At 49.0% G+C, this 122156-nt stretch overlaps 1 protein-coding gene across 3 annotated transcripts; it reads right to left on the reverse strand.

The window, feature by feature from the left end:
* Positions 1–14043: 14043 nt before the first annotated feature.
* Positions 14044–121477, reverse strand: MAMLD1 (mastermind like domain containing 1). Of its 3 annotated transcripts, XM_059384557.1 has the most exons (6): positions 121211–121477; positions 65260–65418; positions 48337–50061; positions 22562–22805; positions 16612–16696; positions 15310–15398 (listed from the first exon to the last, which is right to left on the reverse strand). In XM_059384557.1, exons 2-5 carry the CDS (start codon positions 65353–65355, stop codon positions 16656–16658), a joined length of 2106 nt encoding a protein of 701 aa, XP_059240540.1. In that variant the 5' UTR covers positions 65356–65418; positions 121211–121477; the 3' UTR covers positions 15310–15398; positions 16612–16655. The 3 variants fall into 3 exon arrangements, with proteins under 3 accessions (XP_059240538.1, XP_059240539.1, XP_059240540.1); XM_059384555.1 differs by lacking the exon at positions 22562–22805 and having other exon boundaries at positions 14044–15398; XM_059384556.1 differs by lacking the exons at positions 22562–22805; positions 65260–65418 and having other exon boundaries at positions 14044–15398.
* Between the last annotated feature and the right edge of the window lie 679 nt (positions 121478–122156).

A 122156-nucleotide genomic window follows, 5' to 3' on the forward strand; every position in this document is an offset into this window, starting at 1 on the left:
TGCCTGGGGTTATGGAGGCTAATCTCCTGGACTTCAGGTTAACTGATTACAGGTATTAACTATAACAACAAACACCTTCTCAGAAATACCCAAATTTGCATTTGCATAAATACCTGCGGACTCAACTTAGCCAAGGTGACACAGGATATCGACCATCAGAGAAACTAAAGGAGTTGAGAAGAAACATCTTTTCTCTGTAGATAAAGCCTGGCTTTCAAGACGATTGTCTAGCCGTGGACACAAAAATCCTATTTTGGGTATCAAAAGCTGACTTTATCTTTCTTGTTATGTTCTTCCTGTGATCGGAATATTGTGGGTAGAATATCACCCACAGGAAATGTGAATGAGAAAAACATGCGAATAAATTTTTTGCACAACGTTTTGCCCAAGGAAGGACATTTTGTCTTTATAGCCACAAATCATCTCGTTGGAGAGGAAAAAGAAGCAACTGATGAAACCAGCAAGTTTCCATTTGAAAAGAGCGTGAACAGGGCGGGTGGTGGGGTTTGTCCCAGGTCATGGTGGGCACAGACTGTTGGAAAAGCACCGGGAAGGCTGAAGCTGAGAGACAGGAGGCAGGGGGTGTTTTCAGCAGAGCCTGGTACTTGGTGAACCCAGAGGGATGGGCCTATTGCCTTATGAGGCTGGGTTCATATTACCAGCTGCTAGAGTCTGTGAGCTCAATTCAGGTCCTAATTTACTTCTTATGCAAGACATGATCTCACACCATGAAGGGCCCAGCTGACACTACCTTCTCCTCTCTTGATCCTCGTAGCCCCCTCACAACCTGGGGGTGGGGGGCCAGGTGCATTCAAACCCCTGCTGAGAGGCAGTGAGGACCCTGGAGAGGTGGATGGCTGGGTTCCTGAGCCCCGTTCTCCGGGCCTCACAGGTACTGATGCTTCGTCTTTCAGTGTAATTCAGTGCAGAAGGACAGTTTATTTTATTTTGATGAATAGTTTCAGTAACATTTTTGGTTTATTAAAAAATGGTTTTGTTGAGGGGCGCCTGGCTCAGTCGGTGAAGCCTCTGCCTTCTGCTCAGGTCATGATCTCAGGGTCCCGGGATCGAGCCCCGTGTGGGGCTCCCTGCTCAGTGGGGAGTCTGCTTCTCCCTCTCCCTCTGCCCCTTCCCTGCTCGTACTTTCTCTCTCTCTCAACTAAATAAATAAAATCTTTTAAAAAAACAGTTTCGTTGAGATACAGTTCATATAATATACATTTTACTCAAAGTGTGCGATGGTTTAGTCTCGTCACAGATCTGCATACCATCTCCAGTCAGTTCCAGGGTATTCTTACCACCGCAGAGAGAGAACCCATACCTTTAGCTACCATCCCCCGTGCACACCAGCCCCCTGGCAAGCACACAGCTACTTTCTGTCTCAATGGATTTGCCTATTCTGAACTTTCAGATGAAGCCTTTAAAATATGACCTTTGATGCTTAGCTTCTCTCATGGGACAGTGTTTTCAAGGTCCATCCAAGCTGTGGCATTTAATACTTTTTAAAAATAATTTATTTATTTATTTGACAGAGAGAGAGAGATCACAAGTAGGCAGAGAGACAGGCAGAGAGAGGGGAGAAGCAGGCTCCCCACTGAGCAGAGAGCCTGATGTGGGACCAGGACTCTGAGCGGAAGGCAGAGACTTAACCCACTGAGCCACCCAGGCGCCCCTAATTCCTTTTTATGGCTGACTAATATTCCACTGTACAGAGAGACCATGTCTTGTTTATCCATTCATCTGTCAATGGACATCTGGGTTGTTTCTACTTTTTGACCGTTGCGAATAAAGCTGCTATGAACTTCTGTGTCCAAGTTTTTATGTGGACATTTGTTTTCATTTCTCTTGGCTATTGCCCAGGAGTGTCACATGGTAATGCTATGTTTAATCTTTGAGAGACATGTGGGTTCTTTTACTCTGCACAACAGCCCTATGCGGTGTAGGCACTATTATTATCTTCATGTGACAGATGGGGAAACCGAGGCACAGAGCGGCTAAGTGGTCTGCTGAACTGCCCAAGGCCCTACAACAAGCAAGGGGTAGAGCTGTGATTTGAGCCCAGGGGCTCTGGCACCAGAGTTCCAGTGCTGACGGCTGCCCTTTGCTGACCCTTGGCTCATAGACCATGTCCAAGTCCCATGAGGCTCTGGGGCAGCCTGGTCTTTGACCTTGGCCAGCATCCACTCTTGCCAAGTCCTCCCACTGCCGCTCGCCGGCCAGGGTGGTCAGTGTGCCAAACCCATTCCCTTTGTTCCCAGACGAGCTTTGCAGCCACGGCCACTCAGAAGGATGCTGGGTTCTGGGCAGGGCTGTGAAAGGCCCACACATATTTCCTCATTTTTGCTGACTGTGAGCCATGTTACTGAGTGCAAGGAGAGTGATTTATCAAAACCAAGGGCCAAATGGTCCAGAGAATGAGGTTGCTACATTTCCATGAAAGCTCTATGCCTCACACCTTGCATCTCTCACGACCAGAAGAATTTCGTTCTTGGACAATGGCAGCTGTTTCAGTGGTCACGATGAGGCTCCAGCTCCTTCCAAAGAAGAAGCCTCCACGTATGGCCACACCGGGGGATGAGGCTGGAAAGAGAAGGAAGAAAATCCAGTTTAGAAGAAAAGAAATGGAGCTGGCCTGTGCCTGTGGAGGCGGCCTGGGATCTGGAACCCAAGCGGGGCAGAGGCGCCAGAGGAAGAGTCTTCTGGAATCTGAGATTTGGAAAGACTTGTACCTGAATCACCAGCCTCAGTGCTGTCTCAGGCGACTCGGGGACAAATTCAGCCTGCTGGGGTAGAGCTCCCCCCATCAGAAATGACAGCAGCAGAAAGCAGGATTCCCCATTCTCCCTGCCCCGGGAGGACAAACTTTGGTGACATCTTTGGGTGCCTTCCTCTTGATGGGCAGACCAGGCTACTGCAGGTGGCAAGAACTCTCTAGAAAATATCACCGTGCATGTGGGTGTACACGTGTGCGAGCGTGTGCGTTCTCCTCACAGTCCTCCAGTTTCAAGCAGGGATCCTGGCCTGGCTTCTTCAGGCACCCCTGTGAAGGCCGCTTTCCTTCCTGTCATTTGAAAAGCAATGGGGGCCCTGGATGGCTCAGTCTGTGGAGCATGTGACTCTTGGTCTCAGGGTCAGAAGATTGAGCCCCATGTTGGGCATAGAGCTTGCTTAAAAAAGAGAAAAAAGAAAGAAAGAAAACTGAATTGAGGAGCCTGTGCAGGTGGGGGGTGGGCAGAGCAGGCAGAGGTGTCGGGGTAGAGATCTTTTACTGCTCTGAGTATTAGGCATGGGGGGGCGGGGGTCTGTGGCACACTTTTTAAAAGCAAAACTGAATTTTAATGTAGTTTCTTTTAAATGCATTTATTTGGCACTAGAGAGACAACCGGTGTGGAGCAGAAAAATACTTACCTTATTGCAATTGTGTTTTGCAGAAATAACACAAAGTAAAATCACCAGTGTCTACTTCCACATCTCTTTGCCACAACATTTTCCTTCATACGCTTAATACTGCATTGCATCTTGTCATCGACTTTAGAAGCGGAAGACACACAGGCACCTGAGATTTGCCAAAGGAATGTTGAATTATGCTAATGATCATGACTCTTTAGCATAATTCTGCATCTTGTTTCCCCTTGCTTTCAACTCTCAGAAATTTTTAGGGCCATGTGGACAGCTGTATTGGATCTCCATCCCACTTGCAAGATAAAACTTTACTTTTTTACTATTATTATTATTATTATTTAGAGAGATAGCAAGAAAAGAGCATGTGACTGGGGTGGGGAGGAACTGAAGGTGAGGGAGACAGAGAGACCTAAGCAGTGAGGCTCAATCTCATGACCCTGAGATCATGACCTGAAATCAAGAGTCGGACACTCAACCAACTAAGCCACCCAAGTGCCCCAAGAAAAGCCTTTAGATGTGAATAAACTTAACCAAAGTAGTAAAAGATCTGTACTCTGGAAGCTATAGAATACTCATCAAAGAAATTGAGGAAGACACAAGGAAATGGAAAAAAGCATCCCACGCTCATGGATTAGAAGAACAAATATTAAAATGTCTATGCTACTCAAAGCTATCTGCCCATTCAAAGCAACCCTTATCAAAATACCATCAGCATTTTTCACAGAGCTGGAACAAACAATCCCAAAATCTGTATGGAACCAGAGAAGACCCTGAGCAGCCAGAAGAATGTTGAAAAAGAAAAGCAAATCTGGAGGCATCACAATTCCAGACCTCAAGCTGTGTTGCAAAGCTGTCATCATCAAGACAGTATGGTATTGGCCCCAAAACAGACACATAGATCAATGGAATAGAATAGAGAGCCCAGATATGGACCCTCAACTCTATGGTCAACTAATTTTTGGCAAAGCAGGAAAGAAAACCCAATGAAAAAAAGACAGCCTCTTCAATAAACAGTGTTAGGAAAATCAGACAGCCACATGCAGAAGAATGAAACTGGACCACTTTCTTACAGCTTACTCAAAAACCCCTCAAAATGGATGAAAGATCCAAATGTGAGACAGGAATCCATCAAAATGCTAGAAGAGAACACAGGCAGCAACCTCTATAACCTTGGTCACAGCAATTTCTTGCTAGATTTGTCTCCAGAAGCAAGGGAGACAAAAGCAAAGATAAACTTCATCAGGATCAAAAGCTTTTACACAGCAAAGGGAACAGTCAACAAAACCAAAAGACAACTGACAGAATGGGAGAAGATATTCACAAATGACATATCAGATAAAGGGCTAATATCCAACATCTATAAAGAACTTATGAAATTTCCCCAAACCAAAAAATCCAGTCAAGAAATGGGCAGAAGACATGAACAGACATTTCTGGAAAGAAGACATCCAAATGGCCAACAGACACATGAAAAAGTGCTCAATATCACTCAGCATCAGGGAGATCCAAATAAAAACCACAGTGAGATACCACCTCATTCCAGTCAGAATGGCTAAAATTAACCAGTCAGGAAATGACAGATGTTGGCAAGGATGTGGAGAAAGGGGAACCCCCCTACATTGTTGGCGGGAATGCAAGCTGGTGCAGCCATTCTGGAGAACAGCATTGAGGTTCCTCAAAAAGTTAAAAATAGACCTACCCTACCACCCAGCAATTGCGCTAATAGGTTTTTACCCCAAAGATACAAATGTAGAGATTTGAAGAGGCATTCACATCCCAATGTCTATAGCAGCAGTGTCCACAATAGTCAAACTATGGAAAGAGCCCAGATGTCCATTGAATGGATAAAGACGTGGCATGTGTGTGTATACACACACACACACACACACACACACACACACACACACAATGGAATATTACTCAGCCATCCAACAGAATGAAGTCTTGCCTTTTGCAATGACATGGATGGAACTAGAGGGTATTATGCTAAATGAAATAAGCCAGAGAGAGACTAATACCATATGTTTTCCTTCGAATGTGGAATTTAAGAAAAAAAACCGATGAACATAGGAGAAAGGAAGGAAAAAGAAAATAAAATAAGATAAAAGCATAGAAGGAGGCAAACCATAAGAGACTCTCAACTCTAAGGAACAAACTGAGGGCTGCTGGAGGGGAGGGAGGGGGGGGTGGGGTCACGGGGGGATGGGCATTAAGGAGGGCCCTTGACGGAATAAGCACTGGGCGTTACATGCAATGAACGAATCACTAAATTCTACCCCTAAAACTAATATAACATATAATAATATACTATATGTTAACTAAATTTAATTTAAAGTAAAAATTTTAAAAAAGAAGAAAAATAAATGCGAAGCTCAGGTGCCTTGGAGTTTCTCTGTGATGGAGACACAGCAAGTTCCATTTCTGCTCTTTTTGGCAGGATCTTTTCTTCGCTGTCCCGCTGCAGGAACGAGTCTGCTGGTAGGTGGGAATAGGATGAGGGTCAAGTTACTGAGGCCCTTCCCTGGCATTCGTGAGGACAGGTAAGATGGTGCTTTCCTCACTGTAAGATCTGACGAATTAATTCATGAAATTCAAATTCAAATCTCAGTCAAATCTGGTAAGGGAAATGCTCAGCGAGAGCTCCCTACTTCATTAGTTTTTCAACATTCAAGGCAATCATGTCTGCTCTAATGGCCTCTTTTGTTGGGTCTCTTCTTTATTGTCCTGTGCTTAGGGCAGCAAGTCCAGGGGAGGGGCTGGGCTGGGTAGTTGGTACCAGAGCAGAGGGACAAGTTACTGGAGCCCTCTATCAGCATTTCTGAGAAGGAATGACGAGAAGCAGCCATATGTTCTCAAAAATCTCTTTTGAAGCCATCTGGGAAAACTCCAGATCCAAGATGGGGTTGAACTTCCATAGCAGCTCCACGGAGGTCTGCTCGCAGCAGGAACTCCTCTTGAGTGATGCTCAAGGCTCTTGAATGGGTATACGTGGGCCCAGAAAGGATTCCAGCCTAGTTTGGGCAGTGGAATCCAGATTTGCAAAAAATAGAGAGCCTGCGTGCTTTTTAACAGCGACATTGTTGAATGGCTTTAACCAGCCTCTATTTGGGACACTTGGGTCGTTTCTAATTTTGGGTAGGTCACACAATGCTGCAATCAGTGACTCTGCACACACATCTTTGAACGCTTGTGCGAGTTTTCTCTGTAACAGATTCCCATCATGTTGAAAGCCTAGCCAGTTATCCTCAGCCCAGGAGCTTTAAATACAGATCCCTGGGCTTTCGTCTAGCCCCTCAAAATGCTATTCTTTGAGCTCAGGTCCCACGCAGATGTATTTATTCCAAAGCCCCAGGTGGCTCTGACTTACAGCCCAAGTTGAAATTCTTCCGAATCGCCAGAATGCCCCGCCCAGCAGTTAGGTGCATCGCCGTCCAGCCTTTGAAGGAGAGAGAGGGCCTGTGAGGCCATGATCCATCTACACCCGCTGTGATCAGTCGTTACATCTGGGGCTGGTGCCCTCTCAGCTTTGATTGGCAATTTGGGGGTCCTTTGAGCATTTCCTCTTCATTGGGTACTTAATCATTTTCTTAATGTAATACCTAGAAAGTAATAAGTGTTTACCAAGGTAAATAATCGAGAAAGATGAAAGCGGAAAATTTTACAAAGAACGATTGCAGAAATGCTGAGAACACAGACAATCGAGGTGAGTAAAACAGGCGAACCATGGTTTGGGCGAGCGGTTTCTGCAACATGTTGTCGGGATAGGGTGAGAGAAGACCAATCTTCTAGTTGTTTCATGCAGCAGGTGGCTAGGAGCTCCCTGTGGTTTTGTATTAAGCTGTACCGACTTCCGGAAAACAGACTGTAGGAAAATCAGGCCCAATTCCCCTTCCACTCCCCAAGTATAAACTGGGTCTCCGTGGCCTTTTTCTTCTTCCTCAAATTGCTCTATTTATACTTAAAAAGCACCTCTGTACTTTAAAAAATTATTTTCCCTGATGTTTTATTATGGAAATTTTCAAGTAATCAGAAAAGTTTGAAGAGATGTACATTAAGTCTTCATAGACCGCCTCCTAGATTCTATAATTAACATGTTATTCTATTTGCTTTACCATATCTATCTCTCTGCCCATCTTCTCTAGCCATCCATCAATCATCTTTTTGTGTGTTTCCAAGTAAGTTTCAGACATGAGTACACTTCGCCCCTGAGTGCCCCAGCAGATCACAAATTAGAGTTCAGTACTTGTTTAAGGTTTTTCTATTTTAGGTAAAATTTAGTTACCATGACATGCTCAGATCTCAAATGGAACATTTTCTGAGTTTTGACAATGTGTACACCAATATAACCCACATCCCTAGCAAGACAGAATTTACCAGCGCGCCTGGGTGACTCAGTAGGTTAAGCATCTGACTCCTGATTTTGGCTCAGGTCATGATCTCTGGGTCCTGAGATTGAGCCCTGCATCTGCCTAGGCTTCAAGCTGAGTGTGGAGCCTGCCTAAGATTCTCTCTCTCCCTCTCTCTCCGCTCCTCCCCCCAGCTCCCCCTCTCTCTCTCAAAAGAAAAAAAAAAAGAATTTACCATCACCCCAGAAAGTTCTGTGTCTGGCTTCTTTCTCTCAGCATAACGCATTTGAAATTTATCCACTTTGTAGCTTGTTATCAGACATCATTCCTTTCCACTGCTGAGATTGTCACTCTGTGCAGATGAGTAGTTCTGCTTTGCAATAACACATCAGTTTGTCTATCCATTCTCCTACTGGTAGATGCCCAGGTTGTTGGTGAGTTTTGGTTATGTTGAAGAAAACCGCTATGAAATTCTGGTACTTTCCTTTTTGTAGACCATCTACTACCTTTATTTGTAAGTATTAGTTATATCAGCCTTTGTCTGTCATGTGTTTCAAATTAAAAAAAAAAAGTCATTTATCTTTTGACTTTCATGGTGTCTCTTCCTGTATACAAGTTTCTATATTTTATGTGGCTAATTTCATCAGTCTTTTCCTTTATGGATTCTGGGTTTCACATCATGACTGCAGAAGCCTGATCTACTCTATATTATAAAAAATACCCATCCTTGTTCTCTTATAGTTCTTTTATGGGTTATTTTTTCTGTGATAATCTTTGAATCATCTGAGTTTATCTTGATGTGTTGAGTCTCCCTCACTGATTTGAAATACCACCTTCTTCATTGTCTTAATTCCCATGTATGCTTCTATTTCCTTTCCGACGGTTCATCTGTCTTGTCCTGTGCCAAGGGCCACACTGAGAGAAAGAGGCAGAGACAGACAGAGAGAAATAGTTATATACAATTGACCCATGAACAACACAGGGGTTAGGGGTGACCAACCCCCTGTGTCATTGAATTCATGTGTTGCTTTTGACTCCTCCAGAACGTAAGTACTAGCAGCTGACTGTTAACTGGAGGCCTTACTGATAACGTCAAGTCTGTTAACACATATTTTCTACGTCATATGTATTGTATACTGTATTCTTACCATAAAGTAGGCTGGAGAAAAGAAAATGTCAAGAAAATCACAAGCAAGAGAAAATATATTTGCAGGACTGTACTGTATTCATTGGGAAAAAAAATGTACATATGAGAGGACCCACATAGGTCAAACCTATGTTGTTCAAGAGGCAAACGTGTAGAGAATGCTTAATTTTGTGTGTCACCTTGATGGGGCCATGGGTGCCCAGATTAAGCCTTGTTTCTGGGTGTGTCTGTGAGGGTGTTTCCGGATGAGATCCACATTTGAAATCAGTGGACTCAGCAAGCAGATGGCCCTCCCCAACGTGGGTGGGCATCTTCCAATCTGGTGAGGACCTGAATAGAACAAAAGACAGAGAAAGGTGGAATTAGCCCCTTTTTCCCTGCCCCACTCCTTGAGCTGGGCCCTGTCATCTTCTGACTTCAGACTGGGATTTACAAAAATGGCTCCCCTGTTCTTAGGCCTCCAGGCTCAGACTGAAGTATAGCACCAGCTGCCCTGGTCTCCTGCTTATAGAGGGCAGACTGTGGGGCTTCTCAGCCTCCAGAATCGTGTGACCTGATTCCCCGTAATAAATCTGTGTGCGCACGCGCGCGCGCGCGCGCGCGCGTGTGTGTGTGTGTATTCTGATCTATCTATATCTATCTATCTCTATATATAGATACAACTCCATCCCATTGGTTCTATTTCTTTGGAGAACCCTGACTAACACATAGCCCTGACTTTCTCTCTGTCTGTCTGTCTGTCTCTCTCTCTCTCTCACACACACACACACACATGCACACGCACGTACACACACACGTACAGCTCCCACCGGTTCTGTTCTCTGCTATACCCCTGATGCCTAGACCCTCGACACACCCCGTTGGCTCCATGAGGCTGGGACCGTGTCTGTGTCCCTGTCTGTGCCTGGCACAAGGCTGCTCATGGAATCACTGAACGACACACACTAGGGAAGCCAGGCACGTCTTTAGAACCCCATGTTCGCTGGCAGATCCCCCGGACTTCCTAGGCTGAATGGCAAGCGAGATATAGTACCTTATCTACAGACCTTGGCCCTGGGGGCTCCAGGGGCCTGAGCTTGCTCTAGTAAAGGAGGGAGGCCTTGGGGTCTCACAAAGGTCCCTGGGGCCTTCTAGCATTTTCATTGAGGTTGACCTCAGAGTTGGGAGGGGGTGTTGGGATAGGGCACGGAGCGAGTGATCCTGCTTCTTTCCCCGCAGCTGTGGGAAGGCCTTCGGGTTCTGGCCCGCAAGCTCCTGTAGGAAGGACTCGCACAGGCCAGGGGCCATGAGGGACTCTGCCCAAGGGTGCTGTGGTCCGAAGCATGGTGGGGAGAACTGTCTTCGTGGGAGGCATCTGGAGGACTCTAAGCTCTTTCATTCTTTTTTCAAGAGGCCTAGAGTATTTCAGCCCAGTCCCTTAGCATTCCTCTGGGGACTGAAATCTAGGGCCTAGCCCAGATGCACCACACTCTTCTTCACCGGGCCATCAAGATGCTGAGATGCCGGAATGCTGGAACACAGGCTCTAAACCCTTTTATGTGCCCAGGAGAAGGGCGGGGTAGGGGGAGGAAGTCCTATGTGAGTGAGAGGAAGCCCTGGGAGAGCAGTGTCTTCTCACAGCGACGACGCAGGGCAGAACAGATCGCAGAGCAGGAGAGGGCTAGGCTGCAGGCCAGAGGCTTCCAGGAGCTCAGGGCCAGTGCTTTTCTGGAAGGAGGTAGAGTCCAGTGCTGCTGAAGGGGCAAATCCACGGAGGACTGAGAAGCTTACATTGGACTTGGGCCAGGCGGAAGCTGTACGCTGAGCAGTGTGCTTAGGGGAAGGAGCGGGGACTGGAGCCGGGGCACTCTGGTTGAGGAGTGAGTGGGAGGGTGGTAGGGAGCTACAGCTGTGGCTGGGTGGGCTGTGATATTTAGGGCTTGTTGAACATGGCTGGGTTGGGAGCCCCTGGGTGGAATCCAGCAGAGGAGAGGCTGAAGGTACAAAAGAGAGGGGAGCTAAGTGGCAGCAGAACGGTGGGAGCTGTCGCTTGCAAAGAGAAACCTGGGACAACCATGCTGGGGGAGTAGGAAAGGGCCCGAGGTCAGAGGGAAAGGATGGCAGGGGTGGGGGAGGGCAGTGAGACCGGCAGAGGGGGGGTGGTGGCAGGGTGGGCGGGGCAGGGAGAGCGGCTTTTTTTTTTTTTTTTGGGGGGGGGGGGGGGAGTGAGGGGGGGGGCGGCGGGGGTGGGGGGGGGTGGGGGGGTGGCATGGTGGGCGGGGCAGTGAGGCCAGCGCGGGTCGGGTGGTGGGAATTGCTCAGGGAGCCGTCAACACTGCTGTCCACACTGGCTCAGCCTCAAGGCCATGGCTGGCTGGCACTGGTCCAGTGGGCTGAGCTCAGCTTTGCTTTGGGGGCTCGGACAGTCAGCAGAGTGGAGACAGCTATGGCTCCCAGAGCCCTCTGGAAGGCTGAGGAGGCCTGACTGGGAGGGCTGGGTTGGGGTGTCTACAGGGATTTGGCCCCTCACTGGCTGGCTGGGAGCAACAGTCACTGGGCAGGTGGGTCCTACACAGAATCAGGAAGGGCCCCTGGCCCCACCCCTGATGCCCCTGGGCCCGTCAGAGACAGGAGACAGGAGAGCTGGACCTGAGTGCCCTGGCATGACTCTGAGGTGAAGCTGGGGCTTGCCTGGAGCTGGGGCTGACCTGGAGCCTGGCACCCTGGGGAACTTGAGATAGCACTGGGAGCCCCAGCAAGGAAGGCTCCTGGGGAGGTGCTGCCTGTGGGCGCCTGGGGGAGTGGGTGCAAAGACTGTGACAGCGGGTGAGGCCCATAGCTCAGGAACACCTGTAGGACACATCGGTTATCCAGACCTGGGAAGAATGTTCTGCAAGCTGGAGGGGCCTGTATGGAGCAGGAGGCCAGGGGCGGGGCTTTTGGGGAACGCAGGTGTCCTCCACCCCGCTGGCCGGAAGGCTGTCCATCTTGCTCTTAGTCTCAGCCATTGAGAATGGTGGGTGAAGGCATCGTCCTGGAGCATTTTAGGCTCCATTGGACAGGACAGGATGCCTCCACGTCCATGCGTCCCTCAGCCCCCATAGTGTGCCATTGTGGTGGAACACTTTGTACATCCACGATGAGGGTATCAGTTCTCCCAGGCAGTTGGGGGATACATGTGATGTATTGGGTTTGCACTACAAACGATGCCAACCAGCAATCCGCTCTGCTCTTCCAGAACACGGCAGGGAGGGGCTTCCCAAGTAGCTTCCCTGCTGCCTTCGGGGGGGTGGGGGGACGTGCGCTTTCATGGGAGAGGCAGGGGTCTCTGCCATCCTATTAGGGTCCCCCTCTGAATGAGACCCTACCATAAGCGAAATCCGTATTAAGCTCTGTGGAAGCCACTTTGTCGCAGTGAGGGGGTGGCCCGAGTGTGGAGTCACGGAAGTCCCTGTGGATTTCGTGCAGTTTAAATCGGAAACAACCGACAGCCAGCCCGCCTGCTGCAAAGGTCTGCTGGGAGAAGAGCGGAGGGGACCGTAGGGGGCCGGGCGAGCGGGGGCAGCAGGTGGGGAGTGAAGGGGCGGTGCAGCGACTCCAGGGGGCGGGGTTTGGGAAGGGGCGGGGCGGGACGGGGGGCGGGACGGGGGGCGGGCGAAGTGCCGCGGTAACTCCCTTCCACTGCGGTCAGGGAACCTGAAGAGGAGCTCTGCGGCCCTGGAGCCCCCGCCCCCGGAGCTCCTCCGGCTCCGCACTCAGCGGGCACTGGATTGGGTTTAGCCCAGGCTTTGGGAGAGGAGGTGGAGGGGGCGCGGCAAGTCGCAGCCTCCCCGGCCTTGCGAAGAGGCATGACTTCCCTCTACTGCGCAGCGGACGTGCCTCCTGTCTCAGCGCGCCCCCCGCCCCGTGCCCTATTTGGGTGTCCCTTGCATGGGAAGAATACGGATCTTTAATTGGGTCTGTCACCCCCTCAGTGGAAAGAGGACGCGGGCTGGGGCAGAGAGTCTGGATTGGCGGTGCAAGTCACCCCCGCCCCCTGCCGCCGGCGCAGCTACTTCAGTGGCCTCTGTTTCCTTCCCTGTAAAATGAAGACCTTGGGGTAAAAAAACAAAGAAATAAACAAAAAGAAAAAACCCCAAAAAACAAAAAATGAGGGGCTTCACAAACTTCTTACCCATCAGCCCTCGCTGTGGCATCTTCCCGCTGCACAAGGCACCGAGTAGCCTCTCGAGAGGAAAGGACCAAAGACACCAGTAGGCTTAGCGGACACAGGGACGTCGGATGATCCCTTGAACAATGAAAACATAGAGGCACTTTTCTCCTGGCTGTTTATTACAGTACAAAGAAAAAACGCACTGGCTGGAAACAGATGCCAGATTTCAAATGTAGAGGCGAAAGAGGAGGTGGCAATTAAAACGTGATTACACAAGTCTGGGCACTGAGGAAAAGTTTACAGGACAGTGGGTGTGGGTTTTCTATAACAGACACTTAAATATACATGACGATAATTGCAGATAAAAACCATCAAAGACAAACCCCAAGTCAACTATTAATGTTTACAGACTCCCCCCCCCACCCCACCCCCAACCACAGACCTTACATGAAAACAAACACTGAAAGGCTTTAAACCAGGAACATCTCACCTCCGCCCTGCAAGGTGCCACTGGGGAAGTGGGAGCCTGGGGGTTTCTCTGAATGATAGAGGGAGGACACCCTGGATGCTCAGCATGGACCGCATGGCCTGTGTTCAGCTCACAGGCCCTCTCTACACCCCTCCCAAATCCGAAGAACTCCAAGCCTCCTGGAAAATTTCCCCTGCGGGCCACCTGTAATATGCGCTCCAGGCGGACACTAACAGGTTTGCAATAGATTTTAAGAATCACACAAGACGATAGCATTTTTACTGAAAATTGCAATAAATGGCCAAGGGGGTTCTATTCGGCCATAAATGGCCAGGGGGTTTCTATTCGGCCTTTGTCAGTTTGTACAATGCCTCTTGGTCACATCCACATATCTCATTGCATCAAAACCATAAGCGACTCAACCCCGTGGCTTCTAAGGGAAGCTTCACTGGGGCTTCACAAGGGAGCGCTGGAGCTCCGTACACAGCCTGCGTATTTGCAACAGTGTGTAATAAACACAAACAATGCATAATAAACACAACTCTACTGAAACAAAAGCCGTCGCTTTATTTACAAAGTCACAAAATGAAGTATAAATACTTCTGTCATTAACGTTTAGGAAAACCATTTACAAAATTTTCAAATATGTACAGGTAGCTTGAAAAATCACCAGCTTTCCGCTTTGTCACAGGTAGAGAGAGGGATGAGCAGAGGCGGGTGCCACTCACATCGTAGGGAGGAAGCAACTGCGTGGCTGGGGGGCAGGTGGTGAATTTGCTATGGCATTGCATGTCATTGCCTAAAGAGGTGTGGGTGTGGGTGTTTCTATGAGCACTTAAAGCCCCCCTGCGCTCTGGGGGACAGCAGCAGTGGCGGCAGCGGCAGTGGCAGCGGCAGCGCGCTCTTCCAAAACGTCATCGATGAGCCTCAGGTTGCACACCCAGCCCTCCTCCGGGCTCCCTCTGGGGCCTTTCAGGAGAGCGTCAACGAAATCCACCTCACTGCAGTCAGGGGCTGAGAGCACACCGTTGAGCTGGGGCTGGGGCGGGGGCAGAAAGTCGTAAGGTGGCAGCTCAGGGGGGAAGCCCATTCTGCTGAATGGACCCAGGGACTGGCTGGTGGCGATGGCAGCAGCCACATAGCTTGGCGGCTCGATGCCCTCTATGGGACTCACCGGACCAAAGCCAGCCATGCCCTGCTGGAGGGACTTGGTGGCACTGGACACTAGCACGGGACCCTGCACTGGGCTCTGCCTGAGACTCTGGTTGCCCAGAAGGCCGAAGCTCACCTTCTGGCCAGGCCTGCCTCCTGGGGCCACTTGACTGGGTGGCACAACTGCTTGCTGTGATGGAAATGTCGGGGATCCCACCGGAGCTCTGGTGGGCGCCCTGGTGAAGATCGAGTTGCTCTCCAAGTGCGGCCGGATGCTAAGGTCTGTGTGGCTAAGGGGGGGCTCCCTGGAGACCGCTGTGGTCCCAGCTGCTGCCACTGCCACCCACGTGGCTTCTTTCAACACTGTAGGATTTCTTGGCACACAGGGTTGTCTGAGCTGGTGGGGACTTGGAAGCTGGCTGCCCAGGGATCTGGGACAGAATATAGGCAGGGGCGCTTCTGAGGGGAAGGCCTTGGCAATCTGCAGACGGGCACTGCCTGGGGGGTTCTGGCCCAAGTGTGAGGGTATGGGAAATGGAGGGTTAGGGTTGAAAATTCCTTGTTGATTGCCCGGAGTCGGAGTCGGCAAAGCCATGTCCATGCCCTTGCGGCTCTGGTGCCTGGTGGGTGGGATCATTGCTGGATTCGGATTGTTCTGAAGGAGCCCCGCTCTGGGTGGCATCACGGACTGACTAGATGGGGATCTTGCCTTGGTCTGGCTACACTTGGAGGTGACTTGTTCTTGGACGGCTACCGAAAGAGAGAAGTGGGGGTCAGTGCCATAGTCATCCACGACCTGGGCTACACCTTCCACCCTTGGCTCCCCAACTCCTCTCAACTCCCCTTTTTCCTCTACCCTCAGCCGAATGCGGTTCTTCTGTGAAGCCCTCCCCGAATCCCCGGTCTGCGCTCCCAGCTACCCCGAATACATGCACCAAGGGATGATCACATCGTATGAAAATGCCAGCTTATAGGGTCTACTTTTTCAGGTAGATTATAAGCTTCACAAGGCCAGGGTCTGGGTTTGCGTATATGTTCAGCACTCTGTACATAGGTGTGGCACCAGGCACGCCTTGACAGATATCCACCCCTTGTCACTGGCCTTCCTGGAACTTGTCTGTCTTGTGACTGCTGCTGAAGCATGCCTGACATGTCGCTCCAGCCTGGGCAGCTGGGACATTCAGCTGGCATCAGGCCCCAAGGAATAGGGCTTCTTGCAGGAGAACGCAGGTGGCACTGGGCTAAAATGAAAATGTCCACCACCTGCCAGAGGGCAAGCAGTCATCCTTCGCCCCAGGTTAGAGTCCTCTTGTCCTGGACCAAGGTCACTCCACTGGCTCATAGGGATTGTTTAACACACATGTCCCCAGCTAGTCTGGAAGTTCCACGAAGTGGGGACCACGCCCGACATCTTTTGTTAATCTCTGTATCCCCGGCCCATAAATGTGGATCACATTTGTAGTGGCCATGGTAGAGGGTGGGGACCCCTGCTATCCGTGAAGGCTCTGGCAGACCCTGCCACAGGCACTTTGAGGAAGAGCATCCCCAGCCCCGGCTCCGCTTCCCACACCTCAGAGATGGCTCAGGAATATTTAGAATGGGAGGTCACTCCAGCAGCGGCTGTTGGTGTGGGGGGACAGGATCAGAAAGCTGAAGGTGTGCCTTTCTCCTTTTGAGAATAACTGCTTTAAAGGGCCTGATTCAGTCTAATTAATCTCTTGAACTAAGCACTGATATTAGAGTCATTAAAACCTGGCTTTCAGTTGAGATCCTCCTGAAGCTTTCAATGTGGGATTGAACCCGTCCTGTGTTGAACTAAGCTGCAGACCTCCCTTCTCTCCCTCAGAACTTTCAGAAACACTGACAGTGACTGCTTATACTGGAGTGAATTCTCACCACCCCGTACCCCCTCCACACACACTCCCAGGCCTGCCCTTTGGGAACAATGACCTTAACTGCTTACCTTGAAATTGACTCATTTGTTGGGCAATATATGCACTCCGCTGTTCAGGGGTCATTGCCGTAAGACCTGATCTCTGCTTCTCTTGCTAAACAGAAGATGAGAAAGACGTGTTAGATAGTGTCTACCAAGAAAATTGGCCTTGGGATTGCTGTGTGGGGGCCCAGGACTTGGCTTTGGTGTAGCAGAAAGCATGAGTGAACACATCAACACACACTTGCATGCATGCCCCGCCCTCCCGAGCAAAATTCCACAGGTATAAACAAAAGTAGGATTCTGCACCTGGGTTAAGAAATCAACTGCGACAGCATAGGATGGGGCAGGAAACACAGAGCTTAACAGCAAGAGCACACAGAGAAAAGGTTCAGGCATTTTGGATGTCCTTCTGCTCAGGATGGGTCAGCAGTGAGATGTGGTCACCAAAAGAGCAAATGTAACATTAGGCTGCATTAATAGAAGCAGAGTATGTAGAAGGAGGGAGGTGACAGTCCTGCACTCCTCTGCCTTGGCCAGACCATGTCTACAGTGCGGACAAGAGTCTGGGTATGCCAGTCTCAGGGAGACCCAGATGGACCGGCTGTACTGCGAGGACACTAGTGATGGGGTAGGGCTCGGGCCCGGAACTGTGAGGACCATGAATGGCAGAGCAAACCAGGGATGCTGTGGATGGGGCAGAGCTGACGCTGGGCTATGGCTATGTGGGTACCCAGCCTCTGCCAGGCTGTCACGGGGACAGGGCCCAGGCTCGTTCTGGGCGGTGCTGGCATGAACGGCAGGATGATCACATGGTCAGATAAATGCATTGTCTGCCACCCAGCGTCGCCACTCACTGCCAGCTTCCCTTCATTCTCCTGCCTGGCTGGAGCATGCGCAACGGGGACAAGCTTCCTGTCTCCATCGCAGGGGCAGCTGGTGGGCCGGGGAAGGAGCCAAGCTTCAGGGCTGCAGCCCCAGCACTGGGTCTGGGAGTGGCTCAAGGATGTAGCCAGCGGAGAAACAGACAAGGGCCCCCGCAGAGCGGCTTGTCCTGAGACCCTCAGCCCTTCGGTGTCAGGTTGCGAATGGGACCCAGGTCTGACTCCCAGTGCAGTGCTCACTCACTGCCATCTCTCTCCCCTTCTCAGGAAGCCTGCTTGATAGGGTGCTGACAACCAAGGCAGCTGGGTCAGGAAGGAGCCTCTCCCACCTTAGTCCACTTGTGGAGCTGCACCCCACCCCTACCCCCAGATGCCAGAGGACTTGACCTAGAACACAGGCTGCCTGGCAGGCCCTGCTTTTCTGCCCTCACTGGACAGGCAGACAACAACAGAAGCCATCTCACTGTCCCTTCCTTAGCCTGCTTCCTGTCTGGGCCCTTGCTCCCCTCCACTGGGGCCACGCCTCGGGCGGCCCCTGGAACTGCGCTCTTCCTGCTGGAGCCCGGATGGGGGGGAGCCCGGGGCCAGCCCACACGTGCTCACTGTGCTGAGCCGCCTGCACTCGTTCTTTCACGTCCTCCTTGAGGTCGGCCCTGCTATGTCACTCTGGGTAGGGACCTGGCCACCGAGGAGCGCGGGCATCACATGACGGCCCAAGGCAGGAAGTGGGGCATGGAAGCTCGGCTCTGCCTGCCCCTCTGGGGGCGGCCCTTGCCCTTCCGCTTCTCCCCTGGGCCCTATGCCAGCCTTCAGAGATCTGGGCAGAAGATCCACAGCCCCAGCTTACTGATGAGACATGTGAGGCCCTGAGAATTTAAATGACAGCCCAAAGTGACACATCTAGGAAGGGCAATGCCTCCTATATGAAGACCCAGCGCTCCGGCCTCTCTGGCCTCTTCAGCCCACTGCTTGTGGGGACCAGCTGCTTCTGGAGACCTGCTCCTGTGGCTGGCTGCGTCAACATCAACCCTAAATCCGTCTGCACCGCCTGCCCCATCAGTTTCCTCAAACAACGCAGTTGTATAAGAGTGGGGGTCGGGGGAGGAGGGGGGACAGGTAGAGGCTACCGAGCACAGCCAAGGAAAAAGCAGAGGAAAGACACTCCAAGGGCACAGGAAATAAAAGAGAAGGCTGGGCTGGGGCAGGGGTCAAGGGTGGAGGGACTGGGTGGTGTTGGCTAGATGAAAGTCCAGTGTTCATCCAGGGAAGCACGGGATCCGGACGTTCCCGAGTTTAAGGGGGGCTCTGGTCAGCGGGATGGCTACGAAAACTCCCAGGTTTAAACAGCACGTTGACACCTGGCCTACGGGGCGGGGCCTCCGGCATCCCGGGACGCTGGGACGCCACCATCAAGCAGGAGTCTCTTCGCTAGGCTGGGCGTCCGGAGGCCCCGCAGCCCCGCCGCTCTGGGCCTGGTCCTGTTGGCCCTGGCAGAGGAGGCCTCCCCAGGAGGCTGCTTCCTTTGTTTGGCAGACGGAGGCCCCCATCCTTTGTTCTGAATCAATGTGCTCCAAAGATAAGCCCCGAGAAAACAGTTGTTGCCTTTTGACACTGACAATTAGAATCGCTGGGAAATGGAGAAAACAGGAAATGACAAATGTTTTCAGTGACCGGGAGGAAGTGATGGCTGAAAGTTGCTGCTTAGTGACCAACGCTTGGGAAGGATGGCTCAGGCAACCTGTGCTTTTCCTAAGCCTGGTGATGGAGCAGATCATCAAAAGACTCCTTCTTCTAGGGCGACAGTTGTCACAGCGCTCGGTGCTGTTGTGCCGGGTGACACCAATGAGCAGGGTCCGGTGAGTGCTGTGTGAGCCTGGGGGCGCTGGCCTGGGGCCGTCCGGAAGTCTCCCAGAGAACTAGGGCCCCAGTTTTCTTCTGTCACCCGTCCTCCCAGTCCTACTTGGCTGAGGTGCCACGTTCACAGAGAGGTCTCAGGCAGGACGGCCACCCTGGAAGATCTGTGGCCGCCTTTCTAGAAGCTTCATGCTGATGCCCAGGAAGCTGCAGAGCCCTCACCCAACTCTGGGGGCTCACGGAAAGGCAAGTGCCTCATCTGTGCGTGCTAGGCCGGAGAGAGAGAGAGGCAGAAGGCTGACCTGAACCCCTCAACTGCCCGACTCAGCTGAGCCTCACACAGCGGCCCCCACGAGCAGGTCCGGCCGGAAGCGGCCGCAGGTGAATGTCTCCTGTAAGCCCAGCACCTAATCAGGCGGAGGAGGTGGGGGAGAGGCAGAAGGACAGACGGCCAGCAGCACTCACTCACAGGAGCCTGCGAGGGGTTCCTGGATGTGGACCAGATTCAGACGGAAGTTTTACCCCCGACCTCCAGGAGAGCATTCTGACTCAGAAGGGGATTCCCGAGGAGTAGCTCCCGGGGGCTGACAGGGGATGTACAGCACCTTGAGGAAGGAGAGTGGAAGGGAGGGGAGGAGGAGGGGGGATCTTTTTCTACCTTTAGGTAACTGGGCCTCCTTTCCGAGCACACCTGGCCCCTGAGAGCCCCCACAGGAGCCAGCCTGCCACACAGCAGAAGGCACTCAGCTACCTTCAAGTTCAAAGGTTCAAAGGTTCAAAGTTCAAGTTCAAAGCTCTCCTCTGTGTGTTGATTCATGGATTACTCCACTAGGAAAAGCACCTTCTTTTGTAGTTTCTGGAAGCCTGGTTTGGAGACAAATCACCCACCTTTCTGACTTATCCTTTGAAATGGTAGGGAAGACAGCATTCTCCTTGGAGAGCATGAAGTCAGTATCGGAATTCTTGGGGCTCTCACACCCAGAAGGATGGGGACACCTGAGACCCATGGGCCCTGGCTCCCCGGCAGCCCGTGGGTGCAGGGAATGCAGACACTTCCATTGGGAGCCCCGTGTCCTCCGCCAAGTGTCCTTGGGAAGCCATAGGGGTTTCCTACAGTGAATGACTGCTCAGGTTCCTTGTTTCCGGGGCCCTCCTAACTCTCAATGCCCATGACTTTCTCCAGAATGATGGGACTGAAGAGTGTGCCATCAAGCCACTTCTTTCTGTTGACAGCTGAGGCCAAGATCTGGCCCTCTTGCTTTGCCTCTGCTCACTGTCCTTCTGGGCTCAGATTGCCCCCAGCGAGATGCAGGCCTCAGTGGCTCTGGAGGTGGTCCCACAGCAGATGGGAAGATGGGGTTTACTTAGTGGCCAGAAGTCCCTCTGTCAATCAGTGGACACACATCTCTTGTGGGATAGCGCTGGGCTTCTCATTCTTCTGGAGCTTTTAATGGAGGGGGAAGCTGATAAGATACAAGTAACTTAATCGAAGAAGATCCCTGCAGATGGTGACACATTTTCTAAAGAAACCAATGATAGAGTGAAGGGATCGGTAGCGCATGGGCATGGCCGAAACCCTGAGTGTGTTCTGCAGGGGTCCCTCTGGGCCCCTCCAGGATCCTGGCATAGGGGCCCTGGAGCCTCCCCCATGCAGAGGCCGCTGCCCTTGGGTCTGGACCAGTGTGAGGCTGTCTCTAGGGGCTTCACAAAGTCAATGCCATCAGCAGCAAAGAGCAGAGAGCTGTAGGTCAGCTGTTTTACTCTCCAGTTTCTTTCTGCTTGATTTCCAACTGCGTGACCTCTATTCTGATTCCTTCCCTGTCTCGGGCGGATTGGGGCTGCCTGGTCCCGGAAGGGCTTGGTCTAAATGCTGGGAATGATCCCAGGGCAGAGGAAACAAATGTCTTTGCCGCTTGCCTTTCTTCTTCCCCTGTGGGGCCTGTGTCCTCCGTCTCACACTGAGCCTGGCCTTCCTGAGTCCCGGGCTGAGCTGGCAAAGACACCCCATCCCTTGAAGCCCCCGAGGAGCACCCAGCTTCCAAAGCTTCTGAGGAAAACCTGGCTGGCCAAGCATCTGCCTGGCCCTCCTCCGGTGCTGGGCCGAAGGCGGAGCCTTGGCAAGAGACACAATAAGGCAGGGGAATGACTAGGAATTTGAGGCAAGCTAGCTGGGATCCCCATCCATGATGGTGCATGACGCTGGACTCGTGAGGAGAGGGAAAGGCAGGGAAAAGCAGGTTTGCTGATTCTGATTCCTGGGCAGTTTGGGGCTGGACTTTGAGCCGTGATTTCCCCGGGTCCAACCGGACCTCGAACAGCTGAGGTGCTCTGTGACTTATAAGGGCCCAAGGAGAACAAGGCCATACGTACCCGAGCAGGATTGCCATTAAAGGCCAGAAGCCTGGAGGCCGTTTCAGCCTGATGAGCATCTTCTGATCACTGTCACTTAGCAAATGCTCATGCCTCCAGCTTTTTTCTGCAGACACGGCAGGCGGCCTGGGCACACTGATATTTTACGCCATAGTTCACGGGATACTCTCTGCCAAGGCCCACTCTGGCTGGCGTCCCCCATCTCGCCCCCGTGACCACTAATGTGACTCTTCAAGGCAAGTCAAGCCGTTCCTTCTAGACTCCAGGGGCTGATCCAAATTCACAGCCTTCGTGGACAGGCTCGGCCTGGCTTCCTGCTGCCTGCTCTCCTCCAGCTGCCAGTCCTCTAGTAGGGTGGTCCGGCTTCCCACTTCTAGGGCACACGAGTCTTGGGTGGGGTCAGGGAACACCTTGGGGGTGCAGAGTCCACAGTGGAGCTGGCGGGAGAGACAGGCCCCGAACACCCACTGGGCACAGAGCAGGCAGGCACCGGGTGGGTGGGGGACCTCCAGGAGCCCAGCCCCTGTCCCCCTTCGGGCTCACAGTCTGGCCGCAGGGACAGACAGGCAGGGAACGAGCCAGGGTGCTGGAAGGCTTACTGCAGGGAGGGGCAATTGCACCCGGGGCGACCCCCACTCATTTCCCTGCAGCTGAGGCTCAGGGGCCTGGAGACCACTTGGGTGGTCTCTTTGCCAAAGACTGGCTGGGGCACAGTAGAGAAAGCACTACAGATCCCTCCTAGGGGTATAGAGCTTTACGGGCTGTCACCTCCTCTGTTCCCCCAACAACACTGTGAGGCAGGCGGCAGGCTGAGCAGGGGACGGCGCCCCGGTTGACAGATGAGAAAGCGAGGCTCAGGGGAAGTGACTTACCTACAGCGTCGCAGCTAGGCAGTAGTGGAGCAGGCACCTGCCTCCAGGCCTTCGGATCCCAGCCGCCCCAGGGCGCTGCCTCTGAGGTGCTGTACGAGGAGGTGACTCGGGCCAGCTCATGAGCAAAGGAGCTGCTGGGCAGGAAGGACTCACTCCCCAGGGCCTGGCAGGATGGGGGCTGTCGCCCGAGGCTGACCTGGGGGTGCCTGGCTTCCCCAAGCTTGCAGGCTTTGTCTACATGAGTCTACAACAACCGATTGAACAGTCCATCAGCTGCTTGGCCACAAAATGCTTCTGACTGCCTGCCTAGCCGGGGCGTTTCTGGGGGGCTGTGCTTACACACACCCACTGGTCTGCGGCAACAAAACCAAACAGCTTTGCGGTCTTAATTGCCTTGGGTCACAAACTCCTTTGAGAATCCCTTAAAGGCTACGGTCTCTCTCCACAGAAAAAGCACTCCCAGTGGTGTTTCCCCACTCCCGGCCCACAGACATTTTACGGATAATTTCAGGGGTTTTCTGGACACTTCCTGCCCATCCATGGATCTCAGTTAGGGATCCTTTGCCTTGATCAGTCATTGTTTTGTTGGAAAGATAGCTGGTTCATCGGCAATGACCTCAACCAACCCCGGTCCCTCCCCCCCCCCTACCCGCCCCCCCCCCCCCCCAGAGCACACAGTTCTAAGCCGGTTTGCAGGTTTGTGTGTGTAGAAATGCTGGGGAATCTGCAAAACCAAATGGTGAGTGCAAAACCAAACAGTCAAGTGTGAATCCCACCACAGCCGAGTCCTGAACTTGTAGCCCTCCCTGCACTTCAACTTACCAGGGCCCCAAGGCTTTGGGATTGGGTGTGTGGGGGACCTTTCCTTGCCATCGTGTTCTAGATGACAGAGATTTTGCCAGAATGGAACCCATGACCCAATTCTTTCAGCCAAAGGCAATTTAAAAACCTTGCACTTGATAACTGTGTCAGAGAAAATTTCAAGGACCAGAGGGAGGCCTGACTCCATGGGCTCTCCCTTCTACAAGATACTGCCTCCTTCCTCTCATGCTGGACCACCGGGGCTGCAAGCATCACAGGAGAAAGGGAAATCTTTATCCCCCAAACCAAGTTAAACGGTTGGAAGCAATTCAATTCATTGTAATAAACACTTACTAAGCACTTCCTGCGCACAAGTCCTTGCAATGGATGAACACATCAATGGATGAACATCCTTGCAATGGATGTCCCATTCAAAGTAACAATAAAAAACCACTGCCACTGAATTTATCGAGCACTTGCTCGGCACCAGGCACTGACCCAAGTGCTTTCGACATTTGGTCTCACTCAGTCCTTTAAGCATCTATGAGGCAGGACCTGTTATTGTCTGTATTTTATAGATGAAGACACTGAGGCCCAGAGAGGTTAACTAAGTTGCCCAAGGTCACACAGCTCGTTGGTAGCAGAGCAGGATGCAAATTCAGGTTTGCCTGGTTCCCAACCCCACAGGTAGTTAGCTACCGTGTGTGTGTGTGTGTGTGTGTGTGTGTGTGTGCGCGCGCGCGCGTGTGCACGTGTGCGATATCAGTCTTTAGCTTACCACGTTACAAAATGAGTTTTGAAATGTAGAAACTATCAAAACACACCATTTAGAAAAGTTCAGGCAAAGTGTGGTGAGGGGGTTCCAAATTCTTAAGAACAAATTATAAATACTTAAAGAGGGGATTGGGAAGACAATCTGACCACTGGAGAGTTTCGGAGAGTCCCCCAGACAGATACGAAACCAAAAAACAACACAAAATGTTCTTCGCAAGTCAACTCAGCGCACTTGGGAAAGAAAACTTCCTCACCATTCTCGCAGTATACGGACTGTGTGTATGGACTGTGCAGAGCCATCCAGGACTTTCCACAATTGACCATTCTTTTTGCCTGCATACCTAACTCCTTGATCATTTTATTGTCTTAAAGATTTTATTTATTTATTTATTTGAGAAAGAGACAGAATGAGAGAGAGAGGATGAGAGGGAGAGGTCAGAGGGAGATGCAAACTCCCTGCTGAGCAGGGAGCCCGATGTGGGACCTAATCCCAGGACCGCAGGATCACGACCTGAGCCAATGTTCGTTGCTTAACCAACTGAGCCACCCAGACCGCCCCTCCTTGATCATTTTAAACACAATTTTATAGCCACATCAGAGTTTTTACAATCTCCAAATGCAAATATTACTAGAGTTCTGGTTGCCCGCCCACTCTGGTGCCACAGCTTCAAAGCGTTGAATAGGGCTTATTTGGCAGGAACTGAAGTACCTTAAGCTTTTGCTCCGGAATCCCTGGTAGCTTCACGTGGCTTGGAGGGTATGAGTGATGGGTCAAGAACCAGGACCCCCCATCAGCGTTAACATACGCTTGTAGGGCCTCAGTAGCTCAGCACTCAGAACAACCTCCGGACAGCACTTGGACGCTATCAGCGGCGGAATACACCCCAGCTCTGTGGGCGATACTGTCTGGGCAGCGACTAGGGGTGGGCCTGGACCCACTCTTTTATGGGAGCAGAATGGGAGCAGCACTTGGTGGACCAATGCAATCCCCAGTTGAAAAGCAAAATAAATAAAATAGATGAGATTCAATCTTGACTCTAATTTAGACTAGGCGCTTTAAAACTGATGCTCATGTATCTTCTCTGTTTTATTTAACTTGGGGGGAAAAAGCCCTGCTTACCACACACCCTATAAATGTGAAGCTCAACTTTCAAAAACAAAGGCTGCTAGGGACATTTCAACTCCTTGAGGTTTCCAAACGTAAGGTAAATCCATCTCTTTGGAACCACTGAAAATCTCAGAAAATCAAGTCAATTAATAATTATTGTTGGGCATGATCTAGCTCTTAGACTGGCTGGTTCTCCATGAGTCTAAATTTCGCATTAGTAGACCATGGGATGGACAGTGTGTGATACTCGTAGCACCTAATTTCAAAGAACTCACACCCACTCAGTTCCCTGGATCGTGGGCTTTCCATGATTGCCAGAGAGCTTGTTGGACTGAGGTTGGGTCCCTTCCCCCTGAAAAATCCTCCAGTGGCTTGCAGCTGTCTAGGGACAGAAGCACATCCTGCTAAATTCTGCTCTTTGGGCTGTCCATAAGCTTGGCCTCCCGTCCTCTCAGCAGCCCTAAGAGCAGAATTTCATGTTCCATACTGTCATTACTCTGCCCTCCAGTCATGCCTATATCAGCCCATCAAAGGCTGCCATGTGTGTTCAGCCCTCTGAGCTGGTGCCCCTTGATTTGCCCAGTCTGGAACGCCCTTTCTCCCCACTTTCACTCTGGAACTCCTGCATGTCCTTTGAGATCCAGCCCCTCTCCCCTGGGAATTCTGCCTCTCCTTTGGTCTAGCTCCCATGGCTGAACACCTGGGGCCAACGGAACATCCGTGCTGGGCCGGGTATTCATCATCTCTCAATCCCTCTGGCGCCCAGACAGTGCCTGGCACAGGCAAGGGACTCAGCAGATACTCAGAAAATTCAACTGACCTCACTCTTCTAGGAGCTTGGCGTGATGCGCTGGGCACTTGAGAGATGGTATCTAGTGAAGACCATGCTGGCCTCTCTCCCAGCTGAACGTTAATGATAAATGGAGCCTCACCCCTGATTTAAGCACATCTACTCATCCCTTTCAACACTGTTGCATTAATAAAACCCATCGGTAGAACAGAGTGGGATCATATCCACACTGTACAAATAACATCAACTAACAAAGAAGCAGAGGTAGGAGGTGGGGTACAGACCTGGATCTGATTTACAGAGTGGCTAAGACCCAAGCAACTCCTGGGTTTGGAAGCCCAGAGGCTCCTTCTCTGCACCAGAAGAGGAGCAGTCCAAGGTGTCCTCCTTCCTCTACACTGGGGCATGAAGCAAAGGTCATGACATCCAGCTGCTTGGCAAGGAGTAGATGGCTGTCTAACTCTATAAATTATTGACTAGATCAGATATCAGTCCAGTCTTCTCCACCATGGAGACTTGGAAGCAGGTAAATGTGTATTCACAAGGTTAGGGGTGTTTACTATAATTCCACCGGCTTCTGGGAGTTTGCAGATTTCTAGGCTGAATCATCCAGGAGTTCAGGCAAGGAATCTTGAGCTCTTTCCTTTCTTCTCTCTGGCCTTTATTAACCGTGTAACAGAGGTGAGCAGAGAAAGTCCAAGAGAAGGAACTGGGGAGGGGAAATATGCCAGAGACTCAGAGCCCACAGTCCTTCAGGGACTCTGCCGACTTCAGAAGTCAGCTCCGGTCCTTCAAGTCACAGGCGAGATGAAGGTACACGGGTACTAAATATTATACAGAGAGCCCAAAGAGGTCAAGGCAGAGCTGTAGAAGAAGCTGGCTCTTTGGGAAAATTGGTGAATGTCCCTACATATCAAACAGAAATGACAGGAGACCATTTGGTAAATTTGAAGTAATGCATTGGGAAAACGGGAAAAATGTCATGTGAGTTAGACTTTTTGGCTTTTTGCTTGGCATTTCCCTACTGGGCCAAGTGCAAAAGGGATTTCAATATATCACAACCATGTGTCTATTAATAATAATACAAGAAAGCCATACAGCTCAAGTCTCAGATTTTCTAAGGAGTAAAATCCCGGAAGCTCTATAAGTAGCATCGTCTACCGGAATGTTCTGAGATGATGTTGAATCATCCTCCCTCTCTATACCTGGGCGGTCCAGCATCATAGCCATTGGCCACATGTGGCAACTGAGAACTTGAATTCTTAATTTTATTTACTTTTAATTGATTTAAATAACCACATGGGGTTTCTGGCTAAGTACTGGAGAACACAGCTCTTTGGCATAGGGGCTTTGGAGAAAGAAGGTCTGGGCTGGAATCACGGACTTGCCACTTCTTAGCTATTTCACTGTGAGGAAGTTACTGACTCCTCTGTGCCTCAACTTCCTCATCTATAAAAGAGAGGTTATAGTTGTACATTATGCAACTATGAAGATTACTTGAGTGAACACAAATTCACAAGCGCCTGTTACATGCACTCTCTGAAGATGAGCTACTGGTAGTCTTCATTACCAATAATGCCTCTGCCTTATATTGAGCAACTGCCCAAGGTCATTCATTAGTAAATGCCAGAGTCTGGACTGGAACCCAGATATTATCTGACTTCAAAGCCCATGCCCTGAGTTTTGCATGATCAAATTTCCCAACTGAAGCCATTGCCATTATGATAAGCAGACCTGCAGGGAGAAGATTCTGGAAGGCTGCTAGGGTTCTACAGCTGTGGAATGGCTGCTGGGTTGTCTACGGTGTGACCTACGTGTCCTTCTTGCAACAGCTGTATCCTAAAATTAGGAGAACTCGAAGTTGGGGTATTTCTGTTAAGACCACGAGGTGCAGGGGCTGAGAGGGAACTAAGGCTCACTGAAGAGATTCTGCCAAGAACTCTAAGGTAGCACCAATCCCACCCGCTGGGTGGAGCTTTCCCTTAAATTTGCATTTTGTTCAAGTGTCCTTGAAGCAGAGTATTCCCTATGCAAGAGCTGGAAGAGTTTGAGCTTTTTTGGATTTTTTTCCCTTTATAAATGTATAGAATTTAACTTGAATTTTTCAAAGTTTAAATATCCGGGGCTGACTAATATTGATGGGTTAAACCCATTAATTCACTTGGTCAAATCAAGATCTCAGACTTGGAATTTAATCACAGGATTAAGTTCAACTGGTAAACTGCTACTTTGCTGAGAGAGCACAAAAAGGCAAATCAATAATGTATACATCAGTTAAGGAATGAAGGAAAAAATTGTATGCAGCATGAATCCCAATGAGGAGGCAGGTGGCCTGCGAACCACACAAGCTAGAGACTGGTGTGCTCCTCGGGGTCTCCCATAGAGCCAGGAGCAGGGCACGTCTGCAGTCCACTGCTGATATTTTGGCTGGCCATTTTATCTGGGGCCCTTTTGTAGTGTGGCCAGAGCTGCTGGGTAATTAGCTAGGAAAACTGGGGTTGGTCAGGGCAGGTGGGCCCTGGAAAACATCCCAGGAGCATGGTGAGGTCACAAGCATTGCTGTGGAGAACTTCAAGGGCTGGGTAAAGGGGTAGGGCATCAAGGCTTTCTGGAATCCAGAGCTTCAGCAGCCAGGAGAGGCCTGTGGCTCAAGTTGCTCTGACAGATTCTGGAAGGTTTCTAGGGTCTCAGGATGATGACAGTGATGTTAACACTTACCGTGTGCTGACCATGTACAATGTGCCAGGCACTGAATTAAATGTAATCCCCTTGAATTCCCAAGACAATCCTGAAAGATGGGTACCATTACTATTCCTTATTTTATAGGGAGGAAAATAAGGTTCACAGAAATGAAGTAACTTGCTCCAAGTCCACAGTTAAGTAAGGGGCAGAGCTGGAAGCCAAACCTGGGTCTGACCTACTCCCAAATCCGGGCTTTTAATTACAAACACTAACCATGCAATGTCCAAAGCCTAACCCTCATGCTTATGAGTCCTCACATTCTTTCCCCTCCAGGGTCTCCCTGCTGGGTCCAGTGAGCACTGCTGATAGGCCCCAGGGTGCCAAAGGAGCCATCCAACTAACCATCACATTTGGGCAACCGAGGAAGGGAGCGGCAGGATTTCCTTTGGAGACTTCCGGATTTAGACAACCAATTTAATGCAAGCATCCAACTTCACTCCCTCCCAGAGCCCCACTAAAAATGTGGTAAGGGTTTTGTTTTGTTTTTAAAGACACAATCTCACAAGGAGAAGGAGAACAGGAGAGAAGACAACCGCACCACAGTTTCCCAAGTTAAAGAATAGCTAGAAACAAGGTTAACTGACTATGCAGCCCCAGGAAACTGAATCACAAGACATCAGAGGGGAAGGTGGAAAAACAGCTTGGTGGGGATGGCCAAATCTCCACTGGGTTCAGCCCCAGGTTGTCTCTGGAAGGGAAACCAAGTGGTTGGAGGGGCCAAAGCAAAGGGAAAGAGCCTGGATCCCCGCCCCCCTCCTCGTCCGGGAGTCGCTGCTGAATTCCTGCTCTGCTTTCTAGATCCTGCTCCCTGGATCAGCTGAGGACACCCACTTCGCCCCAAAAAGGTGTCCTGTGTTGACCTATGCCTGGAGGCTGGAGGACTTGGAGGCAGGCTGTGGCAAGCTTGAAATCTATATCTCTTCCGGGTGTCTAGTACCATGCCCATGACTCTGCCAGGCATCCCGATGGTGGTGGGCTCTATACATGCCCCGGTCCATTGTGCCTTGGGCCACCGACTTCCCTAAAAGGGGAGCTGGGGGCGGACAGTGACCAAGACTACTCAGCTTCCCTTCTGGAAGCCTTCAGCACAAGCTTAATGCATAAGCAACAAAGAGCCTGAGTACCACTATTAGCTTGTGCTCACTGCTCAGTTCTTCAACATGAAATGACTGCTTGTTTAAGATTTCATTCATAAGTGATGAAACTATCTAGAAATGCAAGAGAATGATGACGTCGGAATCAAGAGAGTGGTTGCCTCTACAGAGTGGAGAGGCTGGGATCACAAGAGGCACAAGGGGATCAACTTGGGGAGGGTTAGGGTTAGGTTAGGGCAACATTCTACTTCTCAACCTAATTGTGTTGACACAGGGTTTCACTTTATACTTCTTTAAACTGGACGTAGAGACCTTGTGCACTTTTCTGTGTCTACGCTATCTTTCACAATAAAAGATAAAGCTATATACAAAGCTGGTGAAATAATGTGAAAGACATAGCTCTGCATAGAAAACATAACAAGGGGCACCTGGAGACCTTAGTCAGTTAAGCATCTGATTCTTGATTTTGGCTCAGGTCATGATCTCATGGTTCTGAGATCACTTGGGGCTCTGTGCTGGTTGTGAAGCCTGCTTGAGATTCTCCCTCCCCCTCTCCCTCTCCTTCAGCCCGCCCCTTGCTCATGTGCTCAGTCATTCAAATAAAGAAATACATCTTTTTAAAAAAGAAAAAGTAATGAAATGCTATATCACAACATATTAACAGTGTTTATTCCTGGCTTATTTATATATCATATATTTATATATTTTAGTACCTCATGGAGTTTGTGTTTTCTCTATACTTGCCTGTACTTTCTAAGTTTACTCCAAAGATTACTCTTGTAATCAAGAGACTGGAAAATGAAAAGGTCCCCACCGAAAATTGAAATTAATGAAGATCAATGCAAAACAGATGGGAGGAGCCCTCTGTGGAAATCTATGCAGACAATAACTACCTAAAGAGATTGGTGACTGCCTGATCTACCTAAGAAGAGCTGGAAGCTCACCAAGAGGCCTAGGATGCCTTCCTCGAGTTGGCTCTTGAAGTCAGGAGAGTCGTTATCTCTGGGGAGTGGGATGGATACACAGATGGCTACTAAGATATTTTCAATGTTCCATTTCTTAACCTGGTTGGTGGGTACATGGCTATTGGTCTTACTATCATATGCCTTATATGCTCTTCTGTACATAACATACAGATTCAAGAAAATCAGGATTAGAAAAAAAAAAAACAGGAACCATGTAAATAGAAAACACAGTGCTATGTCAAAGGAACAACTCAAATTCATAAAAAATCATCAGTTTACAGGTTAGGAGAAAGTCGCTTTGGAATTTCAACCCTATTTTCTTTTTCAAGGCCAACCCCAGCTCTCTGGAGATGCCCCAGTCCGACAAGTTTAGGGTGGGGTCAAGGTTGGGAGGACCTAGCACCGCACACTCTTCATGAGATTGATGGTTGGTCTGGTGTCGGTTCTCTGACCCCTGGTGAGGATGCCAGTACTTCCGGAGCTCAGGATTCCCCAGATTTTGTCCACATGGATGTGCAAATATGTATTCTAACTACAAATGGGCCCATGCTCTCTGACTCTGCCTCTTTCTCATAACTGACTGGCCGGTCTCCTTCCTTTCCAACCTTTATGGCTGTGGGACATCGTTCTTTACTTTCTTTTTACTGGAACCCTCATCTTCTGTCTCCTTCTGACCCATTCTGTCTCCCTGGGGCTGCCTCCTCGCTCTCTCACCCTAGAACTTTTGTAACTTGAAGGGAAATGAGAGGTCAACCAATGCGAGGCACCATTTTCTGTAGACGGAGAGGTCCATGGTTTGCTCAAGACTGACAAGCAATGGATAAAACTGGTTCTGGACAAACCACCTTGGTGATCATGGTATCCCTCCTGCCAGGTAGATATAGTGGTTGCCAAGGGCTGCAGGCAGTGTGTCACAGACAGTTATTGTTTAATGGGGACAGCATTTCAGTCTTGCAAAATAAAAAGAGTTCTGGATGTGGATCGTGGAGATGGTTGCACAACAAAGGGAAGGTACTTAATATCACTGAGCTGTACACTAAAAGATTACCATTTTTATGTCATGTGTATTTGAGCACAATTAAAAAAAAATCAGAGGAAAGAAGGTGGTCAAGCAAGCTAAAGATGGAGAGTCGGAGAGTCTGAGAGACACAGAGAGCACCTAGTTCCGCTGATTTGCAGGGACTCGGTCTTTGGGAGTGGCATCCGGCAATGCCACCTTCTGAGAAATACTGGTTGCTACCAATTCCCTACTTGGTAGGTAGAAACTCTGGGGCTCATGGTAGTGAAGAACGTGGCCCCAAGTCAGAGAAGACTAGAACTCGGCACAACTGATTCCCAGTCCAGGGTGCCTCCTTGCAAGCCTGCTATCCAAAGGAAGCCACTGTCCCTGGTCTAAGTGCTAGGACAGGAGGAAAGAAGAGTGGCGGGTAGCATGTGCAGTGTTGGTGTGTGGCCGGGTGGAAACATATCTATATGCAAGGCAGATGGCATGAGGAAGAGAAAAGAGTAGACCATACAAAGTTAGCTGCTTTCAACCTCTCTGTGATTCTCAGAGAGAGCCAGGAGAAAGGGCAGCCCATGTTTCTGAGTTAAACAGGCAGAGTGGTTCTGTGAAAGTCTGGGAATGGCCTGAAGCCTCAGGGCCTGGATTCGGGTGAGGGGTGGTGTGGGGCACTCTCCAAATGTGTTTTTGAAGAGAAGAAGCTTCTGGAGGCCATGGTGAACACCTCCAGAGGAAGCCTGGACAACTGGGCCTTCAGTATAGCTTCCTCTGAGATGTTCAGATGTGAGGCCCAAAAGAAGATACCTCATGGCATACTGGCCCTGCTGTGTCTCACTCCCTGACTCTCTGAAATGTCTGTCTTCTTCTCGTCCCACCGGCAAGAGCCAGAACTCAGTAGCAAGAGATCTCACTGAGCTAGGCCCTGCCAAAAGCCAGGCCAGCCTGGCCCTTAGCTTTTCCAGGAACAAAGGAACAGCCTCGTTCCTCTCTTTTCCCCCACTGGCCCACACATCCCAGCCTTCTGGCCTCTGGCTTCCCCTATGCTTCTTTACAGATCTCTAGTCCTTGCACATATGTTCTAGCCAATAGCATATAGAAATGGCCACTTAGCCCAGATTCTACCATGTTAAGTTAACAGCCTGGGCTCTGAGAGTTGTCACACACTGGCACAGGGGAGGGGCTCTTCCCCCAGAGAATTTGGAGGACACGCCCACCTGCTCTCAGCAAAAAGCCCATCTACTCGGCTTGGCGGTACATGATCTGAGAACTAATGGAACCCGGTTAAGCCAGTGGCACCAATCAACGAAGGAAGTGGTGAAGGGCAAGGAAAGAGCCAGCGGGGGAGTCAGGAGACCTGGGGTCTCGGCTTAGTTCCTCCTTATGCTTGGCATCCAGGTAGACTCAGGTAAGTCCCATTGTCTCTCTAAGGCTACTTTTTCATGCAGAAAGTAAGGGCAACGACAGCGCCCACTGTCAGGGGCTGCTGTGAGAATGGGCTGGAAGGACAAGGGGAAATTCCTCCATATGGGCTCCGGGCAGTACCTGCACAGGGAAGGGCTAGTTCCACCTTCCGTCCCCACTCCCCCTTCTGGCTTGGAAGCTGGGCCACCGGAGTGTAGCCCGGGCTTTGCTATTAACATTCTGAGCTTGAGAAAGTCCCTTTCCTTTTGTGTCTATTGAGATGGTGGGTTTTTTGTTGTTGTTGTTGTTGTTTTGTTCTGTTAATATGGTTCATTACATTGAATGATTTTCATAGGTTGAACCAGCCTTGCTTTCCTGGGATAAAGCCCACTTGGTCACAGTGTATAATTCTTTTATATGTTACTGGACTGACTTGCTAGGTTTGTTTTTGTTTTTGTTTTTGTTTTGAGTTTTTGCATCTTTGTTCCTAAAGGGTATTGGTCTACTTTTCCCTATTAGGTCCTCCCTGTGTCCTCTTCTGTAAAAGGATGTCATTGACCTAGACAACCTCCAAGGTTTCTTTCAATATTCATGTTCTCTGATGTTGTGATACAAAGGCGACTAAGACAGAGATTCTTCGGCCCTAGACAAGCTTGGACTCTTCCTTGTGTAGTCAAGAGGCTGAAGATTCATTTTGCTGATTTCTCAAATGACTTTAGTCTCTTCAGTTGACCTCACATGCAAGGCCCAAGCATCTTTAGATGCTTAGGATGGAAACTAAAGCCAGCCAGCCAATTCATTTTAAACGTCTTCCAAATGCATATGGTTGTATTTTCCTAGACCTGGGGTCAAAGAGTGAATTAAACAAACAAGGAGAAAGGGGGAAGGGAACCAAGAATCCAAACACTGAACGGAGAGGCAGGGAAGAAGCACAGTCCACCTACAAACCAATCAAACTAGCCTTGGCCTCATTCTCCAAAGTAGCCAATTTGGCGCTACCCTTGCACTGGTTCCTGTCACTATCTGTCCACCCCAAACTCAAGGAAGGGCCTGTCCTGTCATAGCTACTGCAGGAAGGATACGGTGATGTGGAGATCTGCTCAGATCTCCTGCCATGGGGGGCACCATTGGCTGATAGCCTTCAGGAGCCATCCCTTTGGCTTTGTCACCATATGTGGCCCTGACCCCACTCCCAACCATTGTAGGAACATGGCAGGTACACTAATGTAAGCCCACTCCTGTGAGGTATGGGACTTTTCCAGCGGCAACTCTGGCTCAAGGACTCTCCATTGGCCTTGCTGAAACTTTCCTGGAGCTGCACTGCAGTTCAAGGTTGTTCTTACCCAGTCCTTCTCTGGTACCCAGTCGTCACGGACCACCTGCACTGTGGGCAGAGGCTTCTCTCACCCCAATGCACGTCTTAGGCTTCTAACCCCATACTGAAGACAGACACAAAGGAGCACGTGGCTACTCAGTTCTTCTTCCTGCCCCCAATACAAAGAAAACCCTTCCTCCCAACCACTCCTTACACTGCCCGGGAGGTGCCACAGGGAGCAGTGAGCAACGCAAGTAGTGCTCCCCTGTCTCTTCCCTTACACACTTGGCTCACAGCTCAGAGACTTAATTTCTGTCTGAGTTTTATTGGAGTTTCCAGAATTTCCTGGGCCAGATATCTCTTTCTGTTATTTTCCTTCCTCAACCCAGTTATAAGCTGGGCTACACAAGTCATGGGGAAACGCTGGACATGTCCAGCAGCCCTCAGTAAATACAGTACACTGCCCCGAAGAGAAAGTTCTGGTAGCTACCGTACTGCTCTCTCTCCCTCATTGAAGCTTTGCAACCCAGTAAATGGGTGGATTACGGGGCTGTTCTGAAGAAATGAGGTCTAGCTCTGGGAACCAGAAAGGCAAACATATGCATGACCTATCACTAATGCTGGATGAACAGACGTCCTTTTTGATGTGTGGACATCCAATGAAAAAGGGTCCATCAGTTACACTAAACTTAGATAGTGTCTTCAAAGTCAGTATGTGCAGGATATACTGCTAGCTAGTTTGTGGACTTTAGTAAATAATTGGCCTTCTCTGAATAAATTCATTTAAGGGTTTAGTTTATTGTAAAATTATATTTAATAGCAGAGTTTTACAGCAGTGGTGATAAACTGTCAAGAGCACATGAAGTTCATATCCCGTCCCCAGATTTGAAGCCGTGTGCCTGCTTCAAGAGCAGAATTTATGAGCTCAGGACCTGTGCTGGGAATCAGGGGACGCCAGGAGTTACTCAGAGCCAATCACTTCATGACCTTGTGGGACTGTGGGACTCCCATACCTCAGTAGAAAAGTGAGGGGTTTACCCAGATCAGCTTTCTGGACCTGGCTGCCTGGAGCCTATTGTGAACTGAAGGGCGTCTCTCGCTTTCCCCCAACTTCCCATCTACAAACCAGATGCGCGTGGGACAGGAGGGAGATGGGTACTCAAGGGGCTGCTGTGTAGGGCCAGGAGGCCCAGGGGTCTGGTAGGTAGGGAGGTCCCCTAGGCCCCTGATGTACCAGACTGCCAGAGAGGAGGGAGACAGAGGCTCCTAAACTGTCCGTGCCATTGCCAAGGACACTAGGGTTCTCCGTGGTGTGTGTGTGTGTGTGTGTGTGTCTGTCTGTCTGTCTGTTTGCTTCCTCTGGAACACCTGTCATCCTGTCTTGTAAAACGTATAGTGTAGTCATCTAGTACTGTAGCTGCAGCCTGCTCAGTCAACCTTTTATATATTTGTGTGACACGTATTTACTGAAACACCGAAACGAAGATTCCTGGTATAGCTTGATAAGTGCAGAGTGTTTGAGAACACACAGGAGAACCCAACCTAGTCTGGGTGGTGGTTTCATGGCAAAACCGAGCTTTCAGCTGTGACCCGAAGGATGACGAGACGTTGCCCAGGTGAGGGACTCCGGGAAACTGGCAAAGTTCTCAAATCAACTTGATCTATGTCATAGCCATACCCAGGGCCACTCCTCTCTGAAGACCCAACTAACACCCAGGTCGTGGATATTTGGGGGAATGCTTGCAACATGAGGCTTAAGGCTATGGGTTAAGACGGGGCTGTTTTCAGGAGCCCCATGGTCTTCCCAAGGAGCACGGTGCTCTATGGGCAGTGAAGAGGATGGATTGACGATCTTCACAATTCAGTTCCTAACTATTAAATTCTAGAAGCTTGTTAACCTTCCAAAAGCCCTAAGGTGTCCTGGGACATGAGGACGGTGCATCACCTGCTGTTTCCTAGATTGGAGCTGAATCCCTTTGGGGAGGGAGTAAACAGGCTTCCTATAGCAGTTTGGGAGGCCTGTGCTTGGGAAGGAGGGGGCAGATGGATGTGGATGGCGGAGGAGGTCAGTTATGACAGCTCAGTCGGCCTTGCTCGCCCCTATAAGCTTTGGGGGAACCTGGTGTCGCCCAGGGCTCTAGAAGTGGGGCGCTCAGCTCCACTCCCACGAAGTGGCGTAGTAGACATGCAATCAGGGTGTTCTGGGAAAGAAGCCTCCTTGTTTTTCCGACAGAGCTTCTAGAAGTGACTCTCTCTCCAGCTCGGCTGGATGAGGGAAGAGGAAGCCTGGAGCCCCTGGAGCTGCTGGCAGCTGTGTGTGCCCACAAGGGGGAGCCAGCTTGAGGATGAAGGACCAGGACCAGAGCGCAGGAAAGAAACAGCTTCCTCTGTAACTGTTGAGCTACCGATTCAAATCACCCCTGAAGTGGACCCAACCTCTGGACTTGCACTTATAGGACTCAGTCAGCTCCTTTCACTGGCCAAGACAGTATGAGCTGGTTTTCCTGTCATTTGTGACCCAGACCTCTGAGTTCATGAGGTCCGGGTTATACTTCCAGCCTCCCGTTGGAGAGCATCCCATTCCCAGTGATGAAGCCCAGGGCTTGTTGGACACTGGTCAGCCTCAAGCCATGCTCCTTTGTGCCCGGACCAGTTTACAAAGAAATCTACCACACATGAACCGCGCGTGCGACCTGCTCCGGCAAAGGCGGCTGGTGCGGGTCAATGGCGACAGGCTTGGGGTCTTCACTCAGATCTCAAGCGGGCTGCTCAAGCTCTTAACTGCTCTGTTTTGCATGAGTTGAGTGCGATACACATTTTAGAAGCCGAACTACATTAAGGATTCCTAGTTCATATCCGATTCCAAGTAACTCGAATATGTACTTTGTGGGTTTCTGTGAGGAAAATAATTGATGGTCCAAACTGGAAGTCATCTATAGAAAATAGGCAGGGCTAGCTCCTAAAAGCAATTATTGGCATTGAGCTCCTGAATTTTTAAATCCCTTGAAAAGTCTGACAACATACCAGAAAGTAGAGATTTCAGAGATAATAACTGTAAACAAAATATTAAAAGCCCATAAGCGGTGTTGCCAAGTAGGATGCTGATGGCTCTAGAGACAATCATGAGGGCTCATTCCAGTTTCTCATCCCTAGTCCAATATTCTGTCACAGACTTTATTTACCCCGAGAGTGGGAAATAGACACAAGTCAAGTGCAAGTTTACAGAGAAACACTCGGCTTTCGGGTACCTCTTCTGGGAGTGGGGAGGTATATAGGTTGGAGTTTGCCTGGAAAAGGAGCTCAGGCAGGGCCAAGAGGAGATGCTGCTGGCACCACGGCAAATGAGATTTTGGGAGGCAGGAACAAAGCGTGACCTTCCCGTTCCCTTCTGAATGGGACTGATAGGGCAGGAGCATTTCGCTCAGTTGAGTAAAGCCTCACCCACCCCGAGGGTCTCACTCCAGTGCCTTACGCTCAGGTCAGAGGCAAGCCTCCAGGACAGGGGTGAAGAACTGGGGAGAGAAGACTCGGGGGGTAATGTCACGCTTGTCTTCAAATCTCTCAAGGACCCTGAGGTCAGAAGACCTTTCTAGCGGGTAGCGGGAAGGAATCTCCTTGTAATGTAATTAGTCTGCCAAGGAAGACACTTCCAAATGAAAAACTAATGAAGCAAATAAAAGACACAAACAATACAGCTGTCAAAATGACAAACAAAACAAAACCCTCAAACTGTCATTTCCACAAAGAATGTAAAAATCCACACTCGTGAGCTAGTGAAGAAAACCTCTTAATGCTTTTGTTTTAACTTTTTTGAAATTTTTAAACCAAGGGTGAGAGCTTATTCAAAGACAACTGGAACTTAGAAGAACTTCTAAGTTACAACTGAAGCCTGAAGAGAGAAGAACATAGGCTGAACGGCCTTCAAAATGGGCTCGTTTGACACTGCGCTCGCCAGAGGGAAACAGCAGACTTAGAAATAGGCTGTGGGTCAGGAAAGGCACTCGCTTTGCTCTCAGGACTGGCTGAAACACACTGGTTTCTGTGGGGAATACTTGTGCCAGCTCCGAGTGGCACGAAAGGATCTCACATGTGGTGGTGGGGGGGGGGGGGACAGTGGTAAGAGTGGCCTGCATCGGGGCGCCTGGGTGGCTCAGTGGGTTAAAGCCTCTGCCTTCGGCTTAGGTCATGATCCCAGGGTCCTGGGATGGAGCCCCGCATCTCTGCTCTGCTCTCTGCTCTGCAGGGAGCCTGCTTCCTCCTCCTCTCTCTCTCTGCCTGCCTCTCTGCCTACTTGTGATTTCTGTCTCTCAAATAAATAAATAAAATCTTAAAAAAAAAAAAGTGGCCTGCATTTCCAAGCCAACTTTTTTGGGGGAGGGAGGGGCGGTTCTTATGTGCTGCTGTCACTGTGCTATGCGAAATGGCTGCCAGAGGTCCTGTTCTGTCTTTCCACGATGCATCAAACGATGACCACCAGCACCGCAGAACAGCCAGTGCAAACCACTCCTGGGGGTGAGCAACTGTGGGTGCGTTAGGGGTTGGAGGAACCCTGTGTTCTCAGATCTCACTCTTGGGGAATGCCAGGCACAGCTGGACCAGAAAAATGCAGCATGGTCGGAGCTGGGGGGTGGGGGGCGGCCCCATGTGAGAGACTGAGTTCCTCAGCCTTGAAGTCTGCGAGTTTCTACCCCTAATTACTCGGAAACACTCAAAAATAGTCCCAAGAGCCTAATTCAGCAACACCAGCAGATGTAATTCATCTGTCTCATCCCCCCTTCCTGCCAGCTTCCATTCATTCCTCCAAAGGGTCGCTCAGCTCACTTTGACAGAGCCGGAGAAGCCTTCTTCCTTGTTGATATCAAGTGGTGCTGCAGACAAGACCCAAATAACTGATTACAACGTGAACCTCACCAAGCCCTGAAATGTGGAAACCAAATGTCTTGGGAGCTGGGCACGTGAGTTGGGACACAAGAAGCAGGTGTGTCGACTTTTTCAAAAGTCATCTGGGCCTTGGTCAGAGGCCCTCACTTCCTACTTTGTGTGCCAGAGTCAAGGCCTTAGGAGCTGGCTCACATTGTGGTTGAGAACCTTAACTTCTTCCAGAGCTCTACTCCAGGGCCCGGCACTTGCTCCAGAGCGAGAGTTTGCACAGAAAGCTAGTCACACATGGCGAGTCCCCAGCATCATCCTGTTGGCTCTTGCATTAATCAGCAAGCTGTGAATCATCGTAGTATGTCTAGACTTGTAGACGCACCGGAGGACCAAGGAAGCAAGTGGGGTTTCTTAAACCCAGTCAGAAGCAGAGATAATGTCTCTTCCTGTCTATGGTCGCTTCTCCGTTCCCTGACCCATGTGTTGTCATGTCTCCAAAATACCCAGAAAGGACAGAAATTGCCTTCAACTGACCAAGAAAGTGATTTCTAAGTGCTGGCTACGCACCTCACTAGACATCCAGAAACCCCAGCTGGCTCACGAAGATGATAGGCACCCACGTAGTCACTACAGCGCCTGTCTTGGACAGAAAACATGTAGCTCGGCCCAAGGCCATCTTTGCCTTGCACACTCATATTATTCGAAAACAAAATATTCTTTCTGATGAGGACAGGATTGACAAGTGCTTCAAAACTCAAGTCTTTCTTTTTTTGTGGTAAAAGTTGCCATTTGAACCATTTTAAGTGCAACCATCCTCACCATCCATCTCCAGAACGTGTTCTTCAACCCAGACTGAAACTCTAGACCCCCGTTAAGCAGCAACTTCCCCTTTTCTCTCCCCCAACCCCAGGCATCTACCGCACAGCTTTCTGTCTCTATAAATTCGCCTACTCTAAGTACCTACGGGAGTGGACTCGTACAGCATTTGTCCTTTTGTGTCTGGCTTCTTCCACTGAGTATAATGTCTTTAAAACTCATTCACATAGTAGCAGGTGTCAGAATTCCCTTCCTCTTTAAGACTACATAATAGTCTGTAATACGGACAGATAAACTGTGCTTACCCATTCACTGGTTACGGGCATTTGGGTTCTTCTCACCTTTGGGCTGCTATGGAAAGAGCTGCTGTAAACACTGGTGAACAGATTTCGGTTCAAGGACCTGTTTTCAGTTCTTTGGGATCTATGCCAATGAGTGAAATTGTTGGGTCATATAGTAATTCTATGTTTGCATTTTGAGAAACTGCCATACTATTTCCCACACTGGCCACGCCAGTCTCTATTCCTACCCATGGTGCCCACGATTTCCAATTTCTCCACATTCTCACCAGTGCTTGTGATTTTCTGTTTTGGTTTTTGTTTTGTTTTGTTTTAAATAATAGCCACCCTAATGGGGGTCAACATTTTCTCTGTTTTCATTTTCCAGAGCTTGTTTTTGAAAGTGTGGCCTGATAGAGTGAAAGGGTCATGGAATCATTCCCACTGACTCCCACTCAGAGGAGGCTGGGGGCCTCCCACACCTTTCAAAACTCGGTCACCTGGAAATATACGATCATCACTCAAAACTGTAAACGAGGAGTCCACCTTCATCTATTGGCCTAGAGAGTTAGCTGGCTTTGGCAAATTCTCTTCATGTACCACCCAGCCATGGACCCATGGAAAAAGTCTAGCTCCCCACAACTGTGCTCCCCTCTTCTGCTCAGGGGGGATAACCAGCTAGAACTTGCGCCTTTGGATTCAAATCCAAAGCCCCCCAGAGCAAAGCAAAATTTGGAATACTTTCTGACGAAATAGGCTATGCACCTTTTAAGCCTTCAAGGGCCATGTTGAGGCCAAAGCTGTGTGATAATTTCTTGAAGTGCCTGCTTCCCTTTTGCCTGGGTACCTAAGCTTCAACAGCCAAATCGAGCTGTGTGGGCTCGGTGCGATTCCCAGCTGCACATGTCCTAATCCAACAGGAAACTTTATTCACATGGGAGAAGGACCAAAGTATGGAAGAAAGAGAGAAACGCTGCCTCTTCACTGACTCCATTCTGTCTCAGAAGCCTGGTGGTCTGCTGGGAGGCAGGCGCACGGGAAGGCTGTGCTGGGGGCACCTGTGCCTCTGCAGTGGAAATGAGATCTCTCTGGACCTGTGCATGCATTTTGACTTTCAACAGCTCCTTTGACTTTCAACTCCTTTTGATGGGAGGGACTCAAATGAGTCAACTCATGACAACAAAACACACACACACACACACACACACACACAAACAGACAAAGCATTATCTGTCACCGTGGGCAACAACTAACGAGATCCAACAGAAATCCAAAGTTTTTCGACTCCTTAGAAAAAAACAGAAAGTTCTTTGGTGGTGAGGGGTTTGCTTTACCCATAAATAGCGTTCCATCCTCTGCCCACCCTCAAGTTCACGAGCAGCCAGCCAGGGCACACACACGGCCACGTTTAGCAGCAGGCCCAGATCTTGGGATTTGTCAACCCCCAAGGGAAAGAAGAGGCTAAAAGTACAAATGGACTCAGAAGAGGTTTCCTAAATCTGTGCTATGCGGCCATTCACGGGTTTGACAGGGAGTGGCTGCGGGGGATGCGGCGGGGAAGGGGGCAGGCAGCGGAGTCCCATTAGTGCACATGCGCGGATCGCCGTCCGGCCCTGCGTGTGGGGTGTTAGGGCCACAGCTGAAGCGCGCAGGCCCCCTGTGATTTTCCACTCACTCTAGACACTTTTACGTTTTGCTAACTTTTCACTTGGGATCACAACAGCAGCTCAGAGCACTTCTGTCCTCTTCTACTCTCTGAAAACCTTCCCTGGTTTTACAGCAAGAAATAAGCAGGTCGTCTCGGTAAATGCCGCAAAAGAAAACAATTTATACGCTTTGTTTCTAAACATCTCATTCTGAGCACCTCAGCTTCAGTGAAGTTCATGGTTTCTTTTCAAGTGTTTTAAGGAGAAATGAACAAACAAAAAACCCACAAAAACTTGATAGGAGGTTTCTCAAAATGGTTGTGTTTGAGCCTTCATAATGCAATCACTAAGCAATTATAAAATGCGCTCTGTTGATCTCTATGATCGAGGCCTCTGACTGGGGGTTTTTTGCACCCCTATCAGCTTCGGCGTGGACCTCACTGCAGAGACAAAAAGTACCACCGATGTTTAAAGGGTTAGTACTTGACAAGCAGTGCATTTAAAAAAAAAAAATTCTGCTTTTTGAAAAAGGGACATAGCTTTGAGGTGGAGGATCCTTAATGATTCTCAGAAACCAGAAGAGAAACAGAAAGAAAAACCAGATTCTGGGTAATATTAGTACCAAGTTCTGAGTCTGCATTTCCCAAATTCAGCGCCCAGTGGAGTTTCGTTTCATGGCCATTCAGAGTGGTTGAAACGAAACTTGGTCAACACGGAGAAACCGGTCCCTGAATTTTCAAAAATGTATGTTACACTGTGTCTAATTATATTTCCTCCCAAAGCAGCTAAAAAAAGGCTTCCCCAAACGAAATAGCGTTTTGCAGCCCAATTTAGAAAGAAAGGAAAAAGTAAGCTTGTGTGTACAGTTGTGCTCACAGACAAAATGAAGATGCTTATTCAGGAAAAGGCTGCCCCATCTGGCAGAGAAGATGCGTGTAGAGCCAGCCCAGCCGTGACCCGGGGAACCTGACTCACCGCCCCCATCCTCCCGCGCCTGGTGACAGCTTGCCCAGAGGCCTCGGCTCTTGCATTGCAGTGGGACTCACTTCCGGACTGAAATCCGTGATGCTTTGTGCCAGAATTAGTAAAAGACAAATGCAAGGAAATTTTTCTCCTAATAGGGGAGCCCTATTAGGGAGGGTTCTCTCCCAGCCCTTACCCTCAAAACAAGAGAAGAACTAAAGGAAACCAGTGAAAGGACCAGCAAATCCAAGGTCACAGGTCCTCCCTGACAATATGTGGTACATCTGATTCCCGGGAGTGGGGGCGGGGGGGTCCAGTACGTTAGCAAGAGAACTGTCACCTGCTTTCCAATGCTTATGAACAATTTGAGACTGGAAGGAGGCTCCCCAGGAGCACCATCACTCTCAACTCTCCTTCTCTTTTTCTTAAATTTGAATTTAAAAAAAAATTAAAGTTTTTTTATACAAGTATAATTAACGCACTGTGTCATATTAGTCTCAAAAGTCACATAATGTGATGAGCACCGAGTTAGCGTGTAGAATTGTTGAATCGTTACACGGTGCCTCTCCTGAATCTTTCTCGGGTGGAAAGTGGAGCCGATGTCACTTTGACAAGAAGAGACAGTTGTCTTGGTCTAGCCTGGTTTTATCATTTCTGTTTTCCATGAGGGGTCATGGTGCAAATGTAGAGATTTTAATTTGCAGTGCTAACGGAGACTGCAGTAATTAAAGGTTCTGCTCTATTGAGCAGGTGAGCACAGCCTTGGAAATTCAAACCAAGAGGAATCTTGAGTTTTGGCAAAGGTTCTTGTGGGAGGCTTCGGGAGTGGGTGTGAATGGTGGAGGGGAGGGAAGAGGAGGGGGGAGGCAGCCCTGCAGTTTCAGCAGGGGTGCTCCGAGTGCTGGCATCCATCTGGGGCCCTAAGCAAGGCTCTAAGAACACAGCGACAACAGGGGACACCCATTCCCCCAATGCCAGTGGCAAGGCAGAAGCAGCGTTTCTGCTGGCACTGGTGCTGGGTGACCAGCAAGGCTAGCCCGTGCTCGCCCTGCCATTGGCTCTCTGGGCCTATCAGCGGTCATCCTGGGAGGGAGGGGGCAGCCGACGTTCTCCCCTTGTCTCCTGCGGGGGGTGCTCAGAAAGCTATGGCCGGGCTCAGTGGCTCGGCTCTTTCCTGGGGTCACCGACTCGTGTCCTCTACTTGACTTCTCTTCCGCCACCTGGCAAATGTCCTCCGTGACCCACCGCCCCTGCTCTGCCAACAGCTAGAGAGGAACCTGGACACTGAGGCAGTCTAACCCACTCCACTGGGTTACTGGTGTTGTAAGTTTCAGGGACTTTCTAGAAAAAGCAGTAGCTAACATCCGTGGAGCATTTTTGTGCACCAGACCGTACGCCCAGCGTTTGTACCTCACCTCTTTTAATCCTTCCAGCGGCGCCATTAGACAGGGATAGGAGTATCTCCAGCTTACAGATGGGGAGAGTACGACCCAGAGAGGGAAAAGAGCTTGCCAAAATCAAAAGTAACAGAGCTGGGACCGGGACAATAGGGCTCCAAATCCTGTGTCCCTTTGAACCTGGCCTCAAGCCCAGTGCAGGGGCCTGCCGCCTGCCAAGCACACCCGTCCCCCACGGCCATGTCCCCTGCCCAGTGTCATCGCCCTCAGGCCCTGGGCCCTGGAGGTGCTACCACCCCCACCCCCACCGGTGCGCCGACCCCCCCCCCCCCCCCCCCCCCCCCCCGCAGCGGAGCGTAGCAAGAGGGCTCCCTTGAGGCGCCACCTCAGACCAAGCTGCCCAGACCCCCGCGGCCGGCTCAGCCCGTCAGGGAGGCAAGATGGCGAGTTCTCTCGTTTCACCCACTGTCTCCGTGATTCCTGGTGTTACCGCTGCCGCGGCTAACGGGATGGGAGGCTCATGGGTAAAGGTAGAAATCGTAGCAAACCCCAGAGGCGCCTCATCCCGCCTTCCTCAAGGCAGGCTTGGTTCCCCTCCTGCCCTTCTCAGAATCTGTCTAAACAATGCCCTGGGCCTCTTTGGTCCATTTCTCCACAGCTGCCCCCTTCCCCTGTGCCTCGGCCTGCCTCAAGGATCAGATTTCGAGCCTTTTTGTTCTTATTCCAACTGGCCACCATCCACATCCCTCCTCCCCAGGACACTGCACTCCCAGCTCTGCAAACCATGTGCACTGGGGGCCCTCAAGCTGCTTCCTCAGTGGCCCTGTTCGCATCTCTGAGCAAATGTAAGCTCCACTCACAGCGTTCGGACTGATTTTTGCGAGGAGCTCCTTCAAGGAGAAGGAGCCCTAAGTTTTGGAAACAAGATTCAGCTTAAGAGCAGAGAGATGTCAGAAGCCTGGGTGACAGAGGGAGGCTCTGACAACCCCACACGCCAGGGCCACTTGTCCCGACTCCAAGGGGAGCCTTCATAATCCCAGGTCCGCTTTCCTTATCTGTGATTTCAAACCCCAAAAGCTCGAAAAGCCCATTTGTTTTGGTAAGTTTGGCATTGGAATTTATTTGGGGACAAAAATGGGTCGTGGACTTCGGGAACTATTCATAGTTTTCCATAAGAATAAGGAAATGCTGCCCTAGGCTGCCAGAGGCTCACGCGATACTTGGCAAAAGCACCATATTAGCTTTCTAAAGTCCCAAATGTTCTGAATTTGGAAACGCATCCGACCCCCGAGGCAGTCGATTCCAGCCCGGGGCCCGCACCAGCCCCGACTGACCACGAAGCCTGTGCCGGGCTCTGGGCTATTTCAGCTCAGAGGGGCTGAGTGACGTTGTTCCTGGCACAGAGCCGGTCAGTGGCGGCGCCTGGACTTGAACCCCCACGCCCTCGCTTCAGCCGCCACACTGAACTGCCAGGTGGCATATGCCTTTTCCCTTCAGTGCAAACAAACGGTCCACCGAAATCGCCGGAGCTGAGAAATACGGGAGCTGGGCAAGGGGCACCAAGCGAGAGACCCCTGCCTGCGGGGTGAAGATGGCCAGTTCCCTTTTCCAGCGGGCCCGGAATTGCCTCAGTGGGGCTGAGCCCGGAACAGGGAGAACCACGTGGTCAGCAGGTGCCACAACCGCTGCGCACCTGCAGGGAGCACCGCTCGTATTCCGTCCCCACACAGCATCGGTTTCGAGGGCCACATTTCAGGCCCCAGAAACGGGATCTGGAGACTCAGGGCCAAGAGTTAGTCTTAGTGATAGCAAACCGTCACTGGCAAGTATCTCGTGACGCGAGACCCCGTTCAAAAATCTTTAGATGTATTACTGCGTTTAATGTTCAACCAGCCTGTCAGAACACTTCACCGAGGACTGGTTCCCAGGCGCGGAGCTCTCATGAGGCACGGAGGAAAAAGACACGGGTCCTATCCTCCAGGGGCTGCCCTGGTCACACTCATCCGGGGCCCTCAGAAGAGAGGTCAGCCCTGACAGCTACTTCCCACAGGCCAGGTCCTCCTTGGCTTCTCTGCAGAAAAGGGAGCCCACATGGGAGATGGAAGTACCCGGGGCTGTCTGGAGAAGCTTCCTGGAGCGGAGGGCACCTTAGGAGCTGTAGGAGTGGGTTAGGAGTGGGACAGGAGCCAGAAGGTGGGAACGGACAGCCAGGCACAGGGAATGGCAGGAATGAGGCTGCGAATGCACAGTGGGCCAGAAACTATGAGCACTCCGGGTGATAGAAGTCAAATGCCAAGTGGGCCTGAAGAGCACCGAGTCTAAGAAGGCACATGGAGCCTCTGGAAACTTCTGAGCAAATGTGAAACACGGTCAGTTCTCTGTTATATGTGGTCGCTTGAAGGTAGTGTTTGCAGTGATGGCTGCTTTATTGGGGGAAACCACTTTAAGAGTCAACTCTGAGTTCAGACAAAGAGCCAAGAGGACCTGAACTCAGAGAGGGCTAAGGTCCCTCCCCAAAGGAGGGACAAGGATGAACAGCACCCTGGGTAGGCAGGTATCTGACATGGTCCCCAGTGACCCCTGCCTCCTGGTAGTCACACCTTATGTTTGTGTCTAAAGAACAGAATAGAGCAGAAGAGATGGGACATCATTTTCGAGACGAGGTTCTAAAGACCATGACCTCTGACTTGCTGGCACTCCCTTTCCTCTCTTGCTGGCATATTCTGTTTTGCTTACTCAGATGAAACCGGCTGCCATGTTGTGAGGTGCTCTATGAGGAGGCCCACATGGCAAGCAACCAAGGGAGGCCGCTAGCCAACAGCTCATGAGGAACCGAGGCCTCAGTCCAACCACCTGCAAGGAACTGCTTCCTGCCAACAACCTTGGCAGTGAACTTGGAAGCAGAACCTTCCTGGTTGAGCTGGAGATGACCACAAACTTACGAGCGACTCACGGTCAAAAGACCCAGCCAGGTGATGCCAGGACTCCTGGCCCACGGAAACTGCGAGGTGATACATGTGTGTTGTTGTAAGCAGATGTTTTGGAGTAATTTGTTACTCGGCAAGAGATAACCAACACAGGCAGCGAGTGGAGCACTGACGAGGGCCACCTGCGGTCCACACCACTCAGGAAGGACCAGCTGAGTCTAGCGGTCAGATTGTAGGAGATGAGGGAGAGGGAGAAATCACAGTGATTTGGGGAAGAGCACAGGCTCTGAACTAAGACTTCCTGGTTTCCGGTTCCTGCTCTGCCCCTGGCTGTATGACGCTGGGCAAGTCATTTCAACTCTCTGAGCCTCAGTTTTTTTGTAGAATGGAGACGCTAAGAGTAACTACTTTCTACGTATCTGTCCTTTTCATTTGGAACCTGCTCAGCAGAAGTTTGCTGGGCCATTTCTAGAAGGCTCCGTGTGCAAGCCTTATGCCAGCAGGGACAAGATTTAAATTCTTCGGTGCAATTTCCTTGCATCCTGCAAAGTGTCTGCTAGCCCTGGGTGAGGGAACATGCCACGTGGCCCAGGGCAGAGCCTTGCCTTCCCCTGGTCCCCTTCCCCTGGCAGCACCTTCTGGGTACACGTTTCCTCCCAGAGGAGTTAAGTGGCCCACACAGGAACTGAAACCATAACGCTGGCCTCATCAATACTGCAGTTGGACCACACGGAATTTGGCTGAAATAGACTTTTCCCAAGTCAAGTCTGGGCTCAGAGAGGACTAAAGCCACGTTTGCTTCCAGAGCCAGGTCGCCAATAGCATAAGACACGGTTCTTAGTTTCAGAACCAAGGACCGCCACCGGACACGAGATCGTCTTACCTGTCTGGGCAGAGAAGGCATGGAGTCCCGCGCCCCCAGCCGCTGAAAGCGCTGGGGCTGCCGCATCATCTGGTGCAGAAGGAATGACGAGTGGTCAGGCTGCGGTGGCGGCGGCGGCTGCAAGGTGGCAGTGGCGGTGGACAAGGCGGTGGCGGAAGAGGCCGGCGGTGCCTGCTGCAGGTAGTGGAGCAGGGACGTCTGCCTAGAGGTGGCGGGCACGGAGGGCACCTTTTGGGGACCTGGCTCAGAAACGAAGTGCGACAGGGGCTTCGTGTTGCCGAAGGTAAAGGGCTCCGGGATTCCAGGGCCGGGGCTGGGCAGCCCCTGCTGCATGATCACGCTCAGGGTTTTGGATGAGTCGGTGGTCAAGGGCTTGAAGATGGTGCTCGTTGACTGCCGGGGCGGCGGCGGCGGCGGCGGCGGCGGCGGCGGCGGCGGCTGCGTTAGCGGGTGGCCAGAGGGTGTGAGGCTCCGGATGAGGGAGCACTGCGGAGTGAAGGACTGCTGCGGCAGGCCCGGGCTGGAGAGCTTCTCCGGCCGGTAGGGCGGGGAGGGCCCCGCGTTGCTGGCAGGCAGGGCGGACAGCAGGTGCCCCCGGGGTCCATAGACCCCGGGGGACACCAGGTTGGCCAGGATGGAGCTCTGGGGGCTGAACTGCGGCTGTTGACTGAGCACAGGGCTGGGGAGCTTCTCAGGAGTGTAGAGCATGGCGGGCCCCATGGCCGTGGTGCCACCGGACGCCAGGCTGGCGAGTAAGGCATTGGGGGAGGCTTGGAAGGCGCTCCCTGGCAGGTTGCTGGATGCCATGCACGACACCATGAGGCTCTGAGGGCTGAACTGCGGTGGCGGTTGCGGAGATGGTACCGGGCGGTAAGACGGGGACATGCCCGGAGGCGGCAGGCCCGACCAGCTGGGGCTGGGCGCCTGCGGCCTACTAGCGGACCCCTGCTTGTTAGCCGCCAGCACCTTCAGCTGGTGGGCGTGATGCCACTGCGGCACCGGGACTGGGGGCAAAGCGGCCTGGGGCACCCCCGGGGCCTGGCTCTTGGCGTGCGCCACTGAAGAGCTGGGTGAGGCCCCCCGCTTACTTGGGGGTGGGATCCCATAGCTGATCCCGGCCGGGGAGTGCGGGACTTGAAGCGACGGCCCCGCCCCCGTGAGCTGGCTGCAACTCGAAGCAAACTCCTTGCTGGCACCAAAGCTCTCCAAGTGGGGCATCTGCACCGGAGGCTTGGGAGTGGTACCCAGGGTTGCCTGCGGGTGTTCTAAGACCAGTGGTTCTTCCGGCTTGCTGCCCAGGATCTTCTCAAGATCGAGGTCATTCGGAGAAGGTTCTTGAATTTTTGTTAGTTCCTCCAGGAGATCTTGAAGTTCCTGGTCCACAGGCGGCACGCTGTTGGCTTTGTCGTAGTAGGGCCCAGGGGGTCCTTTCAGTCCCACTTCTGCAGCCGGAGGCACCACGAATGGCGAGCCCATGACACTGCCGTTCACGGGATTCGTCTCGAGGGGTAACGAATGGCCCGCTCCTCCCATGGCCGTGGCACCGGGGTTCATCGTTAGCGGAGGAACCTGCAGCTCCACACGGGCCGTGCTGGGGTGGGCACTCGGGCCCATAGAAAGGGTAACGTCTTCCAGACAAGGCCTCTTGATTTTATTAGGGTAACCCCCATCAGCCATGCCTGGAAACTGGAAATGATCTCCTTCCTGTCTCCTTTTAACGGGTCCCTGTGGCAGAGCAGGAGAAAGAGAGAGGGAGAGAGAAATTTTTATAAAGCCTTGGCACATGAAAGCTAATGAACAGGAAACTTGCAAGATAAAACACCTCTCCATTTTGGGACTTATAGTTGTCAAAACTATATAATACAGCCTATTTTGGGAACCATAATGCTGCTTCTTTGTTGCTGTGTTTCATGTAAACTGTCTTGTTACACTTCGAATTAGGCATTATGCTGTCTGTGTACCGAACACCACAGGAAGTCCCACAAAGGATCTTCTCTGCCCGCATAAGGGGGAGCTCAGTTCAGCTGTGTGGAAGCCATGGAAAGAACTGTGTCCTAGATGGGCGTTTGAAGGCACACTGCAAGGACCTGTCTATAGAGACCCCTGTTACTAAGAAGGAAAAGCCTAATGTAGACATTGAACTTTTAGGGTGCCTCCCTGTCTTGGTAAAATACATCAGACTGAGGTCCGCAATGGGACCACAATAGAGCCTCTGAAGGAAAGCAGATCTGGCTGTGGGCTTTGGGACAGCTGGCTGAGCTATCCTGTTTAGGGGAAACACAAGTTGCAGACCGATCATAGGGGCATGGGCACCTCTATTTCTACACACACACACACACACACACACACACACACACACACACACTGCTAGGTACATGCAAAAATTGCTTGGAAGAACATCTATGTGACCATTTGGAGCAGCCATCTCTTGGGGGTGACTGGCGAGGCCCTTTCTATTCTCTATGGTTTGGTATTGCTTGTTTGTTTTTATTGAGAATGACTTATGACCACCACCCCCCCAAAGTATAAAGTTATCTAAATAAGAAATTCCTCTCTGCAGGTGCATCCTTAGGTTGGGGAGATATGGAACAACAGGAAAAGGACCCAATCTGCGATCTGCACCTTGGGGGAGCTGCTCTCCATTTATAAAAGCATAGCCTTTGGGAACAAAGCAGTTAGCGATGCAGTATTTCCTACTCGTTCAAGGCTCCATACAATCATCTGTGGCTGTCATGTTAATGAGTGTGACTGCAAGTGGAGGGAAAAGCGAGTGGGGTGGTGAGGAGGAATGTGCGGGAAGAGAAGGGCTTGCCTACAGGGGAGGAGGGAAACGGAGGACCCTCGAAAATGGCCCTGCTGTAAGAAATCCTACTGTAACTTTTGACTCCCCTGAAACTCAACTACTAACAGCCTACTGTGGACTGGGGACCTTACGGTAACCTTGGGTAGGTTAACATGGATTTGGGATGTTCTACGTACTGTTATTAGAGCCTTACAACAAAGGGAGCTAGAGAAAAGAAAATGTTACTAAGAACATCATAAGGAAGAGAAGACGCATTCACAGTTCCTTCCTGTATTTCTCCTGAAGAAAACTGCCTGGAAGTGGACTCGTGTTGTCCACACCTGTGCTGTTTAAGGGGCAACCGCATTTCTCCTGAAGCAAATTTTTGTGTAAGAATCCCCCTGTTTAGCTATAGAAGTCTCACTGGGACAATTGTTGTTGGTCCTTTGATGTCTCCTCATGCTTGTCTCACTGGTGAGGGACGTGGGGTCAACGTGTGTGGGTGGCCCCCGGCTAGCGCCACACGGGCCATGACAGTCGCGACAGAGTGAACATCCAAAGAGATTCCCCCAGGGCTGCGCATCTCGGGCTCTGGTGCTCATCAGACTCCCCAAGACATATCCAGATTCCCAGCCCCCCACCCCAAATGAACTGTTTCACTCTCGTGCAGAGCCGGGTGGGCGGGGGGGGGGGGGCGGTGGTGGTGGTGGTGCAGGGATCTGAGTCTTTTTGAAGCTCCCGGGCTGATTCTAATGCTCAATGCCTCATCTCACTGATGCTGCTCTGAGATCCTGCGGCACCTAGTAAATCCTCCCTAACTCGTGGCTGCCATTACCATTGGGAGTGCAGCCCCATCCTGTGAGAGACAGGGGCTCTGACACCCAGGGAAGGGAAAGGTCTTGCCCAGAGCTGCTTGGCTGGAGGGCGGCAGGGCCCAGAGAGATGCAGGCCCCCTCCCAGACCCCACAGCTGCCTCTCAAGCCTGGGCCTTGACCCGCCCCGAAGGCAGGACACTGTCTCATTGCCACAGAAAGGGCTCCGCCCACTGGAAGGAGGGAACTTGCCTCCTTCTTCGCCTTTTCTCTGCAACATGGACAAGAGCTCTTTGAGGGGCAGCTCTGCCATCAAATCCACCTGGGGCTGAGGTTCTGGGGTCGGCAAGAACGGGCTGGGCCGGGGGTGGGGGCACAAGAAGTGGCCTCTCCATTCACCTGTGCCCACTCCTCCATCCGGGAGCAGTGGACTCTGTCTCGGCCCACACCAGGTGTTTAGTAAATAGCAGCTGAATGAATCAATGGACAAATGAACCAAATGGCCTGGCGTGCAGGGGGCTCTGCTACATGTTCTCCTGGTCATTCATTCAGTCGGTCATGGGCCAGCCCACAAACAAGTCACTGAGTCCCAAACTGATTCTGTTTCATCGGCATTCTCCCAAGCAGTTCAGAGAATTCCAATATATTGAAAGTAGAAATGGATGAAATGGATCAATAAGGGATGAGTGGGGGCGGGTTCTAGCCCGGATCCCCTTCAGGGAACTCAAGCTGGCCATGGCCGGGCCCAGGGTGGCCATGGCCGGGCCCAGGGTGCTGCTGGCGAAACCGACTGGTTTCTCATGCTGCATGAGAAACCCGACTGGGAAGCAGGTGCCACGATGCTTAAGTGCACGTAGTCGAGGCGGGGGGATGGGGTGGGAGGAACGGGAAGGAAGAGTACAGAGAGTACATCTCAACCTTCTCTTTTTACAGAAAACAGAATGGGATGTGATTTGCTTGTGGTCACACAGCTAGTTAGTGGACAAGGACAACAGGACAAGGAAACAGGTCCACCTGTTTTAGACCCCAGGTGTCCCGACTCCCAGCCTGAGCCCTCACAGGTCAACCTTTGGTGGGGGTGGGGGGACAGAGTGCGGAGGGGAAGTGGGGGAGTTCGCCGGCATCTTTCAAAAAGGAACGGCCATCTCTAACCCCGTTTCACAAGCAAGCTGAGCCACGGATGTGATCCCCACAACCTTATGAACATTCTCTGAAATGCATTTGAAAGCATGTGATAGCTTCTGCACCCCTTAAATAATGAGAAAAGTAAGGCAGCCCTTTTGATGGGGGCCAAGTTCAGCTCTGTAGTCAGTATTATTTCTGGTTCCGTCTGAACAATGACATGGTGATTCTTTCCTTTCTCCATTTTTAGTCCAGAAGGACAAAAAGGGCAAAAATTTCTTGGAAAAGGTCTAGATTATGAGAGTACAGTCTAGGTTTATAAAATGGGCACAAGAAGTAAAAGGAATATGATATATGTATGTGTATTTGTGTGTGTGTATGAGTGGGTGTGCGTGTAAAATACATAAATATGTCACTCTTCCCCAAGAAATCTAGCAGGCTGTTATGAACCCTTCATTTTGAAACTCTGACCAGTGGCTTAACATGGACACCAACATGTGCACAGTTCTTGCTGGGTAAGAACAGAGGAGGCTAAAGGTGACCAGGAGGCATCGGTTCAGGGAACCTCATTTTCCCTGCAGAGGTCGCCGGGCACACAAGGCCATGACAAAATGGTCAAAAAGGTGGAAATGACCATCGGCTTATTAGCTTCTGCCTCCCCCCACCCCGCCAGCTGGCGGCTCCCACAGGGCAGCTTGGGCCAGTCTGCTGCTACTTCTCTCAGTCTCTCTCAAGCACGTCTGTACTCCATCAAAGCTTTCTTCCGCACAGTTCTCCATTTCCGGAGTTTCCAAGCGTCGGCCAGCTACATTGGCTCTCAAGCCCCTGGAGCCGAGGACGGTCCCTAGCAGACCTGCTCAGAAGGAAGGAGTAAAGACATTCTGGGGCCTGATGGAGGTAGCCCCGTGGACACGACAACGTTGCAGCAGAACTGAGAGAGGATGGAAGGAAGGGAGAGGGGGAAGAATATGTCCCGATCCCCACGGCGGGGAAGGTTAGCATCGGCGTGTATAGTGTATGTTTCACTTTCCTGTTTGTTATGCGAAAAGTTCGCCTCACAAATTGAAACTGACCTTTTTGTAGCTCAAACGGGATTTTCAGCATTTCCAGAATTGCAAGACATGAGGCTTTGGACAATCCCATGGAGGCTGGGAGTGCCAGGGAACCCTGACTGCTGACTGGCTCCAAGAGGAGTCAGTTTGTCTCAAGCACAAATCTCTGCTAATAGGTGGTTTGAAGCAAGAATCTCAACCTCCAAATGGGGAATCTGTTGGTGTCCTTGCCTTGCTCTGAGCCGGCAGATACTGTAGCCTTGGCCCCTGACGTAGGCAGTGGCAGGCAGGGGGGCAGGATAGAGCCCTGGAAGAGGCACAGAAGACCTGCATTTAAGTCATAGCTGTTCTGTTTGCTGTGTGACTGTGGGGTGAGTCACTCCCCCTCTCTGAGCCTCGGTATCTTTTTCTGTGAAATGGGTCCTGGGCCTGCCCTGTGTGCCTCACAGCGTCAGTGAAGCAGGTGCATCACGAGCTGTAATTGCCACTGATCTCATTCTCCAGGCCCTAGGTCCCCATGCTGCCCTATGGCCCTCCAGCGTAGTCCTCAGTTTGCCCTCTGACAAATAAGGACATGCCCACAGGGAGTGGAGGGAGGTCAGGGAGGCGGGCAGCCTAGTCCCTATGGCCCCGCAGCGCTGCCTCCTTCTTTGGGCCCTGTCATGCTGCTGCAGCACTCTGGTGCCCCGTCCTGAGGACCTGGGCTTCAGCGAGCGTCAACCAGAGCCATCTAGGCAGCAGCCCCAGCAAATGCACTTTCTAGAACTGTGTTCTTCCTTTCTTTAGTGGACACACACCAGCTGGAAGTGTGGGCGACTCCTAAGGATGCCCCCAAGCCTGGAGGCTCATGTAGCTTTAAGGAGCTCATAACTCATATTGCCCCCACCCCGGGGCTGCCTGGGGCTGGAATGGAAGCTGAGGGTCGAAGGCAACCCTGTGTGCAGGACCCAGGTTAACAAGCTTCATCGGTGTCCCGCTGGAGTGCGGCTGACAAGCCTAGAACCATGCAGAGAAGTGGAACAGTGGAGGCAGAGCTGAGGCTCCAGGCCACACACCGATGGCAGAGGCCACCAGGGCCACTGGGCAGACCCTCCTCACTTCCCTCTGGGCTGGGCTTCCAAGGACCCACTGATATGACCTCTCCTAGGTCCCTAACCCACTCTGGGCCTCAGTTTCCCCAACTGTAAAGGTCTCTTCTCCCCTCCCCCAGGAGGGTCTCTCTCCCTGGGATGACAGTAGGCCAGGGGCAGCCCAATGGCTCATAAGCGCCCTGGCCACGAGCAGGATGTGCACGCTGTTGGCAGCTGCAGACTCTTACGGAAAGCACACCCTCCCCCAGTCCAGTGGGGGTCAGAGGATGGTCCTTCCCAAATATCTCTAGGACGTTTTATTAAGGAATTACTTGAATGCATGTGTACCTCTGTGTGTATGTGCGTGCGTGTGTACGTCTGTGGACTAGCAGCATTAGTCCTGAGCATAGCAGCTGTGCACAAGCTGAATCAGGAAAGGTGGCCGACAGTTTGGGTCAAGTGAGCCGTGCTCACTTGCATCTCGTTTAGGGTCCTACCAAATTACCAGGAAGCCTGCCATCTCCCCAGCTAACTCAAGGGGCCTATGACAGTCGGTAGTGATGTTTTAAAGGCCGTTCCTGAAGATCTATCCCGAATGAGAACTCGGCAGTGGGCTCAGTCAGTCGTCTGGGCCTCTGGTCCCCACCTGCCCTCCCTTAACCGCTCCACCAAGCCCTGTCGCAACTTTGCATCTCCCCAGCGGAATCCGGCATGTAGGGAATGCCCGAAATTGAAGGGAGGGGGACTGAGTTCACAGAGAACACCGTGCCAAAGGCGGAATGCAGCCATACTGGTACTCTGAACCCGTATGGGAGGCTCTGGGTCCATACCACAAAGGCCCCAGGGAGGCCCCCCAGTTTGGCTGCTGACCACACATGCGATGGGAGGCTCTTACCCCTGGTCCCCGGCTCCCCAGGCCTTCCTTTCACAAGTGCCCCCATGTTGGCAGGGACTCTGGAAGCGGGCCCCATCGCGTAGTGGTTGGCTCCTTGCCGATGTTCATGGGATTGGGAGTGTGGTCAGTGGGGAAGCCCCTGGTCTGGGCCCTGATGGGTTGAGTGAGTTTTTAGAGGGGCTGTTGGCATATTTCAGGGATAGGACTTCTGGTGAAGCTGAGCTGGGAAGCAAGTAGCCATTGATAATCCAAGAGCTGGAAACAAGTCCTGGGTCATTTTGAGCCGGGGCAGTTTGAGCTGTGTGGAAATCATGCCCCACGTGGGGTAGTCATAGCGCTCCATCTGGATAAGGCTAGAGGCTTCTGCCTCTGCATAGGTGAGCGCAGGAGCGATTCTCTGTCCTCACAGCAGGGCCCCACTGGATTGCAGATGGCAGACTCAAGGCTGGGACACCAACTTGAGTAGTTTAAATGGGGCAAAGAGAAAAATGGTTGCTTATGGCTCATAAGCTTATAAACCTTCCCCTCTGCTCCCAGGTATGCATCTCTACTTTGTGGGGACTGAAGCTTACACAGTTTGGGGGCCCCTCTTTATGAAAGAGAATACAACGTTAAAAGAACAAAATTAGGGGTGCCCGGCTGGCCCAGTCAGTGGAGTGTCAGACTCTTGATCTCAGGGTTGCAAGTTCGAGGCCTACGTTAGATCTAGAGATGACTTTAAAAAAAAAAAAAAAAAGAACAAAATGAGGTACCAGGCCTTGGAAGCTTTGAAGGTTGAGTCGTGAAGCTTAGGTGCATGGAGACATCACTTTTCTGCCTGTGCCCCAACAATGAGCTAAGTAAAATGTCAACAGGCTTTTGAACAAGGCAGGAATTTCCTTGCATGAGAAACCCGACAGCTGTGTAGGTGGGGAGAAGAATCCAGAGCCACCTGGTTAGTCTCGTGCATTTAGAAGGTCACGTGCTTGTGAATAAGCACATTTTAGCAGCTGAGTGCCAACTTGCGACTCTAAGATCTACTAACTGTCTGCAGATGTACCAACCGCAGTTAGTAGAACTTAGAACCAGGCAGAGATGCAGAGGCTGGGGGGGCTGCGAGGTTACGGAGCCCGGGACATGACTGACAAGTAAAAACTATACACGTTTAAGTGATGCAATGAGATTTTTCAAATGTATCATGTGAGGATTTCATATACGTATATTCTGGGAAATAATTTAGGTATTTTTTTGTTTGTTTGTTTACCTAAGATTAAATGCACAGAGCGTTTAATGAACCTTTTTTAAGCATATGATTCAGTGGCGTTTCACTCGCTCACCACGCTGAACAACCGAACTGGGGCTAGTAGGGCCAAGTAAATATTCTCTCTCTTTCCACTCTTGAAAATGCAAACACATTCTTGGTGGTCCTAAAATAGCCTTGAACATGGTTTACTCAGCAGCATTTGTCATTCGAGGGAGAGCTGCCTTTACTCATTGGCTGTACTTCTGAGCAGCTGTAGGCAAGGCTAACTTCTGCAGACCAAGTCATCATAAACTGCAACAAGAATTGGCCATTGGCAGAAAAATCCTTCTAAAAAGCAAGAGATCTCTCATCCAAACTGAGGTGTTTTTTAAGGTGTGCGCTTGGGGACAAGAGGCTTCTTCTGGGGGGGAAGGAATCCTAATTTCATTTTGCCCACAAAAACATGCTTGATGTTCTGGGTTCCCCAAAGCACTCAGCAACAGGCATGGGTTTCATAGAGAAAATAATGACAATGGAAAATATTCCTTTCTTTCACTATATATAGAAAGCGTCTGTGATCACATCATGGAATGTGTCATATAACCCAAAGCATTTCCTCTGCCTCAGTGTGTGCGTGTGTACACGTGTGTGTGTGTGAGTGTGTGTGCATGCATGTACGCCTGGAAAGATGGGGGTGCTCTTGCGGGTATAGACGACCGTCACGATAATGGTGGTATTTGGTGGAGATGGTGTTGCTGTCGGGGGGGTTGTCCTCAAGGATGGCTCCTCCGTGTTCGGCCTCTCTGTGAGAAACTCCAGCGGCTGGGCCCCGGGGAAGAAGGCTCACCCTGAACTAGCCCAGACTGGCCGCTGTCTCCTTGCCCTCATGATGATCTCGGTTCACCCAGAAACCTGAAGCTGAGCCGCTGGTGGAAGCATGGCAGATTGCTGTTTGTTAAAATGCTGCCAATAAAGTAATTTCATGTCAGATTTAACTACAGGAAAGGGCAAGGCATTTCTCAGTTCCTTAGCTGTCATGCGGCTAAAATAAATAGAACGGACAGCAGTTAGCCACAGTGCGCTTAGCTCTTTGAAGCCCTATATTCAGAAAGCAGATGTTGGGTGTTGGTGTTTGGGGGCTGGCTTCCTGGAGATATTTTATATTGGCCAAGTTAATTGTTCTAAACCCCAAAGGCTGGACTTAAAGGGCAAAAAGAGGCAAGAAAATGTTCAACTTTCCTGACAGTGTCCCACGGGCAGTCCCAGCACCAGATAACTTGAGCACCAAGAGCTCGCTCTAGAAGAGGCAGCTAGAGAGAGTGGCCCCTGGCTCCTGTCCACTAACTGTGCAAAGCAAGGCTGTCTCGGGGGCCCCAAACAGAAAACCTTTAGAAGAAGCGGACCCCAGGGAGAGAAGCGGAGCCACAGGCTGAGAGGGAGCCGGCATTCTCGCAGGAGAGAGAGCAAGCGTGCGAGGGTGGAGCGCGAGTGGCCTTCTGCAGAGCGCTGAAGAGAGAGGGACAGGACAAGGCGGGCCTCCACGCGGGAGGACGGAAGCAGCCAGACGGCCCTGGGGGAGGGCAGTGCTCCTGGTGCACCATGAGCCCGGAGGTGGCCTTGAGCTCATTGTGGGGCCCCACGGCAGGTGGGGGAGGGCCGTGGACGAGAACTTGTCTGTGGTGGGAACCACCTGCTCAACCTGTCTGTGAAAGGCCTCTCTGGATGCCGACAGGTCAGGCAAGAACAGAAGTTGCGGGAAGAACCAGGACAAGTCATGGAGGCCCGGACTGCGGGGGAGGGCCAGGGGGACTGAGCCAGCTGCAGCCTCGGAGAGGGAGCAGAACCCTGGGGCCGGGGCGGGGGCGGGGGGTGCGTGAGGATCGGATGTTCCCTGTACCTGCTTATAAGGAGAAACCGTGGCTTCAGAGAGAATGAACCGAAGCCCAGTGACCTGGGTCAGGATGGCAAGCTTCTTCCGCAAAGGCCTGAACGGTAGCGTTCTCAGGCCTGGCAGGCCACGTGGCCCCTGTTGCAGTTCCGCAGTAGACAATATGTTCCTGGCCGGACGTGCCATGTACTAATAAAACTTTACAAAAACAGGCTGCTGACCCTTGACCTAGCGCCGCAGCTGAGCGCCTGCCCCCGGGGAAATCTGTTATCGCCAAATTGCCCTCCGTACCCTGCTGGGGGCCACGGAGCTCGACTGTTGCCAAGAACGGCAGGTGACATTTTCAGAGCTGAAATCTTCCATATTTCTGCCGTTGCCCAAGTTAGGTGACCATTTCTGAACCGGGCCTGAACTGGGCAGTGTATGCAGCAGCCTCAAATGCCATGTTTCGCCTTTGCTGAGGACCGCGAAAGGAGAGGCGCCCACCTCCTCCAGGGAGAGCAGCCTCTGTACACCTCCACACAGTTCGCGTCTCGTCTACCAGATTCAGGCACACCCGCTTCCCTCAGGCCTCCGGGGGTCTCTTTCACTGCCGGCCCCGCGCTCTGGCCAGCCTCAAGGTCGCCATGTGAGGCCTGCCGCTCTCTGAAAGCAAGGAGCGTTTCCTCCCCATCTCTGGACCCCCAGAGCACCCAGCCTTGTGACAGGACGGGTCCGAATTAACCGTTGGAGCCAAAGGTTTCCTGCAAATTACCCTGTTCTTTCTGTTTCTGACAAGGCCAAGCGACAGCCGCTTTTCAGAAAATGTGATTAAACTCAATAACTGGCCCAATGGCCTTGGACATGCTCCTTCTCCTTTGTGTGTCCTTGGCCTCTTATATATGGCACAGGGGCTAGCCTGAATGGTTTCTAAGGGAACTTCTGGCCAAGGGGGGACAGCAGCTGCTGCTCATGGATCATTTACTGGGTGTCCAGGCCTGAGCCTTGGATGGAATGGGAGACCTCAGGGTCCCAGGAGGGTGGGAGGCGGTGGCAGGGGCAGCCACACTTGAGCCCTCAGCGGTCAAGTCCAGTAGCCTATGGCTCGTGGCTGCTTTTCTAACTTTGGTATTTGGGGGGATGGGGATCTGGTGAGAAGGAAGGGGAGATGAGGAGGAGAAAGAAAAGGCAGGAAGCAAGAGGAGGAGAAGGAAAGGTGAGGGGGAGAAGGAAGGGTGCTAATAAATTATTCTATGTCGACTGCAGAAATCAGAATCTGTAGCCCAAGCCTAGAAGCACCTGCTTCCCCCGTTCCCTCATGAAGTCTGGAACTCGGCACCCCAGGGGCAGCACCTGACCCAAATATCTGTCTGAAAGCCCAGTTCTATTGAGTTCTCCAGCTGGAGATTTCCAGCAAAAGCAAGAAGCCTCAGTCAACACAGGCCGGCTCCGACTGTGGGGATCCCCAGGCCCTCATCTTCAGGGCTTATCCCCAGTTGGCACATACCATAGATGGGGGATATGCCTCGGGCTGCAGCTCAGCTGGGCTTTTCCACTGCCCTGGCCTGGGTTCCGACAGAGTCTACTCTCCTCCCCAGGAAGCTCAGCCTCCAGACACCTGTCACCTTGGGCCTAAAGTCAAGGAAGCCAGGGGCCAGGGGCCAGGCAGAAAGCCAGGCAGGGCAGCACTGAGCCCCCAGATACCAGCAGAAGCCGGCTGCCAAACAAAACCCCCTCCCGGCACCCTCCCTTGCAAACAGACTGCGGTTTTCAGGTCACTGGTTTGCTTAACTGGGCTACCCAGGCAGGACCCAGATGTGGTGCCCAGCGGTATCCGGCCAACTGAGCAGTGCTTGGCCCCGGCAGGAGGGATTGGTCTTCAGGCCAGGCCTCTGCCTAGTGGCCGCCCTGGCTGAATGTCTGAAGCAGGAAAGGGCCCTTCCTGCAGGAGGAGGGGGGGGGGGGGGGGAAAGGGAGCGAGCAGCTGCGTGCTCCATGGGGAGGATCCCCAAAATAGAAAGGCACATACGCACTGCAGGCCTTGACCCAGAATGCTCAGAGCCACAGCGCAGAGACCGAGGTGTCCTCAGGGGTCCTGTGTGTTTCTACCTGAGCTCCAAGGACACGCTTCCCACTGCCTTCTGAGCCAATGCCATTCTCTGATCATTTAAAAAAAAAAAAAGTGCAAATGGCAGTAATGCCTTGTGGGTTTTAGACAGCGTTCATATCCACGTCTTGGTCATCGACATCCCAGAAAACCTGATGCAGGCAGAGATCGGCTTAGTGACCCTATTTTACTGGGGCGGACCTAAGCCCAGACACTCCTGCAAGATTCTCGGTCAGTGTTAGGGACAGCTGCCGACCTGAGGAGTTGGTCTTCCGGACCCCCTGTGTTCTGGAAGAGGGGCCGGACACATCCCTCCTCTCGCCAGGGGCCAGACCTGCTCCTGCCCACAGCCTGCACGAAGTGGGGCACACTGGCCCAGGTTCTGGCTGGCTGTCCCTACCTCCCTGTAAGGTTTTTAATCAGCCAGCTCATTGCACACAGGCTGGTCTGTAGGGCCGGTCAGAAGTTTCCAGGGAGTCACCAGGATGGTATAAAAGATGCATCCATTCTACAGCTGTTTACAGGCTGTCTCTGCCACTGGATGAAATCTGCAGGCCACCTGGGACTCTGGTCCGCAGCTCAAGCCTGAGCCCCCCAAAAGTCATGCCCAGCCCACAGAAGGTCCTAACACTCTGGGTTCCTAATCTGAGAATGGGAAGCAGCAAAGGAAGATGACCTTCCAAGTCACGGCGCCTGGAGCTGAGATCTGAATTTCCAACCTACTGACTGTAACGCTGGGAGACTCCCCGTAGCCTCCCCGTCTTCTGCCAGCCTCAGTCTCTGCGTTGGTGAAGTGGAAATATAAATCCTCATCCCCACCCTGCGGGGGGGCGGGGGGCAGAGGAGCTAATGCATAACGAAGTAGCTTGTGTGAAAGAGCCACTCAATTCTCTCCTCCCAGGTTCAGGGTAGGATAAGTAGAACTGCAGAGTAGGACCCATCTGTTCCTGGGGGAGGAAGCCCAGGAACAGTCCCCGCCTCGACTGGGAACTGCCAGAGCCCAGGGTCTGGCATGGGGCTGGGCACACAGAACAGACCCTGGAAATGGTGGGAAATGGTGGGGAGAGGCTAGAGACAGACTCTCTGACGTCAAGAGGAAATGGACATGCTCAAGGTCTCACGAAACGCTAGTCTCAGGTCTCCTTACTGAGTTCAGAACTCTTTCGCAAGGAAAGGGAGGTGCCTCCAAGGACGATGGATAAAATTTCTGAACCCTGCTCACGCGGTACAGCAGGAGGTGAATGTCCTCCTCTTACTGGATATTTCTAAGGTCACTAGTCTAAAGAAGAGGGACAGATAGGATGGAGCCAGTATTTTTGTAGCCGTCCCAATCTGTATCTTCTCCTGTTTCACACAGGGCTCCTCTCTCCCCCTTGCTCAGCCCCACTTGCATTTAGAGGCGAGGAGGAGGAGGAGGAGGAGGAGGAGGAGGAGGAGGAGGAGGAGGAGAAGCAGCAGCAGCAGCAGCAGTAGTAGTAATAGTGAGCAGTTGGTTTTGATCTCGGGATCATCCTACGGATTACAGGAGATACTGCTCTGCAAATGCTTGGCACAAAGTCTTATTTCTGGTTCATTTGACTTTTGTCCTTGGGGAGGGAAAAGGATGGACAAAGTCCCAGAGCTATTTAGTAGCAGAAGCGAGACTAGAATCCCCATGTCTTGAGCCCTTAGGATGGTCTTAGGATGTATATTTCCTGTAAGGGGGCTCTCAACTGTTCACAAGAAATAGTTCAGGGCTATTTAAAAGACTTCTTCTTTGAGACTGATAGGATTTTATGAACAGGCCTTACTTAAAACATGTTGTTGTTAGTCTGTGTTTTGGGAAAGGACGAGAGAAGCCCCTCGTGAGCGTCTCAATCAGATCTCCACGTGACAGAGGCAAGACGCTCCCATTCTTGCGATCACTTGTCTGTGGAGCAGGTTTCCTGGAGACCGGCCGGCCCTTCTGCATCTGATCTGTTCATCTCTGTCCCTCAGACCACAAACACCCAGGCTGCTGAGGCCCTTGGCGGGGTGCAGCCAAGCTCCGGGTATTTTCCTGAGGCTGCAGAGGTTTAATGACCATGAACATCTAGCTGTGCTCAAACCAAGATGTGCCCTCAATGCTGGCTGATGGTGGCAGCAGCGCCCGCCTTGGCCAGCCTCTATGCAAGCCCTGCAGGCCCGCCCGGAGAAGCGGGCTCCTTCCGTATCATCCCCTTCAGAGACTACAAGCATCTTCCAAGAAGACACATGTGCTTTTTACTGCAAAGGGGACTCATCTGGGAAAGTTGCTTTTGGAGACTGAGGCCCATTTTTTTTTTGGATCCCCTCAACTGGCACAAATCCTTGGTCTTCTAGGACAACTTAGAATTTTGGAATCAGGTCACTCGGAGCCAAGGGCAGAGAACAAAGTGTGGCACGGAGGAAGAAGGACTGATTTTGATCAAGTCCAAGGTGTGACTCTCAAGCAATGAATGTGAATTTTTGGCATGGCCTACAAAGGGCTCTCTAAGGCCATCTGCGAAGAGATGCCAAGCCTAGAAATGGTGCAAGCAATGGCAACTTCTCCCAAGTGAGGGTACGAATGGCCACTCCAAGGGCCTAGTCTAAGAAAACCCTTCCAGCATTGAGGTCTACACGGATCAAAACCAAAGCAGTTACTTGCCAATCACACTCTTTTAAAGGGTGTTGGTGGGGCTCAGGAGGGGAAGGGGAAGAGGACCCTTAGACTATAGCCCACTCATTCCTCCTAGGAGCCAAACCCAGTGTGAAACAGAGGAGAAATTGGAAGTCAAGCCCAAATGCATCTGGACTCTAGATGCATCACTGAGAGGTTTTCCTTCACTGACTCAGTTGTCAACCATAAAAGAGAAGCAAGAAATCTAAAGGGTAATTCTGCTGGAGGTTAGACACTGCCTTCTAAGAGAGGCTGCCTGAAGGGCTGGCAATGTGGAGGATGAGGGGCTGGCCAAGGAACGGCCCCATGTCTGCTATCCCATCTGACCGCCACCTCCGTGAGCGGGGCCCGGCCGTCCAAGTCTGTAAATGTTTACGTATACTGAGGCTGTGGTATCCAGTTGAGCACGTAGACATTGAGGAGAAACAGAGAAGTGGGATTTCAACAATCTCCCCCCACACCTGTGCACTTACGTTCGTGGATTGTCCTTGGGATGGTAGAGGCCAGGCCCTCTAGTTATGTGAAATGGCATTACCTCAGAGCCCCGAGCTCCCAGTTCTCTGAACAGGAAGGAAGCAGACCCACAGCTCTATAAGAGCCATTTCCTCTCTGCTGTATTAATTTCACAGATTAGGTAAGCCTCTCCTCTGTGGACCCAATACACTGAGATAACAGCCATTGTGTTTGCTGCGACTCCTACTAATGGAGCTAATCTTGGTAGACTGGTGATGTTGCAGGCTTTTAACGTCAAATTCAACTAACCAGCAGCTCTCGTGGTCCCTTCTTTAGTCCTGGCTCCTAGAACTACTGCTGGAAGCCCTAGCCCTTAGTTTCAGACACATAGATGAGGTCTGGGCTCCAAGGAAGGAAAAGTAGGCTTTTAAAAGGACACCAGAGCCAGAGAGTTTGAATGGGAATCTCTTTCTGTGCCCTATTCACTGGCTTCCTGTTCTCAGTGGTACTAGGAAGTGAACGCAGTATTATCTAGTGTCTGTCAGTTCCACATTCCTTGTTTCTGTTTAGAGAAAAAGAAGGCTTTACTTCCCTCACACTCTTCCTTTCTTTCTAGTTGAAGGGGTGCAGTGCAGAGCTCACTAGACTGGGAGTTGAGAGGGATCCTTGGACCGTATTTCCTGCTCTTCCAGAAATTCGTAAGGGGCAAGGTCAGCTCATCTCCTATATCTTTTCTAGGTCAGATTCTAGTTCCTTGTATTTTGGGTTGGTTCCCTGCCAACAAGTTTGCACAGAGAATTTCAATAACACATCATCTCATGTTCAAGTTTAAGATAAGAAGCATTCAACACCCCCCTCCCCCCCAATAGCCCATTGTCTGACCGATTCCTGGAGCTTTCTGGGCTCCTGACGATTTCCCACCGTGCCGAAATGGGGAACCATGCTCTTGATTACAAGCCGACTTTTCCATTCATCCATTGTTTGACCTGCAATTTTATTCTTGACTCTCCAAGGCGCTTCCCAAACGACCTAGACACAGGGCTTAGGGAGACAAAAAGTACACTGTCTTTCAGATACGAAGATGAGACCATCGACCGCGAGATTCACAGACTTTCCCTCTGAGGACAGGTTTGGGTGGAGTCAGCCACATTCCCTTTCATGTCTCTCTCCCCACCCCACCCCCCTCATTGAGCCCCTTCCCACCCCCAGGGATGGAGGCACTTCTGTGAAGCAGTTGGCTGGGATGAGATGGCAGTCCCTGGCTATGAGGCAGAGCGGAATTCACTGGAGAGTGGAAGGATGGGTGGAGAAGCAGCCTGAAGTAACTAAAATAACACTAGGTTTAAAGGCAGGGAATGAGGATCTTAGGTCTGCTTTTTTGTGCATGCAGTATGCAGTGAGATCTGGGGAAAGACTCTTCTGTTCTCTGTCACAATTTTCTTATGTGAAAACCATGGTGGTTGGATCAGGTGATGGCTTAAGGCCCCTTCCACTCTCCTAGAGTAAGACTTATGGTGCACTGAAGGAGCAGCTCCCAACTCTGGCCCCATTAGCACCCAGCCAAGTTAGCTAACAGTTTAGAACCTGACAGTCAATGGAAGGAAGCAATGGGTGTTAGAAGGGGCTCATGAAACTCTGGTGTACTGGTTTACACAAAACTAACCAAGCAGATGGTGACATGTCTACTCCAGTGCACACCTGCCATGACAGATAAGCAGACCTGTGATAAACCAAGTAAAGCTTTTTTTTTTTTTTCATTTTATTTTGTTTCATTTATTTTTGTCTTTCATGACAGAGACATGAAATAAGAGTTCTGTTAAGGCATTCATATATGAGGGAAGATCTCCTTCTTGGAAATCCTCTTGGCAGTATAGAATCGGGCACAAAATTGTCCACATCCAGACCTCTGCCTTTGGGAAAATGGAAATGTCCTCTTCCCATTTTCCCACTGAGTACAACTAAAACCTCTGGACATTATACATAAAACCAACATAAGAAGACCTGGAAAGTGGAGAGACGAAGGGACCTTGGGACCTGAGGAACAATGTGGTGGTGAGTTCTCTGGGTTTTTGCCTCATAGATCTCAGACACGAACCTGAAGAAGCTGGCAACCCCAAAATGACAATAGACACTGACGAAAATTCCCCAACAAAAGCTTACTCTCTCTAGCTAAAGGACCAAAAAAGGGACAGCCCACAGAGGCAGAACATGTTTATACAAGAACTGCTCTAATTCAGCTAAACACCACAGGAAAAAGGGTGGTCCCATCAAGTCCCAACATCAGAGGCCAAGTGAGGGACTAGACTCTACCCCAGCCCAGCAGTTATGATTTATTTCTCCCTGTCCCCAAAAAGGTAGTATAGGAGGAGGCCTAATAGTCAGGACCTTTGCACCTGCACAGTGGTAATGAGTCCACATCCCATCATTGTCAATGTCAGTGGAGGTCACATGGGGAACAGTGATGAGGCACTACTATCGATCCCAGCCAGGATGGGATCAGTAAAGGCCTAGGAGGGAGCTAGAATTCTCACTAATACCCAGCAGTAATGAGGCACCCCAACCTCCTTGGTGTTAATGAAGGCTAAGTGGGGAACCTGGTAGAAATGAGATGGTGACCCTGTTCCCTGCCAAAGCATTGTCAGAGGAAGTCCACTAAAACAGAAGATCTAAATAAGTGCTGAAATAAGAGAGTTCTCTTATTTTATCTCAACCCAGAATCTTATACCTAGAGAAAATATGCTTCAGGAATGGAAGGGAAATCAAGATATTTTGAGATAAAGAAAAACTCAAAGGATTTATTGGTAACAGACCACTCCTAAGAGGATGGATAAGGGACGTTCTCTAACCAGAAAGGAAGTGATCAAAGAGGGAATTTTGGACACCACCAAAGAAGAATGAAAAATGGAAAGAAAAAAATAAGGGTAAATATAATAGACTTTCTTTCTTTCAAGTTTTCTAAATTATATCTGATAGCTGAAGCACCAATTATAACATTGCATGTTGTGGTTCTAAATGTTATGTGGAAGAAATATTTAACATAATTACATTATAAACGGGAGGGTAAAGAGCAGAAGGAAAGCGAAGTAAGGTTTCCATACTTCACTCACACTGGTAAAATAATGACATCAGTAGACTATTACAGGCTATGTATATATCACATAATACCTAGAGTAACCACTAAAAATGGCATACAAAAAGATGCATGCAAAAATGCTATACATGAATCAGCAAATAGAATTTCAAAAACTGTTCAAGTAACCTATAGGAAGTCTGGACAAAGAAAATAAAGAAACAAAAAACAAAACAAACAAGATAAAAATAAATTGATAGACTTAAGCATTAACTACCAGTAAGTTCATTAAAACGCAAATGATCCAGGGACTCTGGGTGGCTCAGTTGGTTAAGCATCTGACTTCGGCTCAGGTCATGATCTCAGGGTCCTGGGAACAAGCCCTGCATTGGGATCCCTGCTCAGCAGGGAGTCTGCTTGTCCCTCTCCCTCTGTCCCTGCCCCTACTTGTGCTCACTCTCTCTCTCTCTCTCACTCTCTCTCAAATAAATAAAATGTTTTTAAAAATGAAAATGATTTAAATCTACCAATTAAAAGACAAACATTGGCAGAGTGAAAAAACAACATGATCCAATTATATGCTGTCTGTGAGATGCTCATCTCAAATATAATGATATGAACAGGTTGAAAGTAAAAGGTGAAAAAGATATATCATGTAAATGGTAATAAAAAAAAAAAGTTATGGGGTAGCCCTGGTATTTGCAGATAAAGTAAACTTCAGAACAAAGAAAATTACCAGAGACAGAAAGGGGCATTACATAATGATAAAAGAGTCAATCCACCAAGAAGACATAGTTATTCTAACTGTGCACACACCAAACAACACAACTGCATGACATATGAACCAAAAATCAAAAGAACTGAAAGGAGAAATAGAAAAATTCGCATTTATAGTGGAGACTTCAACTTCCTCTCTCAACAACTCATGGAACTAGATAGAGAATCAACACAAAGAAATCAACAACATCATCATCTAACAGGATCTAACTGACATTTAGAGAACACTCCATCAAAAAAAAAAAAAGAAAACAGTAAAATTTGCATTCTTTTCAAGCACTCAAGGAATATATATCAAGATAAACTTATTCTGGACAATACAACAATCCATAAACATTTAAAGAATTGAGAGTTCTCTGACTATAATGGGATCAAATTAGGAAACAACAATAGAAAAACAATAGGAAAATCTCTAAACACTTGGAAACTAAGCAACGCATTAAAAAAAAATTATACATCAAAGAGAAGGTCTCAAGACAAATTTTAAAAATACTAGGGATGCCTGGGTGGCTCAGTTGATTAATCATCTGATTCTCAATCTCAGCTCAGGTCTTGATCTCAGGGTCATTTGTTCAAGCTCCATGTTGGGCAGGGAGCCTACTTAAAAACAATTGAACTTAATGAAAACAAAAATACAATATATCAAAATTTGTAGGACACAGGTAAAGCTAGAGGGAAATTTACCGTACTAAATGCTTACAATAGAAATTCAGGAGAATTCTAAAAACAATGAATTACCAACTAAGGAACCAAGAAAAAGAAGAACAAAATAAACCTAAAACAAACAAGAAGAAGGGAATATCAAGAATAGATGCTGCTATTGAAATGATATTGAAGGGGGCGCCTGGGTGGCTCAGTGGGTTAATGCCTCTGCCTTCAGCTTAGGTCATGGTCTCAGGGTCCTGGGATCGAGCCCCGCATCGGGCTCTCTGCTCAGCAGGGAGCCTGCTTCCTCCTCTCTCTCTCTCTGCCTGCTTCTCTGCCTACTTGTGATCTCTCTCTGTCAAATAAATAAATAAAATCTTAAAAAAAATTATGTTGAAAACAGAAAATAAATGAAGCCCAGTGGGGCAAAGGTAGTTTTTAGGAAAAAAAATATATATATAATCGACAAGCATCTAGAAAGACTAACAAAGGGAAAAGAGAGAAGAGACAAATGACCAGTATTGAAATGAAAAAGGGAATATTACTACTGATTCTGTAGACATGTAAAGAGTAATAAGAAAATACTATAAGCATCTCTACCCATGCAAATTTGTAAATTAGATGAAATGAGCCAATTATTCTAAAAGCAAAAACTACCAAAATTAGCCCAATATAATTATTAAAGGAATTAAATTCATAATTAAAAAAATACCTCCAGAAATTGAAAACTCCAGGCTCAGACAGTTTCACTAGAATTATACCAATAGTTTAAAGAAGAGTTAGCACCAATTCTACATAATCTCTTCAGAAAACAGAAGAAAAGGGGACACTTCCCAAATCATTGTGTTATCCTGACAGTAAAGATGAAGAATGTGCAAAGAAGTCTACAGACTAATATTTCTCAGGCACATAAACACAAAAATCCATAACAAAGTTTTAGCAGTTTATGAGAATTACACATTCTGATCAAGTCAGGTTTATTCTAGGGATGCAGGGATGGTTTGATATTCAAAGGTGAACATGCATTATCCACCATATTAATAAGGAAAATAATAAAAATCATGTGATCACCTCAAAAATATTAAAAAAGAACAAAGTTGGAGGAGTCACACTTTGCAGTTTTAAAACGTACTACAAAATGGCAATAATCAAAACGGTGCACTACTGGCATAAAGAAAAACATATATGCCAATGGAATACACTTGAGAATCCAGAAATAAAGCCATAGATCTATGGCCAATTGATTTTCAAAAAGGGTGTCAAGACTATTCGGTAGAAGAAACACTAGTATCTCTCTTTTTTTAAAAAAATATTTTATTTATTTATTTGACAGAGAGAGAGATCACAAGTAGGCAGAGAGGCAGGCAGAGAGAGAGGAGGAAGCAGGCTCTCCACTGAGCAGAGAGCCCGACGTGGGGCTCGATCCCAGGACCCTGAGATCATGACCTGAGCTGAAGGCAGAGGCTTAACCCACTGAGCCACCCAGGTGCCCCGAAACACTAGTCTCTTAACAAATGGATAGTCACATGCAAAAAAATGAAGTTGGACCCCCTACATCACACCGTATTTAAAAATCAATTCAAAATGGACCAACCTAAACACAGTAGCTAAAACTATAAAATATGTGGAAGAAAACATAAGGGAAAATCTTTATAACATTGAATTTGGCAATGGATTCTTAGATATGACACCAAAAGCATGAGCAACAACAACAAAATAGATAAACTAGACTTCATCAAAATTAAGAGTGTCAAAAGGACATTATCAAGAAAGTAAGAAGACAGCCCACAAAGTAAGAGAAAACTATTGCAAACCATATATTTGATAAAGATCCAGCATGACTTAGAATATATAAAGAACTCTTACAACTCAACCATGAAAAGACAAGCAATACAATCTAAAAAATGGACTAAAGACTTGAATAGACCTTTCTCCAAAGAAGATACACTTTTGGCCAACAAGCCTATGTAAAGATGCTTAATAGTAGTAGGCCTTAAGGAAATACAAATCAAAACTTGATATACCACTTCCCACCCATTAGGATAGCATAATTAAAGAAAGGAAAATAATGAGTGTTGAATGTGGAGAAATCGGAACCTGTGTACATTCCTGATGGGAATTTAAATGTTACAGGTGCTGTAGAAAACAGTTTGGCAATTGTTCAAAAAGTAAAATGTACAATTACCATCTGACCCTGCAATTCTACTCCTAGGTATATATATCCAAAAGAACCAAAAATAGACACTCATACACTTTCACGCAATCCTCTTAAGTTCATCATCCATGATAACCAAAAGGTGGAAATAACCCAAATGTCCATCAGTGTGTGAATGGATAAACAAATTTGTACAACCATACCATGGACTGTTACCGACAAAGGCCAGGACATGGATGAAACTTGACAACACGCTACTAAATGAAAAGAAGCCTGCTGTGAAAAGTCCCATATTGTATGAAGTTATGTGAAATGTCCAGAATAGGTAAATCCATAGAGACAAAAATCAGATTGGTGTTTGATAGGGGCTGGGGGAAGGGAAGAATGAAGAATGACTGCTTAATGAGTAGAGGGTTTTATTTCAGGGTGATGTAAATGTTTAGGGACTAGATAGAGGTAATGTTTTAGTACATTGTGAATGCATTAAATGACACTAAATTGTTAATGAGACTTTCATCTTTAAGAAAATAGTGACCACACTAAATATTGACCATGATGGGAGAAACTGGATCACTCATACTTTGCTGGTAGGAATGAAAAAGTCACTCGGCAAAAACAGGCTCTGCAAAACTCTTTGGCAGTTTCTTTAAAAACTAAACACACGACCATTGGATGACCCAGCAACTGAACTCCTGGATAGTTATCCCAGAGGAATGAAGACTTGCGTTCATACAAAATTTTGCAAATGAATGTTTAGAATAGCTTTATTCGTAATAGCCAAACAAGGGAAGCAACCCAGAAGTCCTTCGATGGGTGTATGGTTAAACCAGCAATATAAAGACATGACTGCTGATCTAGACAGTGACCTGGATCAATATGCAGAGAATTACACTGTGTGAAAAAAGCCAAGCCCCCAAATTTACATATTGCATAATTTCCTTTATATAACAATCTTAAAATGACAAAACCGTAGAAGTGGACTGATTAGTGGTTGCCAACGGTTAAGGAAGGAGTGAGTGTGGGAGGGAAGTGGATGTATCCACAAACGGGCAACATGAGGGATTCATGTGGTGATGGGAATGTTCTGTACCTTGGCTGTACCAATGTCAGCATCCTGCTTATGATATCGTATCATAGTTTTGCAAGATGTTATCATTAGGGGAAGTTGGCTGAAGGATACATGGGACCTATTTGGATTCTTTCTTACAACTGAATGCTCATTTATAATGATCTTGAAGCAAAAAACTTCTGTTAAAATATGATCATATCATTTGATGCATGAAAAGCACTTCACAGAAATCAACATTCATTCGTGATAAAAACTTTCAGAAAACCAGGAGTAGAGGGGAACTTCCTCAACTCAATAAAGGACATCTGTAATAAACCTATAGCTAACAACACACTTAATGATTAAAGAATAAATGCCTTCCCTATAAGACTGTTAACAAGGCAAGAATTTCTGCTCTCATCACTGCTTTTATCAAATCAATATGCTGGACCCCTTAAACTTACACAATGTTGTATGTCAAATGTATCTCAATTTAAAAAACCCAAAACAAAAACATAGTACTGGGAAGTTCTAGCTGGTCCATTAAGCTAAGAAAATGAAATGAAAGACATACGTGTTAGAAAAGGAGAAGTAAAACTATTTCTATTTGCAGTTGGCACAATTGTCTATGTGAAAAACCTTAAGAAATTTACAAAGAAACTCACAGAACCAAGAAGAGAGTTGAGGAAGGTCTTGGGATACAAGATCAATGAATAAAAGGATTGTGTGGTATTGGCAGAGGGACAGACACACAGATAAATTAAATAGAACAGAGAACCAAAAAAAGACCCACACAAATACACCTGATTTTTGGCAAAAGTGCAAAAGCAATCTGGTGCGCCCAATAGCATTTTTAACACAGGGTTCTGGAGGAAGTGAACATCTATAGACAAAAAAATGAACATCAATCTCAATCTTATCCCTTACACAAAAATTAACTCAAAATGGACCATGGAGTTAAATGTAACAGTCAAACTATATGTGTTTCAGGGAAAAAGTAGGAAAAAATCTGTAGGAGGTAAAGCTAAGCAAAACGTTCTTTCTCAGATTTGATACCAAAAGCATGACCCATGAAAAGAAAGATAGACAAATCAGACCTTATTGAAAATACAATCTTTTGCTCTATGAAAAGACTCTGAATAGGATGAAAAAAACAAGTTACAGACTGGGAGTAAGTATGTGTTACCTCATATCTGATAAAGGACTAGTATCTAGAATATATAAAGAATCTCCACACTCAATGGTAGGAAGACAAACTACTACTATCCAAATAGAAAACGGGCAAAAGATGTGAAAAGACATTATACTGTCAAGTTCGTACAGGTGGCAAATAAGCACATACAAAGATGTTCAATATCAATAACCATTAGAGAATAGCAAATTAAAATCTCAATGCAATTCTCCTACATACCTATCAGAATAGCTAAAATAAAAAATGGCCACAATGACAAAAACAGGTGATGATGTCGAGAAGCTGCTGGTGGGAATGCAAAATGGTACAGACACTCTGTAAGATTGTTCAGTAGTTTCTTCTAAGAGTAAGCATACAAGTATCAGAGGACAGAGCAATTGAATTCCAGGGTCATTTATCCCGAAAAAAATGAAAATGTATGTCCACACTAAAGACCCATAATGAGACTCATTAGGAAAAAACCCATGGCAATATTGATTTACTGGTTTTGATATTATAAAACTGGGATATAAGGTGTAACCACAGGAGACCTCTGTACCATGTTTGCAATTTCCCCTGAATCTGTCATTACTTCAAAATAAGCCACGAACTGCTATTCAAAACAGATGTCAAAGTCCACATCCAGGGGGACACCAATTCTTCTTCTGGCTTCTGGGCCATGTCCTAAGGAATGTTCGTTTTTAAAGCAACATACAGACGTTTGTACAGACCTTTTTATTCTTCAAAAAACAATTACCACCCAAATCTTTCTTGAGTGTTTTAGGGATTGAGCCCAAGGCCTTGGCTGTGACCTCACTCAAATACTAAGGTCTGGGGACAAAATGGCATAAAACGTACAATGCACCCAAAGAAAACTGGAAAAAAGAGACCCCATTTTCCACAGAGGCCATCACTAACTCCCTGGCCCGGCATCTGGAGCCCGTGTGGGGGACGGAGGCCGGGATCTTATTTCAGGGCTGGCAACACAAAACCTATCCACATCAAACAAGCTACCCATTCAGCTCTAAAGAAAAAAGGCAAAAAAAAAAAAAAAAAATGCCGCTATTGCTTTTAAAGACTCCACTCCACTGATTTCTTGTCCTGCCCCTTTGTGGCTCCCAGCAGCCAACGTAAAGGGGACAAGTAGGGGTAATGGCCAGAGCTTCCAGAACAAAGACTTGATTCTCTGTCTTCAGTAGCAGCCTACTGGCCCAGCACCACATCAGAGCCCTTGGGTACTGGCTGGACCAGGGCTGGAGAGCACAGCCAATCCGCGGAGTGGGGGAGATGCTGTTAGGAGGTCCCCGCCTGGAAATGGCCTTTGTTTGGTCCAAGTCAGAAGGGGTGTCCCACCCCCAGCATATCAGCCTTGGGCCTTGGTCTCGGTTCTTCTTTCCCTCTAGATGAACCCGGGCCTGAGAAACAGCGCTTGGGCAGACCTTTCTGTCCACAGCAGGGGCTCTGCCACCTTTCCACCCATGAGGCCCACCTGGGCTCCTAGTCCCCTGGCAATTCCCATGAGCACCTATTAGGGAAGCCTATGCCCCTTGCATAAAAGGCAACCAACTCCCAGCATTTGTTCTTACCCAAGCATGGTCCAGGGCTATAGATGTACCCTGGAGCCATCTGCCACACACACTTTGGATTTCATTCCCACAAATCCACACATATTCAACGTTCCACTTCATACATATCTATGTTTGGCTTCCATACAGAAAGAAAACGTGCCCCATCCTCACCCCTATCCCCATGAGCACAGGCTACAAAGTCAGAAAGCACATGTTTTGTGACTTTGTAGCCTGTGCCCATGGGGATCGTGGTGAGGCAAGGGGTTATTGTCTTCCACCTCAACTTCAGAACAGAAGCCTGTGGCTCTTGCTCTAAGCACATACCTGGAAGCCCCTGGCCACCCACCCCAGTGCTCCAAAGGCACACTAGTACCTCTGCGGTTTTCGCTGGCTCCCCCCTCCCCGTGTTAGCCATGCCTCTAGTGCCTGACTTCTTGCTTCCCGGGTCTGTGGAGTCTGCCAGATCCCTTATGTCCACCTCCAAGTGCCAGCTGGGGCCAGTTTTACCTTGCTGCCACCTGGCTGCAGGCAATGCCTGAGGAAGGAAACAAGGAGCCAAGTTATAGGCACTTGGCAAGGAAGGAAGAGGAGCACGAGGATATTGCTGGAGCATCCCTGAAGGCCTGAAATCTTCTTTAAAAGCACAAAGGAGGGGCATTGGGTGGCTCAGTTGGTGAAGCATCTGCCTGCAGCTCAGGTCATGGTCCCAGGATCCTGAGATCAGGTCCCAAGTTGGACTCCCTGCCCATCAGAGAGCCTTCTTCTTCTTCCCCAACTCCTTGTACTCTCTCTCTCTCTTTCTCTCAAATAAATAAATACAATCTTAAAAAAAAAAAGCACAAGGAGTTTTGCCCCCAGCCCCTAGCAGCTCAGTCAGGAAGAGCCTTGGGCTTCAGACTGGAAGGTCCAAACAGCATGCTGCACTGCAAAGGCAAGTTGAGTGTCTACTTCTCGGGTGCACTGACAGAGCTGAGTGTGTCCATCAACCTGACTGCTTCTTCCCCTGTATCCCCTGGATGGGGCGAGGATGAGGAGATAGACTCAGCCACTCCCAGGAGACCCCTGAGGTCAGTGTCCTATCATGAGGCTCCAGGTTGTTGGGCAGATTTTTGGTTGGGATAGAGGACGTTCAGGAGGAGGAGGTCTTCTTTCTCTGGGGAGGGTCTTCATTTTTTCAAGGGTGAAATTTAGCCCCCAAAGCAAAGAAAAACCCAAAAGACTTCCAGGTTTCAAATGGGTTTGTGGATGAACACATCTGAAATGCTGATGGATAAATAATTCAAATCTGTTTCCAAACACACACACGGTGCTATAGGTTGAATTGTGTCTCCTTCCCATATTTCACAATGTGGCTTTATTTGCAAATAGGGTCATTGCAGGTGTCAGGAGTTAAGACGAGATCACCCTGGAGCAGGATGGGCCCCTAATTCGCTAGGACTGATGTCCTTATTGAAAGGGGGCATTTGGACCCAGAGGCATGGGCAAAGGGAAAATGTCATGTGCAGATGGCAGTGATGCTGCCACAAGCCAAGGGACCACCACGCTCTAGAAGAGAGAGCAGGAATAGGCCCTTCCGTGGCCCCTTCTGAGGGAGTGCAGCCCTCCTGACACTTTGATCTCAGACTTCTACTTCCTAGAGCTGTGAGATAACAGATGTATGTGTTTTAAGGCACCCTGTCTATGGAATTTTTGTTATGGCATCCCCAACAAACTCACACACTGGGGACAAAAATGTAGGGGAAGGCACAAGTGCCGGCAAGGACTGGCCTGTGTCCACAGCACAGCATACTCCCTGGTACTCTGAGCTCCTGGGCTGGCTTACTGTTCTGAGATGAAAGATTATCTTTCATTAGGATGACTAAGAGCTGGAGTGTTCACAGTCCAGGGCAGTTTTTGGCTCTAGGCACTTAAAGAACACCCAGATCTGAACTCTTATTTCTCTGCCCACCCCACTAACCTGAAGCCAGGGGTCATCCTACTTCTTCCAGGTGGCTCTGAACCAAACCACCGGACACAACGCTTTGCTCATGGGAAACAGTTTATAAAATTTTGTAGACAAAACTGGGGGCTGGGGGCAGGGGCATGTGGGACTGGAAAAGAAGCAAGGGCATGAAGGGAAGGAGGATTCCCTTGGCTTGATGTTTGGCTGCGCACAGACCCAGAAGCTAAGGCCATGCCTATCTTCCAGATTTCTAGGCCAGATGGTGGGAAGTGTGGGGCTGCTGATAGGCAGAGATAGCACATGATGAACAGACCCCGAAGCTCACTGCCATCCACCATGGCCACTGTGGCTGCTGATCATAGCAGGTCACCCTGCTCTAAAAGGTACTGGCTAACTGTTCATAATTACTATCTGCTACTCACAATCTTGGTGTTAAGCTGGGCGTGAGTCAAGTAGGATGCCCTGGTTCCAATAGGATTCAGGTTCCAGTAGGTTTCAGTAGGATTTAGACCCAGGCTGGAGACAGGCAGGTCAAGGGTTAAAGAGGTCAGTCTTCTAGCTAATAGTACAGGCAGGACTTTGGAGCCCAATGACAGGCCCTGAAGTTGGAAGGCCGGCTTCTCAGTCATGAGTTATGGGGCTCTGGAGAGGCACCCACCATGAGCCAGGCATCTGGCTTGGCAATTTACACAGCATTTCTATTGGCTCTCCCCAACCTTCCTACACAGTACACATGAAGAGCTCCCTTTGTGTCCCCATCACGCATGGCGGAAAGTACTTTTCTAACATTTGGCTCCCCTGTGGTCTGTAAGCCCTCCGAGGGAAGGAAATATGGCTTACATGTGCTTCTCTATAGAATTAAGAGCACAGTAGGAGGTCAGGAACTATCTTCTGGATGCATCCACAAAGTGGATTCGAGCTTGGGTGGAAGGTTTGACTAGAAACCCCTAAAGCAGTCCTTCAGCCTAGAGCCTTCATGATGTGGTATGTTGGAGCCCATGTGTCCTTAGGAACTCATAACACATCCTTCATTCTGTCCATTTAAAAGGACTGCTTTGACAGTGAGAAGAGCTGCAAGGCATGTAATTATCACCTCGTGCTAATAAGTATATCAGTATTCTAAAACACTGTTTTTACTTTTTAAAAGTTGACTTTGAAAAAGCCCAAAGTGATTCGGAAAAATTGGAATCCTCAAATATTGCTGGTGGGAATGTGAAATGGTGCAGCCACTCCGGAAAACAGTTTGGCAGCTGCTGAACAAGTTAAACATAGAGTAGCAACATGATTCGGCAATTCCGCTCCCGGGTGTACATCCAACAGAACTGAAAACACATCTACACAAAAACTTGCACGTGGATCTTCCTAGTAGCACTAGTCACGAGGTTTAAACAACCCAGATGCCCATCAACTGGTGAATGGGGAAGCCAAATGTGGTCTTTCCATAAGACCGAATGTTATTCAACCATGAAAAGGGATGAAATGTGACACACACTACCGCATGGAGGAACTTTGGAATCATGTTATTAAGTGAAAGATGCTAGGCACAAGAGACCCTCACATATTAAATGATTCCGTTTTTGTGAAATGTCCAGAACAGACGAGTCTGTAGAGATAAAAGGAGATTTGTGGTTGCCTAGGGCTGTGGGGAGAGAGGAGAATGTGGAGGAATGGACATGGGTTTCTATTGAGGGGGACAAAAATGTTCTAGAATTAATTGTGAGAATGGTTACACGTGCCTGTGAATACACTGAAACTCATTCACTTGTACACATTCAGAATGAACTGTAGAGTATGTGAATGATATACTAATTGAGCTTTTTTATAAAGCCCAAATTGTTATCATTCCCTCATCTAACTCAGGGTTTTAGAAAGATGTTCCTTTTAGAGAAAGTATGAGTCATCTTGTATTTGGAAGAAAGAAAATTTATATCCTCTTCTCTTTCTTTAAGGTTTTTATTTTAATTCCAGTTAGTTACCAGAGTGTAATATTAGTTTCAGGTGTATGATATAGTGAGTCAACACTTTCATACGTCACTCTGTGCTCATCACAACACGTGGGTTCCTTCGTCCCCATCCCCTGTTTCCCCCACCACCCCCATCTCCATTCTGGTAACCATCAGTGTGCTCTCTAGAGTTAAGAATCTGTTTCTTCCTTTGTGTCTCTCTCTGTTTTCCCTTTGCTCCTTTTTTTTGCTTCTTAAATTCTGCATATGAGTGAAATCATACAGTACTTGTCTTTCTCTGACTGACTTATTTCACTTTACATAATACGCTCTAGCTCCATCTACATCTTCACAAATGACAAAATTTTGTCCTTTTTTCATGGCTGAGTAGTAGTCCATCATGGATATATACCACCTCTTCTTTGTCCATTCATCTCTCCTCTACTCTTAGTACGACTAACTCCTTGTGAAATGCGATGTCAAAGGGCCTTTTCTCCTGTTGCTGGCGACCTTTCTCCAGTGATCTAGATCATTACTAAAAAGCTTAACCAGGTTGATGTGGACATGATATCTCAGGCTCCGGTTGATTTTAATTTTTTAAAAGATTTTATTCATTTATTTGAGAGAGAGAGAGTACAAGCAGCAGGATAGGCCAGTGGAGGGGGAGGGAAAAGCAGACTCTCTGCCCAGCAGATGGCCCAAATGTAGGGCTTGTTCCCAGTACCCTAGGACCATAACCTGAACCAAAGGTAGATGCCCAACCTACTGAGCCACCCAGGTGCTCCAATTATACTTCTGACACAGCCGCTGCTGCTACCCAGGAACTCCCCACTTAGCCTCTTTTGGGCTTTGGGATATCATGCCGCTAATGTTAAAAATGCCCCTCCCCATCTAGGTGCCGTGTACCAAAACTGCTTGGGGCCAGGTCTTCCACAGAGTAGGCCTGGATGGCAAAGTCCTGCTTCAAGGACCCAAGAGTTGTAGAGAGACCGAAAAGTCAGCTGAGAGCACTGTTTCTCCAGTTGGCCCTGCTCTGATGTGGATTTGACTCTGAGACTGAGCAGTGCATGATGGTCACCCATTACGGCAAGCAGAGAACAGAGGCTTCTGGAACATGCGGACACCAACAAATTAGGGCAGACCAAGACAGTCTTATAGCAGAGGTGACAACGCTGATCTTGTCACATGATTGACTGCAGCGGGACTAGCCTGTAGGTGATCTGAGGCCAAGTTTTGTCAAGAGCTCATTTCTGTACTGGACTTGTTCAGCATTATCTTTTCCTGTCACAGCCATCACACACTTTGAGAAGTGAAAGAACCCCGGGATTTCGCACGGCTGCGCAAACGAAGGCTGGGCCCACGACGTGCTGCCCCTTCCATGGACTGGATGCCTAGAAGCCCAGTTTCTCTGGGCTTCTCCACAGCAGACTACACAATTTGGGGTTGTGTTGGAGGGTGTTGGGAAACTGCTCTGGTGTCCTCTGCAGGGCCAGACATGAACATACACACAACAGACACGGGTGTGCACAGTTGTACATGCGCATGGAAACACATACACAATCACAAGTATGTAGTCACCTATGTACGTGTGTGCGCGCACACACACACACACACACACACAGATGCTGTTGCATTTGCATCCCGAAACACACAGAGACACAGATGCACACAGTCCCACGTGCATACAGAAACAGAGGTACGCAGACACACACAGACACAGACACATACAGACTGTCTCACAGACACACACATGTCCCCCCGTCTCTGCCCCTGGCAAACACCATGGCGCCAGGGGCCCTGGAGAAAGTGCTCCGTCTCTAAGCTGGTTGCAGCAGTGGCCGGCAGAGGGAAGAGAGCTGGAGCCGCGCTCCTCCTTGGCAGCCCTGCCTACCGCTTGCCTTAAGGCACACACTCCAGCAAGGTTCATTTCCTCTCGAAATTACTGCCCAAACAGTGTTGTCCGGGAACTTAACATACAAGAGTCACCGACGATGCTGGGCTAGGGAGGAGGTTTGCTTTTGTAGCAACTTCAGAAGGCAATAGCTTCAGGTGCAGAAAGAGCTTGTAAACATGTGCCACGTGGGCCCAGGTGCCTGCCATAACCACAGACAAAGCTGGTGAGTAAAGGTGTGCAGTGTGCTGTTAGCTGGTGGCCGAGGAGAAATCGTGGGTGGAACATGGGAGCCGGGGGACCTGGGCTCCACTTCCATCTTACCCAAATCCCTTGACCTCCACGAACCTCGGGCTCCAGGATCCCCTTTGCTCTTAGGATGATTGGCTCTGGACTCCCAGTGGGACTGGGTGGAGCTTGGGTCCTCTCTTTCCGCAGGAAACCAACTCCCCGACTCCCGGATTGTTAAACAAGGAGATCTGGGGATCAGAGGCCCCAGATCTCTAAGTAGGACAATGCTCAAGAATTCTTCATCCCCCTCAGAGGCCAAAGCATTCTAAAAAGAAAGTGGGAGGAGCCAAGACCACAGCTAATTGGGGAATGTGGGCACTTGTTCTCGGGTGTGGCGAGGAGGTGTCCCCGTAGGTCTGCACTGCACCCTCGGTCCAGCCTTCTATCTCCTGTTACACTGCGGTGGGTCCAACTGAGAAGTTAGCTGCGGCTTTCTCTCCTCCCACTTTCTAACCCTAAGAAGGCAAACAGAAGGAAGGAACAGGGCTTAGCCAGTGGCCCGTAGGAGCAGTGAGTTAAAAGAAGGAAAGGAGCAGCCATGTCTTTGAAAATAAAGACCATTATTAGGCCAGAAAAGATGTATGGAGAGCCCATGTTTAAGTTGTCTCCCTGAACACATTCCACTCTTTAGACGGATTTAGAATAATAGGAAAAAACCCTAGTGTGACACTCACAGACTTCATGTGAAATCTCGTTTGATGGGAGGAAAATGTGCTTTCAGGACTTACTATGATGAAATAAATTCTATCTATTCTTGGAAACGCTTCTTTGCAAATATTTCTGATATTATTTCACAAATGAAAGAAAACAGTTAAGCCTGCTACCACCGTATTTGGAGGAAACAATCTAATTTTCAAGATATTTATCACAACTTGGCAACAATGGCTCTGGCTTCCAAAGAAAGTGGGGAAATTGCTGTGCATTTCGGAAACAGTTCACGAACTTTCCTCCCAGGACACAGTCACCAAGACACAGACGAGCGGGCACAATAAGCAGGCGAGAGAAGGCAATGTGTGCAGAAGCTTCTACACAGGCCAAGAGGGAAGACGGACACGAATACTTTCGCAGGCTGCTCTGCTCAATCGCCAAGAGTGAATTTCCACAGTTCAGACTCTATGAGCCGATTTCCAGTGCCAGTCCTATGCCGCATTTGCTGCCTTAGAAAACACGAGACCACGCTGCTCTGATCTACCCCAAGTGAAAGAGAGACTGCCAAGTCCCAAGCCAGTCTTGAATGCAAGCAACTGACCCATCCCATAAACCCAGATGCTAAGACGGACTGCACAAACATCTTTTCTTGATTAAACCTGTCTTGCTGAGACAGAAAAAAGCAAACCCATGCCATCAGCTGGAGCTTAACCCTGTGGAGGCCACCTGTGCCATGTGCTAGTTCATCAGGAGGAGGAAGTTTCAGGAAAACGACTGGATGGTGTCGGGCTTAGGAGGCTCACAACTCGAGCTTTTCCTGAGTCCGACCTGACCCGCTGCATTTATTCCTTCTGGACCATTCTCTTCATGATCCGAATCAGGTCCACCTCCAAAACTTCACGAGTCCCTGCTCTAACTCCTTCAAGGGTGGATATAGTTAACTCCATCTTTGGACCAAATGCAAATGTACGTTTCTGGGGTTTAAGGGTTCAAAGAGCTAGAGCTCTTCAGTGGAGTGTCCTGCATTACCATCTGTCCACTGTGCACGAAGTTGGTTAGGAATTCAGAAGCATTCCAAACAAACACTTCTGTGCCAAGACTTTGCAGTCCATCCGTCCGGTCAGCCGTCCACTCATTCATCTAAGCAAGCTGTCTGTGTCATCCTGATTCATCCTTCCTCTTTCACTTATACAAAAAAAAGGATGAGAGACTTGTGCAGAAGGTACAAGAAAAGAGACACACTTTTCATTCTCTATTGCAGCAAAGTTAAGGTATTGTAAAGTTCTGTTAGCTATACAAACTTAGTGCGTCCAAAAGGTATTGTTTTAATAATATGTACCTTTTAAAATGGTTAAGAAACCTTTGGTGGTTTCTGAAATTAAGTTCTTATTTATTTAAGAAATTTCTTTTTTTTTCTCTTTTAAAAAGATTTATTTGATTTATTTCAGAGAGAGAAAGAGGGAGTGGGGGGAGTGGCAGAGGGAGACAATCCTGAAGCAGACTCCCCACTGAGGCAGAGCACAATGTGGGGCTCAATCCCACGACCCGTGAAATCACCACCTGAGCCAAAACCAAGAATCAGAAGCTCAACCCACTAAGCCATCCAAGCACCTCTAAGAAATTGCTTTTTATGAAAGAGTACCTCTGTTGAGTTTCTCTTGGGTATCAGAAGTTAGAGGGAGTAGCCTGCATATCTACAGAGGCTGATAGGGTCTCTGCTTTCCATTAAAATGTTTCCAACTCTCAGGGCATTTGTTAATATACTCAGAAGAATCAGAATGAAATGAATGCAAGGCTGGGTATTCAGGGTCCTGCATGGGTGTTTATGGAAAACTCTCGGGATACCTGGGTGGCTCAGTGGGTTAAGCATCTGCCTTCGGCTCAGGTCATGATCCCAGGGTCCTGTGATCGACCCCCACATCAGTCTCCCTGCTCAGTGGGGAGCCTGATTCTCCCTCTCCTGCTCCCCTGGCTTGTATTCCCTCTCTTGCTGTCTCTTTCTGTGTCAAATAGATAAATAAAGTCTTGAAAAAAAAGAAAAAGAAAAAACTCTGAAGTTGGAATAAGAGTGCTGGGTTCAAGTCCGGCTCAGGAGGCTGCCGGCTACATGTGTGAACTGAATTCCAGGTTCCAGGGACAGCCATAACGGCAGTTCCACCATCACACCCAGTGGGACATCATGGCCACCGCAGCCTAAGATCATGGTGACATTGCTGGCAGGCTCAGCTCACTGCTAATTACACTGATGTTACGGTCAATTAAAAGTTTACAAGTCCCTATTTTTTTCGCAAGCCACCGTTCCCTCATCCTACACTTGGGCAGATGGGTTCACAACCTAGATGTAGGAGCTTCCACTTGTCCCTGTTAAATTTCCCATGACAATTTCAAGCTTGTTCAGATCTCTTCAGATCCCAAGTTCATGCCACAGAGAATCATCATCCTCTGGCATTATGTCACAGTCAAATACCAGATCTGGGTTTCTGTGTTCTCATCCAGATCATTGAGGAACGAGTGAAACCAGCCAGGAGGGAGGCTGGGGACTTGCCTCTAGACTTCCTTCCCCAAGGGAGTACATTAATCCATTACCCATGGCCTTGGGATTCAGTCCTTTAATTGGTTACACAATCACATAACTGGGCGGTAAACAAGGATTTCACAACAGACACCGCCAAATGCTTTGCTGAGGTTTAACAACACTTGCTTCCTTTTCTCTGACCTACCTGCCCAGTGAGCAATTCCACCAGAAAAGGGGCCTATCCCCACCCACACAGGTTGCTCCTAATGAACCCCCGGAGGCTCCGAGGGATCCCCACTCCTTCTGCTTTTGTTTTAGACTCACTTTTCACAGGCTTCCTCTTCTCAGCACGCATTCACTCACTTTTTCAAAGGGCACGTTCTACAGTTTTTCCCGGAAGCCACTCCACCCTAACCATCGCTACGTGACAGATCCAGCACGGGGAACTTCTCCGGCAGTCGGGAAGTGCGTGCCCATCTGGAGGTTTATGGTTCCTCTTTGCAGATGTGAGTGATTCCCTAATGCTCCGTGACAAGGGGTCACGGTCTGGTTAGCGAGTGCTCTCCCCTCAGTACCAAAGAGCACCACCAGCCCTTTCGATCTCTGCATCTCTGCCCGCAGAGTCCCTTCCCGAGCCCGGGAAGCCAGGCTGTGGTGTTTGTCCGCCACCTTCAGGGGGCGCACGCCTCCCCTGGCTCTCTCTCTGCCCCTGACTCTGAGGCATCTCCAGGAGATCTGGAGTCTTACTCTTGGTGTGATGGGCTCTAAACACTTGTTTCTTCCTGGTCAAAGAGGCTTTCTTCTGGTCTGCCCTGTCTCAGGGCTTTCTTCCCGGGCCTGACTCCATCAGAAAGCGCTGTTCCTGGGTAAGGTGGGAGGCAAAAGATGCACCTCCCTAACAGACTCCTAACCGGTCTGGTCTGGGGTAAGCTTGGGAATCTCCCTGGGCCCCCCTCCCTCCCCCTCCTTCCGGCGATGGCTGAATGTCCCAGACAGAATGCAGGCGACGCGGGGAGCAGGCTGACAGTGAGTCTCCCCGAAGGGAACAGCCTGAGAATGGAGCCCCAGGGGGTGTGAGGGCAGCGGGGGGAGCCTCCAGCTGTGTGGATGGGGGACAGCCTGCAGAAGCCCAGGGGTGCAGTGTGAGGAGAACAGAAGTCAGCCTGGTGTCACCTGTTGTCCCCCCAGCCCCGCTTAAGAGTGGGCCTGTGGAGACAACTGAACTCTTTCCCTCTCGCACTCATTATGATTGATTTGATGTGTTCCGACACCGGGTGCCCCGTCTCAGGGCCCCGCCTTATCGTCTGCAGCGAGAAGTACAAAAGCGAATCCCAGTGGTGTTGGTTTGCCAGCACATGGACTTTTCTCTTCCTCCTGAGTGATTACGTTTCCTTCGATGAGAATCTGTACATCCACACTAACAGCGTTTCATTTAAGCTCTAGAACATTTTGTGGGAGCACTTTTACATCCTTAACTTTTAATGCTGTCGTAGATCACACGGGTTTAATTGCTATATTTCGATTCCCTAAATTTGACAAAAAATAATGATTTGTAAAGCACACCGGCCAGTAAAACCAAGTGGTCTCAGTGGCTCCCACAGATGGCTTGCTGGGACCCAGGACAAAGGGAAATGGGCCAGAGAAAGCCACCCTGGCTGCAAAGGGTCCCATTGGGTGGGTTTGTAGGTCAAACTCAGGACTGGGCAGTGTGGCCTGTGGGGACAGCATCCCAGGCAAACTGACAGACTGCCTCTAGGCAGCCGCTGCTCTAACTTGCACAGGTCTCCTCCAGCTGGTCCAGTGAGACAACGGTATCTGGTTCTCTACAAAACCTACTGGGGCTAGACTGGGGGCAGGGAGAGGTGGTCAGCGCTGCTAAACTTTTCGGGGGGTGCCAGAAACTGGTGCTATCAGAGCTGGCTCCTCCGAGCCTTATAACCATTTTGTGAGGCAAACAGGGCTGGGGTTCCTGTCCCAGAGAGGGGTTCTTTGGCTGAGGAAGGGGAATGGGGTACTGGCGGGGCACTGTGATACCCAGCTGGCTACCTCAGAGCTCCTTTGGGAGTGAAGGCACTCACCCTTAGTGGCGAGGACCTAGGGTGGACCCCGGAATGGCTGTTCTGCTGGGCCTTCCTTGAACTGGGTGGGATCTGGACTTGACATTCTGTGCAGTCCCAAGAGGCCGTATAGTAGCTGAGTAGTTAAAAACACAGACTCTGGCGCCAGATGATATGGGTTTGAACCTCAGCTTTGCCACTGATTAATTATGTGACCTTGGGGAAGTGACTCAAACTCTCTGTTTATGTTTCCTTAACTGTAAAAGAGAGACGGTGGTAATTGCCTCTGCCCATAGGGCTGTGACGAAGATCAAAGCCATGACACCTGTAATGTGCTCAGAACAGGTGCTGTCACGTAGTAAGCCCCACAGAATGTTAGCTCGTGGCGTTGTCTGCCTCTGGGCCCCAATCCAGGGCCTGGCAGAGGGGAACCAGGCCAATGTGGCAATCACTGCTGGGTGGAATGAAATGTTGTCATGGTCACAGAGCAACGCTGGCTGTTTTTCTGTCCAGTCTCTCTGCCGCGAGAACGTGAGCCCCATGCTGAACACTCAGTCCTGGAAGAGGGCCGGGCATGCAGTAAAGGAGCAGGTGTGGGAATCCCCCCTGGAAAGGGTCCCAACGTTTGAAAATTCCTAGCTTGGGTGCAAACACAGTTGGGTGACAGACAGCAGAGGAGACCTAAGCAGGCTTCAGACAGTCTACAGAGCCAAGAGCTGGCCCTGGAGTTAGGATGCTGGGATTTGTGAGGCTTCGCTGCTCCCTTGCCATGGGGTCTGGGCAGTCCCTGCCCCTTTTATGGGTCTCAGTGTCCTCTCTGGGTGAGAAACAATGTGAGGTGGGACCGTGATCCGTGCCCTCCAGGAAGTCCCGTTCCCATCTGGGCCCAGAACACACGGGGCACTCGCAAAACAAGAGGGGGAAGGGACCCACCCAGTTCCTATGGGCTCACTACCCTCATGTTCAAGGTCAGGCTCAATTTCTGACAATGATACCCACAGCCCATTTCTATGTCAATTATAGGAGCCAATTTCGCTGCCTTACTTTATATTATGTTCATCTCCCCTCCCCACCCCATTCCTAAGTGAAACTTACATTTAAAAAAAACACATTTTGGAAAGCAGGTACATTTTGATAGGAACAATTTGCAATCGCCACAGGTATAAGCCCACGTGAATGGAGACCGTGCTGAAAGAGCCACATATTCTGTGGCAAGGCTACTCGGCTGCCCACTCTCTCTTCTCTGAAGTGCACTAACCACGGCACACCAGAGAAATGGATGAACCCAGACTACTCGAGTGGCTTGTTTTATTTTAGGTTGTCCACTGACGACTTTTGCTTCCAGAAGCCAGAGCCCATCTTGGCAGTGATGGGCCCCATTCCTAACTCCTTGTCATCTTTGGGTAATGACCGTATTAATATCCAGTCCGGATGATGAGGCCAGCTCGTCTATCTACTACTAAGCAGCCAGCCAGACATATTATCCAATCGAGTGAGGTTTTCACAAGAGGAGAGCCAGAGACATGGGCTACCATTGTGTGGACCCCAGTGATGCTGATCACAGAGATAGGAAAGAGTGGCATGTCTCAAAGTACCCAACCAATTGATTGTACCCACACTTCATGAGATCATAGGCCTATGATCCAAGGGCAACCACATGCGAGTGGGAGGAGACTGGGACCAAGAGCTCAGCGGGCTGCCCCGTCTCTGCAGAATTCCCCAAGGCACAGAGAGTTGAGCTGCACGCTTTCTCCTGTGGAGCACCCCACAGCATGCCCACACGAGAGGCTGTGGCCATCCTTCTCTGTAGTCCCAAGTCCTCTCTCGTGCCACCTCCACCACATTTCCTTTCTCCATCACGTGCTCGTATCCATACCAGGTGGAGAGCAGCAAATACAACCAGCTTAGAGACCATGGCTAGCTAGCCGAGAAGCGCTGGAAAACAGCTCATGCAACCAAATGCCAATGTTTGAGCAAACCACCACCCCAGGACGGCCTCCCCCGCGTTGGCCCTGCAAGTCTAGCTACTCAGCGCTTCCATTCGCCGACATAAACATCCACTTACGGGTTCTGAAAACACCATCTAAGCCAACATTTGGACTCAAGTAATGCTAACAGGGCTGCATAATCAGTAAACTCCCTTTTCCGTTGTGTGCCTTTGCAATACTCTCCAAGAAGACGGCACTGGAATCTTAGATAAAAACTGACATGGAAGTAAGCTACCAGTACATAAAAATGTTGGATTTTAAATAAAAAAAATGCTGTACTCTGCAGATAAAGAGAACAGAGGTCCCCCCCCCCTTATCTCAAAACAGATCCCTTTGCAGAATTGCTGAAATGAAAGTAATTATCAAGAACTGAGAACATTAATCAAGAAAAACCTGTTCTTTCCTTGATCTCAAACTCTGTAGATAGAAGAATCAATAGACTGAGAATGAAATTAACTTACATCACGAGGAACAGTTAGTTTTCTTTTCCGAAACCCGTCTGACGTCTCACACCTTCCCCAGATACAGCAGAGGTTGTCCCACCATCCCAGTGGGCAGAGGAGCCCCTCACCCCCCCTACCTTCTAGGACTGTGCTGGTGAATAATTAACAGGCAGCTCTTCAGGGGGAAAAGCTCTCACTGGGGCTGATATCTGGCCACCAACAAAATTCCTGCAAATGTGACATTTGGCTTTCAGGAGCAGGTATGCGCCGGCTCTAGCACACCGGTGCCCCTCCCCTGTCTGTGTGTCCTCTGCCTTCCACTCTGGGATCGTAGAGATGGCAAATAGATAAATCACCAAAGGGGAATGCAGATGACTATTGATGGTCACACACGGACAGGCTTTTGGCTTCTGAACTCTTTCCCTGTGGGTAGTTATCACGGCTAGTCTTTATTAAGGGCTAACACAGGGCCGGGATGTTTTACAAGCACCGCCTCATTTAATCCTCATGTCAACACTAGGTGGAGGATACTCTTGTTATTCCCATTTCACAGAGAAGAAAACTAAATTCAGAGAGGTTTAGCAGGTCACCCAACGTCACACAGCACACAAGCGAGGAGCGGGGACCGGAACCTAAGTTCCCCGGTTGTGCTCTGTCAGTGAGAAGAAAGTACAGTACTGTATCAGAAAAAGTTGTAAAGTCAACAGTGAACTTAGCTGAAGAATCAGAAAAAACCACCACCACCACCACCACCACCACCACCACCACCACCATCAATTAACTAGGTTTCTGTGTTGCCTTAGCAGGCGGCTTCCAACCTAGGGTTCATAGACGGAATTTAGAGAGTCCGTAAAGTTGAATGCAGGAAAAAATTACTTTTCTATTTTCACTGACCTCTAACTGAAAGTTAGCATTCCTTTCAATTATGAATTCTGACAACACACTCTTGTAATATTTACAGAACCCATGACTTTGTCACCAGGAGAAATCACAGACATTTTTATTTCATATTACGGTCATAGAAGGAGTCTCCAACTATCACTGCCTTGAAATTACAGTAGTTATGAGACCTACTTGTAGATCTTATTTAATGTGTTAGGAAGCACTTAGTAACAAAACAAATATGTGATATATTTATATATGTTCGCTACTTTGATAACTATTTCAGTTTAACTGGTATCCTTTGTGATCCCATTTCAAAACGGCTTTTTTTTTTTTTTTTTTTTTTTTTGTTAAGGTACATAAGGTTCACCAAAAAAGCCAAGGACATCCACAGCTCGCAAAGGGTTAAGAATCCCATCCTTTGAGGGTACTTTTACTGGTGCCCAGGACGGATCCTGTTCCCTTCCAGAACCTTGAGGACCAGCTTGGTCGCAGAATGATCAGACTGCGCATCACAACTGCTCTACGAATCCTAGAATCTATAACGTCCCCCACCCCATCTCCAGGTATAATGAGCCTTTTGATTGTTAGTTAGAGAGGTTCTCCTGAGAGCTCTGTGTCTCGTTTCCAGAAAGAGACATGCCTGTTTGTTTAGGATGGCTGGGCCCACTCGGACAGAGGCCGTGCCCATGGCTTGCAATCGTGGACGGGCGCTGCAGCATTTTTCCCTGGTGAGACAGCTTGGGATCATGAGTCAGTCGTTCCTGGGAAATGGCTGAGAAGCAGCTTTCAGAGACGAGAACGAAGTGGACTGAGGGAGGGTTGGGGGAGAGGCTGAGTCAGACCCCAGCCACTCTTCTAAGCTCTCCTAGAAGCCCTGCTCCAGTGATAGGGGGCACTGGCCTGTCCTCCTGGGGCCGAATCACTGCAGGGCAGCTTGGCTTCTCTGCCTGCATCTCCTTTGGTGGGGCCCCAAATCCTGCCGATGCCCGCCACGGAGAAATTCTAAAACGAGTGTGTTACTATCTTGCTGGAAAAATATTAACGGGGTGGATCTTCCGGGGAGTATGACACCTACCTCCTCCCGGCTTGGCCATCAAGGGCTCCCAAAGGCACCCAGAGGACCCCAGGCGCACTTGTATTCCAACAGGCTGAGGAAGCCAGGCTGCGGTGTGGGGTCTGGAGGAGTTTTGTTTGGGCAGCGCTGGAGTTTGCTCGCTGCTACCCAGGCTCTGTGAGGGGACAGAGGTCTCAGGACAACGTGCTTTCCTTCCTGACCTGCATGCTCGGATCTCATCTTCCCTGGCCACATGACAGGGAGCGAGGACTTCACCCCCAGCCCTCTCTCCACTTTGCCTTTCTCCAGCCAGCCTTTCATGAGCGAACAGGAGAATGAAAGGCTAAGCACAAGCAGCAGTGAGCAACAGGTGGAAAACAGGCCAGGTCACACCGGCCCTCTCTGTCTGACTTATTCCACGCCAAAAGCCAGATGTGTACTGCCCGATGGCCAGGGGCTCCCAGACCCAGGCCCTAACGTGGCCGCACAGGTGGGTTCCAGGGCCTGGGAGCGGGGGCCCTGGAAAACTGCCCGGAGAAAGGCTCTGAACACCCACTTGGTTGCCCCTCCGCCCCTCCCTTGGCCCTCGGCAGAGCTCCTGCTGATGTTCCCCTGTCCCCAACGTGCCTCTGTCCCCTACATCCACTTTGCTCTTCACCACTTGCCCCTCCTTCCAATCTTGTGTCACAATATAGCCCCCAGAACTAGACCAAAGGTGATTTCTGGACACAGCCCAATGTCAGGTTTGCTGCAGAACCGGTCGAAAAACTATGAGCCTCTGCCAAGCCCACAGAAAGGCATGGATTTGAAAAACCACACCAGTGTGGAATGTAAAACTACTCAGAAAAAACAGTTCGGGAGTTTCTATAAAAGTTAAACATATACCTTACAACCCAAGCATTCCACTGCTGGATATTTACCCAGGAGAATGAAAGCTTGTGTCCACACAAACACTCCTACCCGGACGTTGACAGCAGTTGTATTTATAGCAACCCCAAACTAGAAGCGACCCAAATGCCCACCAACAGGTGGACGGATAAGCCGCTGTGACATCGTCTGTACCAGTGAGTATTAGTCGACCATCAGAGGGAATGCACAGTGGAGATGCACAGCGTGACTGGATCTCAGTCATTCCGCTAATGAAAGGAGCCAGAACGGAAAGAAGTCCCTATTCTGTGATTCCCTTTACGCAAAACCCTAGAAGGTGCAAGCTGCTCGACATGGATGGCAAGCAGATGAGCGCTTGTCTAGAGATGACGAGGAGGGTCAAGAGGTAGGGACTCCCTAGGGGCATAAGGCAACTTTAGGGGTGTGAGCGTATCATTATCCGGACGCGCACGTGTCAAAACTGATGGAATACGTGCCGTTTGTTGTACGTCACACCTCAGCCGACGCGGTGGAATGATGGGGTCGCTGCTCAGTTGCCAGCTTCCCTGCGTTTTGGAGTACTTTTTCTCACTGTTCTGATGCCTGGGCTTTCCTAGCTCTCAGGTTGAGAGTCTCCAGTGCCTTTTCACTCGAATTTTCTAGAGGGTTCCAAGAGGTCCCAGCCTAGGGAGAAGCTGTCAGGGAAACAAATCAGTCCATCAGTCCATCAGTCCAGAACCACAACCGTTCATGGAGACCCTTGAACAGCAATGGAGTACGTGCCATGGGCCTGGGCTCCCTGTGCTTGCCTTCTGCCCTTTCCAACACAGGGTACGACTCACTTACCCAGAAGGCAGACTGAGCAGGGAGCGCCCCACCACTCCGAGGCCCTGGGGTGTTTTTAAGAGGGTGAGCTACTTTGCTCTTTATTCCTTGTGGACAGATGGGAACTCTGCGGCTGCTCAGCTGAGGGTGGCGGGGCGGGGGCCCCACAGAGAGGCTTACTGACCTCCCAACTTTCAGAAACCAAATAATAAAATCTGGTGTCAAGCCTGCAATATCTTTGTTTACTGAAGTAAGAAAATCACACAACATGAAGCTAGCCATTTTAAAGCACACAATTCAGGGCAGTTAGTCCCGTCACAATGCTGTGCAACCACGGGCTCTCTGCAGTTGCCGAACAATTTCTTCCCCTGAAAGGAAACTTTGTACCCATTAGTAGTCGCCATGTCCCGCTCCCCTCGCCAGCAGCCGCTGATAGCAATCTGCTTTGTGTCGCTGTGGATTTTGCTATTTGGGACATTTCTTACCAACGGGATCCTACAGTGTGTTATAATTAGTGTCTGGCTTCTTTTCTTTGGCATGTTTGAGAGGTTTGTCCGTGTCATAGCATAGATCAGGACTTCATTCCTTTTCATGGCTGAAGAATATTCCAGCACGTGGACTACAGTGACTTTTAGTATCTTTGCTTCTTCTCTACTTCCCAAGTCAAAATCCTCTGGCGGGGACACATATTGGTCGCCGTCTCCTTAGCTGTCACTAGTGAAGGATGAGATGAGGTTGTCTGAGGTAGGGCAGAAAGAACTCCTCTGGGAGTCTGAGTTTGAACCTCCGGGAACCTTCTGCCTGTGACCAGGAGTAAGCATTTAACCTACAGGACAGAATGGATTTGTAGGCCACCATCTTGCATCTCTGACAGGAGCCTGTGACAACTTCTGAGCAACAGCCAGGATTTTTTTTTTTTTCAGATGAGCCTCACTTTAAAGACCAATGAGACACAAGCTCGGTCTGAAATAAAAGACAATCTCTTCTGAAGCCACCACAGCCCTTGCCAAAGTTTTAGGCCATGAATGTCCCCATAGAACCTCCTCAATAGTCCCCAAGGCCCCGCTCACTTATCTTTCACACTACTTGTATTGGTTTTCTGTGGTGGTTGTAACAAATTACCACACACCGGTGGCTTAAAACAACAGAAATCTATTTTCTCCTAGTTCTGGAAACCAGAAGTCTGGAGTCCAGGTGTGGGTAGGGTCAGTTCCTTCTGGAAGCTCTGAGGGAGAATCTGTTTCATGGCTCTGCCCTAGCTCCTGGCATTGCCCGCAGTCCTTGGCGTTCCTTGGTCTGTAGCCGCATCACTCCGTGTCTGTTTCTCTCTTGGCAGGGCCTTCTCCTTGTGTCTCTGTGTCCCCCTTTCCCTCTTCCTGTAAAGACCTCAGTCAGATTGAACGAGGCCCACTCTAATGACCACCTCTGAACTTGAGTACCTCTGCCTGGACCCCATCTCCCAGTAGAGTCACATTCATACATGGTGGGGGTTAGGGCTTCACCGTATCTTTTTTGGGGACACAATCCCACCCACAATACCATTAAAGTCTCTGAGATGAACACCTTCTACACTTGTTAATAACATTTTTTAATCACAAATTCTAGCCCACATCTCTGTGTGGGTGAAACATCAGTCAAGCCTGTCTTTGGAGTAATAGCCATCTGTTGATTCTGCCTCTCAGCCTTCTGTCAGGCCTGTCTTCTTCCACTGCCCTGGCTTAGCCTCATAATTTTTCCCTTGGACTCCTGCCACAGCCTCCTCTCAGGGGACCTCCTCTGCCTCTAGTCTCTTCTTTCCAGTTTGTCTTCTATACTATAGTCAGACTGATCTTTCCAAAACACTAATTTGACCATCTTCCCTGTTCAAAAATATGGGTGGTACCATAGTCCCTCTGGGGAAAGTTCCAGAGTATGGCCTTTGGAGTTGTCCACACGTGTCAGCCCCTCTCTATCTTGCCTTCAGCCTCATAGAGCCCCCGATGTTCCCTTCAGCCTCATAGAGCCCCCGGTGTTCCCAAACTGACCCCCTCAGGGCCTAAGCAAAAGCCTAGGTGCTTGGGTGCTGGCTTCTGTCCTGTATGACCTGTTCCTTACCACGTGACGTCGGCACCATATGTCCTCCTCCCTTCCCTGAACCCAAATATCACTTTGTTTGGACCCTTCTGGTCGCCATTCATCCACGCCCTGAGCTTTTACTGTAGGATGGGCATTAAGCTTGGATCTCAGTGGGCTGACCGTGACACATGTCAGAAGGTACAAAACACCAAAACAGAAAGGCTTTGAGGGTGATAAAGTTGACCAGTTAAGTTCCTACAAGGCAGAAACCACACCACACCAGCTTCTCCTACTCAGTGCTTAGCCCAGTACCTGGCCCAGAGAAGCTGCTTAAGAAACATCTATGGAATTAATTCTGACTAAGGAGACTAGAGAAAGGTTTCCAGGAGCAGTGACATCTGAGGGTGACCCTAATGAACGAATGGGACTCTGATAGGGAAACAAAACAGAGTGGAAGATATATTGAGATAGACCAAAGACAGTTCCTGCCCTAACGGAACTGTCTAGAAACTATTATGCTTCAAGGCTTCAGGCAACCAATACCTTCTGAAAACAGAAATGTCCCTTGGAGGTTCAAGGAGGAGGTATCATTCTATAGTTTGCTCTGTATTTATGGTCACTGATGTTATATTTGTTTGTTGGCCTTCCACTGGTCCGGAAGGTCCCTGATGGCAACATATGTGTGTGTCACTACACCCCGACTATGTCAAAGGAGTAGGGAATGGCTGCTGAACTTCCTTTACTGAATTCACACCGAAAATGCCCTGCGGTAATTATCACTGACAGCCTTCATCCTAAAGATGCCGAGGCAGCCAGTTTTCGACTGCACTGATAGAGTGGAAGGAAGGTATATCCACAACCAATGTTGTTATGAGACTTTGCAAAGCCAGTGCGGTCTCCCGCCTTATTCCTCCCTCGCTTCCTCCTTTTCTTCCTTCTTTTCTCCTCCCTCCCACCTAACCCCCCCCCACTCCTGCCTGTCAGAGTAGCTGGAGATGATGTGGGAGCGGAAGGCTGGGGTCAGCTCAGAAAATGCCCTGATACGTATTTTTTCATTATTATTCATTATATTACATTATATATATATATATATATATATATATATGTACATATATATATGCATGTATATTATATATTCATATATATTTCTTGAATATGAAATATATATATATATATATATATAGTGAGAGAGAGAGACAGACAGACAGACAGAGAGTCAGAAATGGGCAGGAATAAAATGGACTGCCACATAAGGGAGGAACTTTCCTGCCCCTGGAAATGTATGTTCAGGCATATGACAGGAAACAACATAACGAAGAAAACAATTAGAGAATTTAGGCATCAGAAGTGTGGTGATGCTAGATGACTTTATGATTCCATCTAACATGGAGATTTCATGATCCTGGCTTCTAAACTGCTTGAGAATCAGGACTGAATGACTAATCAGCTGGTGAGGGGCTGTAAAAGGAGGAGTTAGAAATAGTCACAGTTTCTGGTGAGGGTTGTCGCTATTACTGGAGTGAGCAAGAAAGAGGAGCGAGTGACCATTGCACACACTGACCTGAAGGTATGGGAGGACCAGCCAGGGAGCAGGCTCACTGGGTCTGAAGCTCAGACGACAGGCTGGACATGGAGATTTGAGGGTCACTAGTTTACTTCATGTACCCAAAAAACCAAGGAGGGGACACACACACAATAGGAAAGAGACCCGCATTTACAGAAACAACAAAGAAAATAACATTCTTACGAAGAAACACAGCAACCATGTGCAAAACCTCTATGGAGAAAATGCTACAACACTCCCAGGGCGCCTGGGTGGCTCAGTGGGTTAAGCCGCTGCCTTCGGCTCAGGTCATGATCTCAGGGTCCTGGGATCGAGTCCTGCATCGGGCTCTTTGCTCAGCGAGGAGCCTGCTTCCCTCTCTCTCTCTCTGCCTGCCTCTCTGCCTACTTGTGATCTCTGTCTGTCAAATAAATAAAAAATCTTAAAAAAAAAAAAAAAAAACCACTCCCAAAAGGCCTGAAAGTAGACCTGAAAAAATGGAAAGATACTCTTTGCTGTTAAATAGGATGACTCAACTCACCAAGACATCATCAGTTCTCTCTAACTTAGTGTATAAATATGAAATACAATCTTGATAAACAAGTACCCACAAGCTTTTTAAAGCTGTTTGACAACTGACACTAAATTTCATGTGGAAAAATAAATATACAATAGTAACCAGGAAGACATATTATAGGGCACTTTTGGTTCCAACCAAGACAGAGTAGTCCCATTTCTCCCAGGTCCTCCCTCTTGCAACTAAAAAACCTGCACATTGCCTACCAACATGAATGAATTTAATAATACCGAATGTACACTTACAAATGATTAAGATGCTACATTTCACATTGTGTGTATTTTACCATGATTAGAAAGTTTTTAAAAAGCAAACTGCAGAAGCAAACAAAGCCTGGAAATAATATAACAAACAAGTTTAAGAAACCTCTAAAGGCAGAAAGAGAGGGTGGGTGGTCAACCTAGGGATTTAAAGACTTGAGGAACAGCACACCAGGGAGTTTGATGGGTTTCCCTTATTTATTCCCATATATCCTGGAAAGGCTGCTATGGAAACCTCCAAACTGGAACTGCCAATAAGCACAGGTAATAATAATTATTATTATTATAAGAAAAGTCTTTTCCCACTAAGCAAAAGACTGATGGCCTAAATGACAGAAAACTTTCTTAAAATTCCCCACCCTGCTCTAGGCAACACCAACAGAAAAGTTATCCTTGTCCTGTGGTTTCAGCCAGGCAAAGTGGGAAGCTGATATTCCTTCTCACCCTCAACCCAAACCTAAGTAAATGGATGGCCATTCTCTGATTCCTCTGCCCAGAGATGTCAGGGGTCCAAGCATGCTCCTATTAATTTGCCCACTGGTATAGTGTCAGCTCAACAAGCAATTACAAGTACTCCTGAAACAAATTAACAAAATAAGAAATCTTAGAAAAAAAATAGAAGTTATATAAAAACAAACAAACAGAAATTATGAAATTGAAAAGTACAGTAACAAAAATAAAATAACTCACTGACAAGGCTAATTAGTAGGAAGGAGATTAAAGATGACCTTCAGGGACCTGTAAGACAACAACAACAAAAGATTCAACATTTGTATTATTGGAGGCCCAGAAGAGGAGAGAGTGAGATGGAAAAATTAGTCAAAGAAATAATAGCTAAAAACCTTCAAAATTTGCCAAAATCATAAATCTACTCAAGAACCTGAGATAATCACAAACAGGAAAAATCCAAAGAAATTCTTGCCAAGACACATCATAATTAAACTTCTGAAAATGAAAAGACAAAGAGAAAAATCATAGAGAACTATCAGTTCAAAAGATAGGGGATTTCTTTTCAGGAAATGTGGGGTGCAGAAGGAAATGGCATACCATTTTTCAAGTGCTGAAAAAAAAAAAAAGAACTGTCAACTCCAAACTGATTCTCTGGAAAAAAAAAAAAAATCCTTCAGGAATGAAGGGGAAATCGAGACATTCTTGGATGAAGGAAAATAAGATATGTCATTGCTAATATTCCCATCATTAAAGAATGGCTAAAGGAAGTTCTCCAAGCAGAAAAGAAATAACAGAAAGAGAAACTTTATAAAGGAAAGAAGAAATGCAGAACAGGTAAGAACAGTGATAAGTACAATAAGCCCTTCTCCTCATGAGTTTCTTCAATCTTATATTTGACGGATGAAGCAAAAATTGTAACACCATCTCATCTCATTCTCAGTGTGTACAGAAGAAATGGCGAAGACGATTATATTTTAAAAGCAGGGAGAGAAAAGGGATCTAAATGGAAGTAGGACTTCTATACTTCACTCAAAGTGATAAAGTATAGATTGCAGACTGTGATAAATTATTTAAAAGACTGTATAAATTAGTATACTGCTATTAGAGTAACATTAAGTCATTACTAGAGTAACAAGAAAGATTATACAATATGATACTCAAAAACACTAAGTATAAATCAAGATGTGATCCTAAAATATGTCTAAGTAACTCACATGAATGCAAGAAAGAGAAACAGAGGAACAGAAACAAGAGGAAAACGCAAACAGCACATGTAAGCTGGAACACACCAGTAATTACCTGACATTTACATGGTTTAAACACACCAATTAAAAGACAGAGATTGGCTGAGTAGATTATAAAAAATGGCTCTACTAAATTCTACCTACAAGATAGTCCAAATACAATAGCATAGGTAGGTAGAAAGTAAAAGGACAGAAAGATATACCATGTAAACATTAATTTAAAAAAAAGAAGTAGTGGCTGTATTAACATTAGAAAAAGACTTGAGAGTAAAGGATATTATGGGAGACAGACAGATATTATATAATGATAAAAGAATTATTCTGCTAGGAAGACATAATGATCCTAAATGTGTACACACCAAACAGCAAAGTATCAAAACACATGAAGCAAAAACCGAGAGAACTAAAGGGAAACATAGACACATCCACCTGATACATGGGAGACTTCCACACCCCATGCTCAGCAATAGATACAACCACTAGTCACAATCAACAAAAATGAAGGACTCAACAATACTTTGTTGATTAACAGGTTCTACATGACATTTAGGGAACACTCCATCCAATGACAACAGATTACACATTCATTTCAAGGGCCCATAGAACATACATCAAGATAAACCATGTCTTGGTTCCTAAAACACACCTCAACAAATTGAAAAGCATTGAAATCACACAGAATATGTTCTTTAGTCACAATGTTCTTTAATCAGAGTAGAAATCAACAGAAAGAAACCAGGAAAATCTCCACATACTTGAAAATTAAGCAACACACTTTTAAACAATCCACAGGTCAAAGAGGAAGTCCCAAAGGAAATTTAAAAAAATGCTTTTAGCTGAATGAAAATGAGAACACAACTTACAAAAGTGTGGGGCGCACAGCTAACGCATTGCTGAGAGGGAAGCCTATAGCACTAACTGTGTACATTAGAAAAGTGGAAAGCTCTCAAATTAATATGTAAGATTAATCAATAATCTAAGCTTTACCTCAAGAACCTAGGAAAAGAAAAGCAAAATAAATGCAAGGCAGTAGAAGATAAGGAATGATAAAGATGCGGAATCAATGAAATTGAAAACAGGAAAACGATAGAGAAAAATCAATGAGACAAAAAGCTGGTTCTTTGAAAAAATCAGCAAACTTTACCTATAGCAAGCCTAAAAAGAAATAGAGAAGACACCAATTACCAAGATCAGAAATGAAACAGAGATCTATCACTTACAGACCTGGCAGACATCAAAAAGGCTAATAAAGGAATATTATGAAAAACCTTATATGCACAAATTTGACAACGTAAGTGAAATGGACCAATTCCTTCCAAAGCACAAGCTACCAAAATAGACTACTTGAATGCCCCTGTCACTACTAAGGAAATTGAATTCATAATTTTAAAACTTTCTCCCACAAAACACCAGACCCAGATGGTTCCATTGAAGAATTCTACTAAACATTAAAGAATTAATACCAACTCTACACATCCTCTTACAGAAAATAAAGAGGATGGGACTTTCCAACTCATTTTATAAAATAAGTATTGCCCTGATATGAAAACCAGACAGAAAGAGTATAAGAAAGAAAACTAGAGACCAAAACTCATCATGGATAAAGGTACAAAAACCCTTAAGAAATTATTAGCAAATGGGATGCCTGGGTAGATCAGTCAGTTAGCATGTGACACTTGATTTCAGTTCAGGTCATGATCTCAGGGTCCTGGGATCCAGCCCTGTGTTGGGCTTCTTGCTCAGTGGGAAGTCTGCTTGTCTCTCTCCCCCTCTGCCCCTGCCCAGCTCATTCTCTCTCTCTCTCTCTATCAAATAAGTAAATAAATTTTTTAAAAAAGAAACTATCAGCAAACCACAACTTTTATAATATGAAATATATAACCCAAATCACCCTAGCACTATTAAGGAGATGAATTTGTAGTTTAAAACCTCTCAAAAGAGAAAGCTCCACACCTCGGCCGTTTCACAGGAAATTTTTACCAGATATTTTAAAAATGGGTACCACTTTTCATAATCTCTTTCAGAAAACAGAAAGGACACGAAAACTTCACAATTCATTTCATGACTCTGATACTAAAGCCAGACAAACACAGTACAAAAAAGAAAACATGAAACCATTATCTTTTATGAACTTAAATTTAAAAACAAATCAACCAGACATTAGCACATAAAATCTGGGACTACCTAAAAAGAATAATAGATAATGACCAAGTGGGGTTTATAGTGGGATTGCAAGGTTGGTTCATCATCTGGAAATTAATCCATGTTATCCACAACATTAACAGGCTGAAAAAGTAAAAGCACATAATCATATCAATTGACGCAGAAAAAACATTTGACAGTTTCAACACCCATTCATTATTTTTAAAACCTCATTTTTCATAAAATTAGAAACAGAACTTCCTCAATGTGATAAAGCATCTACAAAAACTCTACAGCTAGCATTATACTTAATGGTCAAAGACTGAGTGTTCTTCTTCTAAGATCAGAAGCAAGGCAAGAGGAGAGCCTGGGTGGCTCGGTTGAGTGTCTGACTCTCAGTTTCAGCTCTGGTCCTGATTGGTCATGATCTCAGTGTCTTGGAATTGAGCTCTGCATTGGGCTCTGTGCTCAGCAGGGAGTCTTCTTCTTCCCTTCCTTCTGCCCCTTCCCCAACTTGTGTGTGCTCTCTCTCTCTCTCAAATAAGTAGATAAAATCTTTTTTTAAAGAAAAAAGACAATGTCTTGTCACCACGGTTATTCAACAAAATACTTATAGTTGTAGCTGGTGTAATAAGGCAAGAAAATAAAAGTCATAGAGGTCAGGAAGGAGGAACTACATCTGTCCCTATCTGCAGATGACAAGACAGTCTACATGGAAAATCCCAAAACAGTTGACAAAGTAGATCCTAGAACTAACAAATGAGTTCAGCAAGGCTACAGGACATAAAGTCAACACACAAAACCAATCACATTTTCATATACTAACAACAAACATTTAGAAACTGAAATTAAAAATACAATACCATACTGGCGTAAGGATAGATGTTTAGATTAATGACATAGAAGTGAGGGTCAATAAATAAATCTTCCATTTATGTTCAATTCATTTTTGACAAGAGTGCCAAGACAAAGCAACAGTGTTTTCAACAAATGGTGATATGACCACTGGATATTCATAACCAAAAGAATGATGTTGACTCCTTTTTCACTATATACAAAAATTAACTCCAAATGGAAGCCAGAACTAAATGTAGAAGCAAAAACTACCAAACTCTTATCAAACATAGCAGTAAATCTTTGTGACCTTGAGTTAGACAAGAGTTTCTCAGATATGGCATCGAAAGCATGTGTTTAAAAAACTGATAAATTAAATTTCATAAAATTGAAACCTGTGTGCTACAAATAATACCATCAAGAAAAAAGGGACACCTGCGTGCCTCAGTCGGTTGAGCATCTGACTTCAGCTCATGGCATAATCTCAGGGTCCTGGGACTGAGGCCAGTGTCAGGTTTCCCACTCAGTGAGGAGTCTGCTTGTCCCTTTCCCTCTGCCCTTTCCCTGCTTGTGCTCTGTCTCTCTCAAATAAATAGATAAAATCTTTTTTAAAAAATACTATCAGGGGGGCGCCTGGGTGGCTCAGTGGGTTAAGCCGCTGCCTTCGGCTCAGATCGTGATCTCAGGGTCCTGGGATCGAGCCCCGCATCGGGATCTCTGCTCAGCAGGGAGCCTGCTTCCTCCTCTCTCTCTCTCTGCCTTCCTCTCTGCCTACTTGTGATCTCTCTCTGTCGAATAAATAAATAAAATCTTAAAAAAAATACCATCAGGAAAGTGGAAAAATGACCCAGAGAATGGGAAAAAATATTTGTAATTCATAAATCCGATAAGGGTTTAGTATCCAGAATACATAAAGAAAACTGAAAACTCGACAATAGTAAGACAAATAACCCAACTTAAAATTGGGCAAGGTATCCAAATAAACATTTCACCAAGAAGATATACAAATGGCCAACAAACACAAAGATGCTCAACATCAGTGGCTATAATCAAAAAGACAGAAAATAACAGATGTCTGTGAAGATGTGGAAAAAAACTGGAACCCTTTTATGTTGTAGGGGAGATAGTGAAACTGTGCGACTACTTGTGAAGTGTTCTGTCAGTTCCTCAAAATCTTAAACACGCAGTTACCATATGACCCAGAAATTCCACTTGTAGGTACAGACCTGAGAGAAATGAAAGCTACATCTATATAAAAACTTGCACAACATTATTCAGAACAGGAAAAAAGGTGAAAACAACCCAAATTGCTACCAACTGGTGAACAGATAAACAGACTATGGTATATCCATACAACTGAATATTAGTTGCCAATAAAAAAGGAATGAAGCACTAACACAAGCTTGAACATGGATGAAACTTGAAAATATTATGTTAAGGGAAAGAAGTCAGTCACAAAAGGCTGCCTATTACACACCACCATTTATAGGAATGTCCAGAAGAGACAAATCCATAGGGCCTGAAAGAAGACTAATAGTTACCAGGGGCTAAGGGTGAAGGGGAACGGGGAGTGGCTGCTAATGGGTGTGTGGTTTCTTTTTGGGGTAAAAAATATTCTGAAATTAGAAATGGGTGATGGTTGCACAGCTCTGTGAATATATGAGAAAAACCACACACTCCAAATGAATTTTATGGTATGTGAATTATACCCAAAAAAGCCCATGTTTTAAAAAACACAGTACCATTTATTTACAATCGTGCCAAAGGAAATGCAATACTTAGACACTAAAATCTAAGACAATATGCATAGAATCTGTATCTAGAAAATTACAAAACACTTATGAAAGAAATAAAGAGCCCAATAAATGAAGAGACTGACTGTGTTTATTGATTAGAAGACACAACACAGTAAACATTTCAACTCAAACTGATCTATGGTTTTAATGCAATTCCTATCAAAATCCCAGCAAGGCATTTTGCAGACACGGACATGCTTATAATAAAATTTACATGGAAGCTTCGGGTACTAGAATAAAACAATTTTGAAAAATAAGAGTAAAATGGAAGGAGTAACTCGACCTGGTATTAAAGTTTATTAGGGTAGCAACATTAATTGGGACTGTGTGACATTGACCAAGGGATAGGCACATAGATCAACAGAGCCAAAACAGACCTACACAAAGTCCCACTCATTTTTTGACAAAGGTATGAAAGTAATTCAGTGGAGGAGGGAGAGCCTTTTCAAAAAATGGTGCTAGAGCCTGTGGCTCAGGTCATAATTTCAGGGTCCTGGGATCGAGCCCCACCTCCAGCTGCTCAGTAAGGAACTTGCTTCTCCCTCTCTCCCGCCCTGCTCGTGCTTTCTCTCTTTACCTCTCTGTCTCAGATAAATAAATAAAATCTTTTAAAAATAGATCACAGTCTTAAATGTAAAACACGTAACCATGCAACTATTCAATAGGAGAAAATCTTTGGGATGTAGAGCTTGATAAGAGTTCTTAGACTCAACAACAAAAGCATGTTCCATAAAATAATCCTTTCGTGAAAGAATCTGTTAAGAGGATGAAAAGACTAACTATAGACAGGAAGAACATATTTTCAAATTACATACTGGATAATGGACAAGTATGTAAACAGAACTCTCAAAACTCAATGGTAAAACAAAACAAAACAAAAATCCCACAAATAATCCAATTAGAATGTGGGCCCAAGTCATGAACGGACATTTCACTGAAGAGATCATATGATAAGATCATATGATTATATGTACTTATATGATAAGTACATTCAAGAAGTGTCATTAAGCATTAGGGAAATGCAAAGTAAAACAACATCGAGAGAGAGCACACTCTACATCGGTCAGAAAGGACTCCCCCACACACTGCACTACACCACCACCAGAATTATGCTGCTTGGAAAAAGCCCATCTCTGAGTTTACACTGTTTAACTACATTTTTATGACATCCTTCCAGTGAAAAAATCACAAAAGTGGAGAGCGAGTGAGTGGTTGCCGTGAGTTTGGGACTTGGGGTGGGGCGGTTGGTTGCAAAATGGCAACACGGAGGATCTTCGAGGTGGTGGTGGAGATCACATGAATCCACACTTTTGACAAAACTGCTTTGAATTAAATACATATGCTTGGAGGTAAATAACAGTATGTAAAATCGGTAAAGTCCAAATATAGTGGATGCCCGTGTCCTGGTTATAATATTGAACTACAGTGATACACAATGTTACTGCTGGGGGAAACTTGGTGAAGGGTATATGGAATCTCTGTTGCATCACTTCCTAAAACTACATGTGAGCCTACAATTATCTCAAAATAAAAAGTTTTAAAAGTCATAATATATATGGTTTGTCTTTGCAAAGACAGATGTTTAAAAAACTGGGGTTGTGATAATTGAGTCACCATTTGAAAATGGGCAGAGATCCAAACCATATAACCAGCCACAAGGATAAACTCCTAATGGATTAGAAATCTAAATGTAAAACCCGAAAGCCTTCAAACAGTAGAAGAAAACTGGGTGAATTCCTCTTTAACCTGGGTGTGAGGAGAGGCTTTCTAACTGTGACTCCAATCCAGTTGTGATAAAAGAAAGGGCTGATATTTGACTATGTAAAAACGCTTTTGGTGGGGGCCTGGCTGGCTCAGTCTGTGGGATGTGCAGCAATTCTTGATCTTGGGGTTGTGAGTTTTAGCCCTATGTTGAGCATAAAGATGACTTAAAAATTAAATCTTTTTTAAAGCGCTTTTGCATGGCAAAGAAAAATAAACACCAGCAGGAAACACCAAATTGGGAGAAATTACAACATTTATCACAGGTTAAAAAACTAATAGCCTTAATATAAAAACTCTTAAAATTGAGGATAAAAGACCAAAAACTCAGTAGAGGAAGGGAGGAAAGACATAAAAAGATAACACACACACACACACACACACACACACACACACGCACACACCCCAAAAAGTCTCTGGAGCATATGAAAAGATGCTCCAAGTTACTCATAATTAGAAAAATGCTAATTAAAATTCCTGAGATACCATTTCTCACCTATCAGATTTACAAAAATTAAAAAGTATAGCAAACATTTTGTTGGCAAGGTTTTAGGAAAAAGGACCTTCTCACACATTACTGAGAGGAATGCAAATTGGTACAAACCTTTCAAGAGGGGAATTTGGAAATACCAATAGGTGTTTACTTTTTGACACACCCATTCCACTTCTAGGAATCTACCCTGAACACATACCTTTGGCAAAATGAAAATACATATGCACCAGGTTGCTCACTGCCGCGCTGTAATTGCAAAATACTGGAAACAACCCAAAGCTCATACATAGGAAGGGCTGAATCATGTACGGGACCTCCGCGCTGCTGTTTTCAGCAGCTGTAATCAAAGAATGAGAAAGAGCTCTAGGAAATAAGAAGAGGTGACCACTAGGATGTACCATCCCATAAAAAAGTGAAGCTCAAAAAATGATCTACTCTTCATATAAAAAAAAATACACAGACGTCTGCTCATTTGTGCAAAAAGAAACATGGGAAAACAAAAGAGATTGGTTACTTAGTGGAGATGAATGGAGCAAGGTGGGAAGAATAGAAGTAACGGGAGGTGTTGCTTTCTCTACAGTTTTAACTTACAGAATTATGTTATTTTTCACGTGCTCAAAAAAAGAATTAAAATTAGCAAATATGGGGAAACAAAAACCCCCAAAAGTATCTAAACAGAAATAAGTCAACTGAACCGCACTCAAATGACCACCCCGGGGGCAGGGGGATGGAAGGCTAGCCCAGGTCATTTTTCAACACTGTCTTTGGGTGTTATAACCTCAAGCAAAAGACAAAGAGAATTCTAAACAAATATCGTAGTCTAGTTACACAGATACGAGTTAGCAATTATGAAACTACCTTCTGTATATTCTAGGATTTAGTAAATGAGTAAATACATTATGGATAGTAGTAGGTAGATTTCTCACTGTCATAAAAGGGAAATACAAATATGGCCGGAGAAAGAATGAACTTTGCTATTGGATTAGACTTTAGAGGTATCAGTGTGAATTCATGGATTTTAGATAGACAGGAGACAGACAGGTAGGTGGGTACATAGAGAAATTATCACAATAATAGAAATTAATAAAATGAAAAACAGATGAAAGTTAAGTAATTATTTTCCTACCTTTGTGGACTGAGAAGTTCTATTAGCAATGACACTCTTGTAGAAATGAGCATATATCTAGTACCCGGATCTTGGTTTCTAGTTATCATTCTCCACCAAAAGAAACTAAGGCTCCTTGGAAAAGTAGATGATTTTTAGGGCAGAGGCAGAAAACAAACAAGATAAGCCCGGAACACTTTGCTATGCCAGAAACTAAGGCTGTGTTCAGAGAATGATTAGGGACATGTCAAAAAGACTTGAGAGCTGGCATAAAGGGTTAGGTTCCCACTGACCAAATCTGGGAAAATTTGAGCATTGAAATAAATAATAATAGTAAAGGATTATAACTCATTGAATAAAAAAAAATAATCCATGAGGTTACCTGATATAAATGAATCTACAAGTAAATAAATGAGGAGGGAAGGAAAGCTCTCTCTTATAGTAGACAGCCAAAAAATACATAGAGAAGGGATGATGAAATTAGAAATTCATTATTTGCCAACCAGCATAATAAAGTTGCCTCAGGCAAGGATCATCACTGGATACTAAATTAGTGAGTGAAAGTTTTTAGAGTAACAAGCTATTAACATTTCTTCAAATATATCCCCATAAGATAATTACAACAGAAAAACTAGCACCTTGGCTGTGGAGAAACCTGGCACATACCACATTAACCAAGTGATCAAGGTTAACATCGGCAGTAATGAGACATCTAGTTACCACAGACCTTGCGATCTGAGGGACGGACCAGGGCCCAGGATCGCTTCTCTAGCGTTCCTGCCGCAGGTGCAGAGCCTGAATCTAATCACATGGAAACATCAGACAAACCCAAAACGAGGGGTATTCTGCAAAACAATTGGCCTATACGTTTCACAAATATCAATGCTACCACACACAAAAACAGATTGAAGAATCATTACAGATTAAAGGAGACTAAAGGAGCAGGATGACCAAATGCACCAGTTCAGAAACCTGAACTTTCTTTTGCTATAAAACACATTACTGGGACAATCAGCGAGATCTGAATAAGGTCTTTGGATTAGACTGGAAACAATGTTAACTTCCTGATTTTGATCAACATCCTGTGCTTGTATAAGAGGTTACCTCTGTTTTTAGGAAATATACATTCACTTACTTTGGAATGGGAGCATCATGTTTGCAGTTTATTCTCACACAATTCAGAAAAATAAATAGTGTGTGCATGTGTGTGGGGGAGAGGGAGTGGATAAAACAAAGAAAATGTAGTAAAATGTCAAAATTTAGGGAACAAAGTGAAAGGTATTCAGCAATCATTTGTATTATTTTTTGCAACTTTTCTTGAATGTGAATTCATGTCAGTCTAAAACGTTAAAGAAAAAAAGCTTAGATGCGATCAATGAACCCCCAGGATGAACAGACTAGAGGCCTGAGCACCAACTATTAGGAAATGCTCCCAGTTGATGGGAGCATTCCCATGAAGCAACAGGGCAGGGGTCTCTAGGTGTATGAGGGCATTCAGGGAATGGTTGCTCTCATTTCGATAAATTTCAGGTCAACACTGGAGCCTTCTTCAGACAAAAGACCTGTTGCCAGTGGTCTGCAGAGCCCTGCTCAGTGTGGCTGACACCAGTTGGTTCACTGGACTCCATATGGCCAGCCCACAAGGCAGAAAAGCTGAGAACCAAAACTCTTTTCAGGTAGAGTTGTTTTGGAGAATGGATGGATGGCTGGGTGGGTAGATGGATGGACGGACAGATGGACGGACAAATGGATGGATGGATGGGTGGATGTGTAGATAGAGAGTTAAGATACGGCTGTTGAGCACTTGTAATGTGGTCAGTCTGAATTGACATGTGCTGTGAGTGCAAACCGCATGCTGGAATGTGGACTTTCCATGATAAAAAAAAAAATGGACAAATATGTCAGTAATTGTTAAGTTGATCACTTGTTGAAATAATATTTTAGACAGTTGGGGTTAAATGAGATATATTCAAATTAATTCCACCCGATTTTTAACTTTTTCAATGTACTTATTAGACAACACTGGCCTAGTGGATTCATGGTTCTGCAAGTTTTTGTTCAAATCTCACCTTCTTGGCAAGATCCTTGTTGCCCACACCATTTAGAAGGACACCCTTCCCAGTCACTCCCTTGCTCCCTTCCTTGACTGATTTTGCTGCAAATCACTTATCACCTCAGACATACAGTATTTTTTCCTTATAAATCTTGTCTTCCTTCAGTCTCCCCCACTGGATGACCTTCCATGAGCATTTCTGGTCTGCTCCGTTCGCTCTTGTATCATCACCCTGACAAATCATTAATTTGCTTAAGTTCTTCACCATGGGTACTCAGTAGCCTTTCACATTGTAACATCTAACATAGCTGCCTATCCTTCCTTCCTTCCGCCCATCAGTCAGTCTGTCCATCCATTCGTCTATCCATCCTGTCCACCTGTCCACCTTTCGCAGCCCAAGCTTGAATCAAATTTTCAGAATGACTTTTGACCTATTCCTGAATCAGTCACCCAAGTTCCAGTCTTGAATTACTTTGGGGTCCTGTCCCACACGGACCCCTGACTTGCCCGAGTTGGAAAGGAGAAGCCGGCTAATGTGCCCCACCACCTGTGAGGGCCCACAGTAGAGAGAGGGGCGTGGACACTGTCCCCCCTTCCCCACTCCCTTTTAGGAGCCAAAGCGCCTAACAAATCCCAGTGAAGGGCTGGAGATAGATACATTTTTCCAAATGTATCCCCAAAGCAGACAGCCATCAGGAACTATGCAGGCAAAGAAGCATATTTGTTTGTTTGTTTGTTTGTTTGTTTGTTTGTTTCAGGAGAGAAGAGAGAGCACAAGCAGGGGCAGAGGCAGAGGGAGATGCGGGCTCCCTGCTGAGTGCGGAGCCCACTGCGAGGCTCGATCCCAGGACTCTGAGATCATGACCTGAGCTCAAGGCAGCCACTCAACTGACTGAGCCACCCAGGTGTCCCAAGAAGGACACATATTTAAAAAGTGTTAGTCCATTTCAGTTCTCTTGGACTCCATGTTTCCCTTCCTCTTCCAGTGATGCAGGCAACCACTGAGTTTTACCTCCAGAAAGGATTTAAAGGTCATATACTCCACTGGTCCAGTCACAGTCTTTAAATACAGTAATTCGACCCCAGAAGAAAAAAATTTCAGAAAGCCCTCTATTCTTCTCAGCCCTTCATTGGAGTCATGGGGACCAGAGGGCCCAGAGAGGGTAGGGCACTTGCCCAAGGTCACACAGCAAGGTAGCAGAGCTGGGCCTGGCACCCAGGCTGCCTCCTCCCAGACACTGGTCCTGTTTCAGGACAGGGGTGGGGATGTGGCTAGGCTCAGATAAGAGGTGCTTGGGCTACAACCGAGGAAAGCAGTCTCAGATCTGGTGGCTGTGTGGGGATAAGCTGGGCAGATTTTGTAGATGCTCCGTGAGCTAAAAGGGGCCAAACACAGACCCTTTCCTCTATTGTGGACCCTCACCGGTAGTGGGGCACATTGGGCTGCTTCTCCTCTCCAATCTGGACAGGTCAGGGGTCAGTATAAACCTGGAGCCCAAAGTAACTTTCAAAACAAACAAACAAACAAACAAACAATAAGCAAACATGCCAAGTACTGTGGGTGCAAGCAGTTGAGAAACTTCCAGCTTCTTCTAGAGGAGACAAGCTGTTGCTCACTGCAAAACCAAGGGTGGGGTAGTTTGGGTTTTTTTCATAATGAAAACGAGCAAATATGAAGTCAAACCTAAAACAGCCCATATGCTTAAATTAAAATAATTCCAAATAACATGTCTCCAAAGTCCACATCCCAACACCCCTTATCCCAGTATATTTTTTAAATCTGTTTTATCTTAAATTAGGCATTAGTACTAACAGAATTAAATATTTACTTTAGCTGGGAACAACTCTTTGTTATCGGAGGGTAAAGATGGGGGGCAAAAATCCTTTTAGATAAGCTACCATTTGACAGCTAGAAATCAAAATCACCCTATTTTCCCTTCTGCTGCCCACAAGCTGGAGGCTCAATGATGCTTCTGTAAGAGTCTGTGAACCGGCGACACAAACAGCTCCAGGGTGGGCTGGGAGTGGGAAGGCCTGAGTCCTGGACTAGTTCAGCCCCAGCATCCTCATGTGTAAAACCAGGGGTCTCTAAGGGAACTTCCACTTTTCCCTTTCTTTGGTCCTACATAAACACATACCAATTGCTTTTATCTTTACCCGAACTTCCAGAACTCTTCTTGGCTATATAACAGTCGTCGCCCCCACCTACCAACCTAACACAAACCCCCCACATTGTCAAGTCTCTGGTCGTTTCAAAAAAAGCAAATGATGATTTATCATTTTCAAACATTTTAAGTAACTTAAGAGTTTAATTCGCAACTCATAGCACTGTGGGATGTTATGGCTGGAGGAGCCCTTCAGATTTCCCCTAGTCAAGTCCTTCATTGTACAGATGGGGAGACTGAGGCTCAGAGCTAGATTCCCCCGCGCCCCCCCCCCCCCCAGTGGATGTTCTACCCACTACAGCACAAAGAATCCCTCCCAGACTCAAAGCTGGTCCCAAACAGTGACTCTTCCAAAGGGTAAGATTAACTCTCAGGATCTCCAAGCTCACGTTGATTACTGGACGACGCCTCCAACTGCTGGAGGGCAGCGACTTTCCACTAACTTGCTCTCCTCTCCCTCCAGAAGAGTCATAAAGCAGAGGCCCAGACACTCCAGCAAGGGACAGAGCGGGCGCCGCTCTACATAAGGACCCAAAACTGAATACTCATCTTCACCATGACCCTGACTTACCCAGCCCTGGCAAATCTGGCTTTCTTTAGCAAAAGAAAAAAGGATGGGGGGGCCTGGGGGGCGAATACCTCAATCTGTATGCAAACCAGTTCAAAGCAAACCAGCAGTCATCTCTTCATAAAGGAGAGGGAAAGCCCGAGCTCCTAGCAACATACTCCCTTCCCAGAGGTTCTACCTTGAATGTGGGGGGATGGGCATAACCAGATCAGCAATTGTGAGTCACCACACAGGGGACATCCTTTGAGGGTTCAAATGGCTTCCCACACCTGCTCTCCATGTTCTCCGCTGGCTTTCAGGACCTGAGCACTCATTAGGCCCAGGTTAATCGGATGATAGGGTGGTCTTTAAGAGAGGTAAAAAGCCCTTACTGTAAGGGGCTGCGCACAGCCCCACTCAGAGCCTCAGTTTCCCCCTCTGTGATTTATGAGCCCTTCTGGCCTTGCTACGAGAAGCCTTTCCACATTTACAGGGTTGGACAGGGATGGTGGGGGAGGTTCTCTGAATCGCACCCAGCAAATGCCCCACCCCTCCTCCGGAGTTTTCTCTCCAAAGAGACCATGACGCCCCCCATCTCCCAGGAAGGGCCCCGGCCAGACATACGGGCAGGTCCACCACCCAGTTTTCACAAGGAGCTGGTCAGACCTTTTCAGTGATTTAGGGGGAGTCAAAGACCCACTTTTCCCTCCTGATGCCAGGTGTGACAGTGGAAATGTAGGAGCCCCAACCAAACCAGTGGCCCTCTCAGACCACATTTACTAACTTCCGTGGCAGGCAGACAGGGAACCTCCTCCAGGGCCTTGGGCCAGACGCACACTGCCTGGCCCCACTCAGGAGCTGCAGAAGGCTGGACAAGCAGGATCTCTAAGCAGGCAAATCCTGCAGAGTGTCTAGATCCCAGAAACACTGCATGACCTTCCAAGCCAGGAATTCTCTCATGCTAGTTTTCTTGGGTGTAACTCACACAACGATCAAGAGAAGGAACAAGAGGACTTTTGGTGTCAAAGGAGACCTGCTTTTCTTTTGTTACATTTCTCAGGCCACATGAGAAGGCAAAACGGAGAGTGGCCAGTGACCCTAAAGAGAGGAACCCCTGAGTGTGTCCTGAGCCTGATGTCTGCAAGACCATGTTACCAACACTTGCACTTTGGAATCCCCCATGATGCTATTACGCTGGGTGGGACTGGCCTTCTCATACGCCCATCTGCCACCCAAGGACCCTGTAGCTCAGGTAGGGGCAGGGACTTGCCGAAAATCCCGCGGCTGGTCCATGACCTTTGCCGGAAGGCAAAGCTCTTTGTTCCTCCCACCACATCACAGTGTCTCTACACCCGCGAGGTGACCAGGGATGGCCGTGCAATCTGCACAGCCGAAGGCACTACACTGAGGCGTTCTTAGCCTGTCTCAAAGAATCCCTGAGGGAACCACGAATGGGCTTCCAGAAAGGTCTATGAGCTCCTGAAATTAGATGCAGCGTTGCATATTCTTGTGTGGTGGTCTGAGAAGACCCACAACTTTCATTAGATTCCGAAAGAAGGCTGTGACCCAAGAAAGGCAAGGACTGTCCCTGCTCCAGAGAGACAGGAATTATCTTTGTCATGATTTGGGGCTCAGGAGATGAGCTGGAGTTGGCCTCCCTGGGGGCCTCAGGAGAGCCGTGGCAGCGAGGTGGTCCTAGCTCTTCTCCAACCTCATGATCAGAATGAGCTTTAGGCATGGCATGGTGCCACTTGCTGAGGAGGCTATCCAAAAGGACCTCCCTAAACACTGAACACCTCCTACTGGCATCCTAAAAAGAGATGCTCTCCAAGACATGGCAACCCTTACATCCCGTAATTCAAGTTGGAGGTTCCAGCTTCTCCCGAGGAAGGGAATCACCCCGAGACATACAGGGCTGAGGAGGGCGCCCTTGCAGGTAAGGGGGAGGGTTGTGAGGGGCAGGGGCAGGCCCAGGAGCCAGGAAGGGCGAGGTGCGGGCACTGGACCCAAACTTGTTCTGCTCAGGACTTTGCAAAAAGCCAGCCCACAGACATGACTGAAAAGGTCGGAAAGCCTGGCCCCAGTCATGTGGGGGGCAAGGGCTTCAGACCCAGCCCTTTCTACCTGGGTACCACCTTCCCGAAAGGGTGTGGTGAGGATGGGAGAGACGTCAGCTTCTAGTTCTCTACTTCCGGGGTGACATGTGATGTAGAAGGCAAAGTGCCCCACAGGAAAAGTCCGGCTGACCTGGTCAGCCTCCGCTGTGGACTCAAAAACACGACTGGGCACCGGCAGCAAAGGACGCTTTGAGAGCCTCCAGCCCTGGGTCCGAGAAGCCAGCCATCCTGGCTGTCCCAGGGAGGGGAACAGCCTCTGGCTCCCACACCCACTGCGGCTGTTCGGCTGTTTGGCGAGAGAGGACGGAGAGTGTTGTAGGGCTGCCAAAGGGCAGTCCCTCGGGAGGGATGCACGGAGGAGAGAGAGAGAAGTCTGCTGGGAGGCTCCTGTTGCGGGAGCGGGGGGTGAGCCCTGGGGAATAGACCTGGGGGAGACTCCAGCTTGACCTCACCTGGGCTATGGGCGCAGCGCCCGCCGCCCCGCCTCCGAGAGCGGCAGGGCAGGGCCCCGTCCCCCTCCAGGGCGACTCAAGGGGCCAAGGCCAGGTGGCAGGAGGGGTGGCAGGAGGGCCCTGACACTCCTCCACAGTGTCAGGGCTGTGGCAGCCATTGAGCCGCTAATGCTCTTTACCCCACAGCTGGGGCATCCCTAGAAACAACCGGATTGCTCACTTTCATTCAAACAGCAGCGTGATTGTTCTAGCACCAAGTGTGTCAGATCTGACTCCATCATATCCCCCAAATTAATTTTCGAGCGGTGGCGAAATGAAATGGCATACTTCCTTGAGCTTTTGTTACAACATGTTCGTGCAGCAAACTGAGAAGCAAATGTAGTAATTAGAGGTTAAATTAATCCTTGACAGACAAGCAGCTTAGAAACACTGTGGCCTCCTCCCCGAACCCAGCGTCACGCATGCCAGTCCCTCACGTGACGCTGGCAGGCGCGCCACAACTACTGTTCCACTTAAAACTCCAAGGTCGGCGCTGCAACTTCCAGAGGCGGATACTAACACAGAGATCTCATTAGGAGCAAAACCCAAACAATCCCCCAAACAGCCAACAGAGCCCACCCAGCCGAGCCCTCCAAGGGGCTGGCTGCCCGACTCTTGACTCTCCATCAGCAACTTAAAAACAAGAGGAGACACACTCCTTTCTGAGGCTCTGAGGCCCGGGCACCCCACTGCCCCTTAACTTACAACCTGCCCTCTTGGCTCCCTGCGACTTGGAACTCGGATTGTAATCCGCCCCTGCGCCTTCCTAACAGGGCTCCTAAGCAGCGCGCACCACGTTCCCCCCACCACCACATTCGCTCTCCCTCAAAAGGAGAGTCCTGCGCGCCCACAGCAGATGCGCGAAGGGGGTGTTCTGGACTCAGATGGTTGAGGGAGAGTCAGGGTCCCCTCAGTAAAGTCAGGCCTCTCTCCTCTCTGGGCCTCACTCTCCTCTTCTGTAAAGTCACAGGACTCTACTCTCCTAGCTAGAACATTGTGCATCCTTTACTGTAGGAGTCTGGAACCATGTGCAGGCACTGTAGGCAACAGACTAATGGGGCCACATAAAGCAAGGCAGAGCAGATTCCAAGCCCGCCCCTCTGTGTCACCGAGCCTCTGAAAGAAGCTTGGGGTGGGGGGCTCAGGTTCAAACACTGGGCAAAATAAGAAAGTAGGTGCCATTCACGAGCTCACGCCCCATGGCATCCAGTGGCCTTCTCTCGAGTCGGCAAAAATGTGTCCCTATGGCCCAGTGTCCAGGTACTCGCACAGGCGGAGGGAAGGAGGAATGACAAGGGCCAGCTGGCCAGGCCTCCTTCTCGTCTGATGGAACCCCATGGTCAGCCCCATCCTCCTCTGGGCCTCATGGACAAGTTCTCAGGGTTCAGAAAACAGCATTGCCCAAACCCCCACTTAATGGTTATTTACTGGGCAGAGCGGGAAGTGGGGCACACTGGGAGGGGAAGGCAGCTGGGCCCCCCACCCTGAGGAAATCTCCAGGCTGGGACCCAGGCTGTAGAGAAAGGGGCACTGCCCGTCCCCGGAGTCGGAAGGCAGCAGCCAGAGCAGGACTGTGCTGCTGTGGGTGGGCGGAGGAGCCCACCCTCATCTGGGCCAGGGAGGGAAGGGGAATCTGAAGCTGGGGTTCCTGAGAGGCCCCGAGGAACTCTTCTGGGCAAGGAAAGTTCTCACAGACTTCGCAAAAGGCTTTTTCCTTCTGGTGTCCCTTAGACCCTGTCTCTGGAAGCTTCTACTCTGGGGAGTCCAGGGTCAGCAAAGCCCCTCACTATGCCTCACCCTGGGAGATCTTTGGAGGCTGCGACGAATGTGATTGCTTTGGAAAATCTGAACAGGTCAGATTTTAAGGGTGGACTTGGGGCCCAAAGGAAATCAGGGAGGCCCTGTGGACAGGGAGGAAAAAGAAAGCACCAGCGGGGGGGGGGGGGGGGAAGGACACCCGACTTCTGAGCTCAGAAGCCCCAGGCTGCTCATTTGGAAGCAGGACACCACTGCGACCACGGGCCCATGGTGTTCGCACGTAAAGACCATGTCAATGTAACACAAGCGACCGGCCCTCCCCTCCATGGGACCCCTGGTCCACCCGCCAGCGGCTCTGTGGGAATTCTTCTTCCTTTGCCACAGTTGCAACCAAACAAGGACAGGAGTGACAACAGCAACAAGTAATAAGCCTTGCCAGACAACCCCACTGGGTTCAAGTAGGTTCAGGAAGCTTCCCTACTCAGGACCTGAAGATGTTTCAGGACTCAATGTCTGCAAAATCAGACTGCTTCCAAGTGAGCTTCGAGAGGCTTCTTTCCTACCGTACAGCTGACTGATGCTGCCTAGGTTACCCTGGGTGTCGGCGCTGGAAGGGGGGTGATGGGAAGCAGTTTATTGTGCTGGTGCGTGGTAACGGGCTCCCGCTTCCCGCCATCCACCTCCCTCCCCGGCCACATCTGTCTGCTCCAACAAACACTCAGCCTTTTCTGCTTGGATAAGGAGATTTTCTAGTTACATCCATTATATGTGTATCAACATTTATGGCAGCAAGATAATTGCCAAAGAGCTCAGAGGATAAAAGGTCCTCCTTCATCACGCTCGCATCCCCCCCCCATGTTTAAAAAAAATCAATATTAAAATCAAGCAAGAATTCTTGCAGGGCTGCTGCGTCCTCAAAGTTGGAAATGTGATTTTTAGAAAACACCCAGCTGGACCCCCGACGAAAAGAAAAGGTTTGACAGTGAGTTCAGAGCCCCACCTCCAGCGGGGCCCGCGTGTGTAGACGGAAGTCCTTTTTGTCCTTGAAACCTTTGCTAAATACCCGCAAAGCAGCAAATCTGCTGTTAAATGAGTCCTTTGGAAACATGGCAGTCTAATTTCAAAGAGTTTAGATCCCGTTATCTGAAAACCGACCCACTGACTAGGAGGCCTGCAGTCAATAGGCCCTGAGATCCCCAGATTATGGGTACTGGACAAGAAGCCCTCCAGGATGCCTCACAGCCTCCACCATCTCTGTTTCTGGGGAGAAGTTCACACCCGCAAAAGACACAAAGAGAGGGAGCGCTTCCCATTTTTCTACTGTTCTCGTTGGCTCTCTGCCAGTCTTTCCTCCTCCCTCTTCTTGCCGCCCCTCAGAATCTCAGCCCCATTTCTTCGTATGTGCAGCCGTTTTCCCCAAAGGTGTTTTACTTTCACAGAAAATGACTCTTTCATTTACAAATCGCAGTGTGTTAGAGCTGGGAGGGACTCGCAGGTCAGGAAGGAGGGCGGGGAGGGGGGGTAAGAGGAGCAAGGAGGGGATGGACTTGCCCAAGATCACTCAGCTACTTAGGGGGGAAAGTATTCTAGAACACAAGTTTCCCAGCTCCTAGGCTAATTATCCTTCCAATGTACTGCTGCAGGAAAAAAAAAAAAAAAATGAAAATCAGACTCTTTAAAAAGAAAAAAAAAAAAAAAAGGAAAGATTAACTGCATAGAGGAAGCCCCTCTAAAGAAGGAGTGTAGTCCGACTGTTGTCAGAACCACTGGTCTAAGATCCGTTTCTGCCCATTTCATAACCCTGAACAGCCACTAAGTTTCCTAGATGATCTAATAACAGGTGCATTTTAAGCCTTTGGGTGATTTGCTTAAAATGGGAAAAAATTAAACATGCTGGCCGGGCTTGAAAAATAAATCCCTTTCCATATTGAAAAGGATGGACAAGAGTAGATCTCCTACCTGAAGATGCAGTGAACACGGAGGCCCCACCCCCACCCCAGCAACAGGCTATTTCCTGGTTGAGTTTAAAAATTCAATGACGTTCCTGTTTCAACCCACACATCTGTGTCACTGTCAGCGTCAGTGGCAGGAAAACAGACGAAGTCACCCTTTGCTAATGATTTCCTAACATGGAATTTCCTTGTATCTCCTGAAGCCTTTCTTCTTCTAAAGCCAAACTGTTTTTCCTCCTCTCAAACACATTGTACTGAAGGAAAACTGAAAATGGTCATGGCCGGAAGGGATGATTTCTGAGGAGATCTTATAAGGAAGAGCTGCAGATCTTTGTGATATTTTTAATATGTGTGTGTTGGGGGTGGGGGAGAAGAGCTGCTAGTTCTTCTAAAGCCAATAGGAACAAAACAGAGAGATTTCCTCCTAGGCATCTGGAAATATCTCAGCCCCTCTCCTGCCTCCTTCTTCCCAAGTTCCACTTGGAGCAACATTCTTGTATCAGTATTAAAGGGAACATCCGCACTGTCCTACTGTCGGTTGGCAAGGGGAGCACAGGGAGAGAAGCCAAGTCAGCACCCAGAGTAGGGACAGGCGAGGGGAGAACCACCAAAACAGAAAACAATGTAGAAGCCCTTCTCCTTTCTCCTCTGGAGAATATTCTATTTAATATGCAAACTGGTCATCAAGAGAAAAGAGGGATGTTACTTTAAGGCAAAGAAGCTGATTAGCTGCTCCGGCTGGCAGCAAACAGCTGGTCTGTCCGGCAGGTTCAAGGCCATTTCTGCTACTCTCTTATGGAGGCACCATATGTTCCATCTCGCACATCAGCAGCTTTATTTTCCAATGATCTTGCTCCAGAAGGGAAGCACAAAAGGGGGAGGAGAAGGTAGAACCTGTGGTTTACCATTTGAGTACTTCCTTGTGGTTTTAGATGCAGTTGGGATGGGGGGGTCCGGGACATTAACGCTTCACCTTCGGTTCTAAACACCAGAGACCAAATGTTTGACCAATACGGTCCACTAACCTCCAGAGATTCGAGTGGAGTGGATTAGGGGAAATAAATTCAAAAAGGCACAAATAATATCCCGCCCGAGATTAAAGGGGAAGGGGGAGGCAGGCGGCGAGAGAGAGGGAGGAATTCGACTTCACTCTTTGGACCCCGCCCACTTCTCCCTATTTGTCACTTTTTCTTATTGTCAGTATTCCTTGTCCCAACAGAACAAAACTTTAGGAGAGAGGCGGACAGCTTTGGGTGGGTAGAGGCGGAGGCGGGGCAGGCCGACAGAATGGCGAAAGGTTACTTCTAACAGGTTTAACATTCCTCAGTGCAAGTCCGTGTTCCCCGTAAGTTTGGCGGGGCGGGGAGAGAGCAGGTGTAGGGGATGGGGCCCGCTAAATCCTCAGTCCAACTAATGCCAGCCGCCCACGCGTGGTGGGCACCCCCAACTGTCCGGCACTGGGTCCGTGCGGAGGCGACACACCCACGCACGGTCCCCACGGCCCGTCTAGGCTGCACGAACCTCCGAGGTGGCGGTTCCGACTCCCTCCCTGCCTCCAGACAAAGTGGGACCGCGGGGCGTTCGAGTCCCGGTGTGTGTCGTGGTGGGTGGGGGGAGAGGGTGGCTGGCAGGAGGGCGAAGGAAGGAGTGAGTGTAGCCGCAGGGTGGCGAAAGCCTCACAGTCACTGCCGTCGTCTCAGCCACCCGCGAGCGCGACGGCCGCCGGGAGCGGTGAGGTGAAGGACCCGGGCTGCAAAGCGAAACCGAGGAAAGGGCGCCCCCTATGCCCGCGTCCGGCGAGCGCAGCCGCGAGCTGCGTCTGCCCTTCCCGCGGAGCGTGCTCGGCCTCTGGCCTCCGCGTCCTCCCGCTCGCCGCGCCGCCGGCCAGGCCGTCCCGGCCGCTGGAGCCCCGGCTGTCCGCTTCGGACAGGCGGGGCGCGCCATGGGCGCCAGGAGCCAGGGGCTCCCCACGCCTTCTGGGGTTCCTGGGGAAGGTTTCCGAAACACAACCCCCTCCCCCACCGCCTCCACTTGCCCTCCTGTCCCACTCGCCTGCCGCCAGGGAAACAAAGGGGCTTTTTATAAAGCGGATTGTTGGCGGCTGCGGCGGCGGGGGTAGGAGGGAGGGGGGATCTATAAAGACAAGAAGAGGTGGGGTGGGGGGAGAAGCTGCGCGGCCTCCGGGAGCCCCAAGCGGCCGGGCGGCTGGGAAGCCCCCGCGGGTGCGCGGCCCACCCCGCCCGGCCCGTGGGCACTCGGGCGGCGGCCCGCGCCTGCCAAGGGTTGGGCTGCGCCGCTGCGATGCTGCCCGCCGGCTCGCCGCAGCCCGGGAACACGAGTGCTCGGGCCGCGGGGCCGGGGCGGTGGGGACCGCACAATTCCCACGGGGGTCTCCCCTGGGAGACCTGGGCCCTCTTCCCCGCCAACTCTTTCGAAATTGCTTAGGCTCAGGGAGACTTTGCGTCTTTGTTCCAGCGCGGCCGCCTCTCCTTCGATCGGCTCGCTCGCCCTCGCAGACAATGTCCCGGAGCCGGGCTCGGTCGGCTACCCGCAAACGACATGTTGGCTGTAGAGACGGCACCCCGGGGGGATTCCTTCTGCTGCCAAACAACGACGACAAGCCACCCCAGCAAGTGGAGTCCCTTCTTCCCACGTCCCCCAGCCACCCTGCACTCCCTCCCGCTCACACACTCACACCCACACTCGGGGCGCCCGGCTCAGCCGCACGGAGCTGCGGGAGTGCGGTGGGGCTAAGCCCCCGGCCCGAGGTGCGTCAGTCTGCTCGGGTTCCGACGACTTCAGGGCAGTTTTCTGGCAAGCTAATTCTATTAGTGTCTGCTCAGTCCGCATTTAACCACCGATCAAAATCAGACGGTCCGGCCAGCTTTCCAAGTGGCTTCGGACACACTGCATCGGGACAGAGCCTCACGGAGCCAACTGGCCCAGAAAAGTATTTGGCGGCGCTCCGGGGGGCTTCCCGCCCGCCCTTGCCGGCGCCGGGCGCCGGGCTCTGCCGACGCCCCGAGGCCTGGGAGCTAGGAGCGCGGGGGCGCCGGGAGCTCCGGGCAGGAGCCCAGTGGGGGCTGCCTTGAGCCGCCAGCTCTGTTCGGGGCTGCTCTCCAGAGGAGGATTTGGCAGGGGAGGGAGCGCCAGGCAGCGGGCTCGGCGCACGCACACTCCACACTCCCGCTCAGTGGCGGCAAACCGGCTTGGGGTGTATGTGGGGGGTGGGGGTTGAAATCCTGTGCCCAGCGCCCACTGACGACTGGCCCAGGCTCAGGGAGCTGGCATGCGATGGGAGCATCGCCGGTGGCATCCGGGCCGCCAGCAGCCAGGGGGGCACCGGAACGGAGTGGGAGCCTCCCGGTGAGCCGGGAGCAGCCCGTGTGGCTCGCGCCCCTCTGCCTTCCGCAACAGACCCCCCCCCCCCGCCCCCGGTACTTAACTGCCCCCGCTGGGTTCCAGACACCCGATGGGCGCCAGGGAACAGGCAGAGGCCGAAGTCCTGGGCGATGGGAGCTGCGCCCAGGCCGGCCCGGCCAGTTTGAGAGGGGGGCTGGCCGCGCGGAGCGCCAGGTGGGCTGTGTGCTTGGAGCAAACTTTGGGGTCCCCCAGCTCCTCCGCGACGGGAACCACAAGTGGGGGCCACAAATGCACCCCGGAGCCCCCAGAGCAGCCGGACCTCCCGCTCCCGCCCTCAGTCTTACCGTGCTGCGGAGCTCCCTGGCGGTGGCGGGGGCAGTGCCCGAGGGGCGGGCGGCCGCCGGCGCAGGCAGCCTGGCCTCGGGCACTCGCTGAGCGGCCCGGCCCGGTTGCAGATCACCCCCTGGCTAGCGGCCGGTGCCCCCGCGCCCGCCCGCCGCGGGCTGCTTCAGCTAGCGGCCAAGTTCATGCCGGCGGCGCTGCAGTGGCGGCCTCAATCTGCTCGCTCCATTCCCACCGCCCGGCTCCGCGCCGCGCGCCCGGAAGGTGGAGTTTCGGGGGTTTAAGTTACTGATAGGCATTTCTCACTGCTGTGTCACTCGGGGAGGAGGAGACACGCACGCCGCACACTCACACACCCTCACACTCACGGCGACGAGCGGCTCCGGCCTTAAAGGGGAAGCCGCGCTGCCCCGCCCGCGACCCCGCCAGACCTGAGCCCCCGAAACGCCGAGTTTCCAGGCGGGTTGGGGCTGGGGGCGGCGGAAGCGCGGCGACCACCCAAGGGGCCTCCCCGGCCCTCCTGCCACTCTTTGAAAGGGAAGACGGCCGCAGGATGGCTTCGCTGCGGTCGCCCCGTTTCTCCAGCGCACTGGAGCCAGGGCAACTGGGGAGTGCGGAAGGGAAGGAAGGGCCACGGTCTCACTTACCTCGGTGGCTCCGCACGCAGCGGGAGGCGATGGGTGCCCTCGGCGGCAGGTGGCCCGTCTAGACGGTGCGCTGGTGGGGAGGAGCGACAGCGGGGTGACCGAGGGCTCCTGGGCACAGGCTGATGGAGCTCGCCCGAGGGCAGCAGGCGGAGCCCCGCGCGCTTGGGAAATCCGCACGCGGCAGGTAGCCTTCCCGCGTCTGGGCAGAGCAGGCTGCTGAGCCGTGCGCGTCCCTGACAGACGGAGAGCGATCCGGGGAGAGCGGGAGAGCCAGCACTCATCAGCGACAGGGCGAGACAGC

Source organism: Mustela nigripes, chromosome X (assembly GCF_022355385.1).
Source record: "Mustela nigripes isolate SB6536 chromosome X, MUSNIG.SB6536, whole genome shotgun sequence".
Lineage (NCBI taxonomy): Eukaryota > Metazoa > Chordata > Mammalia > Carnivora > Mustelidae > Mustela > Mustela nigripes.

What these genes read in the sequence shown, in the direction of transcription:
- MAMLD1 (XM_059384555.1), bottom strand. Translation starts at nt 65,355, where the DNA reads ATGGATGAATGGAAAAGTCGGCTTGTAATCAAGAGCATGGTTCCCCAT. An exon ending in TGCCTTCTCTGCCCAGACAG is followed by an intron (nt 16,697 to 48,336) that starts GTAAGACGATCT and finishes TCTTCTGTTTAG; the next exon opens with CAAGAGAAGCAGAGATCAGG. An exon ending in ACAAATGAGTCAATTTCAAG is followed by an intron (nt 15,399 to 16,611) that starts GTAAGCAGTTAA and finishes CTCTTTCGGTAG; the next exon opens with CCGTCCAAGAACAAGTCACC.